This window comes from Carassius carassius, chromosome 47 (genome assembly GCF_963082965.1).
Source record: "Carassius carassius chromosome 47, fCarCar2.1, whole genome shotgun sequence".
Taxonomy (NCBI): Eukaryota; Metazoa; Chordata; class Actinopteri; order Cypriniformes; family Cyprinidae; genus Carassius; species Carassius carassius.
In genome coordinates, this window is record NC_081801.1 from 16145348 (window position 1) to 16289526 (window position 144179).

Here is a 144179-nt window from a genome sequence, read left to right on the forward strand (position 1 = left end):
TCACAAGCATAAGTGTATAATATATGGACCACCGCATTCCAGGGGGCGCTGTGAAGCCCCTCTGCTCCCTAGGGCTTGGGCCCTAAGAAGCAAAATATTTACATTAATTTCTGTTTTAGCCATGGTTTTTGCAGAGCTCAGTATTTAAAAGTTTCTAGAACAGTGATTCCCAACCTTTTTCAACTCGCGGCCCACACAACTAAATACATATGTTTGCGCGGCCCACTGCAAAAAAATTAACTGTCCCCGCTATTGTTGGCATAATAACTTAGTACTCAGAAGCTAGCAGCAAATATATCTAAGATAAATTGGCGGTTTATTCTTAAACCAATCAGCGAGCTCGAATAGTGAAAGCATAGTGACAGTTTAATATTTATTTTTTGTTATTTAATTATATATATGAAATGTTGTTATTTTATGACTTTTATTTTTACACATATTTACAATATTATTATTTCTTTTAATAGTAATTGGCGGCCCACCTGCAATACCATCGCGACCACAGGTTGAACCACAGGTTGAAAACCACTGTTCTAGAACTTATGTTGAGAGAATATATTGATTAATGCCATTTTAAAATCCGAGAGCTTTTGGTAATTATATAAATACCAAAATAGAAATATTATATATATAAATATAATATAATGTAGGATATTTATATTGACTGAATATAACTATTTAAATTTATTCACAATATATCTTGAAAAATAATGTTTTGCGTTTGTTGTTGACTCATGTCAGCACAGACTGCCGTTTCCTGCTGTTGGAGTGAACTTGGTGAAGTGGCTTCCTGTTGCAAAGCTGACAATCGACGGTTTTTTGTTTTTGTCCTACGAAAATAAAGCTTTCAAATATGTTGTTACATCTGATACACATTATCATACCATATATTGACGCAGTATAGAGACTTGTCAACAAAGAAAGTGACAGTAAATCTATGTACTGATTAATTTTAAAATGACGGAGAATGGGAATTACCAGTAGGCTAGTGTTCTTAAGAGGGATATTACGAGTTTACCTGCAGGAAGGTGAGCACTGTGCCGAACACACACACACACACACACGGACCGGCGCCTCCCTTCATCGACAGTTTCTCCCTCCCCCAACCAACATGGATCATCGGAGTCCACCTGCAATTTTTATTCAAGGTTACTCCGTTTTATTCTAAGGTATCTAAAACATTACAGTCTCTTTTAAAAGTCAGCCAGGATTTTCGATGAAACCATTAAGTGAACAATGTAGCGAGCATCCGAAGAAAAGCGCCGAGGAGATGCAGAGTGAGGAGACGAGAAACGCACCTGGAAACGGTGTGACTGTGAGCACAGAGCCTACTAGAGAGGTACTTCAAATACACTCATACTTATTTTAAACGAGAACATTTCATGTTTTGATGTTATTTGAGTTTCGAAAGGAATTTGGAGTCGTTTGAACACTTGTTGGCTTGCAGGTCTGTCGAGGTAACACAACTCGTCTGTCCTCATTCCTGTTCATGGCTGCGTTTCAAAACTCTTTGTGTTGTAGCTTATATATAAATTAAATATTAGTTTTTATTATTAAATATGAGTTAAGGAGTACTTCATCCAAAAATGACAATTCTGACATTATTTATTCATCCCCATTAGGTTCCAAAAATGTTTTTAGGGTTGTTGTTTCAGTCACCCTTTTATTGCATATTCTTTCCATACAATAAGTGAATGGGGACTCCTGTTCATTTTTTGTATATACCATACCTTTAGGACTCGCTTACATAATTTAATGTAAGCATGCATTTTGTCAGAATTATAGGCAACCATAAAAAAACAAATAATTATTATGAATATTATTGATAATATTATTAATATTTATATGCTGAAAAATGCCTGCAAATTATGTCATTGTGTGCCTTGTTCAGTAGCGTGTCATCCACGTTCCTTTAGCAATCAAGTTACTTTCCTTTTGGCTCACTTGGATACACACTACACTGACCAAACTGACCATTAGTTCCTCAATTTGGACTGCATAGTAGTAGTACAGATGAGAAGATAAATAATGTAAACTATATTTAAAAAACCCTAGGCAAACTTTGGTGTTAAGAAAACCATGTTGAAGTAGTTTTAAAAGCTAGAAGTTTAAAGGTTTTAAGGGCAGATAGGTAGCAGTGTTCATTTTGACATCACATTTTAGTTTTTAATTTTAGTTCTAGATATTCTGGATGACAAAGGAGTGTGCTGTTGATCGGTTATGTGGTTGTGTTTGATCAGAGATCATACGTTTTGAATGATCTTCTTGACAGAATCCAGCACAGCAGAATGGTGTTGTGTCCTCTCATGATGGCATCAGTCCTGTATCCCAGACTCAAACTGAGCTCCAGCCTCCATCCTCTGCACCAGCTCCTCCTGCTCAGCCTCCCAGAGATCAGTGGGGTGGCAAATATGAATTTCTGCTCTCCTGTATTGGCTACTGTGTTGGACTGGGAAATGTTTGGAGGTTCCCCTACCTCTGCTACCGAAACGGAGGAGGTGAGTGACTGTACAGTAAATTTGAAAGCTAATCTGCTAGGATGTACAAAATGTATGATCCACGTTGTAAAACACAAGCTATTTTGTAAAGGTATGGTCACTTTTTCAGTAAAATTCAGTCATTTTTATAGGAATCCAGACAATCAGGGCCAAAATGTTTTGGAAAAAAAATGTTTTAGCACATCTGATCTCTTCTGGAAGCAGATTCCAACAGCGGGCAGCATAATAACATAAAAGCTGACTCCCCTTGTTTTGTGTAAACCCTAGGTATTTCTAACTGATGCGATCCTAATGATCTGAGTACTCTGTTAGGTTTATATTAAGTGAACATATCTGCGATGTATTTAGGTCCTAGGCCATTGAGTGAGTTATAAATATTTAAAAGGACTTTAAAATCAATCCTAAATATTACTTAAAGCTGTAAGGACCTGAGGACTGGTGTGATATGCTCAGATTTTCTGGTTCTCCTCAGAATCCTGACAGCAGTGTTCTGGATGAGCTGCAGCTGTCTAATGGTCTTCTTGTGAGGCTAGGTAAATCTGGGTGTCATCAGCAAAGCTGTGATAGGCAATTTGGTTCATAAACAGGCTAAACAAGAGCAGTGCAAGAATTGAGCCTTGTGTCACATAATAACCTCTCCCTTCTAAATATGACCTGAACCATTTGAATACAATCCCAGAAAGCCCAACCCAGTTTTCCAGTCTCTGTAGAAGTAGGTTATGCTCGACAGTGTCAAACGCACCACTAAGATCTAGTAGTACCAGCACTGATAATTTGGCAGGCAGCCATATCACCCTGGAGCCCAAGACTGGTTTCCCACTGAAGCTAAGCAGGGCTGAGCCTGGTCAGTACCTGGATGGGAGACCTCCTTAGAAAACTAGGTTGCTGCTGGAAGAGGTGCTGGTGAGGGCAGCAGGGGGTGCTCACCCTGTGGTCTGTCTGGGTCCTAGCGCCCCAGTGTAGTGATGGGGACACTATACTGTCAACCAGCACCGTCCTTCAAATGAGACGTTAAACCGAGGTCTTGACTCTCTGTGGTCAGTAAAAGATCCTTAGTAAGGATCCCTCGGCATCCTGGCTAAATTCGCCCATTGTCCTATGACCATCATGGCCTCCTAACAATACCCATATCCGCTGATTGGCTTCATCACTCTGTCTCCTCTCCACCAGTAAGCTGGTGTGTGGTGGGCGTTCTGGCACAATATGGCTGCCGTCACATCATCCAGGGGGATGCTGCACACTGGTGGTGGATGAGGAGATACCCCCTCACAATGTAAAGCGCTTTGAGTGCCTAGAAAAGCGCTATATAAATGTAATGAATTGGGTCTTTCATGTGTGAAACTGGATGTTTGGTCTCTCTAAGCTGAAATCCTGCACTTTGTCCAACCAACCAAAACCAAAAACCTTTCCCTGTAGTAGGGAGGAGGGCACATTCCTCTTTAAACCACTGAAACAAATTAGCCCAGACCATGAAGGCCCAAAAAAAGAAGAAATTTGCAATGTAAAGATGGTTATACAAATGAAGAGACCTGTTCATGGATTCTTGGAGGGTAGAAAAGCAGTGTAATTTCCTTGAGCTGGACTTAAAGGTCCCGTTTTTCATGCTTTTTTGAAGCTTTGATTGTGTTTACAGTGTGCAATATAACATGTGTTCACGTTTCGCGTGTAAAAAAACACAGTATTTTTGAACAAATTCACCTATCTGTATACCGCTGTTTTCACGGTCATAAAAATGGGCTGATGACTTCCTTGTTCTATAAAGTCCCTCCTTCAGAAATACGTTCTGATTGTGCCAGCGATTCCTGTGTTGTGATTCGACAAAAGGCTTAGCGCACGCTGCCCTCCTGGAAATGCGATTGGGCTAGTTTTGGACTAGTTTTGAGAAGCAAGTGGGCAGCATTTGTTTTGAAAACCTGGCAATCCTGATCTGAACCATAGACAGTAAAAGAATGCACGTGCTGGAGATGTACTTATAATCACAGGAGCATTTTTACTGACGAGATGCCAAACAAAGATGATTGGACTCCGAGATGAAAATAACAGCGTTTCGACGACATGGCGACAAACACAAACGCAACTCTTCCTCTTCTCCGTCAGAGCGCAACAAGGCCACGCCCCCCTGTTTGTGTATCCATGTGGGCGGAGGTTAGACAAAAAACTGTTTTAGTGACGTTATTACTGCAGGAACTAGAGGGATGTAGTCCAAACTGGTCGTTTGTTGTAGGCGAATTCTGTTAAATAAAATATCTCGCTTGGCATTGAACTTTGATCTTTAGAATTTTACAGATATTATTTATACTCTAACAACAACATTACACACTAACTACTGTAAAGTTTAAAACATGGGATCACAAAGAACGGGATCTTTAAACGAGATTCAATGTATTATGTTTTATGTTAAAATAGTTTATTCTTAAAAATGAGAGACTCTAATTGACAATTATGATGAAGAGACTGAATAAATTGTAAAAAAAAAAAAAAACAGGACAAATTTCATGGATTGGCAAACAACACTTTGAAAGATCAACTCCGAACCAAGCTAAATACCAGAATTGAAACCAATGAGAGCCGTTGGTATGTGAAAGTGTATACTGAAATCGCTCCCTTTCTCTTACATATTACACACCAAAATATGCATACACACAGAAACACACACTGTTGTTTCAGTTCTGTTCATGAAATGATTAGTTAAATCCAGACTTAAAAATTCAGAACAGAACGATTTGCAATATATATTCTATTTGTAATATTGTTTTTTTATGGTTTTAGACTTTATTTGATGTGAAATGTGTGAATAATACAAAGATGGGAAAAATCTCATCAACAAATGCCTGTGATTTAGGAATGTGGAGTCACTGGCACAAATGACATAATTTGGCATTCTGATTTAGTGGTTTCATGCACATGCTTCAACTTGTTGAGCTGTGGTGCTTATGCGGGTGAACTTTGAATTTAACTCATATTTTTCAAATCCAACCTCCTCATTCCATCACTTCCTGTCTTGTGTTTACTGTTGGTTAAACATCCAACAATAAATATTAACAAAATTAATAAAATAAAAGTATATATATATAAAACAAGTTTATGAAAGCATGAATCTTGACTGGTTGCAGGTGTTTTTCTCATCCCATACTTCATCATGCTCTTCTTCACGGGAATGCCTCTCTTCCTCATGGAGCTCAGCCTGGGCCAGTATGGAGCCGCAGGTCCCATCACCGTCTGGAAGTGCTGTCCCCTCCTCAAAGGTCGCAATATACATGTAATTCATCAATTCAGTGGCTTAATCATGATTTGTAAATTGGGCTGTGATTTATCTAAATTTGGTTTTGAGATATATTCATTATTCAAAGTCTCGTAGCTCCACTTTGCATAAAAAGTAAGAATTAATTGTCCCCCTATTTTGTAATAATCAGTAATTAAGTACAGGGCTAAACATGTGGAAAAGACTGTGTTGTCCTGTTCTCTTTGCAGGGATTGGTATAGGGATGTTGTGTGTGTCCATTCTTGTGTGTCTCTATTATAATGTCATTATCGCTTGGACATTCTACTACCTGGGCAGTTCTTTCCAGAGTCCTCTGCCCTGGTCATGTGATGCTCTTCATAACATTCCCTTTTGTCGAGTAAGTCTCACTTGTCTCCTAGTAGGTTTACATGGAATTTTAAACAACTGATTATTATCTACGTTATCATCCAGATGAATCAAATTTGTCTTTGTTTTCTCTACAGAACAGAACTAATGTCACACAAAGCCCCTCTGAAGTCTTCTGGAAGTAAGAATTTGCAATTATTTAGGGGTGCACTGATATTGATATTGGTTCATTGCTGTTATAAGATTTATGAATGTGATTTATTCCTTTGGTTTCTATACCCAGTATTGAAAAAAGTGTTATTGCTGCATCCCTACAATTATTATTTTTTCTCAGTTACTTTATATACATTTACTAAACTAGTCTGTAAATTACATTCCTTCAGAAATAAATACAATTAAATGAAAATGTATTTTAAAATAATTCAAATAAAAGCCAATACATTATTTTTGATTAATTTAATTTGAATGATTACATTTTGTGTTTAAGTAAAAGTGTTGTAGTTTGTAGAAATGTTTGAATTGCTGGAAAAGTTATAAACTAAATTATTGCCGTAATCAAAGCTTTCCACAGAAATTTCGCATTTTACAATGAGGTTAAATTTGGTAACATTACTTTTCATGGCTTTATGAATTTAAAAAATAAAAATAAAATGTGTGTGTGTGTATATATATATATATATATATATATATATATATATATATATATATATATATATATATATAAAATAATTAATATACTATTGTTTGTGAATTCAAATTCATTCATAATGTGATTTTGTTAATTTATAACTTTAAATGTTAAATATGTTTATGTTGACATTAACATTAATCTGTACTACTGTTAGGGTTAGTCAGTAAGATTTTTTTTTTAAAGAAATTAATACCTTTATTCAAAATAATTCCTTTACTTCCTTTACTAAATAAATGTATGAAGTACATCCTGAAAAAATGTATCGTGATTTACACAAAATATTGCGCACCAGATCAGATCATCATAAAGGATCATGTGACACTGAAGACGGGATCTAATAAGTTTCTGAATGTTACTGTTTTTACTGTATTTTGAATCAAATAAATACATACTTGATGAACATAAAATACTTATTTTAAAAACATATAATAAATCTTTCATTAATATACAGTATGTTAATTAATGCTGTAAAATATTGTTTGTTGATTGTCATGCCCACCTTCATTAACTGCTGTTATCAAATTAGTTTTGCTCATGTTTCACATTTGTTCACATCCTTGTATCTAAAAATACCACAGTTAGTGGTGTGATAAAGTACAGAAAACATGCGTTCAAGTCCAAAGTACTGCTGCTACTGACACATACAGACCTGTAAAATCTATTCTAGTATTATGTGGTTGGATTAATGCTAATGTACCACAAACCCACACCTGAAACACACTCTGAGACTGTTAACATGTTATGAATCTAATGACCTAATTCTTGAATCTTTGTGTGTTTTTTTGTGTGTTCAGTGAAAAGGTTCTGGGTGTAGTGTACAGTAAAGGGCTGCATGATCCCGGTCCAGTGCGTTGGCCTCTAGCTCTGTGCTTGCTGGCTGCCTGGGTCGTCATTTTCCTTTGCATGCTCAAGGGCATTCGCAGCTCTGGCAAGGTGAAACCTCACCCAGACACACCTGAAAGCCTTACAGAGATCCACAGCACATCCAGCTGGCTTTTTTCCCAATAGGAAAATAGGTGTAGACCAGTAGGCCATTTTAGTATCATTGAGAGACAGTTTTTATTAATATTTAGATTTTCTTTGTTCATTTTTATTTTTACATTTAAAGTTTGAATAATTGTATTATTTATTTATTTATTTTAACCATGTTTATATAGTGTTTGTGAAATGTTTATTTCAATTTTAGTTTTAGTTATTTTAGTACATCAAGTGGTAACTCTAGTTTGGGGACCATTCTCACTATTAACTCATTGCTTTTTAGCATGCATATTACTAGCACATTAGCTGTTTATTAAAGCAGATATTAATGGGTTATTCTGCATGGCCGTATTTTTATATCCATTAACCCTACTCCATGCATAAACTTAACAACTACCCTACTAACTATTAAAGTTGAAAATTTGAAAACTAGCTAACAGAATAAAAAAAAAAATAGGTATATTTTTTATATTTTATTTTATTTACATGTATTTTAAGTGAGTGAGTAAGTGACGTGACATTCAGCCAAGTATGGTGACCCATACTCAGAATTTGGCTCTGCATTTAACCCATCCGAAATGCACACACACACAGAGCAGTGAACACACACACACTGTGAGCATACACCCGGAGCAGTGGGCAGCCATTTATGCTGCGGCGCCCGGGGAGCAGTTGGGGGTTCGATGCCTTGCTCAAGGGCACCTAAGTCGTGGTATTGAAGGTGGAGAGAGAACTGTACATGCACTCCCCCCACCCACAATTCCTGCCGGCCCGGGACTCGAACTCACAACCTTTCGATTGGGAGTCCGACTCTCTAACCATTAGGCCACGACTCCCTCTTTTACGGTTATGGAATTGTTTTTTTATGGTTTTAGTTTTAATTAACTTTACTAACCCTGGTGTGGACTTCATACGAAGCCATTTCAGAGCAGATGAGAATACGCTCTACACACAAAAATGAATTTCCCATCTTTCCTCTGATGTCAGGTGGTGTATGTGACTGCCACCTTCCCCTATTTTGTGCTGGTGGTCCTCATCATCAGAGGGGCCACCCTTGAAGGCTCTTTAAATGGTATCGCCTTCTACCTCACTCCAAACTGGGCCCTTTTGGCTAATGCACAGGTACAATTTCCTAAACAACACCATTTAAAAAAATATTGCTGCAGTTTCCCATTCTCTTCAGTTCTGTATTGTATTTCATTCTGATTGTAGGTTTGGAATGATGCTGCATCTCAGATATTTTATTCTTTGGGCATTGGGGTTGGTGGACTCTTGTCAATGGCATCATACAATAAATTTGACAATAATGTCATCAGGTGAGGCTTTTTACTGTGGGAAAACACTTTGTTTTTGTTTGCTTTTATCAGCTGAAATATTACTTTTAATCTCAAATAATTTTTCATCTCGCAGGGATACTCTAATCATCACCATGGGGAACTGCGGTACCAGTTTTTTTTCAGGATTTGCCATTTTCTCTATCCTGGGTCATATGGCTTGGAAGAAGGGTGTGCCTGTGGGTCAGGTGGCAGACTCAGGTATGTCCTGTTTAGACTGTCATGTTACTTCCCTCTCTTCTGACATCCTGAGTAGTTCAACACACTAGCACTATGATTTACAGTCACTTAAAATGTTTTAATATCCTTGAAGTTCCAAAACCAGTGCATCATTTGTAATTTTTAAGAGTGTTTTTGATTGTATTTTTCTTGCTAGGTCCTGGTCTGGCGTTTGTTGCCTACCCAGAAGCTCTTGCTCTTCTCCCTGGATCAGTGTTTTGGTCCATTCTGTTTTTTCTCATGCTCTTTATGCTGGGAGTGGATACACTGGTAAGATGCTGGCATTTACATGGCTGCATTTACAGTATTTAAAAAAAATATTTAAAAGAATCCTGTCATAGCGAGGCTGAATTTTTTTCTGGAATTTTCTTAGTATTTTTTGTAGCCCTTACACTAGTCAAAGTATTTTGTAACATTATAAACGTCTTTACTGTCACTTTCGATCAATTTAATGCCTCCTTTCAGAATAAGTTTGCATGCATAAGAATAATTATTTAAATACACAATATTTTAGTTGAATTCAAAAGACTGGAACCTGACACAAATCTTCTGCCCATTTATGTCTATAAAAATGTAAGCAAAATTAATAATGAATGACTGGAAAGATTATAAGAAAAGTCCTAATTAATCAAAAAGTGTGGGAACTGTGTATAATATGAATCCAAGTGATCAGTTTTCAGTGTTTTCAGATTATATACATTATTGAAAGAAACATCAGTGCTTAGGAAACAGATTTGTCAAGAGATGTGTGAAATAACCATGTACATACTGTACAACTGCACAGCTCATTACTGAGCTACAACACTCATTTAGTGCATGAACTCACAGCGGTTTTCCTTCCTCTGTCTTCACCTGAAATTCCTATTTGCTTCTTTGTGTCTCAGATTTCAGTTTCTATCCATGTATTGCCAAAACATTAGTTTGTTAAAGGCGATGTGAAAAAAATTACCCTATATTTATATATATATATATATATATACAGTACAGAACAAAAGTTTGGAAACATTACTATTTTTAATGTTTTTGAAAGAAGATTCTTCTGCTCATCAAGCCTGAATTTATTTGATCAAAAATACAGAAAAAACAGTAATACTGTGAAATATTATTACAACTTAAAATAATAGTTTTCTATTTGAATATACTTTAAAAAAATAATTTATTCCTGTGATGCAAAGCTGAATTTTCAGCTTCATTACTCCAGCCTTCAGTGTCACATGTAACATCCAGTCTATCACATGATCATTTAGAAATCATTCTAATATTCTGATTTATTATGAGTGTTGGAAACAGTTCTGCTGTCTAATATATTTGATGAACAAAAGGTTAAAAAGAACTGCATTTATTAAAAATAAAAAGAAATTCTAATAATATATATTCTAATAATATATTTTCTTTACTATAATTTTTTATCAATTTAACACATCCTTGCTGAATAAAAGTATTGATTTTATTAAAAAAAAGAAAGAAAAAAAAATTACTGACCCCAAATTACTGACCAGTAGTGTATATTGTTATTACAAAATATTTATATTTTAAAAACATAACTTCTTTTTTTTTTTTTTTTTTTTTTTTTTTTTTTACTTTTTATTCATCAAAGTATCCTAAAAAAGTATCACATGTTCTGAAAAAATATTAAGCAGCAGAACTGTTTCCAACTTTGATAATGAATCATAATATTAGAATGATTTCTAAAGGATCATGTGATAATGATCCTAAAAATTCAGCTTTGCATCACAGAAATAAATGATAATTTAAAGTATAATAAATTTAAAAACAATTATTTTAAATTGTAATAATATATCACAATATTACATTTTTTTTTCTGTATTTTTGATTAAATAAATGCAGGCTTGATGAGCAGAAGAAACTTCTTTCAAAAACATTAAAAATAGTAATGTTTCCAAACTTTTGGTCTGTACTGTGTATAAATATATATATATATATATATATATATATATAGCTATTATAGTATGTGTACATGTAAATACTGAAAGAATGTCTGCCAAATGCATAAATGCGAATGTGAGAGTAAACCGATGATGGCACACATCGGTCCTTGTGTTGCCCTGAGAGCAAACTAAGGATCTGTTTAGTTTTGTTGATGTAGATGTCAGGGAAACTTCTGTAACCTTTGTTTAATTTTCGCTGAATTGTGAAGTTCTCTCTCTCTCTCTCTCTCCTGCAGTTTGGTAACATGGAGGGGATCTGTACAGCTGTACTGGATGAGTTTCCTCAGCTCAGATCCAATCTGAAGCACAAGACGCTGTTCCTGGCGCTGCTCTGTTTTGCCTTCTATCTCATGGGCCTGCTGCTCATCACTGATGTAAGAGCAACAAACTGACTGATAATAGGATTTAGTAGTTGACATTTTTATAAATACATGTGTCCAGAGTTTAGTAATGTATCTGTAATGTTTAAAATCATAATTCATTATCTTGTCCGTGTTCGTATTGTCCATAAGTGATTCTTTTATTGATATCAATGTTTCTGTTGCCCTAGACTTTCATTTTATTTTGTGTTTTTCCATCACAGGGTGGGATATACTGGTTCACGCTCATAGACTCATTCAGCACAAGCTTTGGTCTCATCATCATTACTCTCTTCATGTGTATTGGCATCTCATTCTTTTACGGTACATTCACTTTTATTTCCTTCTGGGTGATGGGGTAGGGCTTCTGATGAAGGACACAACACACATACACATTTCTACACACATTTCTGCTAAATCAAATTTTCACAGCATTTACATTAAATGAAGAGTTAAAATTGAAATTTTCAAAAATGTACTCACTTTCTGTAACCCAAGAGGTAGATGAGTTTGTTTTTTAATCAGAACAGATTTTTGGAAATTTAGCATTACATCACTTGCTCAGCAATGGATCCTCTGCAGTGAATGGGTGTCGTCAGAATGAGAGTCCAAACAGCTGATAAAAACATAACAATAATACACAAGTAATGCACATGACTCTAGTCCATCAATTAACATCTTGTAAATTAAAAAAAAAAAAATGCTTGTTGTAAGGGGAAAAAACATCTTGTCTGAATCAGGAGATAAATATGCACAGACCTATTTCACTGTTTACAAGTACAGTTTTAAACAAATTTGTCAGTGCATTTTGATGTGAGAAGAATCATTAGGTTCTGTCATTCAGAAACATGGCTTTTCATACCACTGCTATGCTGATGACACTCAACTCTACCTCTCATTCCATCCTGATGATCCCACGGTAGCTATTCGCATCTCAGCTTGTCTAACAGACATTTCTTCCTGGATGATGGACCATCACCTTCAACTCAACCTTGCCAAGACAGAACTGCTTGTGATTCCATCGTTTCATCACAATTTCACCATCAAGTTAGGCTCATCAACCATAACTCCTTCAAAAACAGCCAGAAACCTTGGAGTTATGATTGATGATCAGATGACTTTCTCAGACCACATTGCTAAAACTGTCCGATCCTGCAGATTTGCTTTATTCAACATCAAGAAGATCAAGCCCTTTCTTTCGGAACATGCTGCACAACTCCTTGTTCAAGCTCTTGTTCTGTCCAGGCTGGACTATTGCAATGCCCTCTTGGCAGGACTTCCAGCCAGTTCTATCAAACCTTTACAATTAATCCAGAACACGGCAGCAAGATTCATTTTTAATGAGCCTAAAAGAATACACGTCACACCTCTGTTTATCAATTTGCACTGGCTTTCTATAGCTGCTCACATAAAATTCAAGGCATTGATGTTTGCCTACAAAACTAGCACTGGCTCTGCACCCATTTACCTAAATTCATTACTTCAGATCCATGTGCCCTCTAGTTGCTTGCGTTCTGCACGTGAACGTCGCTTGATTGTGCCATCCCAAAAAAAGCACAAAGTCACTTTTACAGACTTTTTAATTAAATGTTCCCTCCTGGAATGACCTCCCCAACTCAATCCGAGCAGCTGAGTCCTTATCCATCTTCAAGAATCAGCTAAAAACCCATCTCTTCCATCTTTATTTGACCCTCTAACTTTAACACTCACTATTCTAATTCTATTCTTAAAAAAAAAAAAAAAATTCTATTTCCTTTTTATTTATTATATTATTTAAAAGCCCTTGCTACGTGTACTGTGTTTAAGCTAACTGAGACTTGTTATAGCACTTGTATATCATTGCTCTTTTGTTGTTTTTGATTGCTTCCAATGTCCTCATTTGTAAGTCGCTTTGGATAAAAGCATCTGCTAAATGACTAAACGTAACCTAAACGTTAGACAACAGGGACTTTTTCACTGGAGCAAGTGCTATTATGGGTTATGGACCGCAAGCAACTGTTTAAATTTAAAACACCTTGATAGATTTGTCATAAACAAAAAGCTTTTCTCTTCGCAAGATGTCACAAGAATGAATCAAAATAGGATTAATTGATAGACTGGAGTTGTGTGGATTACTTGTGGATCATTGTGATATTTTATCAGCTGTTTGGACTCTCATTCTGACGGCACCCATTCACTGCAGAGGATTAATTGGTCAGCAAGTGATGTAATGCTAAATTCTCTAAATCAGTTCCTATGAAGAAAAAAACCCTCATCTATATCTAGCATGGGCTGAGGGTGAGTAAATTTTTAGCAAAACAAATTGAGGTTTAATTTATTTCAGATACACCTGCCTTAAATGGCACATAAAAAACAAACTGGAGTTTATTGCTTTACCTGTACGTCAGTCACAGTGTTTCCTTGTATAAATATCACATCTTTAGCGTCTGCTAAATAATAACAACTTCTCGGTCATGTCCATGTTAGCTGCAGTTCTTTATAGGTGAAGTGACTGCACTCTGTGATATATATATATATATAATATTTGCATATGCTGATGTAATTGCAGGGGTGAACCAGTTCTGCCAGGACATTGTGGATATGATCTGTCACTGTCCTCCCTGGTGCACAAAACTGCTATCTTACTTCAAAGCCTGCTGGGTGGTTTTCACCCCCTTCCTGCTGACGGTGGGTGTCCTGTTTTTGGTTTGGTTTATTGGAATCACCTTCAAATTTTAATATGTAGTGATGTATGTTATGTGGTTTCTGTTTAAGATGAACAGTTCTATAATTGTAAATGTTAAATGGACATATTCATATATAGGGGTTTGAGTAGAATCATACTGCAGTACAGTCAGAAGCTTGCTTTCTGCTGCAGTCTGTCCTGCGTCCAGCGTGATGAATAATTCAGTTGCTGAGACACAGAATCACACGAACAGTGATAGTCCCATTCACAGACCGAGGCCTCCGTCCTTATATTCAGAATGGTAAGAGATTGTTTTCTCTGTACAGTTCATCCTGACCTACATCTTCATCGAGATGTACCGAACATCTTTGCACTATGGCGCCTATGTGTACCCAACCTGGGGCAAAGCGTTGGGCGTCTGTATGGGTGCCTTCTGCTGTCTTCAGATTCTCATCTGGGCCATAGTGGCTGTCAGTAAAGAGTCCGGCACTCTTAGAGATGTAAGTCCCTTCAAAAATACCATATTTCTTTATATACTCAAGGTCGGTAAGATTCAAAGAAATTAATACTTTTATTCAGGAAGAATGCATAAGATTAATCAAAAGTGACAGTAAAGACATTTATAATGTTACAAAAAAAAATTCAATTTTCAAATAAATGTTGTTCTGTTGACCTTTACTCATCAAAAAATCCTGAAAATAATGTATCACGGTTTCTACAAGAATGTTAAGCAGCACAACTGATTTAAACATTGTAATAATTTTGAGTAGCAAATCAGCATATTAGAATGATCTCAAGGATCATGTGACACCAAAGACTGGAGTAATGCAATAAAAACTCAGCTTGGCCATCACATCAATAAATGACTTTTTAAAACATATTAAAACAGAAAACTTTAAATTCTAAAAATATTTAACCTTATTCGTGGCTTCACTGTCAGCATAAGCAGCTTCTTTCAAAAACATAAAAAATTATCTTATTATTATAATTATTATATTATATTATTATAATTATTCTTATTATTATATATATATATACACACACATGCATATATTTAGATATATAGATAGGTGTGTGTGTGTGTGTAAAATTTTTATATTAATTATTATGTTATTAATGTAATTTTAGAATCATTTTATAATAACTATTGTGTGGCTGAGTTATTTTTTCTTATTTACAATTGTAGCTGCAGGTTTGTGTGTGACATGTTCATTCTGACATATGTTTCTCGTGTTCAGCGCTTCCAGAAATCCATCCGTCCCCTCAACTCCTGGCGTGTTAACAACATAAACACGACCTCTCAGGATCAGCACGTGGAGCCCCAGAGAGTAGAGGGACCATTCACGGTTAACCTGACTGAAGCGGACTTCACCTCCATGAACTGGGAGGCCATTAGCGAGGCATAACATTGCCCCGAATGTTGGGAGGTGGTACTGAATCTCAAAAAGACAAGTACGGGTGAGGACTTTGGTTTGAAGAATTATACACTCGGCCTCACCAGTCCAGCTGGACTGAAATTAATTGACTCTATTATTATTTTTTTATTTATGCTCATTGCTCATTTGACATAGTACTGGGCCTTAGACCAAAGCCAGAGACAGAGAAGTGCACAAGACATTTGGATTCTTTGGCTGAATTCTTGAAGGATTCCATTTCATGCTGTTCATCTAGCCTTTTCATCAAAGAGTGTATAGGCTTATTTTATAAGGTAACAGGCCTAGTTACATGATATGAGCCAGGTCAAATCAAATTAGGTCAATGCCTTTAGGAGACATTGTTTAGCGAAACAGAACTGATTTGATATAGTAAAAGTTCACATGAATAAAATAAAATGTAGTACCAGAGGCATTGTAAAGTCTCTTTAGAATGTTTCTATAATTAACTTTTTAAAGTGCCACAAATCCAGCAAATAAAATCAAAATGGCTTCACGAGTTGTTCTCAGCTGAAGCGGTTTGTTTACCATGGGCAGATTCAGCTTATTTCAGTCGTCTATCAAGTCTGTGCAAACTTTGAATAAAGCAAACTTCCTTATGACCGAGGAGGCTCTGAAACAGGTTTGTTTATTCAGAACACTATGGTAACAATGACAAACCTGCCTTTGTTTGGGGCTTTGTTGTGGACACTAACTCATTACGCTATCTTGGTTCAGATGGTTTCTCTGAGTGTGCCGAGCCATTTAATGTTCTGCTCCACAGTGGCTGATGCAAACAAACCTTCAGCAGATGTTAAATACAGCAGAGAAATGTGTACAGAGTGCACTGGCAAAAAAAAAAAGCTCTGGTATTTATGGTATCTGGGTCTGACTCTGTCTACAGCGTTGATGTATGTTTCACAGTAGATTTCTGTGAACAGTGATGGAATAGCTACTTCCTGTACAGATTTTCAACAGCTCCATGACGCAAAGAGGTTTTTCAAGGAAACGCAATGCTGAGGAAGTTAACCTTTGCTTAGCCCTGAGAACTAACATGTATATATTTTTTTTGCTCAAGAAAATATCAAATTAAATCTAAATTCTGCTTGTGGTTTATGGAATATAATTTCTGTTAATTTAAGAAAAAATATATAATTAACTGATTTATTTGTAAAATACACTATCCTTCAAAAGTCTGGGGTCAGTAAAATAAAATTACATTTATTTATTCCTGTGATAGCACTGCACACGATTTTTTTTTTAGAAATCATTTTAATATGCTCAAGAAACATTTTTACCTATTATCAATGTTGAAAACAGTTGTGTTGCTTTTTATTTTAGTGGAAACTGAAATTACAGTAATGGTGACAACATTTATATTAAAATGTCAATTGTCAAGAAAAGAAACTCCCCAGTTTATGTCAGCGCGCAACTTTTGCACAACACAAATACCCTCCCTTTTTATATCTTATGTTTAAAACATTTTAAAATAACAGGAGAAATCAAAAGCAAGTTACAAGATATATTCAGCCTCACATCCGTCAGTCAATACACACCCACAGTTGCTGCATACAAGAACTGGGTCATACGGTGGTGTGCTTTCAGCAAGGGGGATGTGGACGCACAACACGATGATGGGCTGCATGTGAAAACGAAAGAAGTCCAAGCAAATCCTATGTAAACCAAAAGCATAGAGCAGGTGAAATCATTTGTATGTTCTCAAAACCTTTGCATGTGTTTACTTTGAGAGTGAAAGCTCCGGCTCACGCGAACTACAAATAAAAACAAGAGAAACGCTCACACCAAAAATGTAGTAATAATAATGTACAGTGATGTCATACCTGTTCCCAACAAATAACGGTTTCTGTTCCCGTTGGTCGACACAATTTCCACATAAATTACATGTTCTTACTAAACCTCTTAAAGGTTTTAAAAAGTACAATTGTGCTAGTCTTAGTTCCTTTATGTTTGACATTTCCTTATACTGCTGTTATTTCTTCGGCCTCTTGAAGAGTTTGGTTAAGGTGTGCTTCTTGCGGCCCGTGCTGGTGCCTTCAGTGACGTCTCCTGTGGAGCCGATGTCCTCGTCCACCAGGATCTTCCTCCCTGGGATCTGAGAGACTGAGTAGAGGCTAGACGGCTGAGAGTGGATTTCTCCGAGACTGACACACTTCTCCATGCCAAAGGTCTTTTTCTGCAGCAGAGGGCTGTCGGTGGAGGAACCATCGTTGGATCTGGACAGCTTACTGTAGAGTGGAGCCGAGTTGAGGCGCTGGGCGTCTCCGTACTGAGACACCGAGAGGGAGGAATCCGATTCGGACCGGTTCAGATCACTTGATTACAGGATAATGAGAGAAGAGGATATCAGAATCTATACATTTGCTTTCCCTTAGTCTGTTAGTTTCAATTTTTGAACTTCAAGTCAACATGAAAGGGCAGCCACATCTCATTTACTTCCATAAAACAATGTTTTTCCCAAGTGAAACATTGGGAATGCTGTTTGTAGTGTAATATTATGGTGACTAGCCGCTCCTGAAACAATTTTCAAGAACCAAAAATGGTTTTAGTTTTAATGAATTTAACCCTGGATGGAATGGGGCCGCAAAAAACTGTCTTCTACCAACCTCTGTGAGTTCAGGTCCAGCATGGGGTCGCCGTGTGATGGACGCAGGGACATTAGGCTAGGAGCTGAAAAGCACACAAACAGATGTTTATCTGTATTAGTGAGTGGACATTCAAATCATTCAGTCTCTGTGAGATCTGTATGCACATGGAACAGATAGTCTAATCAAATATTCTTATTAAGTTTCTGTCCCATTAATTATAATGTTGTAGGTCATACTAAACAGGGTTTTGTGATACATTTTGATTTTGCTTAGTTAAAATTATACAATAGAGATTAAACTAAACAACAGAAACATTGTCAGTAGACAATCATAATTTAATTTATAGTTAAAAAAAGAATTATGTGATATTTTTTATTACATGTAGGTAGTTTCAGGCCTGCCTTTGTTGCAAAAAATCTACCACAGTACATATACATGGCTGAAACACATTTTGGAAGTTGCAGCTTGGAGGAGTGTTATGGTGATAAAAGCAAATGAACTGTGGTTAATGAGGGAAAACAGAACTGAGTGTGAAGAGGATCAGTGTCCACAAAAACAATACGATGACAAATATGCAGTTTTAAGCCTATGCGAAAATAATGCAGTGATGCAACCCTTGGTTAGCTGTATGAAACATTTAAAACAGATAATGACGGGCTGACTGGACATTAAGGCACTTATTACATGGCTAATGAACAAATGGACTTGAAATATTGTTTTGAGTGAAATTATTTTATGACAGAAGACCATGGAGAAATCTGAAAAAATGTGAAATCAGCACAGCTGATTGACCAAGAATTGTGTGGATTATGCATGTTTACATGCAAATGAGAACTTTTTGTTAAAAGTTCCTCCCTAATTCACAACACTTGGGCACTCGCATGAATTTCTGAACATTGTTGTGATGTAATGGAATTTAGAGTATTCAAAATTTAAAATATTCCAGAGAGCCGTGTAGTAAGTTTAAATACAGGCTTTCCACACTGTGCTTAACACTGAATTAACGTCTTTTTAACCCTAGATTAAGGCCACTTTTAAAGGCCAATATTGTAAAACATTACAATACAACAACAAACCCAGCAACAGAACAAGAAACTTAAAAAAAAAACCCAGGGTTAATTATTTCAGTGTGAAAATCACAAAGATATATTAAAAAATAAAACTTTGGGTTAGCTAGCTTCTGTGCAAGCTACAGAGCATTGTTTTGCAGCACAACTTCAATATAAAGTGTGGTCACACTAGTGACATTTTGGCAGAAATTTTCAGACAAAAAGGTCTTCTGTCTATGGTAGATAGAGTAGAGATGTATGAAACACACCTCACACAGAAGTCTCTTTCAGATAAAGCAGCTTTCTGTCAGTCAGTGTGGTAAATTCTCACGACCAGAAAATCTGCCAGCTGAAATTCCTGTTGTAATGAATGTATTTCGCCCGCAAAACTTCAAACAACGTTAAATGTGACCATGTTTTAAAACTTGCTATATTAGGATGTTAAGTTATTATCATCATAGAGGCTTTTAATTCATAACATCTACGATAATGATCGCAATAGACCTGGTCAATTTTGGTCAACATTTTAACATTCTCTGTTAAGAGAAAATGTTTATCCACACTGAGATGAAAATAAAGATAAAAAGCAGCTCTGATTTCTGATCTAGGGTTTAAAGATGTGTTTTTAAGAGCTGGGTACACAATATCCATCTAGAATGTCTTAAATGGGCAGTGGGAATGGCACAGAAAGGTTTGCTTTGTGTTAGCATTAGCTGAGAAAATAAAGGGGGTGCTGCCAACCAGAAGGGATTTGTTTCCACAGGGACTGGCTATCGGAAGCCATGGGCCAAAGGTCGCTCACTCGCTGATCCATCTGCCAGGCGGCATCTGCGGACATTAGCCAATGATATCACACCATGGAAAAGCAATGCTCAATGGAAAGCCTAACTGTCATGTATTAGGGTTAGAAAACTGGTCAATTGATCATTTGAATGTGGTTATAGACTGAGAAGCTTCATATTGTGACACAGATGAATATGATCAGAACATGAAAGTATGTTTAACTCATTTTACCACTTTTGTGTGCATGATAAACTCACATTGTAGGGTTCCTGTGGAAAGTATGTCCTCGTCCATATCGTCTACGTCATCAGATAGCAGCAGGTGTTGGGGTACAGAGGAGCGTATGCCCAGGAAAGCAGGGTCCAGGTTGAGGGCAGAGGCCAGAGACGACATGCCAGGGTTATTAACAATATTGAACCCAGTCAGAATCTCAATTTGTTGCCATCGATGAAGCTTTTCTCTCAGAGCAGCGGTCACTTCTCCCAGAGCCTGTCTGCAGAAGTTAGAGAGAAAGAGAGGTGAGGTTTGGTTTCGTTGCTCTACACTCTTAAGTGTTTATCTATTATTCCATGAAGAACATCCAAGGAAACTTTCCATTCTACAAAAGGTTCTTTATAGTGAATTAGGGAAAAGGTTCTTCAGAATAATAGAATAGAAAGTTCTTCACATTAAGAAAAAAAATGGCTCTTTTAAGGACTTCTCACAGAAAGGTTCTTTGGGAGCCAAAAATGGTTCTTTAATAGCACTGCCACAAAAACCCTCCCTCTGGAACCTATATTTTTAATTGTGAGGGTTAAAACATAGCTTTTTTTCAGCTGGTACATTATATCCAAAAATGGTATGAGCGACTCACTTGGCTGAGAGGATTTTGTGATCAACATCGTCCAGTGAAGAGCTGTGGGCCACCTGGAACGTCCCAAAGATTGTTCCTCTCTTCTTATTGATTTTTTCTGCCTGTTATGGTGGACACAACTTCATAGTTAACAGCAATACTTAGATGTTCAACTCGTGGAAAAGGCAAACTTGGTTTAATATTCAGTTAAAGCTTGTAATCTATGAGTATTTGACCATCTCACCCCTTCTTTAGCCACTAAGAGTTGTCTTTCCGCTTGCTGTTTCTTAATGTTGTAGTACTGCACTTCCACCTCATGTGTGAGCTGCAGCCATTTCTGCAGAGCTCCTGAAGGAGACCATCCGCTCCTCATCTCCAGCTCCCTCTCAGCCCTCTTCAGAGCCATTCGCACCTAAACAAACACACAAGCGCTTTAATATTGGCTGCAGTTCAATGTTTTGAGGAGGGAATTGTGTAAAACCTCTTCTGTGACACTTCAGCGGTTCCCATGGTGATGGGACACATGAATCTATGATTCGGAACATGTTGCTGGTAAGTCAATGGTGAAAAGAAGCATCTGTTTCAGCATAAACATGCTATTATTTTACTAGGATTGGGAATTATGATAGAAAAAAAGGAAAATAGCACCCTCTTCCCAACACAAGTAGTCATAGTCATGGCCTAATGGTTAGAGATTTGGACTCGTAATCCAAAGGTTGTGAGTTTGAGTCTCGGTCTGGCAGGAATTGTAGGTGGGGGGAGTGAATGTACAGTATAGTGCTCTTTCCACCTTCAATACCACGAGTGAGGTGCCCTTGAGCAAGGCACTGAATCCCTGGGCGCCGCAGCATAAATGACTGCTCTGGATGTGTGTTCACAGTGTGTGTACTTTGGATGGGTTAAATGCACAGCACGAATTTTGAGTATGGGTAAACTAAAGTTAAGTTGAATTTCATAATAGTGCTGTCAATTGATTAAAAAAAAAAACGAATCACACTTTTTTTCTGAAATTAATTGTGAATAATCCCACCTAACATTAAAATGTTTAAATATAATTTTATATTGCAATAATTTCACAGGCAATCTTCAAATGAATATCGAAATAAAAGATAGTATATTTTTTAATATTTGTTTAGTGGCATAATTTTTATGACTGAGTGAGTATAACTGATGCCAATACTACTGGTGTCTCTATTAAATATTGATTTCTTTCCTAATATTCAACCATTGACTAACCATTTAACATTACAGTATAATTGAGAGCATTTATTAGAATTAAAATAACTTCTAATTTAAGTCATACACAAACTCTTTATAATAAATGTCATATTTAACTGTGCCCTTAAGCAAGTAGGAAATAAACATAAATGGAATAAAGTTATCAAAAACTAAATTCTAAATTTAATACAGGTGAACCCTTTAAGCTACAAAAGTTTTAGATTTCCTCTTTTTCTCTTTGTTTATCAGCCATCACAGCAGCTGGGTTATTATGTTATTTGGCTGCTATTACTTTAAGAGCTGCTGCTGCTGCTGAACATTTTTCTTACAACTCTTTACCTTTTCTGACCCACTTCAGGTCTTAACGTCTTTACTAATGACCTGACAAGTTGAATCAGGTTTGTTAGATGAGGGAAACAGTTTTGAAAACCACTGCATTTCAGAGTCATGTTCTTAAATTTGATTCCTATATAACAAATACTTACATGCACATGCAGTTTTAAGGCAGCTTTAATTGCCTTTTTGCTAACTTCATGAATTAGATGATGACATAACTACCTCTGTTACAGGCTGTCAAGCATAATGACTGGACAACGAAGGAGTAGAATCTAAGTAAGATTTTTTTTAATAAACCAACAGGGAGAAAACAAGAACATCCGTAATCAAAACAATAGCAGACAATGAACTGTGGAACTGAGAGAATAACTGAGTTTTAATATATGGTGAATGTAATCAAAATTAAAACAGAACAGGCGTGGAGCCAATTAACAACTAAGGGAACTAATGCAGGGGAACAGAGATAAAGAGAAAACTAAAACAAAATGGTACAGAACAGAACATAAACATGACAACCACATTGTAGAGGTCTGTAAGAGTCCATTTGGGTCGGGCTTGGGCCATTTCTTTTTTTTACAGATCGGGCTTGGGCTCATTTAGCTTCTGTCCTTTTATTGTGCCCATATACACGCAGAGCACACATAGGCTACTGTATTAAGTATTTTTATAATGATTATAGTCTATTATAAATATTATACACCGCCTATGCAATACGCAACACATATACACACGCATTAGCATACAGGTGACAGTTGACCATGCAGAGAATCAGGGAGAAGTTGGAGCTTGGGGAGTTATTAAAAGTTCCCAAAGCTGCATTTTGAATTTTGAATTTTGATTTGATTACCACGACAAACAACGAGCCAATTGGCCATGTGCAGTGCTCGCTATCTCCTCAAAGACACGCCTTTAAGAATTGCATCTATACTGATTATGATTATAATAAAATAGTTTTCGTTTTCGATTTGTTTTATTTTGTTAAGTTCTAATTTAAAGCTTTCTATAGATATATTTATCATGTCTGTGAGGCATGTTTTCGCTGAGTTTCAGTTCAAGCGTTTGAAAGATTGACAGAAAAAAGAAAAAAGTGTTCTCCTAAAAATGTTCAAACAAAATAAATTTAAGGGGATGTTTTACAGGTTTAACTAAATCTTTAAACAACATTTTGGCAAGAGTTTTAACAATTACCAGAAAAAGTCTACAGACTATACAAAACATTTTTGTGCAAAACTGTGCACATTTAATGAGGCAATGCCTAATTTGCATATTTGAAATAAATGTGGTAAAGTTGCCTCTGGCAAAGTTTCAATTTGATAAAAGGAACCTCCTGTTAATAAGGCCTTTTGATACCTGATCCAGCTCCTGCTCTGCATATTTCTGTCTGCTCAACTCGTTCTCAGTTCCCTCCCGTAGTTGTCGTAGTCTTTGTGCCTCCTGCTTGGCTGCATCAATCTCGCTTCGCATCTCCCTCTCCAGGTTGACCTTCTCCTCCTCCACCGTGTGATGCTCTTCCTGTGCAATCTGCAGCCTAAATGTAAGCACAACATCAATCTCAAACTAAGCCACAATGGATTTATTACATAAACAATTTAATATAGTTTCCCTCAATCACCAGCAGGTGACACACTGGAGAAATGAGTAGACATGAAAAGGCAACTGGATCTGTTAGACTCTACCACACCTCTTCCTTCTCATGAAAAGACAGCTGAACAAGATGTGGCCTGTTCAGTGTGGTTATTGTGTGTTGAAACTTCCTTACGTCTTCACAGAGAAATCTCACCTCTCAGCTATACATGAGATAACCGTTAAGAGTTTCCGGGACATGGATGGCTAAATTTAGATATCAATGTGGCTTAATAATGCACTTGGTTGACAAGAAGTCTTCAATTAAATTTGAAATGATTGAAATCAGCTTTGTTTGACATATCTGTGACATTATCACACAGTCTATGCATTTTTCTCCTTTCTTGGTCAAAGAAATTAGAAAAGAAAAGAGGGTGGGGGAACATAAAAGTGGAGAGGGCTGATCATTGCACTGGATAGCTTTCTCTCCTGCTGACGCAGTCCCAGTTCAAACAGGAAGTGAGGTATAAATCAAACTGTCATTGGCCACTCACTCTGATAGACAGATAGACAGACAGATAGATAGAACTAACAAATATTGCTACAAGTGTGATTGCATCATATAATAATTGCTGTTAATAGTGTTCATCGTCTGGTTGACTACGTCTTGTATTCATTTTTCTGAACATTTCTGTCATATGCACATAAACTGACAGTCACCACTGATAAGCACCTACTAAATATTGTAGAAACGTAATTTTCTGTAAAGTTGCCTTCAATGATTTGTATCGTAAAAAGGGCTATACAAATAAACTTGAATTGAATTGAATAGATGATAGACAGACAAACAGACAGAACGATAGACAGATGATATACAGACAGACAGGCAGACAGATAGATAGTCAAATACATAACACATACACACAAAGACAGATGGATGGATATATGAAATATGGTATGTAAAATATGAAAGCCTTTTGCCACAGAAATGCATCACACACGACGGACCTGGTGCCAATCAAAGTGGAAACAAGGTGTCCTGATCTCTGTTCCAAATGGGATTTTGTGTGAAGGATATGACAGAAATGCCACACACTCCGATCCATGTGCTAAAGAGCCCCACACATAACATGCAAGAAAAAATAAATTGTGCGCACGATTTACTAATTCGTTCCCTCAATGTACTAAAACATGCACACAATTACAATTGCGTTCCCTCGATTTGCTTTTGCGTTCACTCGATTTGCTAAATCGTGCACATGATTTAGCAAATCGAGGTAACGAATTAGTAAATTGTGCGCACAATTTATAAATCGAATGAATGAAATAGTAAATCGAGGGAACGTAATAGTAACCGTGTGCATGTTTTAGTACACTGAGGGAACGAATTAGTAAATCGTGCACACGATTTAGCCTACAATTTTTTCTTGCATGTCATGCGTGGGGCTCCATAATGTGCTGCTCTATAACACCAGTCATACTTACACTGTGACTTAATCACATTACACTCAACAAACATTCCTCTGCTACAGCTTTTCCTAGAATAAACTAATACAGTCACAAAACTGTATCCTTCTCCTTCTAAGGCCATTGGTTTAAATGAATGCACCATTAAGCAAGGATGTTTGAATCATTAGTTTCTCTGAGACCTATGACCTCTGAAATAAGACCGAGATACATTCTCTGTTCTGCCTCAGCGCAGTGGGTGCCAGCTGAACTGAGAGTGCAGCATGAGAGTGCGATTGTCTGAAACACTCTGAGCTGGATTCGGCAGAGCACTGCCCATCCTTTTGCCATTTAAGGACTTTTGAGGGATGCTTGCAACACCCTGCAAGAGTCTTTAGACCTAAACAGACAAAGATACTTCCACCGCAGAGACAAATTCCTCTTTTTGTTTTTAAAGGGGTCATGATCTGAGAAATCTAAATTCCCTTGATTTTTTGACATATAAAAGGTTATTGTACTATAAAAACATTTTGTAAGTTTCAGAACTCAAAACTTTCTCGTTAATCTAAAAACAGCTTATATTGAAGCCAATCTGCCAAAACGACGCTTGAGGAATGTGGCACTTTAAGACATAATGGTGTGGCTAAGCACCGCCTCCACAGAAGATCAATGCCTGCTTCTACATCACTGCCTGTTTAGCCCCACCCACTGCTATGCGTAAATGCAGGTCTACACAGGAATCAAACAATAAAGATGTTTTGAAAATAACAAGACTCTGTACAGTGCCAAGTTGTGGATAAAGTCTTTGCATTGTCTTTCTTTAGGAAAAAGTGGATGACCTTTATTTTTAATAAAGATCCAGGCCGCTTCAGTAAGAACTTGGTCCTTTGTTCACTTTATTCTACCACGGATTTGTTTGCAAACAAGACACAATTTAACACAGGATATTCAGAAATATTGAAACAACAAGACAATGCTGTGGTGACTATATTGGACTCAACAGTACAGTATAATGTCGCACCACACAAGTGTGAGTAACTGCTTTTACTATGTGGTCACAATTGCTTTGTCCTTTATTACAAATCGTTTGATATGTACTGAGTGTTTATGCGTTTTTAAACTAAATCACAGCAGCTATCTATGAAGGATGTAGGCTGTCAAACAAACACAACTGTTAGCCAATCATAGCAGTAGGCTACAATCACCTCTCAACCTATTCAAACAGTTGAGATGTGAAAGATTGTGTGAAAGACAAACAGACCTTCCTCCATCTGGAAATGTAGCCTCAATAAGATTTAGAAAACATTTTTATCAACTGTGCTTCATGAAATATATAGCTGACAAATTCACTTTCCAGCCTGTTAGCTGGTATTTACTGTAGCCCGTTTCCTGTTCATTTATAATACAATCAGGGACAAATCGAGTGCTTACTTCTGCTGCAGGTCCAGTAGGCTCTGCTCAGCCCTCTGAAGCCCTTCGAGGTCCTTCATCATCTTGCTAACATGGTCCTTAGAACTCCGGTTCTGGATGTAGGCGAACCAGCAGCCCCCAACACCGATCACGACAGACACCACCAGCATCAAGTCCTTCAAGTGACTGTCTTTACTCACTGCCAAAAAGGACAAAAAACAACACTTAAGTAACAATGAAGTTGATAAATCACTTTACAATTTGGTTATCATTTATTCACTATCATGCTGTTCCAAACTCTCTATTTTGCTTTTGACTTTATTATTATTATACGTGTAAAACTCAATAGGAGAGGTTCAGCAGAATCTTGATGTTGCTCTTTTCCATAAAATGAAAGCACCCAATTCCCTTATGCACATCAAGGCCTCATATATTTGACCAAAAATACAATAAAAACGGTTATACTGTGAAATATTAAAAAAAAGTTTTCTTGTTTAATATATTTTAAATGATTTTACCAGGATGTGCAATGTGGACAGACTCCTTTCTATTAACAAAATCAAAAACACAAGAGGGTGAAGAAGGTATATGGAAAAGCGCCCAGGAGTAATACATCAAATCAGGGTCTGCTCAGACTGATTGTCTTCCAGTCTCTATAACTCCAGCCTAGCATATGTGGCTGTTGTACAAACTTGTGACATAAAGAACATGCACAGACATGCTTTTGGCAAGAATAACAGTAATAGAAACAAATAGTAATCTACTTAGAAAAAGTCCCAGAAGTGATGAAAAGCTCCCAGTTTGGATCTAACCATGCAGGACGTATGAATACACAGCAGACATCTGTCTTAATATATTTTGCATGCAGAAACGACAACAGTATGTGAATCTAGAGGTGTGTTCCCCACAACAAAGGTGGTGACATCAGCTGCATAACAGGAGATTTTGGATGACTGGATTAGCGAGTGCTATTTCCATCTTCGATTTTGCTGCTCAAATCCTGCCTAGGAAAATGGCAGGTGATGGCACATGTAGCAGTGCCAAAACTATTTGTGAGCAGACGGTGTTGAATCCTCCAACCTCAGTGCTCACCCATCTTAACTGGCCTGATTTGGGGTCAAGTTTACTGAGGCCAATGATAAACTTCCGTCTTGGATTTCCTTTTCAATTATGGCACTAGTGTTTGATAAAAACTTTTTGAATGTATTTAAAGGAGTGTTTTGTTTGCACACAGGTCTAGGGATTTTGGGTGGCAGAGAGTCCTCATTTCTTCATGTGAAAGTGCTGAAGCTAAAATTTGTAAACAGACACTAGGCCGATTTTCCATTAGTGGCACACATAAAAGGAATCAATTATGTCCTTCTTTCCTAAAGCACAGAAGGAATATGACTCTAGCAGCCTTGCACTTTATCATGTTTCATATACTAACAGTGCATCATCTAAAATTCTTGCAACAAATATCATGCAGTCCTCGACAGACTTTGGGATTAAGATGGTGTTGTGTCTAATAAAGTTACATTTTTATAGCATTTTTCTTACCACCAGCATCAGGTTTGACTCTGGCTGATGTTCTAAGTAAAGACATTCACATGAGCTAGCAATTTTATAAATTCCCTCCACCTTTTTCATCTATCTAGCGATCTAACTTATTTATTGATAACATCTGTCCCCTCATCCCTCACTTTCCGTTTCACCAGCTGTACTTGGGTATCACGCTGTAACAGTTGACATTAATGGGACATACCTTTTCTGTCATGCTCTTGTATTCCAATAAGACTGGCTATTTTCAGACGCAGAATATATTTGCTCACGAGAAAATAAAACAGACTAAATCATCCCTTGATTTTAGCACATAACGAGCAATGGATACAGCAGTCTGGACTTCATCCAGAGAACCCTTTGCAAACATCAATCCAGGAAAACTTGTTATGCCTCACAGAACATTTTCAAGCTAGTGTTTTTCTAAAACAGGAAGGAGAATTAAGAAAATGGTTCCAACAATTCAGCGGAAAGATAGAATCAAATAACTGGGTATTATTAAATGGATAATTCTACTTCTGGAAGCCAATCGTCTATACAGCATTTCAGTCACACTAAAATACAAAATATAATAACAGTTATGAACAAAATGAACAAATATAGTGATTCTTCTATTATTATTTAAGTGATTATGCAACTCTAACATGATTAATAGACCGTTCAAATGAATCAAAATGAACAACTCTCGACAATGATTCAGAACTGATTAATTTAAATAGACAGCTTGAACTGATTCACTGAAATGAACTGATCATACCAATTCTTGCCAATGAATAATAATTAATTCATATGGTTTAAAATGATTGACAGAAATGAATTAAATACCAATTCTTGCCAATGAATCAGAATGAATACATTCAAAGAAATGAAGTGATCTTTCCAAATCTTGCAGATGAATGAATGAATGAATTAAAATGACAGTCTAGACAGTCTAAACTGATTCACAGAAATGAATCAGTCTTACAAAATCTCACTCCCTGAATCAGAATTGTTTGATTCAAATGGACAGTTTTCAAAGGATTCACAGAAATGGATCAAGCTTACCAACTCTTGCAAATAAATCAGAATAGATTAATTTAAATGGACTGTAAATAAAAATTAAAAAAACATATCTTTTACATATCTTAAACTCACAAGTCATGAGATTATATACCATTTACTGTATAATACATAACCAAAAAAAATATATGCTACTCACTTGGAGGTCCAAAAAGCACTGTGTCCAGAGCTTTGAGCAGTAGTTTCTGTGCATGACTGCGGTCTGGTATCTTCAGCACGGACAGAAGTAGAGTGGCATTTTTCACTGCAAGTCTGTGAATGGACCCAGACACAAGAATCACTGACCTTGATCACTGAAATTATTTCAGTCCTACAGCTGAAAAACTAACTATAATGATGCTAACGGTAAGCTTTTCCTTACCTGGGAAGAGCTTTTCCACTGATGTCATTCTTCCTGAAGGAATCAACATACTGAGGTAACTCCACACAACTGATGAGCCACTCTTCAACTTCCTCTACTGTCCAGTTATACACTATAGACCAAAAAAATAAAAAAATAAAATTGTAAGTGTTGCTAGTGGTTTAGGTTGCAAGAGGACTATTAGGAAGATGGAAGATATACTGAACAAATGATGGAAGCTTCCACAAACATAATGCTTTCACTTGTACATACATCTAAAAATGATGTGGGTTTATAATGTGGACTATCGGGAATGAATTTGAAATGGCTCTAAAACTGGTTAATTGCTTTTCACTGATATGATTAGCCTGATGAGATGTGTACAAACCTTCAGAGGCCTTCCAGGACATCCACATGTCCTCCACTGTGATCAACAGATCTACTCTATGGAAGCTGTTGTGTTTTCCTTTCGGGTCTTGGCACTTCATGTCTTCCCTTAGAAACTGTTTGAGGAAACAAGGACTGGATGTTAGCATTCTCTGGAGTGGTGGTTCTCATCAACCAGAAAATGAGTCCCAGGTTTGTTCTGATAGTGTCACACGCAGCTGGTAAAAAAATGGTGAATACAACTATATAAAAATGTTTATTAAAGGGGTCATATGTTGTTGCTAAAAAGAACATTATTTTGTATATTTAGTGTAATGCTATGTGTTTATGCAGTTTAAGGTTAAAAAAACACATAGTTTTCCATATAATGCACATTATTGTTTCTCATCTATGCCCCTCCTTCTGAAACGGGTCGATTTTACAAAGCTTATCGTTCTGAAAAAGCAAGTTGTGCTCTTATTGGCCAGCTATCCAGTGCATTGTGATTGGCCGAATGCCTCAAGCGTGTGATGGAATTGTTACGCCCCTTCACATCGGTCTTGTGCTCTGCTCGTGCGCATCCCATCATCGGTTCTCTTTTGGGAGTTCAATCAATGTACTGTTAGGAGCAACTGAATAATTCGGGATATTGGTTTATTTTGCGTCAAAGGGAGTGTCAGGCACGTTTATAAACCAAATAGCTTAAGTAATTTGTGGATTAGTGCATACTGAAGACACGAACCATTTCAAATGATTCAGTTCGATTTGCTGGTTTGACCGGTTCACTAAGAAGATCCGGTTAAAAAGAAAGATTCGTTCGCGATCCAGACATCACTAGACGAGACAAAATCAATAAAATCCATTTCAAACGAGGCATTTTTTGCATAAAGTGGGGACGTAATTACTTATTATAATGACTTATACTGTCTTTTTACACGTTGCGTATCGTGCTGTGTAAACATAAAACCATGTCTGCATTTGTGATCTGAGAAACAACCAACAACAATCCTTCTCTATCCTTCTCTCGACTTTATAGAAACTTTGTGCCACAGACGCATTGCAGGCTACTGGCTCAGGAAACAGTCCTCATCCTCCATAAAATGCACAGCACACATCTGAATATTTGGGTTGGACTGTTCTGGAACAGTGTTGAAATTCAACTCAACTGATTTCTAGTCTTGTCCTCTTTTGGAAGGCTAAACAAAGTAGTTTCGCTTTCACAAGGAAACACACAGCGACTCCGCGACATGGCCCCGGCAGCTACAGCGAGAATAAAAGGTACACCTTCTTTCTTTGCCTGAACATTTTGCCCGGCGTTATGCAAATCTTCCCACATTGTGAGTGACATAGAGATGTTGGGGCATGTTAGAACGAGCCGTTGTAGGGGGGTGTGGTTGACTGTTAACCTTTATGAATCTCTCTTTGGATTTGAGACTTTAGTCTTTGCAACTTTACTGATCTTCTTTATGCACCAAGAACTTGTAACACTCCAAAGAGAAAGGAAAAAAGCTGAAATCGCATCATATGGCCCCTTTAAGTTTTGCAAAAATAAATAGGCATAAAAAATTTAAGCCAAGAAAAAAACTCAGATCATTCCAATAAACTAGTCACATGCTAGACTAGACTTGATTATTCGTGCTTCTAGAAGGAATTTATTTTTATAGCACTGTGTATTTGCATACGTCAGCATTTGGCAAGAGACATAAAGCCACAGCAAACACTTGATTATCTTGTTATATTTTACTTGGTTTGTTGTGAACCAGCTGATCTACTGGAGAGTCTCAGACAGCATACAATATGTAAATGCTGAGAGTTTCGCTGGGTTCAGTCCAGTCACAAACCCTCAGATCAGTTCTGACTGTGGTAAAGGCTACACTCACAGGACTGTCTATGGCATGGGCAGGCTGCTGTCGGTCAGCAGTAATACTGTTTACACCGAGAGCTCAGATGTGGCCTTCTCATTAAAAAGGAATTGCTTTGGGTGCTTCAAAGAGAATACAGAGTGCTTTTTATAGCCTTTTGATTGCACGCAAATGTGTAATTTCCCCTTTCAAACTGATGGTGACAAGCCAATCCAGAAATGCATTTTGAATTCGAGTCACATGTTTCAAAGATCATTTGTTTTCAACATAAAAATCCACCCACATATCACAAACTACTGTGACTATACCTACTGTGAGTTAAGTAAAAAAAAAAAAATACATAATCACTGGCAGTTACAAATGCTACACACAAACACATTACTATTCAAAAGAAAGAAGTCTTGATATTTGAAAAGACATCTTAGAAAAAAGTCTGCATTTATTATATCAGAAGTTGAATTTTCAGCAGCCATTACTCTTCAGTGTCATGTGATCCATCAAAAATCATTTTAAAATGCTGATTTTGCGGCTCAAGAAATATTTGAAGATGAAAAAGAGGAAAAAGTAGTGCTTTTTAGTATTAAGCTACTATTTTTATATTAATTTGTTAAAAACAATTATGATTAAAAGGACAATTTTATAATACAAAGACACATTTTACATTTATATATCTGCACCTCACTGAACAATGTAGTTTATCATGAGAAAAATTCACAGTTAAAAGATATGACAGATGAAAAGACCGTATAACAACACGTGTAACTTGCGTTCCTCATCTCTGAAAAAGCTTTGCTACACATTTAGACTCAATACCAGTACAGCTTTACACTGTCTGCAAGCCAGTGTATGTTTTACTTCGCTGTGTACTGTCACTAGGAGTTACAATAGCTTCACAGAGACCTGTCTCTAGTAAGCAAGCTAAAAGCCATTGTGTCTTTTCAAGCAAGAACTTGTTTGTACATTGAGCACCATCCACTGTGCTCCAATGTCAACCTCTCAACACAGCAAACCACAAAAATCACACCCAAAGACTGCAGCCCTCACCCCATCCGTCTCCGTCACATCCACGCTGCCGTCTGCATCATCATCCATGTCTTTGTGAATGCTGCGGATGGCCTCAAAACTTAGCTGAGCATTTTCATCATGACAAAGAAGCTCATCGATACCACACAGTTCTGAAGAGAGAGAATAAGACAATATATGACATATGAGAAAGCAAGTCCATTTAAACTATACAATTGTTATGTTACAAAACATAGTAAGTATCATTTGAAGCAAGCTTTCAAGTGTAAGCTTTTCAAACTTTCAGTATAATTACTGTATAATTTTGAACAACATATGTGTATGTTCATGTTTACATTCCTTTTTCAGCCTTGGTATTTAATTTTTCCCATAGGTTTTTTGCAAAAGTCTAAAAGTATCAGACTGTAAGCTTAACAAAATGTTAACAACAAATGCTACTGAAATTGACTGCAGACAGTTCAATGTGTTTTGCAACACCGCTAATATGCACCAGCCCACTGCAATGCGTTCAGGGAAAACTTGCTTGTTATGCACATACAATTACTAAAAAAAATTGTCTTACTGTTTCTATTATAACTCCACACACACAAAAAGCCATGTTAAAAGCCTTTTTCGAGAGCACAAAATGCCTATTCAGACACAAATGACCTTAAGATGAAAATCACTTTTCATTTAGTCTCTCAGTGGAATTCATGCATCATCCATGGGAGATGTTTAGATCGAATTCAAATTCATTAAAAACTCTTCATTTTCAATTCACCAGAAAAAATGCCAACCATACTCGTCTATACCCTGATAGCGCAAGTACATCACGGTGAAGTCTATTTGAGTGTTTACTCATCTGCAATATGTCTATAGGACATTTCCTATCAGACATCAAATTGATATTTAGAAGATATCTTTAAGATGTTTATGATTTAGAATGTATGTAAAACTGACATCTTATAGATGTCTATCAGATGCTATACAAAGCAAATGCTTTCCAGTCTTTAATAGACAACTTGCAGATGTACGTGTGCTATCTGGTTCGAGTTTGGGAACTAAGCAAAGATGATGAACTTATCGCTTAGTCATGATGTGACATCTAAAAACTGAACCAACAGTGGTGCGTTTGGAAGGGTCCAATGCTTGAGCCCATTGTAACAGGAGAGTTCAATTTGAGGGTGAAGCTCATACAGTTGCTAACATATCCACATAAAGCCACAGAGTGACATTTAAAATATTTATAGATAGAGACACAGCACAGCTGCTGAGGTATTGTGGATATTGCTGTAACATGGCGGAGTGGATGTCCTGGAGTTAACCTTTGCCTCACAGAATTAAATTTTTTTATTATGGACCAGGTATTAACATATTGGGATCAGCTGACATTTTTCAATGGTGGAGTTAATTAAAAATGCTTATGTTACTAGTCAAGTCAAGTCACCGTTACAGTGTCAAACAGGAAAATAGCTTGTCAATAATGCAAGAGGACAATAACAAAGAGTATTTTTTTCCAGCTATAGTAAGTTCATTGATGATTCAGGGATGCATCAATTCAGTGAATTGTCCATGAGCGGAAAGTGTTCTTTCAGGCTGATCCGTTTTGATAAAAGAAACTTTTAGGTCACGAAACTTTTCAGATCTGCAAGGCTATTTTTGTCCCCATTACTCAGAAGGTGAAAGATTGTGTTTGTGTAAAACCACTAAACAAACATGTCACAACTGCAACTCTTCAAAAAACACTCGTCATCACACAAACACATTATTAGCTCTCACTTGGGTTCTGCATTATTAAGAAACATAATGATCTGAGAGAACTGTTTGCAAATGTTGACACCACATCCAGTTTAGGTTGCTTACTAAACTGAGCTAACCAGACACGGATCGAGCAGTCACACTAGCAACTCAACTGGGTACAAATAAAGTTAATGACATACAAATTTGACCAATTTAAGAAGGAAGACAGACAGATCTTGCCATTGATTTTAACTGAGAAAGAGGCATTTGACATGCATAAGAAAAACAAAAAAGAGGGTCTCAGGAATTTCCTCACATCCTTGAATTCCCTGAATGCATTCCCTCCACCCGATTCACTTAAAATATCATTTGACATATAGCCGGGTATCATTTCTGTCTTCACCAAACTCTTCTGTGGAACACAAAAGGTGCATCTGCAAAGTATTTTTTGTAGCTTAATCTGCGCCAACTTTAAGACACAAACCTGGCTACTTGCAGATTTAGCAAAACTTTACTTTTAAACCATGCTGTCATGAAATGTACAAACTCCAACAAATCCAGAAACTATTTTTGTCTCAGAGGCAAACACTGTAACAGCCTACTAACTTCTAAACAAACGCAACAACTCGTTCATTGACATTAAACATGTGTGTACAATGTGCGTTGGGATACAGAAAGCCAGTAAGGTCAAAAGAGTTTTTACTAAAGGTTAGTTGGGATCTTTTTAGTTTTAGCTCTAGTAATTCATGAAGCCACAAGGATAACAAAGACTGAACGTTTTAAGTACATTTTTGTTCTAATTTGTTCTAATATTGAAATTCATTTGGATTTGGAATGACATGAGGTAAGTAAATTATGACAGAATTTAATTTTTGGGTTAACTGTCCCTTAAACAGACAGGACACAATGAAGCAAGCTGCTGTTAGCGTGTAATAAAAAACCCACAGAGGCAATGAGTGTCTTTTTCCAACATTTCTTTTCCTGTACCTATGGATAGAGCATTATTGGTATGAGAATGAGGGAAACGGAGAGGCTTAGGATCAGACGAGGGGAAGAAAAATGGAGGGATGTTTGGTCTGCTTCACTGGATGGCAGGGACCTTTAAAAAGATCTGAATGGACTGTCAGAGTTTGCGGAGCCTTAAGAATTTACAGAGCTGTTGTAAAAAGACCCTAATATTGCTGCATGAAGTCACCTAGGCCAAGATCAGATGGGTAATTTACACAATTTACATGAGATATGAATGCTTAGAGATAGCATTAGAACAAATACTACTAACTGTACAATAGTAATGTTGAAAATATTGTGGTTAACCTTTTCTATTAAGAAAATAATAATCTGGGTTCAATAAAAGTTAGAGTTAGGATCAATTCAATTAAGATCAAGCTAATGATTAAGATGTTGATTACCACAGAAATTAATTCTGACTCATACTGACTGATTCAGAAGTGCCAGATTGTTGTAGCAAAGTCAAAATGACCTCCTCTCCTAGGTTCATGAAACTGTCGCCCATAAAATGCGTTGCTGTAAGTAATCTTAAAGATTCCTAAATGCATCTACTTTTGGAAAGCCAACCAAATGCTTTTGCTTTCGCCTAGATACTCACAGCATCTCCTTGACATGGCTGCTTCAACACTTACTTTGCTTACTGAAACCACACCTTCTTTTTTTGTATGAACATTTGGGTGGCATTATGCAAATATTTCCACATAGTGATGTAGACATGTGGGGGTGTGTTTAAATGAGACATTTAGGGGGGCTTGGCAGAGTCTTAACTTTGATAAAGAATATATCTTTGGATTTGAGACTTTAGTCTTTGCAACTCTACAGATCTTCATTATGCACCAAGAGCTTGTAACACTCCAAAGAGAAAATAAAAATTGAAACTGCATCATATGACCCCTTTAAAACACCTCAATTTCAGAAAAGAGGTTTTTTGTGGTAATCTACATTACTGTCACAATCTCCAATCACCAGTCCATTCACTATCTTCAGCCACCAGCCCAGTCCACTGGGAACTACATTGCCCAGCATCCCTTATGGTCAACACCTGCACTCAGTTAGCCATCACCACACCTGCCACAGAAAATCTCATCAAGCCCTTTATAAGAACAGTTAAGCCCCGTTCAGACTACAAAATGTTTTGTTGGTTACAACAGTCACTGTCAGATTATGTGATTTTGACACAAAATCTTTTTGTGTCATTAACAAGAAAAATTTCAGACTATACGTTGCTAGTACCCAAGCATTCATTGCATGCTGTCATTAACAATGTGCGTGCTGTCATCAATAGCACGGGAAAAGACACAAAGTGCTTTGAGCATAAAAAAACAATAGCAAACAGCTGGTTTTGCCCTGTCATCAGAAATGGACACAAATCTGCATGGCATGAAGAGGATGGTAAGGACTGTCAAAGAGAACTGAGGTAAAAGAGTTTTTATTTTACTTTTTTTCACTGTGTCGCAGTAGTCCTTCATCATAAATGCAGGAGTATTGTTGCCGTAGCTACACAAACATTTTCTCCATTGTAAAATTACACCTAGCAGGACCGATACCATTGTCTCCCTTTCGTTTCGGCATGTTTAAAAGCTTGTACAAAAGTGCTTCTGTGCTTCTATTGGCCAGTGTCACAGATATGATGAAACTTGTCATGTACGCTGAAAAAAAATTAAACATGCTAGACTTTCTATATTGACGTCGTAAAGCATCTCAGAGGCATTGTGCACTATTACACACTACACAAGATGAAACGACTGAATTGTGCGTCCAGACGCTCATTGTCGTATATGAATCCCCATGACACACTACATCAAGCAGATCGCTGCAAAATCAGGCTAAAATCGTGTAGTCTGAACAGGGCTTTACTCTCCACTTCTTTCTGGTCTGGTCTAGTCTCTCCAAGTACGATGCCTTGCCTGGCTACTTCCTTGGATACTCAGTGGTTTTCAGTCAGTATTCAGTTCTAGTCTTCTCTAAGCCATTTGCCAGCATCTGCAACAAACAAAAACCTAATTAGGCTCAAGCTAAGTGCTATCTATCTTCATTCAATTGTATACTCAACTATGTATCATGCCGCTTCTCTAAAATAGCAGTGAATAAAGACTTTGTTGTTGATGTTACCTTTGAGTCTTCTGTACTCAAAGGTAATAAAATACCAGACCAGCAACCATTATATCAGTGGCAGCAGTCACCACAGAAGATATTCTGTATTCCATTTACCAAAATGGCCAACGTATAGAAGGATAAGTTGAGGAACTTCAGTTTGGTGAAGTCTTGATGAATTTGTTTCGTAGTGGACTAGATAATAGTCTCTCTACATTGATACCGGTGGGCATCACACTTGAACAGTATTTAGATATTGTGCTGTGGTTATGTGGCTTCCCATATACGGTTGCTATGGAAGCAAGAAAACAGGAACCAAGAACCAAGGAAGCAGCCCCTGTGAATATGATTTCTAAATTGAGGGATCTTCCTTTCATGTCTGTTTGAAGGGCCAGAAAACCCAATTCAGTCATTCCAGGTCTGTCTACTTCTAGTCCCTTCTTGTCCCCAAGCTCTACCACTCGTAGCAAAGTAGAGGTGTTAACTCCCATATTGTCTGTTTGTCCTGATACGACCATAGAGGTTGTTCCTGAGTCTTTGGTCTATCAGTCGATGACCCAAGAAGGATGGAATCTTCTCTAATGTCTCAGCCATTGTGAGAATCTCAGCCATTGAATCTCCAGTTCACCTGTTTTCTGTGTCCCGGCCACAGCAGCCAACAGAATCTCCTGTTCTATTCTCAGCCTGCTCTCCAGGCATCCATCTCTCAGCCGGCCCTCTAGACGGTCCTGATTTAGACATCCTGTCCCGACATGGCCCGATGCCATTGCTAAGCTTTTTGTGCTTTATATTTTAGTCTCTCCAGATCTGCCCAGTCTTCTGCTCCTCTGCAATTTTCGGCACCATCTCCGCTGCTGTGGTGGTCATCTGCTCCACTGTGGGGTTCTTTAGGCCCATCTACATTGCTCTGGTGGTCATCTGCTCCACCATGGGGATCCTTAGTCCTGTATATACTGCTCTGGTGGGCATCTGCTCCACTGTGGGGATCTTCAGCTCCATCTCCTCTGCCTTGTTGGCATCCTGCTCGGCTCCTGGTTTCTTCTTCCCTCTACTCCCCAGTTGGGCCTTTTTGGTGTGCGAGGCCACACATTCTGGAGGGCGAGGGGAGTACAGTCACAACCCCCAGTCACCAGTTCATTCACTATCCTCTATCACAGTCCCCAGTCCATTCACTATTCTTAGTCAACAGCCCAGTCCACTGGGAACTACATTTCCCAGTATCTATTCTGGTCAAAACCTGCAGTCAGTCAGCCATCACCACACCTTCCATGGATGATCTTATCAAGCCCTGTATAAGAGCAGTTACTCTCCACTTCTTCTTGGTCTCATCTCTTCATGTTTTAGGACTTACCTGGCTACTTCCTTGGATACTTACCTGTTTTCAGTCAGTCTTCAGTTCTAGTCTTCTCTAAGCCTTCATCGCACACCTGCCAGTAACTGCAACAAACAAAGAACTGTTTATGCTCAAGCTAAGTGCTATTTATCTTCATTGAATTTTATACTCACCTGTTTATCATGCTGCTTCTATGAAATACTTGAGCCCCTTTCACACTGCATGTCGGACCCGGCAAATTGCCGGAACATTGCCGGGTCGCCTTCTGTGTGAAAGCAAACACGTCCCGGGATTGATTCCGGTATTGAACCCGGGTCGGGGACCTAGTAACATTGCCGGGTTCAATCCCGGGATGAGCGCTGTGTGAAGAAAAGCCAGATCTAATGCCGTGTCGAAGTCATGCGTTATCGCCGAGCACCAACCTCCCGCTCTCTCTCGTGAGGCCAATAAGGAAGTGACTAAAACTGCAATTCATCGACTGGCCGCTTGAGGCTGGCTGCAAAAGGGAGTCAGTTCCATAGACTCCCCATGTTAAAATGCCCAACTTTACAGCAGGAAAAAACATGTTTACAGCCTAAATTAGGGTCTAAATAGCTAATTTTGCCCTTCATGACAACTGTGAGGGGGGTGAATTTTTTTATAACTCATCCTATTAAATTATATTAAGACTTAAAGTTCTGCATAATTAAGGGCGTAGCCACTTGAGTGACAGGTGGTTTGCCGCTGCTGACACTGCCGTCGTGCTAGGTGGGTGTGGCTTCAGCAACTAGCTCCCGCCTTTTTGCCCATTTTTGATTGTCCGGCAGAGTTGCGCGGTGATGCGCTGCCAAGATGGCGACGGCCCGCTCTACACACTTTAGGCTTCAAAAACACACTTCAGGAGACTACGGGTGACGTCATGGACACTACGTCCATGTTTTTATACAGTCTATGGTTATTGCGCGACTCTTTTACCGGCTGTTTTGAAGGAAGATCAATGTTCGCGGCGAAAAAATATGTGCAAACTGTAATGAAGCAGAGATCAGTTAGTTCCTCACATTCCACGCTGATGCCGAAATAGTTCGCTTGCTTCAGTGCAAGTATAACGTGCTTAACGTTTTCGACTCATACATTACACGTCACGCCCTGATGTCACGTGTCGTTACGGGATCTTTACGGGTTGTGTGTGAAAGCACGCACATATCCAGGGTAATTACTGGCAGTGTGAGAGTGCAAAATCTAGCGACCCGGGAACAATTGCTGGAAAACTTTACCCGTGTATTTGCCGGAATGGCAGTGTGAAAGGGGCTCTATTGTGACGGGTCAGTTGTCTCCCCCCTAATTATTATCGTCACCCCATCCCTTAATCTTCACCCTTCACCAGGCTCCCGACAGGAGTGGGTGCATGAGAGAGGAGGGACGCTGAAATAACCTGGGGTGGCGGCGTGTGATGAGGCACACCTGATGCAAATAGAGTTTCATCATCGCCGCTGTTTAAATGCAAAGCGCCCCTCTCCTAAGGAGACCAATCTCTTCCCCGTGCATGCACGCTGGTGTACTCGTGGGTCCAGGAAGGGTGCATAGAGGGAGACAACCAGAGACATGCCACCACGTGAGCTGCCGGACCTGCGGTCCAGACGAGAACCGCACCCGTTACACGGTCGTCGGGCCAGGATGCCGGGCCGTCTAGTCCCTTCAAGTGCCGCGGCCAACAAGATGGATGAAGCTGCTGGAAGCAGCCGTCCACTCTCATGCCCTCGACCGAAGAGGGCAGCGCGTGCGGCCACCGGACTCCACCCCTTACCTGGACACTTCCTTCCTGAACACTACCTGCCCTTCACATACCCTTCAGCATGACGAGGACCCCAAATCCCCTGTTTATTTTGGACAATTTCCCCTTTGGACACTTTTATTCCCTGTTTTGATTACTTTTCTGTTAATAAAAGTCTCTCCGAGGCCTGACGCCACCCCCATTTTGTCTGTCGTTTGCTCCTCCCGCCACACTGTGAATAATGATTTTGTTGTTGACATTACCTCGGAGTCTTCTCCTTCTGTTCTTGTGACAATTATGCCCAAACGCTCAGACTGATCTTGTATTGAACCCGGAATATCAAATGAAATGTGCCATTTTGCATTCCAATACAACAATCTCTATAGTGGTCCAACATTTCAGCTCTCAACCCTGAATGGAGATAACACTGAAAATCTTATTATTTCCAACCATTTCCTATAAAATTAGAAATGTTCTGGGGAATGCATTTCTACCAGCAGCTGAGATTCTAAGCCCATTTTGAATTAACACCAGTGAGGCACAGGGCCTGGGAAAATGGGATGATGACCAATGAAACCACTTTAAAGTCAGCTTGATTACTATATTTATCTAAATGATTTACTATAAACTAATCACTAGAACACCAGAAATAGTAAATGAAAATGTCAGTCAAATTATGTTTAGAGTTTAATCTTTTCTGAACAATGAGAGTAGAAAGGAGTTGCCAATGCCACTGTTCAATATATAAGAGTGTTTATTTTTTCAATCTTTTAACAAAGTCTACATTTTATTCTTTCAAGAGTTTTGAGTGTACTACAACCTGCCTGCTGATGACATGACAGGATAAGGATCAGTTTAAGTGGAAACTGAACATTAATGCCAAAGCATAAGAGGACACTTTGATCGACAACAAAACTTGAGAGGGTGACATACTCCAGCAGTCTTGCCTCGTAGAAGCCATTTATTGCCGCGTTTCCACTGCAGGAACTTTACCCAGGATCTGGGGACTTTGGGCTGGTACTCGTTGTGTTTCCACAGCAGGAACCAGGAACTAAATAAAGTTCCAGGTTAAAAAATGCCCCTCAGAAAGTACCTGCTGGCGAGGTAGTACTTTTTCAAAGTTCCGGAACTTTTGGGCGCGGGACTTGGGCGCTAAACATCCTGATTGGTTGAGTTCACGCAGCATTGTTTGAGTTCAACCACCATTTATTCGGATCATTTTCAAAATATTACTGTTATTGTGTCATGAAATGTAGTTTTAAAAGTATTTCAGGTGATAATGTAGTTGTTTGAAACTCAAATCTGTGGTTTATTTATAAAGCCAGCGCCTCATGTATCCACAGAGAGCAGCCTCTCCTCGGCTAGACCTTCTGATATGTGCAGCCGGCTCTGATGTCTCTTTAAAAGTGGTTAAACATAAAATATAATTCGTTTTGGGTAAATCTAACAGGTTATCTTTGGTCTGTATTCAATTTATCTATATGTTAAAGTGAAAATAAAAAAGACAAATGTATATAATATTTTGTTTAATTCTAATGGCTGTATATATACATATTCCTGAACTAAGTACATTTCTGCAGCTGTTATTATGTCTAAATGAAAATGAAAGGAGGCAGTGGTATTTGATATCCTATTTCGTTTTATTGTAAATGTAGGCCTACAATGAGGAAAATAGCAGAAGCCAAGGCGAGCTGATTGATGTTATCAAGTATGCTGCTGTTTGCATTATAGCCGGTGTTCTGTCGATGTAGCGTACTTTGTCAGAATAGCATACCGGAAGTTGAGTTTTATAGCGGAGTCTGTCAATTTAGCCTACTTTGTCTGTATTAAAAATACAGTTTAGACGGGTATGCTTTTTTTGATAGGCCCTGGTTTAATAAATATACAGTTTATAAAGGGGTATGCTGTTTTGATAGGCCCTGGTTTAATAAATATACAGTTTATAAAGGGGTATGCTGTTTTGATAGCTCCTGGTTTAATAAAAATACAGTTTATACAGGGGTATGCTTTTTTGATAGGCCCTGGTTTAATAAATATACAGTTTATAAAGGGGTATGCTGTTTTGATAGCTCCTGGTTTAATAAAAATACAGTTTATACAGGGGTATGCTTTTTTGATAGGCCCTGGTTTAATAAAAAAATAGTTTATACAGAGGTATGCTTTTTTGATAGGTCCTGGTTTAATAAAAATACAGTTTAAAAAGGGGTATGCTGTTTCGATAGCCCCTGATTTAATAAAAATACAGTTTATAAAGGGGTATGCTGTTTACCACTTGTAATCTTAGGTATGCTGAAATGATGTTTAAATTTAACGCATGCGCAATTCCACCAATTTCACTGCTGTGCATGCGCATTAACTAAAGGTATCCCATTCTGATGGGTAAGGTGTTCTGTCAGAACACCGGACCTATTTCTGTCTGTTTATGTCTATGGCGAATCAAACAGGTACTGGGCTACTCCGCAGTGGTACCTACCTGAACCAGTCTAAATAGTCCAAATATATACACTTAATATAGGTGTATCATAGTGATTCAGGACAACAAAATGGATTCATGGTGTACTTGCTTATTATATACATTTTGTATATTTTGAACACAAAAATGTTAAGAATTGCTGCTTTAAAGGAATATTTCACCCAAAAATGAAACTTTGCTGAAACTCACCCTCTTACCATCCAAGATGTAGATGAGCGTGTTTCTTCATCAGAACAGATTTGGAAGAATTTTGCATTACCTCACCAATGGAATGTCTTCAGTGAATGGGTGCCATCAGAATGAGAGTCCAAACAGCTGATAAAAACCTCAATAATTCACAAGTAATCCAAACAACTCCAGTCCATCAATTAACATCTTGTAAACTAAAAAGGTGTGTGTTAGTAAGAAACAAAATATAATCATTAAAACATATGAACTTTAAGCCATTGGCCAAAATACCAGTCCATAATCCATAATGCTTCCTCCAGTGGAAAAAGTCCACCCCCTGTTTTCCTCTCATCAAAATACACTGACACATTTGCTTAGAACTGTTTTGGCTTGTAAATGCTGCTTGATCTGTGCATACTTCTCTCCTGATTTAGTCAATGCAAATTTTTAAATGGAGTTAACTGTTATTGATAGAGGATGTATTTTATGTGAAATCAAGTTAAAAAAAAAACATTTGTTTATTATAAAACACACATTTTTGCTTCACAAGATGTTTATTGATGGACTGGACTTACGTGGTTTACATTTGGATTATTGCAATGCTTTTATAAGTTGTTGATGGCAACATTCACTGCAGAGGACTCAATGGTGAGTAACTGATCTCATGCTAAATCTCTCCAAATCTGTTCTGTTGAATTAACAAACTCATCTACATCTTAAATGGCTGGAGGGTGAATACATTTTCAGCTTTTTCTTATTTTTAGGTGAATATTCCTTTAATTCCAGTATCCTGACATGTAATTTTGTCAGGTGAATTATTTTAATTCTTTGGCAGCACATTTAAGAGTACCATACAATTATGTAACATAAAATTCATAAAACATGGGAAGCAACTGAATTATGATTTCATACCAGGTACTCCATGGGCAGACTGCAGGTGGTCTGTCAGGCTGGGCTGATCTGCTGCACTCCTCCATAAGAAGCCAAGCCATGCAATGTACATACAATGTCTGGCACATCTCAATAGATCCATGCTAAATGTAAAGTAGGAAAGCATTTAAATGAAAAATACTAATCAGCCAATGAGAAATAACGAAACATTCACTCACGTATATACTATTATAGAATAAACAACATTGACTGTTACCGCTAATCTTTTTAACATGTATTACTGTACACCAATTTTTAGGTTACTGGTATTTATTTTTAATTGCTAGTAAGTAATCCAAAAGCAAATAGTATATTTTTCAGTTTCACTAGTGTGTATGCCAGTACTTCTTCAAATAGTGATTTGTCACTAATAATTACTATTTTGCTACTAATCACTATCCCAGTAGTGACAATTGACTTGATATCTATCAGTTCTACAGTACTAGTACTTTTATAGCATCTATTTATTGGTGTCACAGGTATTACTGGTAAAATTTCTTATTGCACTAATTGCATTTGTTTTAGTTAAATGGTTGCTTAAGTTTAATTACAAATCCAACTAGTAGGCCTAAGATATAAAAAAATGTCTACTACTACTAAAAAGTCCTTAAAAAGGACTACTACTGTCTATTAAATGAATGACAGTAAATTATTTGAATGGTTACAAATAACTATGGAATACATACTAATACCAAACTAATAAACTGGAATTACCGGCAACATTTTTAATAGATACACTATTGGAATACGCACTAATATCTAATTAAAAGTCTCCAGTGAAAATGAAAAATTTACTAGTCAAAGCTGGATTATAAAGATACTAGTCACCGCTCAATAATGTATTAATTATAATAATAAAAAATAAGTACAAACATCATAAACCTTAGAAAGTTGTTTGTTAAAAGGGAAATGTGCTAATGCACGATGCCATATGGGTAGAGTTATAGTTGAAGATAATAGCTACATGGAAAAAGCCTCCAGATTAGGCTGAACGCTTTAGTTCATTTACGGGATGTTGTTTATATATATATATATATATATATATATATATATATATATATATATATATATATATATATATATATATATATATATATATACACACACACACACACGTATTTGGCTAACTTACTCAGATGCCTGATAATCAAATTCATCTTACTATAAAAACAGCGGAAAATATGCCTCTTTTGGTGGTATGATCAAGTTTCGCCTTTGTGTGGTCTATTGCTCTTATCAGATAGCATACAAAAGGACATAAGCAAAAGTAGCACGAGCTCTGTTTTACAGTTGTCGTCATGAAGCAGATGCACATGTAGCCTCACACATATAATGTTACTGATTTGAAAATGTCAGATTACCTGTCAAAATCCGAAGGTTGCAAACTGTGAGACACTCGTAACAAATCGGATGTAGCTAACGGTTTCATTTGATCTGCCTGAGATCCATTAGGCAACCGATAGCTGTAGGATGTTATTCTTAGCAGCGGGATGTTGTTTTATATCGGGTGCAAAAAAGTTGTCATTTTAATGGTCAAACGATACTTAAAAAAGTTCGACATGCATTATCCACACCCCCCTTAGCCTACAGTCTGCGCAATAACCCGCCCATGTCAATAATATTAAATATTGTCAAAAAATATTTGTCCATTACTGGTGCTCATACACGTTTCGAACAAAACGTCTAAAATGAAAAAGAGTTGTTTTCCAAATGTAGCATATGACACAAAAGTATATCCCGGGGCGGGTTTATAAATTCGCCTAAACTTCAAGGTTCATCGCATGGTTTAACTGTCCTCTTTTCTGAGTGATCCAAACCCCCTCGCTGTTAAGAATCCGTTTGGTGTTGCTTTTGGAGCTTTTCTAATGGTAAAGCAAATATGTTTCTTGGGATATCAATTCTCAGGGTTTGAGGTTTGTTCTCAAAAGCAGAAAGACACAGCCATCTAGTGGCATGATCAACAATGCGGCTAAAAATAAAGAAACCCCTCCTAGTTTTCATCTGTTTACCAGAGCATAACCTTATGATGTGTTACAATGTTAGTGCATTATGATGATCTTCATCTATCAACTCTCAAGGACCTTTTCCTGGACTGTCCCCAGCTGGTGGAATGACCTCCCAATCTCAATTCGTACAGCTGAATCTTTACTCATTTTCAAGAAACAGCTAAAGACTCATCTTTTTCGCCTGCACTTAACCAACTAACACTAGCACTTTTCCTTTTCTTGTCTTTTAATTAAAAAAAAAAACCTACCTATGCGTTCTTTACTAGACTAACTGAGACTTGTCATGGCACTTGTATACTGTTGTTGTTCTCTTGTTGACCTGACTGCTTCTATTGTTCTCATTTGTAAGTCGCTTTGGATAAAAGCGTCTGCTAAATGATTAAATGTAATGTAAATGTAAAATGTAATCTATCTGTCTGTTTGTTTGAAAGCCTTTAACTTTACACGATATTCCATATAAATGATCAAATAATAGTTTCAATTAAATACATTTTTCATCATTTAGGCTAGGCCTACTCATCATTCAATTTTTTTTCATAGCCTATAGCAAAAACAACGTAGCCTGTACATACAACCCAAAGTCAATGTGTTTTTATTTATTACATATTTAGCCTATTTATTAAAACTTATCACATCCACATTCCCCATTCACTTTCATGGAAGAGAGCAACCTGAACATTTTTCAAAACATCTATTTTTGCTCTCCACAAAAGAAGAAAGCTACAACGAATTTGTAACGATGTGGGGCAACAAATGAAAACAGATTTGATTCATTTAAGGGTTTACATTTGTGGATTCGGTGGAAAATATGATAAGCATGTTATTTCTTTTGCGAACGTTAGCAAAACCCACGGCTCTGTGAATGATTCAAGTCGATATTCTCAAGGCTTCTTTTTAGTTCAGGTAGTTTCAACATCAGTTTGTGGTTGTGATGATACGGGATTTCCCTTGTGATGCATAGGCTATGTTCTATACTGCGAACTAACAACAACACCTGGCTATTTTTCACAGTCAATGAACACGACGCGACCAGACCAGAACGAAGCAGACAGTGCACGCGAGCACACTTGACTTATTAAAGTGGGAGCGCGCGCTTGTAGTGTAGACAGACTGTTACGCCCTCTTCAAACATTGTCATAGCCACATTTACATCGGTAAACTTCCTCAAATATGCAGTTAAGCCATTAACTTCCTCTCTGAGGGGTGAACTCTCTCACGTCCTACAGACTTCAATACTTTCAACAGAAGCGGGATTACGGTCCTCAGGAGCATCTGATATGTTTGGTAAGATATGTTGTTTAATGGTCGTATGTTGTCCTGTGATATAAATTTTACAGTTTGTTAAACAAAATAGTCTGTGTTTATTCATTTCTGTCTTGGATTAGCAAAGAGAAATAGCGCAGAGGCAGATTTATAATTTGGAAAAGGGGGATTTTTCTAAATTTGCTGTGATGTTCTCGCTTTCGACCGTAGCTTAATGAATAAACAGTGGATTGTGTTTTTAAATCAGAGAGCAGGAATAGGGGCCACTCCCTTAGAATAACACACGACCACTGTAACGCACTGTAATTAAGAGTAGCCTATTGACAGCTACCGTTGTGTACGAATAAATGTCAAATTGCTGTCATTTTTATTTCAGTTCATGATGCCAGACTATAGCTACAACCTCCAGTGAAGTGCCCACATCACTTTTTTGACCACGCTGAATTTAAGTAGGTTACTTTGAAAACACATAAGGCGGAGTACAAATGACGAATTACTGCGATAAATCATATGTATGGAAACAAAAATGTCTTTCAATGTGCATTAGGACTATATATTATTACAAAGCATAACCTCTTGGTGAGAAGACCTTTCTGTGAAACTTTGGTTGTGCATGTTGAAACATAGTAGGCCTATAGTGAAAATGAATGGGATATTATGCAAATAATAATAATAAAAAAAAGCAGTTGGGTTTTGGGAACTGAGAAACATCCTCATTTTTAAAATCCATCAGAACAGAGCCATGCAGAAGTTGGGATATCTATTTCCGAACCATATAGCTGCTTTCATATGAGGAGTGATATTTGCTTTAGCATATTTTATTAACCTATCACAGTCATTCTAGATAGCCGAGAAAAAAGCACATCTGTGAGAGGATCTTCCACACTCAGAGCCGTTATTGTTAACTTCCTAATGTGAAAATACTGTTACAAAACAGCAGAATATCTTGAATGACACAAGGGCTTAATGAGGCACACTTTTCTGCAGTGGGTCACTGGAAAGATGCTGACTTGCTGTGTCATAAATTGTGGTGACAGTTCTCAGTTTTTATTTCCTTCTCATTTTCACCTGCTTAAGTAGAGGAAATACAGTGTAATTAGTGTGCATTTACAATCCATGCTTTAGTTTCAGTTTCATGACGAAAGATTCTAATTTCAGTATTGAATGTAAGAAATTTATAAATGTAACTTCTAGTTTTGATTTCTTTCTGCATACTTTGCAATCTAGTGCAAGTTCTCCTTTTGCTGCCAAAAACTTATATATTATATACTTAACTTAATACTTAACTTAATATCTGTTCCTCTGTTGGCTTATACATGATTTGCGTCATTTGGCTCAGTGATAAAGTGAGATAAAATCAAAAATGAAATTTAAACAAGGGTCATAACCACTATAGACTATATGCAGATTATTCATCAACCACTACGGGTATTCTGATAGTTGAAACTTAAAATATTATATTTAATTGTCCAATCCTGAATATCTACTACGAAGACTACTCCCAAGTATGAGTTGAACACAGTAAAACTACAACTTGTTTTTCTCTATTGTATAACATTGAGCACTTCTGCTGTTACACATCAGTATTGTGACAAGACAAAGCTGTGCTGGAAGTGACAGGACAGACTCCACCCAGACCGAGCTGTCAGTGCTGTTTCTTTGAGCTCTTGGTTCACTAACCACATTTGATAACGCCTTGCAGAGGAGGGCAGGGCTCAGAGTATTTCTCTTTCTGAGCGTCTCTGGAGATTGGGCAGAGTCCATCTCACTCCTTTCTCCTGGGGTCAAACATCTGCCAGACTTTTGGAATAAGTGAGAAAGAAAGAGAGAACTGAACTTTTCTGGTCATAACTCTGCAGCTCTCAGTTTCTTGTTGATGTGCGAGAACACAAATCGTTCTCACATCTGCTACAAGCAAGGTTACTTGAATATCATGATCAAACTATTGAGGAACTAATTACAAAAACTGTAATTATTGACAGACAATAACACGAAAATAGTCCCAATAGTGCTTTGCTGACAGTACTTTATACTGGCCTCTGATGTAACGGGAAAAGCAATTAGCTGTAACATGCTGACTTTGAAAAGAAAAGGAGGACAAAAGCTCGAATAACCCCATTTTACAAGTGGAAATACATTTGTGTTATGATATATACACAGCTTATCAATAAAATTGCAAAGGGAAGTAGAAGGAACTGGGGGAGACTGACTGTACATTCAAAACATTGTTTTATTACAGCCCAAATGACCTCAACATGCTACACATTTGCATGAACACAAACAATTAGATGTTCTTGTTAACCTTTTTCTTTTGTCCCTTTCTTTGCATGCGTGTAAATCTTTCTTTCTAATGATTCATTCGTACTGTACATACTCAACTTAAAATATGTATGTGGACTGTTTGCACTGATATTAGTATAAGTTTATTTATGACTGAAGCCTATATGTTGATAATTATTTTCATGTTATGGTTCATATTAAAAATTATAGTATAGTATTTTGCCTATATAAATTACAAATAAAACACTTAAAACTAAAATCATTGTTTTAAATGCAATTTTAAGTGAATTTAAGGCCTGATCACACCAAGACTAATGTGTGGTGTAAAAACAGATATATGTTATAAAATAAATAAATGAATAAATACATACATACATACTGTATGACAAAATCACTCAAGAAAATTACTAAAACTTTAAAATTAAAACGGAAAATACAAAAATAAACAATTTCATAATATTAAAAATTATAATAGTATCTCAATTATACTACATTAACACGGTCCATAAGCTGCTCTCGTTTCTCTGTATTTGGTGTTATTTGACACCATATTGAATACAAAAGTCTGAATGGCTGTTTAAAAACATGCAAATACTATTTTACTTCCTTTGTACGGACCAAATTTTTGTGGCAAACATTTGTATAGTATTATGTAATATTGTATCGTAATATTAAGTTTGAGTTTTGCAAAAGATGATGTTAAAATATGTTATTTAATTATTTGTGTTTTTGTAAGAGGAATTTTTAAATTAAACATCCAATATCTGCCAATACCGATAAATGTAAAATAAATACAAATAAAAAACTCTAAAATCAAATTGATAAATGATATGGAACTGAAATATTGTGTATTTATCTATTCTTTGATTCATCTAAAATAGAGCCCAACCGATATGGGCTTTTTGGGGATCGGTGCCGATATTAGGGAGTAAAAAAGACAGATACAGATATATCATTCGATATTCTTTATGTGTATGCTATATTATAGTACAGTTTAGTCAAAAGTTTGGACACACTTCCCATTCGTGTGTCCAAACTTTAGACTGGTACTGTATATAGAATACAGTATATAACCTATTTTTTTTGCAATGATAACTCAAATGTGGTGATCAAACACTTATATTATTATAATGTGACAAACATAGGCCTATGTAGTGGAGGCAGGGTATTTAACAATTTAACAAAAATCTTTATTATTCAAAATGAGTCTGACATCAGTGCACTTAACAATAAACTTCACTTCACTTATTATAAATAACATAAATATATATATCTTGAATTAAGAAATTAAACAAGGTAACTGTGTAGGACAAGCAAACTACTGCCATATCAACAGGGTCAGGTTTATGCAGGAAGTAGGGATATGCCGGTATCAAATTTTTATGTTGAAATTAATTGCTAATGGTTTTATCACGGTATACGGTATTATCAAGATATTGTATTGGCCATATTACAGTATAACAGGTTTAATAACTTTTTCCTTATACCAAAAATAACTAAAATAATATTTAAATACAATAAAGCAATAAAGAAAAATATATAAAGTTAAACTTTTTACACAGATTAAAGTGCAAAAGAACTATAAAGACAAGTAGGTATCACTTTACAATAAGACCTCATTAGTTAACCTTAGTTAATGCATAAACATTCACAATGAGCAATAGGTACAGAAGTTATTCACCTTTGTTAAAAAATACAAGTCTTTGTTTAAGTTAGCTCATTAAATGACTTTCGATTTTAACAACGTGTTATTAAATATTGGAATGCCTAAGATTGATGAATGTTCAGAAGAATTTTTCATTGGCAGTTTATGTTAACTAATGAATTAACTAATGTTAACTAATGAAGCCCTAATGTAAAGTGTGAACGAACAATAAAGAAACAAAACACTTTCAAACAAATTAGGACGTTGTAGTCCAGACTAAAATGTAAAAAAAAAAAGTTTGAAAATGAATAGCCTATTAAGTCTAAATATTTAAGTATTTGGCACTGTAATGAACACCATAGCAAATCCACAAATCTGAAAGGCTATTTAAATACATTTTAGAAAGTAGCACAGCTGCTTTATTTGTGGGGTATCTAGGGTAACGGTTGCATTTTCTGCAGTTAAGTGCCATCTGCTGTCAAAGAGTGAATGTGCTTTCATTCAGCTTGTCTCTCAATGTTCTCCCATGTGCTTCTCATGCGTGCTTGTGTACATCAGAGCGGCACACGTCTTTTAAGCAGCATACAGCTGTGTTGTGCATTTAGACCAGTTGATGGGAAAAGTAGTATTAAAATACATCCCAAATTCGGAATAATTTGTATTGTATAATTAGTCACGTATTTAGAAGTGCCCACGATAACAATATCGTGCATATTCATCACCATGATATATCGCATTACCGAATACTGGCACATGTCTAGCAGGAAGCACAGCTTTTCCAAATGTAAACAGTAATAATATATTTTTTCCCTACAAATTCTGTGTTGTGTATTTTCTGATAATTCTATTCTACACTGGACACGAGCGGTGTGGCGCTACAAAATACAATAGAATTCTATTGTATTTTGTCGTGCTGCGAGATGTGATGTGACCAATGTGATAAGCACAAACTCTGTGCCGTGGCACAGCCGGTATAAACACCAGCATTGACTGAGGGGCTGCGATCAGCTCCAGGAGCCATAACACAGACTAAGAAGAATTAGTCACTGTAATGTTATGATCAAATATAGGTGTGGGTGGGAGGTGGGCGGCTAATTTGAAGCAGCGGAAGTTTGAGCTCATCCACGATGGGTCGCCAGTAGCAAACAACGGGCACGCTTCAGGAGCCTGCCATGAAAACGGAAAGGAACACGCACGCTTAATATTTATATGAACACTTTCACTAGTAGCAAACAACGGGCACGCTCTGCTGGACAAACTAAGTAATTACACCATTCAGAAGCATTTAATCTGTGTTATATTCTGTAAAAAAAAAAATGTATCGTTGGCATATTCACTAATACCGATATATCGGTGACATGCTCATATCGCCCGATAATATTGGCTAAACGGTTGGGCTCTAATCTAACACTGTTGCCATGTTGTCCTCTAACACAGTGCAATGTCTCTTTTCTCTGCAGACTGCTGAAGTCGAGTCACTTTTCTATCATGCAGAGCATCAAGTGTGTGGTTGTGGGGGATGGAGCAGTTGGAAAAACCTGCCTGCTCATCTCGTACACGACCGGCGCGTTCCCCAAAGAGTACATTCCCACCGTGTTCGACAACTACAGCTCCCAAGTCACTGTGGAAGGCCGCACCGTCAGCCTCAATCTGTGGGACACAGCAGGCCAGGAGGAGTACGATCGCCTTCGCACGCTGTCCTACCCTCAGACCAATGTCTTCATTATCTGCTTCTCCATCTCCAGCCCCCCATCCTATGAGAACGTCAAGCACAAGTGGCACCCAGAGGTGACGCACCACTGTCCTAGCGTGCCCATCCTGCTGGTGGGGACCAAGAGTGATCTTCGCAATGATGCGGATGTGCTGAAGAAGCTGAAGGAGCAGAACCAGGCACCCATCTCACAACAGCAGGGCCAGGCTCTGGCTCGCCAGATCCACGCCATCAAGTACCTGGAGTGTTCGGCACTCAGCCAGGATGGCATCAAGGACGTCTTTGCATACGCAGTGCATGCCTTCCTCAGTCCTCAACCTGTGGCTCAAAAGAAGCCCTGTATACTCCTCTGAAAACACAGAGAGGATAGAGCCATTTTAATTTAATTACACCCAGGAATGCATAGAAATGGTGGGAATGTTATGGAATGTTTGAAAGAATAGGTTTTCAGTGAACAATGACCAAGAAACACAGCCTTAATCTGTGAAATTAGAGAAATACAAGATTAAGTAAAATATTAGGATTTTACACTGTACTGAGATCCCTACTGATTGCTTTTTTTTTTTTCTTCATAGAATTTTAATGGGAGAGAATGTGTTTTGGGATTTCATAAGACCACTAAACCTTTTGATACCATCCTCTGGTATTTTAGGAATACATAAAACAAAGTATAGAGGAAGTAATCCCTTAAACACATTTCAGAGTAAAAGGGTTTTTAGTTCCTTTTTTTGTGTTTGGGGACTTTTTAATACTATTGGCTAATGAAGTTTTTCCTTTTTGCATTTACTTAAAAAAAATAAAAAACTATCTGAGAATTTATTAGTACTAATAATATTATTATAATGCCCAAGGCATTTGTTCTGTGATTGGGGCATCCTTGAAAACAGACCTTTAGTGTAATTAGTGACTATAAATAGCGATGGTGAACAGTCGTTCACACAGAATGTGTTCTTACGCTCAAGACACAGCTGAATGTAAAGGAAAAAAAGCAGAGTTTAGAGATGCTAAACGTTGCATGCACTTTGACACAGCATCCTTAAAATGCAGTGCTTGTCTGTGAGAGTTTGTAACAACAGAAATAATATAGCGCAACCGATCCATCCCATTTTTCAGAAGCCTTTTTTTTCCATAGATTTTTTTGCCCATAAGGCAAAATTTAAATTTTTAAAAAGTCTCAATTTAAGAGTTTTAAGGCATACACCAAAAAACAACTAGCTATGAGGTGAATCAAAACAGTACAAATTTTGATTTGAAGTAAAAAAAAAAAAAATATATATATATATTTGAAATTTGGAAAACCAAACCCTGTGCAAGAATATGTACATATTCTCGTTAACGGGGTGAAGAACTACAATCCCATGAAGCATTGTGAATGAAAATTAAAGTGACAAATAAATTACAATTTAAATATGTTGATTGTGTATATATGTAGAAACAACATTTTATGTTTATTGCAAAATATGCATATATGTACAAATATTTAAATAGTTAGAGTCATGTCATTTGCAGTGGTTTATGGGAGTGGGAAGTCACTAAGAGCTCTATTAGTGTGATTTGCTTGTAATTCTCTCATTGGTGGATTTTGCTGCAGAATCATGGGTAATGTAGTTTTTCACCCGGAATTCTACCTTTAAACATGATTATAAAAAAAAAAGGTAAAATCATATGGACCGATGGTTTTAACAGAAGCATACCCCATTGATTAACAACATCATAACTAACAGCAGGGTTGTCTTTAAAGGTTTAGAAGTTATCGTTAAAAATCAATTTGCAGTAGGGGCGTAAAAACGCATTCTGTGTGAACCGGCTCCTTAAACATACCTGATCTTATATGTATGATGAGGGTGTCATTGCCTGGCAGCTAGTCGGCTTTACTTCCTTGTGGTGGGGAAACTGTCTGGCAGTCCCTTCAGGAAACAGAGGTCCCAGCATGCACTGCGCCACATTCAACTCTTCATTCTTTTCTTCCTCAGCACTCCAGGGCGGGGCTTCAGAACCTTTTTAGAAAACAAAGCACTCTCTTCACTTGATGACTGATTTGGGTACAGCTTGTGTCGATTTAGTTAGCATCAGTCCTAAATGAGCCATTAACGTAAAGGAAGGAAGCTTTCAATTGGCCAAAGATTCAGGTTAACGTGTAGATTTCAAGGCTCTGGGATTCATCAACAAGCTCAAATGAAAATCATTTTACCTTCATTTGTTTGGTTCAGATGAATGCATGACGTATGAATGTATTAGGGTGCCTTCCTATATACAGGTTGTATGTCAAATTTAGAAGCCAAGGTATTTTCATTTAAGCTGTAATTTTTTTTCTTTTCTGTAATGTTTAGCCTATTAGCATTAGATCAAATGCTAGTTGAAGATCATAGTAGTCAAGAAGATCATTTTGTGACTCATCAAGGACAGAATACATTCACAGCAAATAGAGAAACACTTTATTGTACATGAATCATGATGTATGTATGTGTGCTCTTGGCCATAAATGTATAAGAAATCCCAAAGTCATGTGAAAGTAATACTTTTCAAGCCCTGAATAATTCAGCTGAGAGTTGTGTGGATGCTACATGTCAGTTAGTCTCACGGAACAGGATCCTCAGATAAACTGTCCTGTCCCATTAAAGAAATCTGCATCTCTGACCGTGACTTTGTCTGGCTGACGTTTTGAAAACAGAGGACACTTCTATTGACTTCCAGATTCCACAGTCACCATATCTTGCCTCAGCTTCTTGAATCATTAATTTTATTCATTTTATCACTCGTCTTGTATGCATTTTTGCCTCACTAAACAAAACAGACACCTCAAAACCTTAAAAGGTAATTCCCCCAAGACAATTTTATATCAAATATTTATCAATTTGTAATTTATACAAATGAATATCACTTTTGTTTTGCATTTTGATTCGAATTTGTATCCTAATAAACATCCTACTACAATTCTGAAATGCAGTCATTTTTAGCAATGTTACATTGTTTTATCAAATCATTTGAAAGAAAGTTTTCGACATATGCAGCCTTGTTCTCTTCCTACATTTCCATTTAACATCAAGAGTCAACAAGATTTGTTTAATTAATTTAATTAATTAATTTAATTTAGTTAAATAATTTAATATAGTCATTATTTTTCTTGAGAAGTTGCATTTTCAGCAACCATCACTCCATTCTTCAGTGTCATGTGATCCTTCACAAATCATTCTAATATGATTTAGTAAACTTCCCTTTTTATCAATGTTGAAAACAGTTGCACTGCTTAATATATTTATGGATAAGCAGAAATCTTTTGAACTATTATGTCTTTATCATCACTTTTGATAAATTCAATGCATCCTAGCTTAATAAAATTATTAATTTCTTACAAAAAAACTTTTGACCCAAGCTTTTGAATAGTAAAATAAGTCTTTAAATAACAAATTTCATAAAACTACTAGATATGATTTCATTAAATTATTTTATTTAAAAACATCCAGTCATATTGATTTACAGATTAAAAGAGGAAGCAGGTATAGTGTATTTAAATACAGTTTGCCGGATCATTTCCCTATCTGACTTTGATAGTGACACAACACTAAACATATAGAGTGAACCTGATGTCTGGGCCTTCTCTCTCTTTCTCTCTCTCTCTCTCTCTCTCTCACACACACACACACACACACACGCCTTTTTGGCAAACCACAAAAAAGTATGTTACAAAAAAATGACAATTCTGATGAGATCTCAAGTCTCATGTTGTGACAAACCTGTATGACTCCTTTCTCCTGCGGAACACAAAATAATCATTTTTGTCCAAAGAGTGAAAGTTCAGAAAACTGCATCATACAGGTTTGGAATAGGATGAGAGTGAGTAAATGATGAGAGAATTTTTTTCATTTTGTGTCAACCATCACTTTAACTATCTGTCTGCCAGATTCTGTTTAAACTAACTTTTTGGAAAGGTCAGAGCTGGTAAGTGAATTTGGACCATCAGGAATGCTGGAGAAGGGATTTCCTTTAGTGCTCTTCAGCATGCAAGCTTCCTTTATCAGCGAGTAAATAAACAACACTCCCAGTTTGGAATCAGAATCAGTCATCCTCTCTATTTTTACCCTGACACTGGACATATCAGATATGGAACTAAGTTTTAAGGGCTTAATCTCTCATCTAGCATCTACGTCAATGCAAGTGTAATATTCAGCATTTCTGTTGTCACTCATAATCTTGTGCATGACCAGAAATTGCCCCACTCTCTGCTACCTGACCGCTCTTATTTGACTGGGAAATTAGCTCCTGGTACCTCTGTTTGTTTTCCAAGCGCTAACAGTGACTCTTTTGTCTGTTTAGCTTCATTCATTTGTTTGCCTGTTCCTGTGTAAAGTTATGACTTTAGCATCACTAACAGCTACTCTGCTATATCATGACCATCTTCTCTTGACATACATGAAATTATTTTGAAATGAAGAGGGAAAAATTTAAAGAAAGAAAGAATAAGTCTAAAAAAGTATAAAATTGCTATAAAACATGAAATTAAAATGTAACATTTTTTAAATAAGAAACTACAATGCTACAACTAAATTTAATCATCAGAAAATTAAATCACGCATAGACTGACAAATTAAGTTAACACTATTTTACAGTGTACGTTACATGTACTTAATATAATAATAACAATAAATTATGCATAATTACAACCAACTTACCCTAAACCAAATCTAACCCTATTCATACAATAAGTATTGTTCTTAATAAATATTATTCAGTACTTAATTGTATTATTACACTTAAAACAAGGACACCTTAAAAAAAAGGTTAACCTTTATTTTAAGGTGTCCTTATTACAGTGTGATTATACATTTAAGTACTGAGTAATATTAACAAACTAGAAGTACTTACTATATGGTTACAGTTTGGTTACTTGCATGTAATTATGCATAAATTATTGCTATTATAATAATAAGTTCATATAACGTGTAACAAGGACACCTTAAAATAAAGTCTAACCAAATAAACCTTAAAAATATAAATATTCCAATAATACAGATAAATAAATAAAAACAAACATCAGCCATTATATCTAGTAAATATGCATATGCTGATCTCAGAAACGATCCATTTACTTTTCATCCAAATATTTATTTGACACCGATTTAAAAACAGTATTTTTGGTACATCATAAAAAAGCATTATTATATGCAGTCATGATAACAACATCTCGCTGAACTCGGCCACTGGTGATTTATGAGAGGGGTCACATGACACATTGCACTGTAGCAGTTTTCACATTCAACCAATGGCAATGAATTGTGTACTAAGAGCCCATGTCGTTCATGATCAATAACTGCACTACATTTGACCATAAAAAAAATATGTACAAACTTCACAATGCTCTCTAGCCCCTATAGAAGGTACGCAAGAAATGCTGTGCAAAAGGCAGTTTAGAATGACTTTTGACATGATTTACAGTAGCGTTTACAAAGAGAAATGTGTGGTGTGGCTGAACCGAATGTCTTTCAGTAGTACCAGCAGTCAGTGTGTAGAAGCTTGTGACACAGCAGCTGCAAACCAACTCACACGTCATCAAATCCATCATCACTCCTCAGACTTCAATTACTGTTACATTTGGAAATATGTACAAATAATAAGCACATATATTAAAGTTTGAGTGAAACCGATGTATGACCCTGACAAACCCATTAGAAAGAGACAGACATGGCACTTCACACTTAGCTAAGTAAAAAATGTATTTGACTAGGACATAATCAGCCGTTCCAAGTCCACCTGAATAAACAATGGAACTGTTCAAATTGTAGCACACCACTGACGATGATCTTTGAAATGACATCTGTCATTTCTGAAGCGAGATAAAAAACCATATGTCAAGGTCTCTTTCTACGCATTCATGCATTGCTCTATCAGTGTCGACCCTAAATCAGCAGGAGTGCCGCCCGCAGAGCCCTAGTGTCTCAAGTTTCAAGGAGATGATGCAAGTGATCACTTCCTGTGTCAGAAGCGCTTTCCCTCTGGAGGTGTTGCAACCATCACCTCCTTACCTCCAAAGTCCCAGTAGGCAGTCATGTGGAAGGCCATGTTGGACAGCACCACCAGATACTCACACAAAGCAAACAACGTGTAAACTGCCATAGAGAGAGACAACAGAAATTACTGAAGAGTGGTAAATCAATGTCAATATATTTAAATTAAAGGAATAATTCACCCCAAAATAAAAATGTACTCATCCTCAAGCCATGCAAGAAGTAGATGATATAGATAGACGTAGATTTTTTTAATCGGAACAGTTTTTGATAAATGTATAATTACTTGCTCACCAACAGATCCTATCCTTTGTAGTGAATGGGTGCCGTCAGAATGAGAGTCCAAACAGCTGATACAAACATCAAAATAATTCATTCAAGTGGATGGACTGGAGTCATGTGGATTACTTCTGGATTATTGAGATGTTTATATCAGCTATTTGGACTCTCATTCTGATGGCACCCATTCACTTCAGAGGATAAAAAGGTGAATCTGTTCTGATGAAGAAATAAACTCATCTACATCTTGGAAAGCCTGAGGGTGAGTGCATTGCCAATAATTTTTCATTTTTGGGTAATATTACAAAATGGATATTCAATTTGAAAACTGAGGTTAACATAAAGACAAAAACAGGATAATAATGATTAAAAATATACAGTGCCATTTAAAGTTTGGGTTTAAGTTTTTTTTTTTTTTTAAGAAATGAATACCGTTATTCAACAAGGATGCATTAATTTGATAAAAATAACTTGAAAAACTTATCATGGTTTCCACAAAAATATTAAGCAGCAGATTTCAACATTGGTAATAATGAGAAATGTTTCTTTGGCAGCAAATCAGCTTATTAGAATGATGATCATGTGACACTGAAGAATGAAGTAATCATGCTGAAAATTCAGCTTTGCCATCATAGTAATCATCTATTTTAAATTTTTTATTTGTTTTTACGGTATTTTTGAGCATGCTAATAATAAATGCAGCCTTGGTGAACATAAGTGACTTAAAAAAAAAAAAAACATACTACGGTATACTGGTTTGGAAAAACAAAGGTTATTAACTAATCTCAATTTTTGGGGGTGATCTATCCCTTCAAGAACTTCAAAAACAGGTTATCGATTATAATTTGTAAGAATTAGTGAGTTCGTGTTAAACCATGTATGGATCGTGTGTTGAGTGGAACATGGGTGGGGTAAATGACACAGAACGGTGAAGACGGTGCACTCACTTCCTGCTTCACAGTAAGTGTTGTGCCGCTTGTAGAAATAGGCAGCCAACAGACAGAAGAAACCGTTGAAGAGGAAGAGGCGGAACTTCTGGCGGTATGACATCATCTCCTGATGTCAAAGAGGGTTTGATGCAGCAGAGAAAAAGAGAAGAAAGAAGAGAAAAAGGAGAAAGAAGACACACAATGTCATCAGTTCTCTTCTGCAACTTTATGTGGGGCAAGCAGGTGGAACGAAGTTCTGTGAGAGCACGGCAACCACTTCCCCCCAAGCACACAAACCCTGCTGCACTTTTACAGCAATAGAAATATAAAGCTTCACTGTGGTCACTGACACATTAAACCCCCATGATTCTCACCCAGCAGCAGCAACACCTTTTATTAGAGCTGTTCTCGTGGTGTCAAGATCACTGGGGTGTTAAGAATATATCTGAATAATCACTATAACTGAATGTGCGAGCTGAATCTAAAAATGGTCATACAAGCTGGTTTCATCCAATCAGAAAAGGATTTGCATGTATGGATTGTTCAAAAGCTAAACTTGTCCAAATAGGCCCTACATTTAGGTTGAAACAAGTAGTTTTTTTAAAGCATGCTCTTTATAGTATTAATGAAATCCAGGCATACCACAACTACCATGTTGTAACTGCCAGCCAAATATGTATATTTGGATGCAGCATTTGTCTTCCATAAGTATTCCATTTTTATAATTTAAATCAACAGCTAGTCCAAATAAATTAATAGATACAACATGAAAAAAATAAATATACACCTAATACACATGGGATTTTTCCTGTTTCAATATAAATCACTATTTGTTATTTTTATTTATGCAAATTTAAAACCAGAGCAAGGCAGCTTACAAAAATATATATATAGCTATAGAGTTAATGCATATTTCATGTGAGATTGGCTTATACTGCCCTCTGCTGGTCTAATTATAACAGCTGTTGTTAAAAAAGTACATGCCCATAATACAGAGAAGTCCGTTCAGTCATCTTTATTAATTTCTCAATTTGGTTGCAGCATACAAGCACACTACAGAAAACAAACGCACAATCATGCTAAAAGCTATTTCCTTTAAATTAAACAACTTTACAGCTGAGTGAAACTCAGTTACCTCTGAACTGAGGGAATACTTCGCTATCAAGGACCACAGCCTGCAGGTGCACAACATGTGGACCAGGGAGCTGCCGATAAACAAGATGAAGCCGCTCTTATGGACACCTGTGGACCATATATACACAGACATAGCATTAAAAACCAAACGGACATGTACAAAATGCTTGTTTTACAGGTAAAATGAATAAAAATTCACACACAAACACACACAAAAACGCCCACTGAAAATAATTTTTGCATTTAAAAAAAAAATGAACTTGTTTTTCCATAGCAAAATTTTCTTGACAATTTATGCATGTTTTATTATTCTATAGTGCAATAAAAAAATTTCATGTCCTAACACAACATTCTTTATTATCATTATTATAATTGAAATGAACAAATTAAATGCTGGTGTTATTATACACTTCCGTTCAAAAGTGTGGGGTTGGAAAGTTTTTTTTTTTTTTTTTTTTAAGAAATTAACTTATATTTAGCAAGAACACATTAAAATGATCAAAAGTGACATTAAAGACATTTAAGATTTCCTTTTCAAATAATCACTGTTGCTTTGAACTTTCTATTCATAAAAACAAAAAACAACAAAAAAAAACATCACATTGAAACATAAATTGTATCTTGGTTTAAAAAAAAAACATTAACCAGCACAACTGTTTTTCACACTGATAAAGGTTTCTTAAACAGCAAATCAGCATATTCAAATGATTTCTGAAGGATCACGTGACACTGAAAAATTCAGTTTTGCCATTTACAACAATACATTTCATTAAAATACATTAAAATAGAAAACGGTTACTTTAATAATATTTCATAATATTACTGCACATTCAATCAAATAAATGCAGACTAGGTGAACATATGAGAAAAAAAAACTGTATGTGTACATAATCCAAGTAAAATCAATACTACTATAATGCATACTTAATTATGCTTTACAAATAAACTTTTCAATGTAAGTGATAATTATTTTTTGTATTACAGTAATGATAGTTTTGGACTACAATACGCTATTCAGAACTGGGAGGAGAGAGGGTTTCTTTTTAATGAAAATAATGTCAAATGAAAAGAAAAAAGATCATACAATCTCATCATACAATGAGGTACCACACAGGTAACAACTGAGGTGTTTAAAAGCTTACTTTTTGCATCTCCAGCCAATTACAAACAAGCTATATTTAACTAATTGATACAAAATTTATAATTAAAAGCACATTTAAGCAATCCAGCAAGAGCCCTCTGTATCTGCATGTGTGTTCAAACACGACTCAAGGCTTCGGTCCAAAAAGGCACTTACTGTAGGTCTCATTGGAGGAGACGTAGGTGAGCAGAAGCAGCCCTATATTTTCACTTAAAGCTAAGAGGAATGTGAGGCCACTCAAAAGCTGCTCCATCAACCTCTTGGAAAAGCGTCCGTGGTAAAAGCTCAAATATGCTGCTGCCACCAGGAAGCGCGGGGCAGAATGCAGGCCAATGCTGAAACGCCAGATGTAGCGCTCTGGTGTCAGACTAATGGCTGCGCTGATGGATGGGAGGTAGTTAGGAACCTGTAGAGGATTTTTAAAAGATCTTCATTACCATGTCACTGCAAGTTTGGATATACTGTTGAGAATGTGCTGGGTGAAACAGGGACATCCTAAACACGGTTACAAATACAAGCCATTCATTCTTCATAAAATGGTACCAAAAAAAACAACCTTAAATAAATTACAATTATTTAAGCATCAAGGAATTATTTTTGGATTTCATCTGTTAAACATGTTAAGATGTAATAAGATGAATAAAACCTGAAATCTCATCCCACGAAATGTTTTCATCTTTCAATCTATATAGATCAAAAAAATAATAATCAACTGAGCCTACAGAACTGTTTAGATTGATTCCATCTATCGAATAAATTGCCACCACTGTCAAAATAGTACAGTGTTGACAAAATATCCTTATTTTGCACATGCACTAACGAATTCCAAACAATTTCTTCACAATTTGCGTGCTAAATATAATGTTTGTATAATATATATATATATATATATATATATATATATACACACTCGCCTAAAGGATTATTAGGAACACCTGTTCAATTTCTCATTAATGCAATTATCTGATCAACCAATCACATGGCAGTTGCTTCGATGCATTTAGGGATGTGGTCCTGGTCAAGACAATCTCCTGAACTGATGTGAAAGAAAGGTGATTTAAGCAATTTTGAGCGTGGCATGGTTGTTGGTGCCAGACGAGCCGGTCTGAGTATTTCACAATCTGCTCAGTTACTGGGATTTTCACGCACAACCATTTCTAGGGTTTACAAAGAATGGAGTGAAAAGGGAAAAACATCCAGTATGTGGCAGTCCTGTGGGCGAAAATGCCTTGTTGATGCTAGAGGTCAGAGGAGAATGGGACGACTGATTCAAGCTGATAGAAGAGCAACTTTGACTGAAATAACCACTCGTTACAACCGAGGTATGCAGTAAAGCATTTGTGAAGCCACAACACACACAACCTTGAGGCGGATGGGCTACAACAGCAGAAGACCCCACCGGGTACCACTCATCTCCACTACAAATGGGAAAAAGAGGCTACAATTTGCACGAGCTCACCAAAATTGACAGTTGAAGACTGGAAAAATGTTGCCTGGTCTGATGAGTCTCGATTTCTGTTTAGACATTCAGATGGTAGAGTCAGAGTTTGGCGTAAACCGAATGAGAACATGGATCCATCATGCCTTGTTACCACTGTGCAGACTGCTGCTGCTGGTGGTGGTGTAATGGTGTGGGGGATGTTTTCTTGGCACACTTTAGGCCCCTTAGTGCCAATTGGGCATCGTTTAAATGCCACAGCCTACCTGAGCATTGTTTCTGACCATGTCCATCCCTTTATGACCACCATGTACCCATCCTCTGATGGCTACTTCCAGCAGGATAATACACCATGTCACAAAGCTCGAATCATTTCAAATTGGTTTCTTGAACATGACATTGAGTTCACTGTAATAAAATGGCCCCCACAGTCACCAGATCTCAACCCAATAGAGCATCTTTGGGATGTGGTGGAACAGGAGCTCCGTGCCCTGTATGTGCATCCCACAAATCTCCATCAACTGCAAGATGCTATCCTATCAATATGGGCCAACATTTCTAAAGAATGCTTTAACCCTTGTGCATTGTTCAAATTCACTACCCTTTCGTTATGTTCCAGATGAAAACATCCACTCAATTAAACTGCTGTAAAAATGTGGCAGATTCATATTTTTTCTCAATTATTGTTTTTGCATAAATCTGTTAATCAACTTCAGTCCTGATCAAAACTACTAAATGTTTTTTTAAAAATCCAAGATTTTGTGAAATCATGCACCTGATGGAATTTACCGCTGAATTTGCGGTAAAGTGAATTAGTGAATTTGCCCAGAGTGTACCGTTAGGTTTTTGAATAATTTCAAAGCATTTTACCAAAATATGGGACAAAATAAGATTTGTCACCATTAGCTCAAACACAGAGAAAGTAGTGGCCAAAATAAGACTCAACTTTACCCCCTAGTGGACGAAAACGTCCCCAACAAAGCATAAGGGTTAAGCACCTTGTTGAATCAGTGCCACGTAGAATTAAGGCAGTTCTGAAGGCGAAAGGGGGTCAAACGCAGTATTAGTATGGTGTTCCTAATAATCCTTTAGATGAGTGTGTGTGTGTGTGTGTGTGTATATATATATATACACACACACACACATACAAATATGCAGACATGGTTTTTGGGGTAAGGACAGATTTCTTTCCAGAGGGGATGGGAGTGTAGCAGTAACTGGTTCTCACTTGGCAGTGTGTGTAGGTCGCATCATTGTAGTGGTAGAGGACAGCCAGCACGATGCAGGCGATGAGGCCGAGCAGAGGCAGGCACACCGTGATCACCGCTAACCGGGTGAAAGGCACACGGATGAGAGGCTTGTCTCGATCCACAGATCCGTACGGAACCTGTTGCATCTTCCCTCAACCAATTACAGCTCCAGATGTGTCAACAGGTCCAGACCGACGACACGCAGCCCATTGGATGTGCGATGATGTGATAATTCATTAGTAACTCTACTCGGCCAAAACGTTGTTAAAACTCTAGATTCTCCGACTGCTATTCTGGATGTGTGACTACAGCTCGCGAACATTTCCGGTTCCGTGAAGATGATAGATTTCAAAATAAAAGTCTTAATACTGCGGGCAATCGTTTTTTTTTTAAATAACGTTAAATATTTTCTGAAACAATTCAGTGAGGGAAACGGTAATATATTTGCACATTACTGACAATTTACAATACAGATTTTCATATGCTGCTTTTGAACACTGACATGCAGTCACATATCAATTTCTAGACCCAATCCGATGTAAAAAATGATTTTTATTCAACATACAGTGTTTTTTCTTGTATTTTTCACTGACCACATATATTTAGGGATTGCAGACCATTCCTTTGGGGACAGTTATCTTTACATTGGCTACATTATGTGCCCCTTTCATAGCACTGTGTACAATGAAGCACTGATCCATTCAGGTCCAGTAAATATAGAATTCTTGCACCAGAGAAACAAAAAAACCTCAGACCATTGGGTTCTCCACATCAAATGCACAGTGTTACGACAGTCTTAATAATGTAACATAAACGAAAACCAACCATACTGGCAAGATTTTAAAAACTGTACTGCTAACAGACAGTCCATCGAATCACGGGTTATTTTTGTCAAACTGGTGCATTAAAATGGGCCCTCAATTTGTGTTAAATACAACCAAATCATTTTCTATTAGTGGGAGTGTGGGAATGTTTAAGTATACATGTCAGGGTCTCTTGGCCCAGTCTATCACAGATTTTCTCCAACTCTCTTCCACAGCGTTCATCAGTCCTCCGATTCCCACACGTCCTACAGGAGGATTCATTCAGGAGTCACTGTCTGAGCCGTTGCTGCTGTCCTGACTGATCTCGATCTGCAGCGAGGGCAAGCTGTCCAGACGGCTTTTCTTCATCTTGTTGGACTGCTGCTCCTTCTGCTTGATCATTGCTCCCCACATCTTTTGCAGCTGAGTGTCATCCTCTTCATTGCCATCAACTCTGTCAGATTCCTTGTCATCTTGTCGCCTTATTCCTCTTGAGGAAGACGCTCGGGAAGAAGCCTTGTCATCTTCTTTGTTGTCCCTGTGAGACGGGCCGAGGCGGCTCCACAAGCCTCCTGAATAAAAACAAGTACTATTAGTATTAGGAAAAAAGTGAAGAGAACCAAAAGGGTACTGACTCCAACTATACCGGTTTTCTTGTCTTTCGAGGACTCTGAGAAGAGACTACGGCTCTCGAGTTTTGCAACTCCGAGTCGGCTGCGCACATCAGTCAAAGGCTCTCTCCGAGACACTGCGTTCCTAGAGATGACGGGAGAGACAGAGCGATGTCTCTCCGGAGAGTGTGGTCTTTTGCCTAATCTCTGTCTCACATCTGTGGAGAGAAAACATCCCTTCATTGCCCACATTTGCTCAGCACGAAAATGGTCAAACTTAAGCAATCCCGTAGATTTCAATTCAATTTTTCTTTTTAAGATCTTTTTTTAAACAAATAAAATTTAGATTGTGTCCATACAGAACACACCTATAGTAAACCTCTAGTAGAATAATCAATGACAAATTATTTATTTTACTGAAACACCCTGGGGCACACATTCAAAAGCAAAACAGGGTAACTACAAGCGGTTTAAAACACTCAACACGTTTTATTCAATACATACATGTTTACTGAATTTGGTTTATTTAATAGCATATCAATAAATAAGAATTATATTGCTTTTAAAGAAAGGTAATAAAAAGATTATTGTGATTGGATGTCGCATTAAATGGCAGATAGTCTCTGTAACCAAAATACCAATAATATCAAGGTCAAATGTATTATGCATAATGCAGACTTCTAATTATAATCAAGCCCAAAATTCACTGGAACTTTTATTTTGAAATGTTTATGCTTGACTACTTCCTGCAACTTATTCAAAGAGATGGAGATAAAATATGCAATCTTACAACCATCTACAACATATTACAATATATAAACACCATAAATATTCCTAGAAGGGGCCTCGGGATGACAAAGTATATAAAAAATGACTATTAAGATAATCTCTAATGAATATTACAATGCAAAACATTAAATCAAGACTTTTGTTTCATCAATAACTAACCCATCTTGCCACTTGTAGTCACTGGTGGGCATGATCTCTGCTGAGAGTGTCCCTGCCTCTTCTCCTCCAGTAACTGTCTCACATCGGTCACTTTGTCTGATGTAGACTTGGACGAGCCGCCTCCTCCTCCACCGCCAATGCGACTCTTAACACTGCTACTCGTCTCAGTCCGTATGGAGTTTCTAAACAGTAGAAGGGACAAAATGCACATTTCCCATTAAGAAACTTGATCACCATGAAATCTTTTCAGCATGAGGGACACATTTAGATCCAAATAGTAGGGAACGGAACGCAAATCCTAAACTGTAGCAACCTCTCTATCATTTGGAGACAAAAAGAAACCTGCACTCACCGAAGACTCCGAAGGTTGGTTTCTACCTCGTCGGCATACATGGTCATCTTCATGCTCTTTTTGGGAGAGGGTGTCGAGATCATTTTCAGTTCCAGATCGTAGTCCATCTCATCTGAATCTGAAGATTCAGGTGATGGGCCTCCTAAGCGACTACGCAGGTCTCCTTCCCCAAGCCGTGGCCCCCGTTCCCGGTCTCCCCGATCTCTGTACTCCACTACTCTATCGTCAGCATCCATGTCTTCCTCTCCATCATCCTCCTCTTCTTCCTCCTCTTCTTCTTCTTCAATAGGCTCTTCTGGCAGATTCACCAGGTCAGCTGAGAGAAGCAAGAGCTCAATTGACAAACCAAAAACAACGAACAGGACAAAGGTGTTTGTGATTTAAGAGAAAATGTATGTATTTTTTTAACGTCATGTCAGCAGCAAAGCTATCTTAATGGTGAAAACAGAATAAATACCAAAAGTACAAGTTTAAGGGTCATTAAGGGAGATTTACCAGAGTGTCGATGAGTGTAAGGTGGGGTGTGTCCCATGCTGTCTCCAATCAGAGGCTTTTTGGTCTTCAGAATGTCACGCTGGATTCTGCGCGTGTGATATTTCCGTTTCCTATAGAAGTTGACAATTCCAGATTATAAAGTCACCACACTTCAACCAGTTAATTAAGTGAACTGCAAAAAATTGCTCAGAAAAGTTAAGTTATACTACTATTCAAAAGTTTGGGGTAGGTAAGATTTTGTTTTTGAAATTCTTTCAAAGAAGTCTCTTATTTGCATTTATTTGATCAAAATGCCGTAAAAACTGTAATATTGTGAAATATTACAATTGAAAAATAAATCATATTTGAATATATTTTACAATTATTTATTCCTGTGACAACAAAGCTGAATTTAAAGCAGAAATAAATCTAATATGCTGATTTGGTGATCAATAAACATTTATTATTAACATTGAAAACAGCTGTGGTGCTTAATGTTTTTGTGGAAATAATTTTTTTCAGGATTCTTTGATAATAGGAAGTTAAAAAAAATAGCATTTATTTGTAACGATAAATGTCTTTACGGTCACATTTGATCTATTTAATGCATCCTTGCTTAATAAACAATTTTTTTAAAAAGCAACCAAACATCTGAAAGATAGTATAATTCTATGAAAACCCCTAACAACGTTTGCAGGTGCCGAATGTTTTTGTAACTAACAAATTCTATTTTTTTCTTACCAAGAGTTACTTAAGATCCCTTTCATGCCGCCATAGTTTGGATTCCCGTATTTCATGTAGTATCGACTTCTTCTGGCCGCACCCATCTCCTTTTTGTCATCTGATGGAAAATAACAGCCAACACTGTTAAAGGGTCCCTATTATGCTTTTTCACTTTTTTTAATTTTAGTAAGTGTGTATGTTTGGGCATAAAAAAAAGATCTAAAAAAGTATAAAACCTTAAAGTCCACTCCAAAGGGAAATATTTTGTTTAAAAAAAAAAATCCCTTTTCAAGAACTACAACGAACGGCTCGTTTGGACTACAGCATTGTCTTCCAGGTTTTGTGATGTCACAAAGTAGCCTATTAAGGCGGGCGTACATGGTGGAATTTTTCCTGTTGTACGAGCTCGCAGATGGTCGCGGCTCGTACCATGTAAGAACAACTACGTGGCGATCCGAGAATGTTTGGAGCACCTCCCGATAAATTTCAAACATGTCAAAAAAAAAATTGGATGCTGTCGGTTTAAATTCGTGGCGTATGTGCAGTTGAACGAGAATATTTGGGGATCCATCTGAAGTTGACCAACTAGAAGATGATAAAACCCACATATTATGTATATAAATAGTCTAATATATTATATATATATATATATATATATATATATATATATATATATATATATATATATATATATATATATATATATATATATATATATATATATATATATATGAATATATGAATGAATATGCCTGTTGAATATTCGGCACAACGACTAGAAATTCAGAAATGGCCTTCTCACCTCGAGTTGTTTACGAAGAACAGAAAGCCCATGCTTTTCGCTGCTTTTCAGGCACTTTCTTTGCCATGTCTTAGTTTCTTTTTTTTTGGCCTTCACAAGCCATAGCTGCCACAAAGAAAACTATTTCGTTCTCAGAATAAATTTTTTCATGAATGGCGCGAAACGTAATGCTTACATCAGAGTTTGTAAAATCGTAGTAAATTAGTATCGTGTGTGACTGCCTCCATATGATTGTCGGATAAACTCAATCGTGACATGTGCGAGGGCTCACAAAGTTCCGACTTTCAGAATCACACCGTGTATGGCTGCCTTTTGAAAATCATTAAAATAATTCCCACCTACGGAAATTCTAATGGCTGGGTAGGGATGGGTAGGCCTGGGCGATATGGAGCAAAAAATATATCTCGATATACAATATATATCTCTATATCTTTACAGGAAAAATAACCCCCCAAAAACTACTGCAAAAACATATGCCAAATATTACAGGTTTAGGGCCCTATGAAATGTTTTATTTTTTTCTTCACCATATGTTTTATTGTTACCTAATTCTGTTTTAGCATGTGTAATTATTTAAATGCATAAAGACAACTTAATTTGTTAATTTTTTTTTCTTAAAATAGCCTTATGAAATTTTTTTCCCCTCTGAAATTCTATGTATTTACATTTTTTTGGTTATCAAATGAAGGCATAAAACATTCATTTAATTTATCTTTTAATTATTGAAAAGTAAGCAAACTTTATTTTTTGGGAAACAAAATGGGATTTACTATTAAAAATAAAAATGTTGTGTGATTATTCCTTAAATTATGTTCGTTTCATTTTAATAATAGTAGTAGTAGGCTATGTACATTCTGCTGAACAATATTAATAGATTTCTGGCAAATACTTATCTTTAAACTAAACCAGACCAGATTTTGACGGGTTACCGTACCTTTACAGTTTTTTTTTTACCTTTACAGTTCTGTGTATGTGATACTACAGTCTATGATGTGATATATGACGCTAGTTTTACTCAAATCAAACAGTCAAATGCTCATGAAGTGACTCTCAGAGCTGTTCTGGAGATGTTGTTCAAGTGTTCACGTCCTTATTGAGTGAGACGACAGAAGCTGAAACAAAGTCCTTTCAAAGTGTCTCTGGCTGAAATCACCGCGAGCGTCACGCGCGCTTCTGTGTGTAAATAAACGAAGCTGCGCTTCTGCGCCATGAACACAGACATACTTTTGATTCATTCATTCAAAATTTTACAAATTCCATGACATTCCACGTTAAACTGTAAATTCCTTTTTTTGACTGGATTCCGTCCGCGTTTTCTGCATCGCGGAAATCATAGGGCCCTACAGTAGACATCTGCCTGCCGTTCGCCCGAAGCCTTAAAACCGAGGTATCTCCATATAATGGAGCCAGCACAACGCACTGGGACAGCTAACCAATCACAACACATTTTGTTTTTCTGAAGGCGGGCCTTCATCAAACCCAGAACTAAATTGAGCCGTTTGTGCCAGGCTGGGTAGAAAGGTATTTTAATAATACTTCATCGCATTATCAACAGGCATGTAGGCTACACTTCTTGTATTTAGTTTGGGCAACACAAGGTGACACTGTGACCTCAAAGTTTACAACTCGCTTACTCTGGCTCCATTACGATTATTAAGGTAAAACATACCCTTCTCATTACTGAATGGACAAAGAAATGTAGAAATTAATAAATAAATAAATAAAATGTGGAAATAAAAGTGCAAATAAATATGTATAAATAAAGAAAAGAAAATAAAATGTGAAAAAAACATACCGTATTTTTCGGACTATAAGTCGCACCTGAGTATAAGTCGCATCAGTCCAAAAATACGTCACGATGAGGAAAAAAACATAAGTCGCACTGGACTATAAGTCGCATTTATTTAGAACCAAGAGAAAACATCTACAAACCGTCTACAGCCGCGAGAGGGCGCTCTATGTTGCTTAGTGTAGGCTACAGGAGCACTGAGCAGCATAGAGCGACCTCTCGCGGCTGTAGACGGTAATGTTTTCTCTTGATTAATTTTTAGTTCATTTCTCTTGGTTCAAGTCAAATTAATTTTGATAATTATTTTGATGACTATAAGTCACACGACCAGCCAAACTATGAATAAAAGTGCGACTTATAGTCCGGAAAATACGGCAATTACGGAAATAAAAGTACAAATAATTTACTTTGTATATTTTTTTATTTTTACATTTCTTTGTATATTTTTTTTTCTAATTTTGTCAGGTTTGACAATCCGTAATATGGCAATGCTGGTAAGAAGACACAACCTTCTCGTTGCATTATGCTCTGCTCACATGCTCTGATAATAATAGCTTTGTAAGACTATAGATTATTTGGTTAGTTACTCAAAAAAGAATTAGTTATATCGGATTCTGTTGCACAGAATTAAATAAAAATAATATATTGATATTTACAACCCGAATTCCGGAAAAGTTGGGACGTTTTTTAAATTTTAATAAAATGAAAACTAAAAGACTTTCAAATCACATGAGCCAATATTTTATTCACAATAGAACATAGATAACATAGCAAATGTTTAAACTGAGAAAGTTTACAATTTTATGCACAAAATGAGCTCATTTCAATTTTGATTTCTGCTACAGGTCTCAAAATAGTTGGGACGGGGCATGTTTACCATGGTGTAGCATCTCCTTTTCTTTTCAAAACAGTTTGAAGACGTCTGGGCATTGAGGCTATGAGTTGCTGGAGTTTTGCTGTTGGAATTTGGTCCCATTCTTGCCTTATATAGATTTCCAGCTGCTGAAGAGTTTGTGGTCGTCTTTGACGTATTTTTCGTTTAATGATGCGCCAAATGTTCTCTATAGGTGAAAGATCTGGACTGCAGGCAGGCCAGGTTAGCACCCGGACTCTTCTACGACGAAGCCATGCTGTTGTTATAGCTGCAGTATGTGGTTTTGCATTGTCCTGCTGAAATAAACAAGGCCTTCCCTGAAATAGACGTTGTTTGGAGGGAAGCATATGTTGCTCTAAAACCTTTATATACCTTTCAGCATTCACAGAGCCTTCCAAAACATGCAAGCTGCCCATACCGTATGCACTTATGCACCCCCATACCATCAGAGATGCTGGCTTTTGAACTGAACGCTGATAACATGCTGGAAGGTCTCCCTCCTCTTTAGCCCGGAGGACACGGCGTCCGTGATTTCCAACAAGAATGTCAAATTTGGACTCGTCTGACCATAAAACACTATTCCACTTTGAAATAGTCCATTTTAAATGAGCCTTGGCCCACAGGACACGACGGCGCTTCTGGACCATGTTCACATATGGCTTCCTTTTTGCATGATAGAGCTTTAGTTGGCATCTGCTGATGGCACGGCGGATTGTGTTTACCGACAGTGGTTTCTGAAAGTATTCCTGGGCCCATTTAGTAATGTCATTGACACAATCATGCCGATGAGTGATGCAGTGTCGTCTGAGAGCCCGAAGACCACGGGCATCCAATAAAGGTCTCCGGCCTTGTCCCTTACGCACAGAGATTTCTCCAGTTTCTCTGAATCTTTTGATGATGTTATGCACTGTAGATGATGAGATTTGCAAAGCCTTTGCAATTTGACGTTGAGGAACATTGTTTTTAAAGTTTTCCACAATTTTTTTACGCAGTCTTTCACAGATTGGAGAGCCTCTGCCCATCTTTACTTCTGAGAGACTCTGCTTCTCTAAGACAAAGCTTTTATAGCTAATCATGTTACAGACCTGATATCAATTAACTAGATGTTCTCCCAGCTGAATCTTTTCAAAACTGCTTGCTTTTTTAGCCATTTGTTGTCCCCGTGCCAACTTTTTTGAGACCTGTAGCAGGCATTAAATTTTAAATGAGCTAATTAAGTGGATAAAAGTGTAAAATTTCTCAGTTTAAACATTTGCTACGTTATCTATGTTCTATTGTGAATAAAATATTGGCTCATGTGATTTGAAATTCCTTTAGTTTTCATTTTATTAAAATTTAAAAAACGTCCCAACTTTTCCGGAATTCGGGTTGTACTATTAATATATTTTAGTCAAATTTTATAATGTTACTTTCAATAAAAGTGTGATTATTTTATTGGCCTGTGTTTTTCTAATTCAGTATCATTGAAAGTATTAAGTTAAATTAAAAAGTCTTACAAAATTATTTCATAAAATAACAAATAATTATTACAAAGCATTTTGTGTATCAGTTCGGCCAAGTACATCTAGAATTTTTTGTTTCGGTTTCAGCACAGAATTTTGATTTCAGTGCATCCACTACTCCATGGGCCAGCAACATACGGCATGCAGAGGGATAATCGCTGGCACGCGAGCAATATGGAAAACTGCATAATGATGAATATTTGGAGGTAATAACGTCTCATAGTCACACAGCCTCTTAGGAGCTATAAATAAAGTGTAAGAATTAACTTGGCTAGTTTACGGATGTGTGTGTGACCGCTGCACATACTAGGCACTTCAGATCAAAGCCTCAGAGGTCTAACAGCGCTTGTCAATTTCAAAATGACTGAGATGGCCAATCAAATCAAAGTAGGCGGGGTTTACGGTTCACAGAAGCAGAGCACAAAGCGTCAGTTTAATGTTAAAGAGAGTGAGGTAAGATGAAACTGAAAATCAGCAACTTTTAACGATACGTTTTACAGCTATATCCAGTGATGCAAAGTACTCAATTTTTTTCCACAAATATGGCCATTTTGAGAAAGAAAGAGATAGTCTGCATCTGTGTCTCTTTTTTTAAGTTTAAAATTCAATTTAGGAAAAAATCTTTAGAAACTATTGGCATGAAATTCAATAGGCCTATTGTTTTTCTATTGTATCATTTAAAAATGTTTATTTACTGTACAGAATGCATTGGGGGGTAGGGGTGAGGTTAACCAGAAAATAAAATAAAGGCAAGTCATGCCGAAAAGGTTGCCGACCCCTGCCCTAGTCTGTTCTTTATCAACATTATCATCAAGTAATAAAGAGCTCCTGACACAATTCCTTTTATTTATAGGCAACACTCTCAAGTATGTTTCTCACCCTGGGTGGCAAAGCGCAACAACAGCTTGTTGCCTTTGAAGGGCTTGACTGTGGGCCGCAGATCATTTCGGAAAAGAGACTCTCGCTCCGGTTGGGAAAGCAGACTTGTCTAGAATGAAAAAAATGAAATAGAATTTGCATTGAAAAAAAAAAACATACATTTGAATTACCATCAATAATCTGACTAGCTTACCTCTGCGGTTTCCTGTGTTTTCTTTTCGGTTTCTTCCTCAATGTCGCTAGCTTTACCCTCACTGCCATCACTGTTCCTGCTCTTATCTGCTTTCACCACCTCATCTTCGCCATCATCATCTACCTCGCCTTCCTCCTCCTCATCATCATCAGAGCCATGGTTTCGCCGAGCTGATCAGCAACAATGAGAGTTTTGTTTCACAACATTTTGTGAAACACAGCGTCTATTTCAAGGTTACACAATGAAATCACAGGACTTTTATAAAGAGAAGACAAACCTTTCTGCGGCTGGACTGAAAGTTCAGATGGTTTCGAGCTGTCAGTGTTTGTGACCTCTTTTTTGTCTGGCATCCGACTCAAGTTAATGAGAGCTCTGGATGAAGTGATGTCGTCTAGCCACACCACATTGCCTGGAAACGAGTGATTTGACTATGAGCACCACAATCCAGCTTTAAACAAAACTTTACATGTTTCCAATTCAGATTTCTATGCATCCAATGTATAATTAATGACAGTGTGTACTTACAGGAAGTGTCATCTATCCACTCAATGTGGGCAGGTGGATACTCTTTAAAGTAGCCAAAAACATCCTGAGTGCTCATGTCATCGACTCCACTCATGTGTAGGGCTTCCAGACGCAAATTCGGGATCGCTAAAGAGAGAGTGGGACAGATGTTAAAGGGATAGTTCACTAAGAATGAACACTGGGTCATCATATTCTCAACCGAACATTGTTCCAAACCTATATGGACAATAATAATAATAATAATAATAATACATTTAACAAAAAAACAAACAAACAAAACAAGTTGTTTATGGTCTGTGCAGCTTCTTTTAACAAGAAAATACATTTTGTACACACTTTCCACAACACAACAAAATGACAACACTTCATGAATGCCCATAAATGAGAAAAGGTCTTTTTAAATTAAACATGCACATATGAATTGCTCACAATATGATGTATAACTAGGCCTGTCATGATGGCCGATTAATCAATTAATCACACGATAAAAAAAATGAGCTCAATAATACTTTCGGCCCCGATATTTATTTATTTATTAAAAAAATGTAACATGTCACGATGTGGGGTTAGTCTGGAGCGTAGCCTGTGGACATCCCGCGGCAGACACACCCTCTCCGATTGCACAGATGTCTCGGGAATAAAGAGATAACGTCTCACTAGAGTGACCAGCTTTGGGAAGCGCCTTACATTTGCTTGTGGATGTTTGCGTCTCAAGTGATATTGCATTGTACTTGCACTACTGCTTTATTTTAATACCGTGTAGGGGTGCTCCGATCACGATCGGCCGATCATTAATTCGCATCTCGTCAGTAAAGCCGGTTCTCTAATCAGCGGTAAATTCCATCAAGTGCGTGATTTCACATAGAGCAGCTGTTACTACACAGAGCCGTTGTTAACTGAGAAGATGCGCAAATCCACGTTCATTTTCAGCGTTTATTTCTTCTCAGTTAACAATGGCTCTGTGTAGTAACAGCTGCTCTATGTGAAATCACGCACCTGATGGAATTTACCGCTGATTAGAGAACCGGCTTTACTGACGAGATGCACATTAATGATCGGCCGATCGTGATCGGAGCCCCGCCTAATACCGCGTAGCATATTTTGCAAGTAACTTCGTTGCCCTTTCTCTCGAAATGGGCCTACTTTTCGCTCGCTTCATTTGGCTTGCTCAGCTAAATATGTCTGTAGGTGTATAGTTGCATGTGTCAATGCGCCCAGTGAGTTAACACACACACACACACGCACGCGCATCGTTTTCTCCTCCTTTCCAAAGCGAGAAACATAATATAACATACAAAATTAATTAAATTAATGAAATTCTGTGTATTTACATTTTTCTGGTTATCAAATGAAGGCATAAAACATTCATTTAATTTATCTTTTAATTATTTAAAATTAAGCAAACTTTATTTTTTGGTAAAGGGGATTTACTATTAAAATAAAACATGGAAGAAATGTTGTGAGATCATTCCTTAAAAAATTATGTTTGTATTTCTGTCAAATACTTTTATTTTGACGGGTTTACCATTACAGTTCTGTGTACGTGATACTACAGTCTGTGATATGAGCTAGTTTTACTCAAATCAAACGGTCAGATGCTCATGAAGTGCAGTTCTGGCGATGTTCCTCATGTGTTCACGTCTTTATTTAGTGAGAGGAAAGACGCTAAAATCAGCGCAAGCGTCACGCGAGCTTCCGTGTGTTTAATGAATGAAGACGCGCTTCTGCGCCATTCATTAACACAGACACGCAGAACATGCAGGATTCATATTTAAATAGACTTTTCGGGGCTAATATTTGCAGATATTAGTCCATATCATGATTTGATGTAAGTGTGTGACCTACTGTTGATTAATTCATTCAAAATTTGACAAATCCCGTGACATTCCGCGTTAAACTGTTAATTCCGTTTTTATGACTGGATTCCGCGATTCCGTCCGCGTTTTCTGCATCGCGGAAATCATTGGGCCCTACAGTAGGCATCTGCCTGCTGTTCGCCCTACGCCTTAAACCCGAAGTATCTCCATATAATGGAGCCGGTGGCCCTTTTTTTTTTTTTGACTAGTTAACTACACGCGAGGGAAGAGAGGACATAAGCAAGGAGGCGGGGGCGAGCACAGCACACAGAAGGCAAACAAGCAAAGTGGCGGAATCGGAATTATAAACAATATATCGATATATATGATATGTCAAAATCCATATCGTGTTTAAAAAATATCTCGATATATTTTAAATATCGAGATATCGCCCACCCCTAGTGACAGCCCTATTTATAACAAATTTAATTTGAAAAACAGACTGGGTGAATTTTTATTTCATGCTGACTTTAAATCAATTGTTGAGCTATAGTTGTGTAAGACTTCTTACCTTTCTTCAGCAGATCCCGGTCTAGAACAACATTCCTCTGTGCCAGATTTTCCTCTGCGCTAAAATGAAATCTTCTTGCACGCTTCTCCTTTTTCTCAATGGCCTCCTGAACATGTACAAATGTTGTGAACAACAGGCAGCTTACATTAGTAGACGACTGATATATTCACACAACCAGCTGACACTTACCTTAGACGTGACATCGATTCCAGTGATGAAGGTGCCAGCCTTATTCTCATAGCGTCTGCTGGTGTCCTGTGCAAATCATAGAGGGAAACATGTGATGTGATCAGCACACACAACAGAAGCTTTTCACTTGTTAGCATTAGATTCAAGGTGATCACATTTTCTACAATATCCTGTCTTAAATGCTGTCTTACTAAACCAGAATAATTTCAGTTCTTAAACAATTAACGTTAGTATAGAAATAACAGTGCACTAACGTTAAATGAAAAGTCAGGAAACCTAGGCCAGAGATTTACATCACTTTCCCAAGATCCTTCTAAACAACAGACCATCACTGCGCATTATGCAAATGTGGCATAAACCCACTACCACAACCTGTTCAAAAGTAGGAATAGTGGCCTATCTCTGAACTCAACACCACGTTGGCTTCACCAACGACCGGTTTACTGTACTACGCGAGGCCGTGGATTAAATGAGGCCTACGGACTTACTCACCGGCAACAGCTCCTTTAAACTTCGGCGAACAGAGATGGACTCCAGCTCCGGGTCTCCCTCCTCCACCTCCATGGGCTCCGCTTCCTGGGCATCTCGATCGGAGACCGATTCCGAGTCTGACTCCGACCGATCGGACGCGCTTTCCGACTTCACAGACACCCGCAGGCTGCGCACCTCCGCCATGATTGATCACTCACTTAAACGAAATAGCGGCTAACAGCTAACTCTCAATGAAGTGAACGGAGCCTCGCACTAGCTGTGCTAACACTGCTCTCGAGCCTCGCGACACACACACACAGCTCAGGAGACGGACGCTGTATGGCAAGCCGTTGTAACATTTAATCTTTAAAGAGTAACTAAACCCTAAACCAACTTTTTTTAGTTAATGATCTATAAGAATGGGGCTTTATTAGTGCTGTTCATTGATTCGAGTAACTTTTTTGACATTTGAGTATAAAGTGTTTTAATTCTACAATATATGGTGTAAAAACGTGTGAGTGCTGCCCTCTTCAGGTTGAACGGTGGCTACTGCAGTTGATTTTTCCTATTGGATGTTGCGGTGGCAAGTGACGTAAACGGTGGCAGGTGACAGGTGACGTAAGCAGTTTCCAGCTAACCACGCCCCTTGGTATGAGCTACCACGCCCTTGGCAGTATAAAACCATCAAAATCACTGTAGTGAGTCAGGAGCTGGAATTGCGAGTATTGGTAATGACCAGGATAGACTATTATAGCATCTATTTAGCATAGCAATTATATAGTTATTTAGATCTTCAAGTAAGCGTAGATTTATCTGTATTTAGTACAGTGGTCAGGATGGTACGGAGGTGTGTTGCTAGTTGCGACAGCACTGCTGGACTGCATAGTTTACCAGCAGACTTTAAAATTAAGCGCCAGTGGTTGCATGCACTTGGCCTGGAAGACCACAAGTTCCCGCCTAGAGCTTGAGTGTGCAAACTGCATTTTACACGGGATTGCTTCTCCAGCGCAATGGAGGTGGAAATGGGCTTCTCCACACAGCTTGTGCTGAAAAGCGACGCGGTGCGGGAGTTAAGACAGCAGTTTGAGCCAGCGGCTCGAATTGATATGAACAGACACCTCGACATCCTCCACTTCAGGTGAAGGTGGGGGAGAAAAGTCCTCTACTTCAAATGATCGCTCTGTTGCAAAGCTACTTGCATCATTAGGGAAGTCGTGGCCTAATGGTTAGAGAGTCGGACTCCCAATCGAAAGGTTGTGAGTTCGAGTCCTGGGCTGGCAGGAATTGTGGGTGGGGGGAGTGCATGTACAGTTCTCTCTCCACCTTCAATACCACGACTTAGGTGCCCTTGAGCAAGGCATTGAACCCCCAACTGCTCCCCGGGCGCCGCAACATAAATGGCTGCCCACTGCTCCGGGTGTGCTCACAGTGTGTGTGTGTGTTCACTGCTCTGTGTGTGTGCATTTCGGATGGGTTAAATGCAGAGCACAAATTCTGAGTATGGGTCACCATACTTGGCTGAATGTCACTTCACTTATTACAGTCACTCTCCATTTTAGCGTCTCTGACAGCAGCTGTCAATCAATCCATCACTGCGAGTCTCAGGATCACGCCGCACTCGCTCAGCCCCGCCCTAGGTTCGTCCCCTCTATCTCCGCTGTGATCAGCCCACTTTTCAGCATTTTTCAAATATTGTCAGTGGGTGGAGTCAGGCTCTGAGCAGGGGTTTAGTTACACTTTAAGCCGTACTAGTATCTTTTTTCATGTTAATACTAGTACTTATTTTTTAGATACTAGTATATTTTCCATTAAGTACTAGTACTTATTCATTAGATACTAGTGCTTATTCATTAACTAGGCTACTAGTGCTTTTTCTTCGGGTACTAGTGTTTATTCTTTGGGTACTAGTGTTTATTCTTTTGTAAAGTTACCAGTACTTATTCATTAGATACTAGTACTTATTCCAATGGTGACTAGTATTTAATTAAACTCTTTGTGTAAACAAAAAATAGAACTAGTACTTATATTTTAGTTTCTAGTAACTTTTTTTTTACCAGGGATATCCTGAACTTAATAGATACTTGTACTTTTTAAATTTGCTAGTTTCTGTCCAGTATGGTAATTGTATGTTGAATATTAATGAGCCAGCAACATATAGGAGAGAGATTAAACAGGAAACAGAAACAAGGAGATGGATGTACTTTTTTTTAGAAAACCAAATAGAAAAGAAACAATTATTTGTACACAAGCACATAGAAAACGTATTTTTGTAAAAATTTTTAACTGTATTTTCATAAATATAGTAGCCTGATGTGTTTGTTGGTCTTTGAGTGACCTCTGCTGGCAGGATGGAGATATGTCAACAATTTTATTAGCTGTTATTTTCCTATTTTTCCTCCAGTAAAAACAATAAATATCATACAGGAGCTGCATGTTAACTTTATTTATTTATTTATTTCATATACTGTAGCACTGGTGCTGCAGACACTGAATGTTTTTACATTAATATTCTGTACAGGGCACACTGGTGCTGCAGACACTGAATGTTTTTACATTAATATTCTGTACAGGGCACACTGGTGCTACAGACACTGAATGTTTTTACATTAATATTCTGTACAGGGCACCCAAAATCCAAACCTTGTGGTTTTCAGACAAACATTTTCTTTATTTGAAAAGAAGGCCAAAAGGTATTAATAAAAAATTATAATAATAAAACACCAGGTTTGCTGTACTTGAAGGGCTGCACAATTTTGCCCAATGTTTTTTTATTATATATATATATATATATATATATATATATATATATATATATATATAACTAATAATGGTTATGGTTATTATTTCTAAAACACTAAACGAAATAAGGAACATTACTTTTGTAATAACACTTGTAGCGCCCTCAAGGATCAACGAACGCACGATGTAGAGTCATAAAACAGGGTTTATTCTGGTCTTGACAACCCGTGAGAACTGCTCACAAAAGAAAACAACATAAAGAAAAAACAAGATATCAGAGCTTGTTCTTATCCAATGTTACAGCTTCGTTGATAAGACATTAATCACAGAAAAAACTTTTAAAGAACACAAACCTCGTGAGCTGACATCCCAGAGGGGGCTAAATAATCCTTTATCTTCTTCTCTATCTTCTTTCTCTCTTATTTCTTAATTTTATCTCAAATTTTCACGTTTCTTTCATTCTTAGTGGAGCTAACCGGCAGCTACAGCCTGCAGATAGCATGTGTCTCAGCAAAATGGGCTCGGCAGAAACCCAAACATAAACAATTGTACCCGCTATAATCTACCAGTAGATGGCGCAAAAAGAGCACGCCTGGACACAGCTCAATGGGACATTAAATGCTAAAACTGTTACACTCCCAACAATCACTTGTGATTTTTAAAGAACAAATTATCAACTATGACTAATGAATAGCTTATGAATTAAAGAATATGAACTATATTTTAGGCAGAGCGAGGTTGAGAATCTTCTTCTGCCTCCATCAGAACGACTGTCTTCTGAATGGGCCTTTCCAGATGAACGGGTTTGGAGGTACGTTTTCCTTCTTCGTCCAGGTTTTGATCACTCATTAACAATTTTACCTTCCTCACTATTCCATCCTTTCCAGGGTAGACTTCAGCGATCTTCGCCAATTTCCACTGGCTGCGTGGAGTTATCTCGTCTTTCAGGAGAACAATATCATCAAACTTAGCATTCTTATGCTCCTTGGTCCACTTCTGTCTACCTTGAAGGTTTAACAAATACTCTTTTTTGTCCAGAAGGTGTTGGCGAGGAGTTGAACACGACGCCACCTCTTACGGAGATAAAGATCTTCCTTTACAAACCTTCCTGGAGGTGGGGAGATGATTGTTGACTTCATGGTCAGTATGTGGTTTGGTGTTAAAGGTTCTGGGTTTGATGGATCACACAGTTGGTCAGTAGTCAATGGCCTGCTATTGATGACTGCCATTACCTCATACAGGAATGTCCTTAGAGAAGAGCTGTCGAATTGTTTGCTGGATTGATCCAGGATTGACGTGAGTACACTTCTTATGGTGCGGATTTGTCTTTCCCAGACACCACCCATGTGACTTGACGCTGGGGTGTTCATGAGAAACTCGCAGTCCAGTTTTTCCAGCTTTGCTTGATCCATTTCCTTTAATGCTTCAGCAAACTCATTTCTGGTGCCGACAAAGTTCGTGCCTTGATCACATCTTATCTGCCGAACTGTACCTCTGATGGCTATGAATGCACGTAAAGAGTTGATGAGGGAATCCGTCGATAGATCATCAAGCATCTCAAGATGTACTGCTCTGGAGCACATGCAGGTGATTAACAATCCATAACGCTTTAACTCCTTGCGGCCATCCTTGACGTAAAAAGGACCAAAGCAGTCCATCCCACAGTAGGTGAATGGTGGTGTAGTTTCCATCCTATCCTCCGGGAGGTCTGCCATCTTCTGCTGCTCCGTGCACCTTCTGAATCTTCTGCATTTTAAACATTTATAGATGTAAGACGAAACAATCTTACTGCATCCAAGTATCCAGTATCCATTAGCTCGCAGCTCGTTCATCGTGATCCCTCTTCCTTGATGGTATGTCTTCTCGTGATAATGTTTGACGAGTAATGTAGACACATGACTGTTTCTTGGTAGGATCACAGGATGTCTGACATTAGGATGCAAAGCAGCATGTGTTAAGCGTCAGCCTACCCGAAGAAGGCCTTGGTTGTCGAGAAATGGACATAACTTGCTGACCCTGTTTTTGGTCTGCATCACCTCATGATGTTGTAAGGTTTTTATCTCCTGAGTAAACGCTGCTGCTTGGACCATCTTTATTATGGTTACCTCTGCTTCTTTTCTCTCTTGTAGGTTAACAATGTTAAATGACTTCTTGTGATCCTTTGCTTCTTTAACATAGCGCTTGAGTCTGGCCAAAGCTTTAATCATTCTCAACCAGTTGGAAAACTTCTGAAGCCGATCTAACAGTGACATTTGTTCTTCTACTTGTATCGTGTAGACTTGAACTTTCCTGATCTCTGGGTCACTGTTCGATAACTCTCCCACCTTAAGTACACTACTGGTTATGACCTTCTGCCAGAGAAGATCTTTGCCCTTGAACCAGTTTGAAGCTACAAGTTGTTCTGCTGTAAGGCATCTTGAGGCTTGGTCTGCCGGATTGTCTTTGGAAGTTACATACCACCATTGTGTTGACTCTGTACTTTGTTTGATGCGTTCGACACGGTTTGCAACAAACACGTGAAACCTTCTGGCCTCATTACTGATATAGCCGAGCACCACTTTAGAGTCAGTCCAGTACCTTTCTTCTGAGATTTCTATTTCCAATTCCTTTTTTAGCATGTCACCGGTGCGAACGGCTGCTGACAACTCTAGACGTGGTATAGTTGTGACTTTGGATGGTGGAACTCTTGATCTTCCCATCACCAAGGTGCAGTAAACTTCACCAGATGTGCTTATTGCTCTCAGGTAGGTGCACATGCCATATCCAGATGCACTTGCATCAGAAAAATGATGCAGTTCATAGTGTTGTGCCTTGAAGTTTGAAGGAATGTAGCATCTGCAAATTTTTACATCTGCCAGGTTTCCCAGGTCCCGGAGCCAAGACTCCCACTGTGGTCGAAGACTGTCAGGTAAACTATCATCCCAGCTGAGCTTATCTCGGCACATTTGTTGCAAGATTTGCTTTCCTAGCAAAATGAAAGGGGACACAAACCCAAATGGATCGAACACAGGATGTGGACTGTGACTGTGGATAATACTCCTCTTCGGGTTAGTGGATTTTCCTTAACAACCACTCGGAACTGGAATTGGTCTGATTCCACACACCATTGTACACCAAGTGCTCTCTCCATATGCACTTCACCAAGTGCCATGTCTAGATCTTTGGCAACTACAGCACATTCTTCCTTTGGAAGCGAAGCTAGAACTTGGGTGCTGTTTGAGATGAACTTATGCAGCCGAAGGTTGCCCATCCTGCAGAGCTTGCGTGCTTCATTGACAAGCTGTATTGCTTGCTCTTCAGTGTCGACACTTCCTAGTCCATCATCGACATAGAAGTTAGTTTTGATGAACTTGATGGTTTCTTCATCAAAACATCCTTCTCCTTCAGCTGCGAGGTGTTTGAGGCCATAGTTTGCGCAACCTGGAGAGGACGCTGCGCAGAATAAGTGTACTTTCATTCGGTAGACAGTGAATGGAGTTTCGAGGTCTCCGTTCTCCCACCACAAGAACCGTAGGTAATCTTGATCGCAAGCATTCACATGAAACTGGTGGAACATGCGTTCAATATCACACATGAAAGCCACTGGGCCTCTTCGGAAGCGACACAAGACTCCAAGCAGGGTGTATGTTAGCTCTGGACCAGTCAGGAGATGGTCATTTAGTGAGGTGTCTCTGAACTTGGCGGAGGCGTCAAAGACAACGCAAATCTTTCAGGTTTTTGGGGATGATACACCCCATGGTGTGGGATGTACCAAGCTGGTCTCTTGTCAATGTCTTGCTCTGGTACTCTTTCAGCATCCCCAAGGGCTATTATCTCATCCATGAACTTCTTGTAGTCCATGTAGTACTGCTTGTTCCTCTTGAGCTTTTTTCCTAAACATTTGAGGCGATGAATAGCACATGCCTTGTTATCTGGAAGGTTAGGCCTTTCACTCTTGAATGGGAGTGGCATCTCAAAATGGCCATCCTCCTTGTGTCTAATGCCTTTCCTTATCTTTGCTAGAAATTTGAGATCTTCTTGAGAGATGTTTACATCTTCTGTGAACTTCTCAACAAAGTCAGATTCCAACATTTTCAGGACCTCTGTAGGGGAGATCATTTCCTTTATTTGAGTTCTGAAAACATAGTGAACCTTGTTGGTGAAGTTTGAGGAGGTTTGAATATCTGGCACCACTTCCTTCACATTGACTTGATGACTTACTCCGAAAGGATCTCCATAATCAAGACATGGATTGCCATAACCCACAATACTCCATCCCAGATCAGTCCTTTGTGCGAACGGCTGATTTTCGTTTCCTGACACAACCTGACGAGGAACAAGTGCTTGGGGGCGGTTGTAGCCAATCAGTAGGCCAATATCACAGCTTTGTAGTGGAGCGATCTCCTCCGCAATGCATTCAAGATGAGGCCATGCCTTGGCTGTTACAGGGGTTGGAATGTGATCTCGGTTTGCAGGTATGAAGTCCCTTGCATATGTTACTGGTAGGGAAATTGTCTTATTTGAATAAAATCATGTTACTTGTAGACCTGAGAGCTTGCGACACGACACAACTGTGTTTCTTGATGACATGGTGGTAAGCCTTAGCTGAGCTGATTTACCTTTAATATGCAGAGCTTGTGCTGTTTCTTCGAGAATAAAGGTTGTGTCGCTCTGCGTATCAAGGAGCGCGTACACAAGAACTTCATGCTCTGGCTTGCCTTCAGCTGACACCCATACTGGAACAATGGAGGATGTGTGAGTGTCATCAACGTTCTGTGCAACTCTGTTAGATGTTGCTTCGCTTGTTGTTGGTGTGACGGTATCTCCTTGTAAAGTGTCTGGGTTTCTTTGTCTTGTCCTGTCACTGCTGGTTTGACTTTTTCTTGTTCTTTCTTCTCTGGTACGGTTATCATGAAGACATGTTGGATGTTTTTTATCACATGTATCACAGGTGGCTCTGCTTTCACAATCCTTGGAATGGTGACCAGACTTTAGACAGCCAAAGCATAACTTCTTGTCTTGAACAAAATTTAGTCTCTCATAAATACTCTCACTCATAAACTTCCAGCAATTAAGTAGGCTGTGACCCAACTTCTCACAGTAAACACAACTAGTACTGACAGATCTTTCATTTAAGTTAGTTGCCAGTACCTTCGCTCCATAGCCTTTGTTCTTTTGTGTTTTTGTACTTTCAATTTCAATTGGTTTCAGAGCGAAAAGAGATGTTATGGGGTTACAGGCAATTTTGGCTTCCCGTGAGATGAAGTCCACAAATTGGCTGAAGCTCGGGAAGGTGTGGTTTTCCTCTTGCACTTCCATAACCTTTCTATTCCATTTTGAAGTGAGCCAATCTGGGAGTTTTGCAAGCATTTTTTGGTTTTCATTGCAGTCATTGAACACTTCAAGCCCCTTCATTTGTAACATGGCTGTCTTGCAGCAGCAGAGGAAGTCAGCAAATGAAGTTCCATAATGTCTTTAGAGTTTATCTTTGGCCATGCATCGAGTTTGTCTCGATAGGCTTTGGCTACGAGGAAGGGATTGCCATACCTCTCTTCGAGAACTGACCATGCTGCATAGTATGCTGATTCTGTGCCAAGCGGAAAGTAGCCTTCTATCGCCTTCTTTGCAGGCCCACTTACATACTTTCTCAGGTAATAAGTCTTCTCTTCAACTGGTATATTTTTCCTGTCGATCAGAGTTTGAAAGGAAATCTTCCAATCATTATATCTAATAGGATCGCCACTGAATATTGTAGGCTCTGGTACCGGAAGACGGCTTACACTAAGAGACTCTGCAAATGCTTTGACCAGATCTGTCGTGTTCACTTCTCGTTGAGGTGTCATAATTTGCGGTGAAGAACACTGTTTGCAATGTGAGTCATTGTTTTCAGACTTGACTTCATTGTTTTTGGCAGGACTGTGGTGAAGTAGGCTGTATATCTCTTCATCTGAACATTCACTTTGTTCATACACCTGCTGTCGAGCCTTTGCTGCATTTAGCTTTTTTATTGTCTCAAGTCGCTCTACTTCTCTGCGCTTAGCTTCTAGAGCTCTCTGTCTTTGTGCTATTTCCGCTTCTTGTCTTTCGATTTCCTTCATATGAGTTTCTTGTTCAAGCAGAACTTGCAGAGCAGCTTCATTTGCTGCAACATCAGCAGCTGCCTCTTGTCTTTTGGCTGAAAGCCTGCTGGAGCTTCTAGAGGAGACCCTTGAGCGAGAAGAGAGCTTAGTGTGGTGTGACTTTACACTCATCTTGTCTGAGGCTACTAACTTAGATATAGGCTCAGTCTCTTTCCAGTTTTCATCTCCTTGAACTTCAGATTTACTTGGGTTAGAGCACTTTGCTACTGCTCCGATAATTGTCTTTGTTATGGATTCACATGTATCCATTCTCCGTCTTGTCTCATTATCTGGAGATTCAATGCGTCTCAACTCAACAAAGGCAGCATTCACACCCTCAGAAGCATTTGAAACCTTGGAGACATGGTCCTGTAGCAGATCCTCTGAGTACTTATCTTCTATGGCTCCTTTAGCGTCCTTAACAGCAGCTTTCCACTTCTCATAGTGTCCTCTGAAACGACATGCAGCCTTCTCTACGAGCTCCTTGTGGAGTTCTTGGCCCTTTTCCGTCAGTGTACGGACTCTTTGGCTTCTCCGTGCTCTTCGTGAGGTAGTAGAGACATCATCAGCTGTGCCTTCTGCTGCTTGTAATTCCTTGTCTGTATGAGGTTGTTCCACATCACCATCTTCATTTACTTCTGGATTAACCTCATGCTCTGCCATTGTTGGAGTTTTTATTTATTCTATTTAATTTTTATTTGTAACTTAGTCTTAAGTGCAGAATTTAATGAAGCAGCTTAAATTCGATTTGGTAATGAGTGAATGAATGTTGATCTTATTTTAGCTTACTGTTGTAACCTTGAAGCACAGTTATAACTCTTTAGATATAACTTAAAGTCAAGATTTAAATAACTAAGTAAGAAACACTATTAAATATTTTTACCAAGCTCGAATATTTATCTTCTGATACTTACTGAAATCCACTGAATGTGCAGGTTACTTATCACAACATCAAATTTAACACTGTATGAATATCAGTCACTTAAGCAGTAGAAATCTAAACAATAGAAAATATTCCAGTCTTTTACTTTTTTTCATCAATAGAGAGAGATTAGTCTTAATTCCTTTAACAGTCCATTTTTCTCTCTCTCTTGTAGAAGATTTCAAGTTAGTCCTTTAACCGGGGCAACACTTATTTTTCGGGGCACCTGAACGTTCCAGCAGTGGCTCCTTCCTTGCTGTGCATCGCCGTGGCTGATGGTGGCACCTGTTGCTCGTTGTCGGCACCGTCAATTATCTACCCGCGCTCAGCAGACACACAATTAAGCAATAATGAGTACTCAATTAATTTATTTTTAATTCATACTCGTCACCGGAGGGCGCCCTCGCGCAGAAACTCCACAAGAACTGATGAAGTTCCAGGAAATTCAGCTTTCGCCGTAGATGTAGCTGAATAACATTCAGATAGACGTTTTACTGATGAAACTTGATGAAAATAAACAATGACTGCGACAATATATGCTTTTATCTCTGCTCTTCAAACCATCGCGTGTATTTTAATGAGAATAAAGTTTAAAATGCAATCCTAATGCAAATTTATTCTGCGCGTTGTATTACCATGTGGACTCTGATTGGACAGTGGAGAGGTACTCATGTTTATGTAATGATCTGTTTAAATGAAGATATCTCCAAATGCATTCTTATTAGTTCTTAATGAGGTTAAAGATATCTCCAAACGAACATGGACTCGGAGTTATTCTGTTTTTGATATAATCTTTTAATTTCTGACTAGTAATTATTGCAATAGTATCTAGTATCTATTTAAATATTACTAGTAAGTATTAATTAGATACTAGTACTTATTTTGTAGATACTGGTACATATTCATTAGATACTAGTTCTTATTCTTTAGACACTAGTACCTTTTTTAATCACTACTAGTAACTATTCTTATCTTACTAGTCAGATCTGCTTTTTTACTCGTCTTATGTTATGACTAGTCCAAATGGCTACAGTAGAGTTCAACAAAAAACATTACTAGTGAATTAAAAAATCATACTAGCAACATTTAGAATAAGTACTAGTATCTAATAAATGTGTACTAGTATCTATTAAATAAGTACTAGTATCTAATGAATGAGGACTAGTTTTTAATAAATAAGCACTAGTACCTAATGAATAAGTACTAGTATCTAATAAATAAGTACTAGTATCTAAAAAATAAGTACTAGTATCTAATTGATAAGTACTAGTATCTAATAATAAGTATCTAATGAATAAGTACTAGTGTCTGTTTAATAGGTACTAGTATCTAATGAATGAGTACTAGTATCTAAAAAAATACATAATAGTACCTAATGAATAACTACTAGTACATAAAAATTAAGTACTAGTCACTAATGGAATACATACTAGTCAAAACTGAATAGTTGATATCTCAATGACGGAACCCCATAGAAGTCAATAGCAAAAATTAAAAATTTGTTACTAGTAACAATATAAAAGTTACTAGTCGCTATTGAATTAAGTACTAGTTGTAACAAGGAGTCGGAGGCGTTCGGATCCAGAAACAAGTAACCAGAAACAAGCAGAGATCGGGACAGGCAGCGGAGAATCAGAGTCGGAATAAACAGTCCAAAGGTCAAAACACAGGAATAACAAACACAGGAATAACAAACACAGGAATAACAAACACAGGAATAACAAACACAGGAATAACAAACACAGGAATAACAAACACAGGAATAACAAACACAGGAATAACAAACACAGGGAAAACAAACACAGGGAAAACAAACACAGGGAAAACAAACACAGGGAAAACAAACACAGGGAAAACGCTCGGAAATGTCAGACTGGCTAAACAAGACTTCGCAGTGAGTGAGAGTGAGTGTGCTGCTTTTATGTGTGTGTGTAAATGAGGTGCAGGTGTGGCAAGGAAATTGGCTGATGAATGAGGTGCAGGTGTGGCAGGGTGATTGTGATGCAGTGACTCATGGGTAATGTAGTTCGGGTGTGGTGCAACAGTTTGAGAGGTGCTAGTGTCCAAGTGACAACTGGTGGTGAATGGGTGGAAGGGTCCTGACTGGAGTGCCCTCTACTGAAGCTCATGGGCACTCTATCTAATGATCGTGACACTAGTATCTAATGAATAAGTACTAGTATCTAATTAATAAGTACTAGTATTTAATCAATAAGTACTAGTATCTAATTAATAAATACTAGTACCTAATAAATAAGTACTAGTATCTAATGAATAAGTACTAGTACTTAATGAAAAAGATACTAGTATCTAAAAAATAAGTACTAGTAACAGGAAAAATATACTAGTACAGTTTATAGATTAAATGTTACAACGGCCTTCCATAGACTCTGCTAATTGTGACCCGACCTCTTTGACTAAAGAAGATTAAGCATTCTCTAACATTCATATTTAGGATTAAATGTATTATTATGTGAGTCAGAAAGAGAGAGAGAGAATCCTAATATAAAAGAGTAGAATCAGTGTAATTATCTTTCCAGTCTGCTATAGTAAATGTTAATTAAAATAATTTATAACCTAAATAACAAACTACATTTGGTGTAAATTATGTTTACAAGACCATTTTACTGGTAGCCTTGCTTGTATTAAAAGCACAATCAGAAAAGCTTTAGGGACTTCACAAATAGTTCTTGGGAATGATTTCAGGGGCCACTAGGATAATGCATTTGACATTAAAATAGGCCATAAAAACAGATTTTTTTAATTATTTTTTTTAAAGGATGGCTTTTAGGCTTACTTGTGTGTTTTGCTCCCAGTTTGTTTTTCTCACCTTGAGAAGTTTGCTTCAAAGATACTATACCAAAAAATAAAAACAACTAATATACATATGATGCTTTTTGTGATACAACAAGTTTACTTCACTGTCTCTGACAAACAGTGGCACGGGTTCACATTATTGTAGAGATTTTTAGCCTGGGGTCCTCAAAGGGTCTGTGGAAAAGTTCAGAGACAATTTTAAATAATGAGAATTTATTCTAAATGATTTTAACAAAGGGTTACACCACTTTATTTTATGGTGTCTTTTTAACGGTGTAACTATGCATTTAAGTACTGAGTTATATTAATTAACTACATGTACTTATTTTAAGGTTAAGGTTTGGTTAATTCTTAAGTTTAATTGCATGTATTTATGCATAATTAATTGTTATTATAAAAGTAAGTACATGTAATATGTGTAACAATGACACCTTAAAATAAAGCTTTACCTAATAAAGCTTTTATTATAAAAAGCATAAAATGTCTGGCTTTAAATTATACAATATAAAACATTCTACAGTTTGAAAATAAAAAAGTCATTTTAAATGCCATATTAAAAACAGTTCATATGATAGTTCTAAAGCTTGTTTCCATCAGTTGTTTGCAGTAACTATTTATTTATTTATCTTAATGACATTCTTGCAGGAAATATTAATGTGTATAAATGTGGTTTAAGCATCCAAATAATTTTTGGGGCCACTGTATGTCTGTACATCCTGTCACACATCGCTGTACATCCTGTCAATCATAGCACATATTGTTGCAAAAGTTATAAGAGGTCCAGTAAATTATACAGTAAGGGGTTGTGTAGCTAAGTATGGCTCACAAATAGAACAAAGGCTTCAAAATACAATATTTTATTTAACAAAATCAACATTGCCATACAGAAACCTTTACACGTGTAGCAGTACAATCATAGAGATATAAATTAACACAGCTCTTTTTGTTAAGCAATTTATACTATAAGGAAACTAAAAATAATTTTTACCAAAGACTGAATGGAGAATGGAGAAGTCCCTTTAAATGTAACACATTTCAGCTGTTTGTGACAATAATGGTTTATTTTGCTGTGATCCATGGAATATACACAATGAATATATACACATATGAGCAGGGTCGGACTGGCCATCGGGAGCAGCGGGACATTTCCCGGTGGCCTGACGGTCATTCTGGCCTGCGGCTGCCGCTGTGTAGTCGATCAGACTGACGTGCAATAGGCTGGTAACGTTATACAACTGCGAATTAATTGACGGTTTTATGAATCTACGAATCAGGCGATCGCGGAGTGAAAATGACACCACCACATGACCAAACATCAGCGAAGCACTGCCTATATTCAGAGGCAGGCTTTATCTTAGAAAATCGCGCAAAAAATGGAGCGTAAACGCAAAGGAGGAGCAGAGAGGGAACGTATAAAAAGGAGAAAAGCCCTGGCCACAGACGCAGCAAATTGCTGCAAAATCCCAGCCATGTTCGCCAGTAAGGGAGCAGGTCGATCAGAATTACATTTATATTTACAAGGGATGGGACGGTTCACTGAAAAAACCGAACCGTTCAGTTCTCAACACACTGTTCGGCACGCGCTGGGACAGCTGTTCAACTTAAATCTGACAAAACATCTGTAATATGGTTTACTATAAATAACACGTAAAACAAACGGGGTTCAGCAAATATATGTTTCTGCTGATGGAAGCGCATTCTGGATTCCCAGACATTACAACAGCGATGAAAAAAAAAAAAAAAACGGGACAAATCATTGACTCTTGTTCAATACTAATACGAACACTGGATCAGATCATTCTCTTAAAGTGACAGTCTTTATATTAATCGAACAGCAACAACAAATAAATCACTCACTGCTCTTGATTAAAAAGCTTTTTTTAACTTTAATAAAGAATAATCTTTAATTTATAGTCCAAAATGCAATGCTGTTTTACATTTGATTACTTTATTTAATTTCTGTACCTAAAAACTAATGCAAGACCTACCTAAAAAAAACTGAAAGTCAGTTTATTTTATTTGTATCTTTACTATGTTGTATTTATTTGTGCTGTCGCTTGTAGTTAGAATATTCTTAATAATATGATAATATATATATTTTTTGAAAGTATAACTTTTCCATAAACATAGCACATACCACGGTACCGAAACTGTGACTCTAAAACCGTGAAACAAACCGAACTGTGAAAAAGTTGAACTGTTCCACCCTAATATTTACAAAATCATTTTGGCAGACGGACGCTTTCATTCAAAGCGACTTACAATAGATACAATCTATTTAATATTTTTTTTAGTGCCAAAATTAACCAGAAATTGATTTTTCATTTCTAGAGTTTCTAGCGTTCAATTTCTAGTGTACAATGCTTATTTATTTTGAAGGTGATGAAGGAAGCAACAGTAGCACTAGTGCTGCTATTACTCCTGCTGTTGAACAAGAGGGTGGACAGTTCAGCTTTTGAGTCAGAGCAGGAACCTTCAGGTAAAGGTTTAATCTATAAGCAAAACTAAACATGCTGGCTATACTCTTAGAAAAATATGTGCTTTTATGACTTATAAGGTGATCATTGGGACATACAATTGATGGCTGCATAATTAATATAGATTAATATGAAAGTGCTTATTTCATATTGCAGAGAAACTCAATGTGCAGAGTGAGAGAGAGGGGGATTAAGGGAAAGATGATAGAGACAGTGAATGCCTTGATACTTCTTGATACTTCATTTGATTATTTTGCCCATCCACAGTCTAAGGATTTTGATTTATTTTTTAAGTATAACCCAATTCAAACAACTGAAAGAGCCAAATTCCCGGCCTGATTTACTGTCCCAGTCCGCCACTGCATATGAGTGGTTTTCTAATATACACAGGCATCAGTGATGGAAGTACCCATTAAGTTAAGTTTTATTATAATAATATATATTATAAATAACTCTTCGGGGAACACCGTAGCGGCTGAAAACATCTCCAAACAATGGCTGATTTTAGGGCAGATTTTCAGGGATTGCTCAAGTGTGAGTGTTACAGAGAAAAGCAATGTTGTGCTAGCCTATTTTATTATTATATGACCTCTATAGTGCATTTTAGATTGATTTGTTACTAAATTAATTTGTATAATGATATCTTCTGTGGCAAGTTTTTCCAGCAGTAATAGCGCCGGTCAAGTGCATTTATGTGAGTCTCAGAATACCGTGGAATGTTTCAGGTGCTGGTTATATTGTTAATTAAAATAAAATGTGTTGTTTTATTACTATTAAGCGAGGATAGTTACTGTTATTGACCTACTAATCCAAGTTTGTATTTCATTAACTCACAAGATATTGGATTATTTATTTATTTCTTTACTGTGAAAGACTTCAAAATGTGCAAAATCAATAAATGTGCCGAGTCCGTGTCAGTTGACCACCTGCAGCAGAAACTAGAGGAGATTCTAACTGTGTGCTTAAGCGTGTGTGCTTGTTCCTGTGATGTTCCTCCTTCATTTCTCTCCTTCTCAGTCCTGACAGTGTTTGATCTTCAGTGCTGATCCATTGCTTTTCTGGATGGAGAGTTTAAGGGGTTAGTAAATAGCATATAAGAAATATATTTTTGACATGAACATAATTGAAAAAGAATCAATGATTATGAGAGTGGTTTTAATGACCAATAACAGGTAATCTGAGAGGTTGTGCTTAAAATAATCATTGTCCATCACTCTGATGGATGCTTCTAAATTTCCGTCACGCTCTATTTTATTCCATTGTAGAAAAAAATATTATCATAGCATTATGGTTTAACAACTGAAGTCACATGCACTATTCTGTCAATGTTCTTGGTACCTTCCTTGCTGTCTTTGGAGGGTAAGAAAGCTCTCAAATTTCACGAAAAATATCTTAATTTGTGTTTTGAAGATGAACAAGATGAAGAAGATGAAGGTCTTACAGGTTTGGAACGACATGAGGGTGTGTAATTAATGACAGAATTATCATTTTTTAGTGAACTATCACTTTAACTCATGTCTCTCTCCTGGTCTATTTTTGCAGGGGAGTTTAAAAATCAGCATTCTTTACTGTGAAAATGTTTCTAAACACCTCACACCAGATACGTTTTTTTATCTGTCAAAATGACAAGAAAGGAACGGGTAAACTATCTGTAAATGTTATCAAAATAGTATAAATCAGAGGTTTTTAAACCCTCTCTGAGGACACCATGGGCCTCGAAACATTCTAGGGAGTCCATGGAAAAGTTCTGAGAAAAATAAAACAAAAAACAAAACAAAATTTTAACTCAATTTAAAAAACGAATTCTTCTGAAGTTGACTTTAACATTTTTTTATCCATTATTTTGAACTCAAACGCTCACTTCAAAACCAGACACTGTGAAAACTGTCATTTAAGACAATTTAAAGCAAACTGAAACACAGGGCGCACATATTATTTGTGCAGTATAGTATTATTTCTTTCTTAAAGAATAACCTAAGATACTTCTGAAAAAAAATGGTTAGAAAAATTATAATTATCATAAATGGATATTATATGTACCCAAAATGATAGAACGACTAAATGAGTCTTCAGACATGAAATTAAAAGCTGTCTTTATACTATATATATTATAATATTTATATTATAATTTGTGTCCCTGGAGCACTGTCCCTGGATATTTGTAGCAATAGCCAAAAAAACATTGTATGGGTCAAAATTATAGATTTTTTTTTTTTGAAGTAAAGATCATGTTCCATGAATATATTTTGTAAAGTTCCTACCATAAATATACCAAAACGTATTTTTTGATTAGTAAAATGCATTGCTAAGAATTAATTTGGATAACATTAAAGGTGATTCTTTCAGTATTTAGATTTTTTTGCATGCTCAGATTCCAGATTTTCAAATAGTTGTGTCTCAGCCAAATATTGTCCGATCCTAATAAACCATACATCAACGGAAAACTTATTTATTCAGCTTTCAGATGATGTGTTAATCTCAATTTTTAAAAAATTTACACTTAAGACTGGTTTTGTGGTGTGAAAAATTAAGAAATAATAATTTCAGTATATGCAGCCTCTAGTTTTACTTCTCCCCCAAGACTATGTGCCGTTTATGAATTTCATGAGTAACTTACAATGGTTCTGGTCGTCTTTGACATTCTCTTTGCTAATGTCCCTGTGAAAAAAAAGGATTCAAGTCACAAATCAATGAATAAACTTACATTGAACCACACACACTCTCAACCAAATGACTAAACAACCAAAGAAACACTACAGAGAAAGATAGAGAATGAAAGAGCAACAACAAAGTCATTGGATGAAGTCTTACGGCAGCGGACTGGCTCAATCTGTCAAAGCGGAACTTCAGATTGGATCTGGGCGAGATCTTATTCCTAAAATCTATTAATAGAGAGATATGCAAAAACATATAACTCATTAAGCTGTACATTTTGAATTTAAATGTCGAATGTGAGGGAAGCATCTCAAATACCTGTTGGACTGCGGCACATGATTACTGGTGCGCCTGCACCCTGTCCCTCGGTGCTCAGAGAGCCAAAGACTGGTGAGAGACTAGGAGAAATCTGGAGGCTGCTCTGAAGACATGAGAGAACAGACTTAACATGCACACTTCTCATAGCAACATTAATGAACATGAAGACACATGAACATACAGGCTCGTTCTCCTCCAGAGTCTCTAGGTCTCCTGCAGCACTGCCGAAGCTGCTGGTGCTGGAAGAGGATTGAGAGATATCTGGTCTTCCACTGACCTCCTTCAGCTTGAGAGATGGCCTGTAAAAACAGACAGGAAAAAATGAAAGAAAGTATTATTAGCTATTAAGAAAACACATTTATTAAGTACCAGTAACGAAACAGAAAATGACCTCTCATTGATCAGGATCTCTGGAGAGCTAGGATTGGACGACATCTCTGATCTCACTTCCTGTGAATGGGGACCAATATCTAGACTTCTTTGATCACACAGGACACTAAAATAACAGACAAACCAAAGAAAAATACATTTCTCAATTGTCTAGCATTTTAGAGCATGCGTGTTTGTATGTGTGTGCAATGTGTTTGCAGAGCTGTCAAAGTGCAAATAAATATGTTTAATGTATTGTTTTATTTTTTTATTTTTAACGTATCTCAAATTTTACGATACAATATAATACTATTTCAAAAGCTGTCAACTCATTAAAAAGTAAATGTTTATATTTTATTTAATATATAATATATGTAGTATGTAACATATATGTGACCCTGGACCACAAAACCAGTTTTAGGTCACTGGGGTATATTTGTAGCAATAGCCCAAAAAAAAACATTGTATGGGTCAAAATTATCGATTTTTCTTTTATGCCAAAAATCATAAGGATATTGAGCAAAAATCATGTTCCATGAAGATATTTTGTACATTTCCTACTGTAAATATATCAAAACGTAATTTTTGATTAATAATATGCATTGCTAAGAATTCATTTGGACAACTTTTTCTAGTGATTTTCTCAGTATTTTGATTTTTTGCACCCTCAGATTACAGATATTCAAATACTTGTATCTCGGCCAAATATTGTCTGATCCTAATAAACCATACATCAAGTTTCAGATGATGTATAAATCTCAGTTTTGAAAAATTGACACTTAAAACTGGCTTTGTGGTCCAGGGTCACATATATAATATATATTTTATACATTTAATTAATATTTACAATATTTGCAAGAAATTGTAATAATCATTGTCTAAATGTAATATTTAAAAAATTTCTTTAAGATAAAAACAATGCAAAAGACAATTGTTTAATTATGGAAACAATTATTAAATTCTGTTGTTTTTATAATATCATCTTTATAATAACAATATTTTTAGTACACCGTAAGTAATTTGTATACATGTAAGTATTAGCATATTTATTAAATATGTATTTGTTGTGTATTTGTCAGACCTGCGTGTGTGGCGCTCTGGCTGTCCATCCATACTGGTGTGCAGCCGCGGGAACAGCCCAGAGCGTCTCTTCACCGGGCTCTTCACTGGAGACTAAAAATATATAAAAAAGCATTTTTTTTTAATCATATGCAGGGTTAATGAAACAAATCAAGTTATATTAAAATAATGAAAGTGAACTTCATAGTTACTACACTCTGGCTGTTACCACACTAACTTGGCCATTCAGATGCAGTTTATTTGTGTATCTGTGTTGTGGACATAAGAAGATGCTCACAGAGTTCTTGGCAGCCTCAGTGTTGCTGTGTGTCAGACCGACTCCGCTCAGGCTGGTGGGTACGCCTCCACCAACCGGAGAGCAGCGGCCGTGTTTCTGGGAGCCCACCATGGCCTCCATAGAGTGACTGCGCACGCGCATCGCCCGCTGAGACAGACACAAACACATTAAAAGATTAAAAGGATAGTTCACCATTTTGACAAGCTGCATGTGAATATGACTTTTTGATTTAATACCTTAATAGACTCCAGTATTCCTCCATGTCCTCCGTTCTCCAACCTCTCTTCGTCTGCGCTGAGGTGATGGCCCAGCATTGACTGTGTCCGCTTGTGTAACTCATTATGAAGATTATCTAGCAGTTCCGTTCGCGTTCTCTCCTATTTCACAAACACAAAACATATTATGACATGTTCTATTGACACTGATCTTACTGTTTTAAAATTTGGAGTCCCAGAAACCACAATGGTGTACACTACCATAAAAAAAAATAGGGTCAGTAAGAATAAAAATAAATTAATACTTTTATTTAGCAAAAAAAACATTAAATATAACAGTCAAATGTGACAGTTATGACATTTATAATGTTACAAAAAGTTTTACTTTTCATAAAAATTCTGTTTTTTTTGTGTGTTTTTTTTTTACTTTCTATGCATTAAATAATCCTGAAAAAATATATCACTGTGTCCACAAATAATAAATGCTTCTTGAGCATCAAGAAGGATCATTTGACACTGAAGACTGGAGTAATGATGCTGAAAATTCTACTTTGCCAACACAGCAATAAATTACACTTTAAAATATATTCAAGTTTGGTTTATAATCTAATCTCATATGATTTGGAAGAGCCAAGAAGTATCAAGTATTTCAGTTTTTTTCTTCTTTGAGCTATTAAAATGGCTTTGGGGTCTCTGAGACCCCCAATACAACATAAGGATTAACCATTCAGAGATCGTGGCAAAGGATAATTTTATCAGGCATTTGCTGTTCATATGTACATTAGAACTTTAATGTGGTAGTATATGATGCTCTATTGTTTCCTCACCTCCAGCTTGGCAAATCGGCTTGACCTGTAGCATGCCAACTCTGCATTGATGAGCTTGGTCAGCAGAAACTCTCTGAATTCTGGCCCCTAAGTGAGAATAGAATGACACGGCAAATATAACAAAGATGCAAGAGCAGTCTTAAAAGACAATGACGTGACAAAATCTTGCCTGTAATAAGCAATGTGACCTCCGGAAAAACAATAATGTGTCAGCAAACCGGCTGCCCTGCAAAATGTAATTTTCTTTATTCATTTTTCCTTTGCTTTCCCGTAAAAATATCGCAATATTGATAAAACAAGATCAATTTACTTGGAAAGCAAAAATTAATAAAAGATTCAGAAAATACACCTGTTTTCCTTTCTTGTTTTAAACATCCCTTCAACTAAAAACTGTTAGATTTATGCTTTAAAAAGAAAAACAATTGCCAACGTTGTAAGAAAAAATAAACATTTGAAATAAAAATCATTTAAGGTAAAAATGTATTTATATATTATGCAAAATTTCTCCAAGTAACCTAATATTTTTTAAGGGAGATAATGTATTTTAAATGGAAAACAAGGCAAAAATACGGTGCCCCTAAAGGAACCATTGCAAAAAATAAAAATACACAGACTTTTGTGTGTGTACAAGAAACTTTCATGTGCACACAAGAAAATTATCATATGTACGCAAGTAAATAGACGTGGCAAGCTAAACGGCATTAAATGCGACACATTTTACAAACATTAAAATGCTGTTACATAAAAAAAGAAATTTTATTACTGCTTACGCACGTTTTTGACATTGTCTGCTATCAGGATGGCGTATTTTATGGTGCTAATGCTATTTTAAATGCCATAAAAAAACATAGTTTTGTATGTAAATGTGATTTATTTATAGCGTAATTCTGACTCTTTTGGCTTGCCATAAAAATGTTTCTTGTGTGCACGTGATAGTCTGTGTATTTCATATTTTTGCAAAGGTCCCTTTAGGGGCTCTGTACTACAATACTAATATAAAAAATGCAGTGTGGAAGCTGTGGTGCAATAATTTACCTTTTTAAAGATGGGTGGATTGGGAAGTGGAGGGCCGAACTTAGGCACATCTTCACGTGCTGTGACAGACACCTACATATAATTACATTCAACATACAGTTAGAATCACCACAAATACTTTCCATAATCTGCAAACACTCTCAGTAACCACATTACTTTTTGCTTAAACATTTTACAAAATAAATTATGAAAAACCTTGTATGTGGTGTCATCTGTTCCGGGGTTTTCCACTTGAACTAGAATGTAGGCATGGAGGAAATTGGAAGCGATCATGTCAGGCACAAAAGGTGTGGCCTCCTCTTGAAAAACTGCAGCCACTATGTCATTTCCAATGTGGCGCTTCCTTTGGACCTATGTGTAGGAAAAAACAAACATACAGGGAATGACATGCTGTCTCTGGACGTTGGAATTGTGTAGATTTCAATCCTAGTGAGCACCTGCTGTATGTCTCCCTCAGTATGGGGGAGTTTGGTGGAGATGTGAAACATGAGTTCCTGTCCTCTGAACACAGTGTAGACTGACTGAGACCCCGTCTGACCGTGAGACACGTCCAGACCACCTCGAAATCTGAATATAAGACACAGAGAGAATATATACTGAAAGTACAAGTGTTTACTGATGAAACAGCATGACTGGAATTTAAGGATTTTGTGTGGAGAATTCGAAAAGCTGCACTTTTATACACTGCCGGGTATAGTGCATGTAATCTGGATTACATAATCAGATTCCAAAAGATCAAAAAGTTACCTAAAAGTGTAATATAATGGATTATGTTAATGTTAATGATTATGGAATCGGCAAAGGACTACAATTTGTAAGTAATCTACCCAGCACTGCTTTTATATATTCACACATCCTAACTATTCACAATCATATTTCTTTTTGAAGTCTCTCTAAGTTTTTACCCTTTAAAATCCTGCAGCTCTACACAGTCTCCCAGCACTCGGAGGAACTCTGTAAATGCTGGAGTTTCTTCACTGTTCCCGAACAACTCCACCTCCGAGGTCTGTGAGCATCAGAGAGTATCAGAAAACATCAGTGAATGGCAAACAATGAAGAAAACTGCAGGAAAGTGAGTGTGAAAAAATAATAGATAATACATTTCACATACAGTAACAACTTAGTGATTCATTGCTTTGGTGAAAGCTTCTGTTAAAGTATCCCTGAGAAGCCCAGTCTGGCCATCTTTGATATTTATAACAGGCAGTGAATTGCACACATTCAGCATTGATTTCCTCACCTGCCCAAACTTTTGGTAGATGACGCCAAACTTAAAAGTGTTGTTTAACTCATGCTCATCATAATTCACTATTAATTGAGAGCCCTGCAAACAAACAAACAAACATAAACAAAGATACACTTCAAACAAATAATATGCTCCTCATCAGTACAGCTTTGACAGCTCTTTAGTTACTCTAAAATTTCAGAAATAACCCCTCCCAAGCAAAACCATCTTGTTACTTTAATAAACAAGATGACGAAAGAGTTATAGTGCATTGCAAACATACTAATAATCTTATAATGTGTAATGGGGTTTTATCTGGCACATTAATATCATCTTGGCTAGAAGCAATATTGTTTTTAATGAAATATGCAAATCCCCCCACAAACTTCATAAAACTAATCTGAGGGATAAACATCATGTAATTAAAAAAAGTTCAAATAAACCATTTATATTTTAAATTGAAACATATAGTGGCCCCCTAAAAATGTTGCCTTAATTTTGAGTTGTATATCTACTTTTTTGTTTACATTTTAAAACCTAACAAAGTACATTTTAATTAAATGTTTTGTGTTTGTGCTAAATAAATGTAAATAAAATAACAAACAAAAAATAAAAAACATTCATATGTAAAAATAATACATATGAACATACATAATATATATTGCTAAAGCTTTGTGGGAATGACTAAGGAATTATGAAACAATTTACAAATAAATTTACAAATAAATCATTATTTTTATAAACTACTGTTAAAATATTTTGGGTCTATTAAATAAGTCTTTCTCGCTAATGCTAGATTTATTTGATAACAAAAATCCAGTAAAACAGTAATATTGTGAAATATTATGGCATCTTTAAAATAACTGCTTTCTAGTTCAATATATTTGAAAACTTATTTTATTAATGTGAATTATTAATTTCCAGTTTTCAGTGGCACATGATACTTTAGAAATCATTCTAATATGCTGATTTGGTGCCTAAGAAACATTTCTTATTATTATCAATGTTAAAAACAGTTGTGCTCCTTAATATTTTTGCTGAAACAATAATAGATGTTTTTTTTTTCAGGCTAATTTGATGAATAGGTTCAAAAGAACAGCATTCATTTGACAGAAATCTTTTGTAACTTCATAAATGACTTTACTGACACTTTTGACCAATTTGTTAATGGAGCCAAACTGAATAAAAATATTTATTTCTCTGAAAAGAAATTACAGTCCCCAACCGTGAACAGTAGTGCATACATTATCATATTATTTATAATTATATTACAATATTAATAATACAAATATGAATCTTGAACTCACCTTTGGGTACAGCACAGGACCAAATCTCAGACCTACAATGTCTTCACATAGTATCTATAGTGGGAAAACATGACACAAAAACCCAAACAGCCACTTAGACAACAAACAGTAAGACCAGCTACTGTACACTTATTTAATTCTTTAAAAGTGTCATGACATACATTTTATAATTATTATCATAATTTTTTTTTTTTTTTTTTTTTGCTATGCCTGTAAGGAACTCCATATTTGCATGTGAAATGTGAAACTCCAGTCCGACATGGGCAGTAGGTTTACTGTCACATCCAATATATATTTTTATATAATATACTTTGACCTCATCCGTCCTTTAAAAACAGCCTCTTTGCGAAGCTTCGGTACATTACTTGAGAAAGACTCACAAAACAATGAGGTGAGAAGAATAAATAAACAAGCATGTAGTTTGGATGCTTGGATATATTAAATGGAAGGATTTTTCTTTTTTTGGTGCACATAAACATCAGTCTAGCCTTTTAAAATGGCAGACGACATACTGATAAATAACTGTGCTTACACAATTCTTTACATTAATTACAGAGACTGTCAGAGTGTTCTTAATTGGTTAAAACCCGTGGACCATTTCTACAGGGCACAATCATTACCTTTGCTAACTGAGGGACACTAGGGAGCTCAGTCAAGCCTGCCATAGAGATCTTGTCATAGATTGTTTTTGATGGAGTCCTATGCGAGGCAGAATTTGATAGAAAAATGCAATCAAATGTTTCAAAATGAACCAATCATGTAATTACACATAAGAGATTGAAAGGGTTATTAGTACCTGAGAATGATGTGCAGGTACTCTTGCTCCTTCACCTCCTCGTGTCGAAGGGACAGTATGAGGTTGCCATGGTTACTGGCCGTGCAGTAGAAGTTCAGATGTTCCTAAGACCGATGGCAGATGAGAGAAAGTGGTTTAATTGCCATCGCCAGCATAAACAAGACGCACTGACTGCTAATTATCACAGCTCTGACAATATAAAACAACCTGTGAGTGATCTGTTTAAAATGATCTTAAACCAATATTTTGTCTGCCCCATAATGATATGGATTGGTTTTACTGAATGTAATTGAACGACTACTGAGTTCTCACCCTGCCCAGAAAGTGCTTGCGGTATGCGCGAATGGCATAGTTACTCTCCAGTCTATAGCCAAACTGTCCTGAATTGCTTCCTTCTCCATTTTCCTCATCACAGAAGCCATTCTCCCAGCTCGGGCTGGCATCAGGGGCATCAGGGTCTTCTATCCAGTAACCCCCCAACTGAGGCAGGATGACCTGAGGGTATGGCTCACCCCGTTGTAACACCTTTGAAAGAGACATCAAACAATTAGAAAGAGAAATATAAAGTGTTTTTAGAAGTATATAATATTATTGTAACAGATGTGGGCTTAAATTGCTGTACCTCCTCTATCTTTGGGTATGGAATGTAACCGTCCTGCAGGGGTAATAATAACAATTTCATAAGATAATGCTGTAAATGGACATCTTCACAATGCTTTAGAAGGATGCTTGTGCCGTTACAGGAAGCATGTTATGAGTCATACATTGCTCATGCAACTACATTATATTAGAAATTACAAGTAGTCCACACAATGGTTCACAGTCAAGCTTACAACAGACATTTTTATGTGGCTGTCTGGACAATCTGAATGAACACATGCATTTGAGGGTATGATTATTTCTTTAGTGGTTGTCTTTGTATTTATTTTGCTTGTAAGATGGCTAAATCCAGCATTTGCTAAAAATATGCATAAAATGGGGTCCATGTGAAAATGCTTCTATTTTGCATTTAATACATTCTCATCATTATAAGTTATATTATTAACAATTATTTATGCTATTATTATTTAACAAATTGAACAATTAATTTTAGAATGTTTTAGCTTTAGTATTTGCCCTTTTAGCTTAAATTGCAAGTAAATAACATAAAATGTCAAATATTTTTCTACATTTGACCTCATACTGTTTTTTATTATTGTTTTCAAAATTCTAAACCATTATTTAAAATCTAGGTTTAAATTTGACTTTCAGAGTATTTTCATACTTTTTGACCCACTGTACAATATATAATGTTACATACAGTACATTAATGAAGAATGCTAACCTCATGCAATGAAAATACTCCAAATTTAAAACACAAACAAGGACTAAGCAGAGTTGTAATCTTGTCAAATGTTTTAAAACCCTCTGACCTCTAATCTTTGTGGCCTCATTTCCTCCACCTCAGAAACCTGCTAAAGGGTCAGGGTCAAAATGTCAAAGGTTGCAGTGTTAGCAACTGACAGTTTAGGAGTGGGGAGGCACATAATGCAATAACCACAGCTACAGTTTCTATTTAAAGCTGAATTAACCAATTAAGCACAAATCTAGCTACTTTAGCATTTCTCTCTCTCTCTCTCTCTCTCTCTCTCTCTATATATATATATATATATATATATATGAAGGATTTCATTTCTTACCTCCATCTTGTCCAGCATATCAAAAAACTGATTTGACTGTTGGAAAAGAAATATCATATTTAGGCCAACATTTAACATGCCAAGTATTTCACACTATTTATCAAGTCAACAACAAGGCCAGTATGCAGTACAGTCTACTAAGTGGGAATGACATGCATGTGCTTGAAGAGTCTTGTAATCCCTTGTGTATTACTGCAGCAAGCTGCACTTACTGTCAGTTCAGGCTATTTTAGTTGTTGAGTTTACAGTAAATCAGAATTCCTTTTGAGAAACACAGGTTAATCTGTTATAACACACATGTTTTTTTTAGTTGCTGATCTCATAGAATGTCAAAGGATAGTGTTTGACCAACACAAGTTAGTCTGAAAATCTGTTATAAACATCTAATAAAAAAATAAATAAAAAAATAAAATACAATTTTGAGGTTCCTCAGGGTTCTGTATTAGGACCTTTAATTTTATATATAATTGTTTAGTTGTCTGTGTAGCAAGCTGTAGTTTATAATCACAAAAAAAAGAATATCTGCAATAGGTTGACTAACTAAAGTTGATTCATCTATATATGTGACTACTGTACATTTAATGCATTTTTTAAAAAACTCTTTCATTCTCATAAAATGTGATTTTTTTGAGAGTTTGCTTCTTTTTTCTTCCTCCTTTGAGGAACATATAGACTACCGAGGGGATGATGTTTGAAGTCATGGTCTGCTGAGTAAGCAGGGCACATCACCAGCTACAGGTTTGTGCTAGGGTCTTGACTTCAGAAAAGAGAGAAAAAAGACGGTTTTATCTGTGAACCAAATTAATCAATAATTGCTGCTTTATAATCAGCCATTTATGAAATGCTAACTGGAGACTTGATTTGACTTCTTTCAGTTCTAATTCATAACAGGTCCTGAGAATCAGATGTGCCGCTTACCTTCATGGTGGGCGGGGCGGTTCTGGGGGGAGAAGGAGGGTAGTTTGCCAGGGGCACATTGGAGATGGACAGCAACTCGTGCTTCCTGCAACACAGAGACATACTCATCATTATTCCAAACTTTTAAAATAACATTGAAACATCAGATATACTGAAATACACAGACACTAACATACTCATTATTCTTTTCACCATTAAAAATATTTATATGTGAAAGAAATATGTATTTATTTTTGACAGTTTAATCTAACTGACTTTGAATTTTTTCAATGTGGCACCAGTATCTGAAAATTACCATCATTACATGATGCTCAATACATACTTCTAAATGTCAGTATAATAGGCTAGCAAAACATTTAAAAAAAAATGATACTAAGTTCACGTCTAAAAGCTAACAATTAAATTTTATATGGTCATCTGCAGTGTCATCTTTACACAGAGAGGATCCTCACTGAAAATCTCTATTGCCTCAGTCTCATTTCACTCCTCGAGGATGAACCTCTCCTTTTTGACCCTCATATGAGTTCAAGATCATCAATAAAAAAGGGGCCAAAGATGGGCAACCTGTTCTTTAAATGAGTTCTCTGGACAGGAGGCTGACTCAGGATCTAGAGGCTCCTACTCAAAATTAATTTTCCTTTCCACCTCCTTTTTCATAAGTGAGGTGCGGACAGAGAAACAGAGAGGAAGGGGGAGCAAGGGGGAGGTTAGAGACAGAAATGAACAAGGCTCTAAAAATACCCACCCAATCCTTCATAAGCTCTCTGTAAATAGATCCCATAAATCCATCAATATATTCATATTAGGGAGCAAGCGACATATCGTTCATTACGCTTGACAAGGTATTTTATTCACATACTCAACACTAACAAAACTAGCAAAAAGAATCCAGTCTGCATGTAAAAATTCCTTGTTTTTTTTGGCCAGAGAGCACCAAAAATCACTAAGTAACAACTAGCTCATAAAGTGTGCAGGACATGTACTGTAGGCCCTGTAAGTCCACCAAAACATTCTCTCCACCACATACAAACACATACGACCCACAATGACGTTCACCCACCACTGGCCGTCTGTCTCCGTCAGTCTCCGTCTCTCACACCGCTTGCGTGAACGGTGGAGGAGTCCGATGAGAGCGGCGGCAGCACGGACACCTGCTCTCCGACAGCGCACTCTGGACCTGAACTCAGACATGGCCAGACCTCAGGTTCAGTCTCAGTCCTAGTCCTCACTCTCTCGTCACATCACACCGACACAAACTCTGGCTAAATCTGCCTCGTCACAATCTCCAAAGATGAGGTGCCGTCCTCGCCAGCACAAGACTGTGTGTGTGCATCCTTCACCGTGAATACCTCTCAGTCTCTCTCTCTCTCTCTCTCTCTCTCTCTCTCTTGCTCTGTCTCTCTCTATCACCCTCCCTCTGAAATGGTATTTCACTTTGACACCTTATTCTCGATTAAGGAGCTTACTAAACTATTGTACTATGTTGAAGTTGTGCTGTCTTAGACTCTTTAAATAGAAAGTCATAAGGAGATTTTCCAGGGCTTTGTTTACACTGGTTGCAATTATAAGCCCGTTTTCATCATTTAATTTCATCTGCTGTGCAAATCCGCTCCTACATGTTATGATTTCAGCCGGAGCGAGAGAGGGTGCATGTGAGCGAAATGCTTCCATAACATAAAGAGCATTAAATGCTTCAGGGGATTTGCTACCTGAAGGCAATTATCGCAGTGTGCTCAGCACAACACTGGTGTATCGCTCTGAGATGGGGCATTCAGACTCATCAAGAGCTGTATGTCACAGACTAATGTTTGCTAGAAAAATATGACAATACAACAAGTGTATATATAGTGTGCAATATGATGTGCAAATCAGCTCATTTCAAAATCAGTCATGAAAGACAAGTGATTCTTGACATGCACTGATGATTTGAACATCTTTTATGTCAAATCGTGAGATGTGGTGATATGATGATGAATTAGACAGGGTGTTATTCGATAAAAACAGGAGATTTCGTTTTTTTCATGTAAGCCACCAGACCAGTGCTGATGGCAAAGAGCAGCTCTCACATGCAGCAGTAACACACTGTGTTGAGGTGGGTACCAGACACTGAGCTGGGGATGTGTGAGAGGAGGGATGTTGGGTGGGGGTGGAGAAAATCTGAAAATGTGACAATCGTAAGGTTTAAAAATGCTTCTTTTCTTTGTCAACAAATGGTCAAACTGTTTCATATGGGGCATTTTTTGCACCCCTATACATTATCTAAACAGTTTGCGGTTTTGCTCACTAGTTATTTTCTAGCAATTAATAATAAATTAAAACAAAATTAAATAGACACCATTTATTACATTATTAAAATATATGATGTGATTAATTATTATAAGATTCAATGAACAAACAAACTCTTTTACATCTTGGACGGCCTGAGGGTTAGTAAATTTTCAAAAAATCGAGATTTTTGAGTGAAATGTTCCTTTAAATGTCTTGGCAACATTAGCAATATTTTTAACAATTACTAAATTTTTATTTTAATTAAATATAAACCTTTTAAAACGATTAAGCTTACATGTTTTCTTTTAAGCTCATCGTGAACCTACATCAATTATAAATTGTATAAATTCAGTTGATTCATTTACATCGATATAGACATTTTCTTTCAGCTGCATTCTAAAACTTTTGTGGCATTAGGTGTGTTTCTTAAAGCCTTGTAAATGCATTTAAATTCATGCTTTTTTCATAACAACCATAAAGTGAAATGAATCAAACTGACACTCTTGGATTTTCTGCGATTGGCTGTTCCCTGCAGATGTCTCACTTTCAAGTGCACACGCTCCGGAATTAATCATAAACTCTGGATCAAACCCTGAGGTGACAGAGAATGTTTATAGCAAGCATTGTGAGCCCACTGAACTCGATTTAAACCGGGTGGGATTTATTAAGATGTGTCAATTCTAAACCCACTCTGAAACTCAGAGTTTTCATAAATATACAGTATGTAAACTTGTATTGGTCATAAATTAAAGATACATTTGATTATACTTGAATTACAATATTTTAGGAAATTTACAGAAAGTACCCGATCAGATTAGAAATTATGCACGTCACACCAGCATCAAATAAACATTAATCTAAACAGTTTACGAACTGTTAAAAGTGAATTGTTTTGTCACTTCACTTCCTCTTTCCATCATTGGAGCCGCTGTTTCAAAAAGCACAAACTGCAGGTGTCTGATGTTAAACCACAACGTGCAACCGCAATTTAAAACGGATATGCCAGTTTGAGGCACAGCTTGATGTACTTGTCTGAGCGTGTTTTTTTTTCTAGAGGAAGGGCTGAGGAGCCATGATAACTGACAGCTAACAGGCAGGAAGATACACGACCGGAGCCTCGCGCTTAGTATTCAAGGCCACTGGTCTCGAAAGCTCACACATGCTGGGACTGGGAGAACTGGCCCCATGCTGCCTTCATGCCTGACCCACACATGCAGTCACAGATAAGAACCTGGAGACACAAGAGCACTTGATCCTAAAACATGACAGCAACAAAGATTGAGTGAGTAAATATCTGAAGTCTACAGGTTTCTGTCTGCCCTTCTCTTCTCAGCAGGGATGCCGCATAGACTGGCACTGACTTTCTTGTTCATTGACAGTCTACCTTTTTATCACTGCTTCTTTTCATTTAAACCTCCAAAAATACTGCTCTAGCACAAGCACCAAGGCTAATGTATAAGGCTGATGTAGAAGTCTCTCTGAAGTGTTTTGTGTGCGTTTGTGTGCATGTGCCCTCTATTATGACACTGTGTACACCAAAAACACATTCAATTCATCAGCTCAGTACCAACAGCCAGCTGTTCACAGAGGCCAGATATGGTTTTATATTTCATATATCACATCATATATGGTATAAAGCATCACTTTGAGCCTTCATGACCATTATAAATGGACCAAGAAAGATAATGATACTGGCATCCACACCATAATGTTGTTTTCATTGTGAGTGTGCACTTTAAAAGCTCAAGCTTTTTGGATTCTGATTGGCTGTCAATGAAATTATAATTTGTCAGCTGGGAAAATAAATAAATAAATAAATACTCTGAAAGTGAATTGAATGATACTGTATCGTTCCTCTGTGTCTTTATTGTTATAACCGTAGTGTGAACTTATTCTCATAGAATTACAAAGATTACTAAAATTTTATTTTTCTAGAGTTACTGTCATTGTAGTGAACAGGCTCTTACAAGATTTTCTTTTTAAAAGGGAATGAAAATGTACAGTGTAAGGGGCCATTCACATTTAAAAATGCTCGAAGCAGGGTAGTGGAAGCAATATCTTGGAAGAGATCAATGTTTATATATATATAAAAAAAACATGAAGGAAATTCTAGATTTATTTCTAGTTGGGAAGTAATAATTTTAAATTATTGGCAAATAATGTTTTAAATTATACACACACTCTTATTTGCATATCAAAAATAGTAAAATGTTCATTTTCTTTTCTCAGTTAGAAATAACATGAATTACATAAATGATACATTTCCCATTCAAAAATGGCGAAATTTGAGGAAAAAAGGTAGTTATCTTCACTGGACATTGATATCGTAAAACAGTAGTCAAATATTAAATGTTTTGCTACTTTCATCTTGTCTTGCTTTCTTTCAATGTTAAAACGTACGCTTTTATTTGATTTATCTAAGTTGTTTTGACACAAATGTAGCTTTTATAGTAAACAAATAAATAATAATAATAATAATTTTTAACAATAACATTTTTTTTTACAGCCATAAAACAATGTTCCCAAAATGTTGCAGGGAAGTTGTTTTTCAGACAACCTAAAGAAGCCTTATTTTTAGGTTTTATTTTACAACTTTGTCTTATACAGAACATAAAGAGCATTCTATTTTCATGAATAAAGCTGTTATTGTTACGGATCACTCAGAGACAGAGGAGTAACAGATGAAAGATGGTATTTATTGAATGGACACAAGCAGAGGAGCGGGAAGTGAGGAGTGGATGGGTGTTGGGATCCGTGCCGGGAAGGAGGGGACCACACACACGCACCGTGGGGCTTTAGGAGGATCCTGGAGGTAATCCTTGGAGAGAAGATGGAAGAAGAGTCTTCAGAGATTATCCTTGGAGAGAAGGTAAAGAGGAGTTAGTCCTAAAAGTTAGCACAGGAATGATCTTGTTGCGAACGTGACCGGACAATGACTGGGTGCGTGTGTGGCTTTTGTGGTGCTGTAGTGGATGGTAGGTGATGCGGATCAGGTGGTGATGATTAGTATTCAGGTGAGGGTGTGCGCCGTGATTGAGTGGAGGTGGAACCTGGCGTGTTTGTGACAGTACCCCCCTCCCCAGGGCCCGCTCCTGAGGGCCGGGGACCCCGACGTTGTGGTGGGCGTCCTCTACCCCTGGGAGCTGGTCGGTTGGGGTGTCTTGAGTGGAAGGTATCCAGCAAGGAGGGGTCCAAGATGTGGTTCCGTGGGACCCAGGAGCGTTCCTCTGGACCGTATCCTTCCCAGTCCACTAGGTACTCCAGCTGCCCACCACGCCGCTGGGAGTCCAGGATGTCCTTGACCGAGTAGGCTGCGCTGTCATCTAGGAGGAGAGGAGGGGGGGCTTCCGTCTCGCCAGGTTCTGTGGAGGGAAGAACAGAAGGATGGTGAGGTTTCAGGAGTGAGACATGGAAAGTGGGGTGAATCCGGTACTCGGGAGGAAGTTGCAGTTTGTAGGTGACCGGATTGATCTGCTGAGTGATAGTGAACGGGCCAATGAATCTGGGACTAAGCTTGCGGCAGGGTAGACGCAGGCGGATGTCCCGGGTAGACAGCCAGACCTTCTGACCGGGTTGGTACTGGGGAGCCTCGGAATGGTGAAGGTCGGCTGCCGTCCTGCGTCTACGGAGCGCCCGTTGTAGTTGGTGATGGGCCGTGTCCCAGACCCTCTCGCTCTCCCGGAACCAACAGTCGACCGCGGGAATGTCAGAGGGCTCTCCAGACCAGGGAAACAGGGGTGGCTGGTAGCCGAGTACGCACTGGAAGGGTGTGAGCCCGGTGGTGGATTGACGGAGGGAGTTCTGTGCGTACTCGGCCCACCCCAGGAATTGGTTCCAGGAGTTCTGGTGGCCGTGACAGAAGGTACGGAGGAAGCATCCGATCTCCTGGACCTTCCTTTCCGTCTGCCCGTTGGACTGCGGGTGGTAGCCGGAGGACAGGCTGATGGCCACACCTAGGAGGGAGTGAAATGCTTTCCATACCCGGGAGACGAATTGGGGCCCCGATCCGACACTATGTCCTCTGGAATGCCGAAGTACCTGAAGACATGGTTAAACATCAGTTCTGCCGTTTGCATGGCAGTGGGGAGACCCTTCAGAGGAAGAAGACGACATGCTTTAGAAAATCTATCCACAACAATCAGAATACATGTGTTATTATCAGAGGGAGGAAGGTCGGTCATGAAATCCACTCCCAGGTGTGACCACGGGCGGTTGGGGACGGGCAGAGGATGGAGTTTGCCAGATGGTAGATGGTGAGGACTCTTGGACATGGTGCAGCTGTTACATCCACTCACGTACCTTCTGACATCCGAGGCCATGTTGGGCCACCAGAAGCGTTCCCGTAGCAACGAGAGGGTTTCATTGACCCCCGGGTGACCAGTGCCAAGTGATGTATGGGTGGCGTGGATGATAGGAGTGCGACGTGTCCTAGGGATGTACTGGTGTCCTGGTGGGCAACCCGGCGGAGCGTTGGTAGGAGTTTCGGCTGGAGTTAGGGTTTCAGCAGACCAAGAGATAGGGGCAACTATAACCTTGTCTGGGAGGATGGGTTCAGGGTTCTCAGACCTCTCTTCGGGTGAGTAGCATCTGGACAGAGCATCGGCCTTAACATTCCTTGCCCCAGGGCGGTAAGTGATGGAGAACTGGAAGCGGGTGAAGAATAGCGCCCAGCGGGCTTGTCTGGGGTTGAGTCTCTTGGCTGCCCTAAGGTATTCCAGATTTTTATGGTCAGTGAGAACTTGAAAGGGGTGTTTGGCTCCCTCCAGCCAATGTCTCCACTCCTCCAGGGCAAGCTTGATGGCAAGTAGCTCCCTGTTGCCAATGTCGTAGTTTACCTCCGCCGGGTTGAGCTTCCTGGAGAAGAAGGCACATGGATGGAGGCGGCTGGGCGTCCCCTGCTGCTGAGACAGGACCGCACCCACTCCGGTGGTAGAGGCGTCCACCTCCACGATGAATGGTAAATCAGGGTTAGGATGCACGAGGAGTGGGGCAGTCGTAAAGGCCAGCTTCAGGGCCTGGAAGGCTTCGGTGGCGGCAGGAGTCCATGACAGGGACTTGGGCTTCTGACGAAGGAGGTTGGTTAGAGCAGTGGTTCCCAAACTTTTCCATTCCACGACCCACCTAGACAAGTGTAATATATTTCACGACCCACCAAAATATTAAAAAAAAAAAAAAAACAACGAGTGAAATTACTTTAAACCTAATCTTACTTAAAATTTTTATGACAGAAATTAAGTATTTAAGAAAAATAACCATTTTATTTTAGAGTACAACTGAAAATTTCACTACAAATTTACAAGTTTTAATTTTTGTTTACTGGCGTTAAAATATGTAGTGTCCATAAAAACGTGAAGCAGGCTCACTCCAGTGAAGTGTGATCTGCGCTGCTGTGTTTTGTTGCATTCATGATCCTTCCGTGTGTGTCGGCGAGAACGGAGCACAATCCAACACTTTTTTAGAAAAGCATAAGAAGCAAAGCAGAACTATCTAAAACAGTTTGGAGATTAAAATAATTGTGAAATAGGTAAAAAAAGACCGATTGAACCTTTTAATGACATTGCTCTGAGACCTTCAAAACACGCAACGCACACGGACTTAATTGCAATTTGAAAATCACACTAAGGATATTGCAGTTCATTATTAATGTTGGTGGGCTATATCGTTGTGATGAGTGGGTTCCCAGTTCCCGCCTCCTTCTTCCTGTGATTGTGAAGATTTTAATGTTTTACACTGGTGCCGAAGCCAGGGAGGAAGGAGGGGCGCGCTGCCGAAGATCCTTCGCCGCTGGGGTGAATCCGCAGTGCCATCGAGCAGGGCGAAGGAGTCTGCCGCCGAGGGTGCTCGATGTGGTGGGCTGGAGTGAGTTGCCGGGGGGGGGGGGGGGGCGAACTCACTCCAGCCCACCGCCTCGATGACTCCTTCGTGGAAAGAGGTGGGAACCGGCGGACAATCAAACAAAGTTTTAATAACCAAATAAACACAAAACAGCGCGACAGCCCCTCTCGGATGACTGCCGTGCACAAATAAAAAACAAACACAAAATAAAACCCAGGCCTGGTCCTCTCTCGTCCTTCACTGTCATCGCTCCTCTTTTGTATCTTTCCGATCTCCTCCGTGGTTCTTGAGACCGGTGAGTGTTGCTCATTTCCCAATCACTCCACCGGCCTAGCTCTGTTCCCATGGCACTAGGCCCCGCCCCACTCGTCACATTCGTGCAGCCCTAGACTGAACTGTGTTAGTGTCTGTGTGTCATTGAAACGCAAAATTAGCTGCAGCCAAGTGACTTTGTGCGACCCACCTTGTTCCATTCCGTGACCCACGAGTGGGTCGCGACCCACAGTTTGAAAACCCCTGGGTTAGAGGACTGGTGATGGTACTAAAGTTCTGAATGAATCGTCTGTAGAAGTTTGCGAAGCCAAGGAATCGCTGTAGTTCCTTGATGGTGGTAGGGATGGGCCAATCCCGGACGGCGCTTACCTTCCCCTCGTCCATCCGGATGCCACTGCGGTCGATGGTATAGCCAAGGAACTGCACTGAGGGCTGATGGAATGAGCACTTCTCTGCCTTTAGGTAGAGCTGGAAGTCCCTCAGGCGTTGCAAGACCTCTGCAACGTGGCGTCGATGTTCGGCCTGGCTCCGGGAGTATATCAAGATGTCGTCGATGTACACTAGGACGAATTGATGGAGGAAATCCCGGAGCACCTCATGCATGAAATCCTGGAATACGGAGGAGGCGTTTACTAGCCCATACGGCATCACGCAGTACTTGTAGTGGCCAGTAGGGGTGATGAAGGTGGTCTTCCACTCGTCCCCCTCACGTATCCGGATGAGGTTATACGCGCTGCGGAGGTCCAACTTGGAGAATACAGTGGCACCACGGAGATGTTCGAGGGCCGCTGGGACGAGGGGAAGAGGATAGCGAAACTTCTGAGTTATCTTGTTCAGGGCTCTGTAGTCTATACATGGCCGCAAACCTCCATCCTTCTTGGCCATGAAGAAGAAACTCGAAGCAGCAGGGCACTGGTTCCATCCCCTAGGCACTGGTTCACCCGGCAGCAGATCTATAACACAGTCCAATGGCCGGTGTGGAGGCAGCTTGGAGGCCCGCTTCGGGCAGAAGACATCACTGAAGGGGGCGTAGCACTGGGGTATAGAGATGGACTGGTTGACGACAGGGCTTTCAATAGAGGTGGTGTAGACTGGTAGTGATTCGGGGGGCCGTTCCACGGGAACTGGACAGCCAGAGATACATGATTGAAAGCAGGCTTCGCCCCACTTCAGGATTCTCCGGTCTTCCAGGAGATCACCGGGTTATGCTGCTCCAACCACGGGCGCCCTAGGATGACGTCAGCGGTGGAATCCTCCAGAACCAGCAGATGAATGTCCTCGTGGTGAAGGAGTCCAGTTTGGAGGGAGATTGGGCCCACGCAGTGGCGTACATACTTCTTGCTTAACGGCTTGCCGGTGATGGTGTGGATTTGGTAAGCAGCCGGCGTGGAAGAGACACATCAGCCGCAGTAAGTGTCACAACAGTGGTGAGTGGTTTCATTGAATATCGTGAAGGAAGGATGGCACTCACCATGGGACGAGGAGGACGAACGGGGCACCCAGCTATGGTATGCCCCGGGGCTGCACAGTACAGACAGAGATTCTGGGCCAGCAGTCTTTGACGCTCCGCCATAGTGAGGTGGTAGGAGTCCACGAGCATGGGCTCGCTGGCTGGTTCTGGGGAGCTGACGCTCTCTGGTCGGCAGAGCGGAGAGGAGGAATGCGCCTGGCCCTGGTGCTCTTCTAAGCATGACTGCATACGAGTGGCGAAGCGGATGGACAGCTGGATGAATCGCTCTAGGCCGATGGTATCCTCGTATGCAGCGAGATGCAACCGCACTCTGGGCTCCAATCCTTGGCGATAGGTAGTGAGAAGGGCCTGTTCGTTCCACCTACTAAAGGCCGCCAGAGTTCTGAACTGCAAGCCATAATCATTGACAGACATATTCCCTTGTTTCAAGTTGTATAATCTCTCACCTATTGAGGAGTCCCAGGCAGGTTTGCCGAAAACTTCCCGGAAATGTTCGATGAAGCTAGAATATGACTGGGTTACAGGATTATTCTGGGTCCAGAGAGAATCTGCCCATTGTAAAGCCTTGCCTTGTAACTGGGATATAATGAAAGCTACCTTAGCTCGATCCGTAGGGTAAGAGAGCGGTTGCATCTCCAGGACCAGTGAACACTGAAGCAAGAATCCGCTGCATTCCTCCGCCTAACCTCCGCTGCATTCCTCCGCCTAACCAGAGTAGGGCGCTGGCCGTGCCATGGGACTGGCGTGCACGGCTGGTGAAGGAGGGATGATGGGATCCACGGAAGTGCTTGCTGGTGGAGGTGATGCAGGTGCTGACATTAGTGTACGGCGGAGTGCATCAACTAGTCAACAAGTGAGGCTCATGCTTGTGTCTCTCGGTGCTGGTCCGGTCATCAGTTACGGATCACTCAGAGACAGAGGAGTAACAGATGAAAGATGGTATTTATTAAATGGACACAAGCAGAGGAGCGGGAAGTGAGGAGTGGATGGGTGTTGGGATCCGTGCCGGGAAGGAGGGGACCACACACATGCACCGTGGGGCTTAAGGAGGATCCTGGAGGTAATCCTTGGAGAGAAGATGGAAGAAGAGTCTTCGGAGGTTATTCTTGAAGAGAAGGTAAAGAGGAGTTAGTCCTAATAGTTAGCGCAGGAATGATCTTGTCGCGAACGTGACCGGACAATGACTGGGTGCGTGTGCGTGGCTTTTGTGGTGCTGTAGTGGATGGTAGGTGATGCGGATCAGGTGGTGATGATTAGTATTCAGGTGAGGGTGTGCGCCGTGACTGAGTGGAGGTGGAACCTGGCGTGTTTGTGACAGTTATGTTATAACAAATAATGTTATTTGGGTGATAATGTAACTGACTAGCAGGTTACTGTATGACAACACTGTAGTTAATACTGTAGTCTTTTTGGTATACGTGCTGTTCCACCACACCTCCATCTGTTCTCTCCTCCTGACCTTTTCTCTGGTCTTTACCTCTGTCTTTTTATCTGCTCTTTCCATCTCTGTTGCACAGTCTCTGTCCCCGTGTGCTCTGATGTACACTGTCCTGCTTTGATCTGGAGCTGGGAGGCAAGAAATGCTCTCTGTACAAATCTCACTTTGAAAATAAAGTGCATCTGCTGACTGTCAAAAATAAGTTTGCAACTCTCCTGAAGGTAAGAAGGTGAACTTGACGTGGCCATTTCAACTGCACAACTGAGACGGATGAGAACAACAAAAAGGCATAAAAACAGAAAACAGCAGATCAGGAGGTAAAAAATAAAATAAAATAATATGCATGAAAATGTCCACCGACAGTATATCAGCAAACACAATAGGTACTAATTGAAAAGCAGTTCATTTACATCAGCTGTCTGTGTTAGAGAGGCTGGGGCGCTACACCACACATCCTTCTGTCAGGAAGTGCACAATGTGTGTCCTGATTAACACGCCACTCAGCTTTAATGGTTCTATGACACAGAGAGTAACACAGCGGCTGAAATGCTTTCAGAAGCTCAGGTCAATGCAAACAACTGTCTGTGCACGTACAAATACAGAAGACCTACTTTTGGACTGTTGTAAGTCAGGGAAACCTTTAAGATGTAGTAAATCTAGATATTTGTATTTTTGTATAAATATATATATATTTATTTACTTATTTATCCTAATAAAATATTTAAATGTGTTTATTTAAATGTATGATTACACTGCACTGGACTCTGGATTTAGTACAGTATAATGTGAATGCAAGGCCCTCTAGTGGTAATATTTCAAGAGAAATATGATGCTGTTAAGACGTGCCCATAGATTTAATGACACACACACACACACACACACACACACACACACACACACACACACATATACACTAATACACTAACATATACACTAACAATACTTGAATGTTTTGCATAATTCAATCCTATCAGCAGGAAAATCTCAACAAATTGAAAATCTATAATGACATTTCTCACATTTCTTTTTTGGAACTGATTGATTGTCTTATGCGCTCAACAATGAGGCTTACAATTGTCAGTTTAAAAAAAAAAAAAAGTTGTAGTTACACCCTACCTGTGCAAAGACACTAGGTTTAGGTCCAGTAACTAACAATTTTGGGTAACAGAAAATTCTTTCCGGGATAGCCAGAACATGACATGAGGGTGAAATTATGTTTATTTTATTCTATTTAAAATATATTATAGTATTTTCTTTCATATGATATAGACCATGGCCTTATTGTAGCCAACAGGTATTTACATGACCAGAAAAAATAAATAAATAAATGGTTTTAAATATTCAGTGTGTTAGGGGGGAAAATAAATTCATGTTTGTTTAGCGGTGATCAGTCACAAATAATGTGACCGGACATTGGCTCCCTACAGACTGTGCTGCATGTTAAACCACTAAAATCATACAATCAGTCAGGTTTACATTTAACTCCTATGATATAAAGAGCACTGCTGAGTTAAAGTGCAGTCCTTTTAATTGTGAGCTGGTAAAATATTTGCCCATGTGTTTTACCAGGCCATCTAAGATGTAGATTAGTTTGTTTCTTCATCGGAAAAGATTTGGAAAAATTCAGCTTTACATAACTTGCTCACCAATGGATCCTCTGCAGTGAATTGGTGCAGTCAGAATGAGAAAATAGCTGAAAAAAACATCACTATAATCAATGAGCAATCCACACAAATCCAGTCATCCTTAAAGGGGTCATATGACATTGCGAAAAAGAAAATTATTTTGTGGATTTGGTGTAATGCAATGTGTTTATACAGTTTAAGGATAAAAAAAACATTATTTTCCACACAAAGTACATTATTGTTGCTCCTCTATGCTCCACCTTCTGAAATGTATCGATTTTTCGATATTGCCCCACTTCATAGAAACAGCCTTTGAGCACAGAAGCTTTGGCTATTGGTTTAGAAAACAGTCCTCGTCCTCCTTAAATGCACTGAATATTTGGGTTGAACTGTTCCAGAACAGTGTTGTAAATACAACTTAACCACTGATTTCTAGTTGTGTCCTCTTTTGGAAGGCCAAACTAATTACTTTCACTTTCACAACTAGTCACACAGCGTCTCCATAACTTGAGTTTGTTTCTTCATTAGAACAGATTTGGTGAAATTGATGATTACATCACTTGCTTACCAATGGATCCTCTGCAGTGAATGGGTTTCGTCAGAATGAGAGTCCAAACAGCTGATAGAAACGTCACAGTGATCCACAAGTAATCCACAAGACTTCAGTCCATCAATTGACATCTTGTACAAGTGAAATTTAGTCAAAAAACTATCCAAATTCCGCATTTTACGGATAACTGTTTCCTGGGAGTGTAGCCTACAATGGGTCTGTGCACAATGGCTGTTTCTATGAAGGGGGGTAGTTCCAACTTTGCAAGGACAGTTTGGCACTTCTGACTCATAGCCTGTAAGTACGTTATCATATTTAAAGAATTTGCCACTGATAATTCAAACGCAAGTTTAGAGCAGTGTAGAGTAGCGCTTGTTGTTTGTCATTTCTCCGATCACAAATGCAGACATGGTTTTATGTTTACGCAGCGCGAAAGCATAAAAAGATAGTATAAGTCATTATTATCAGTAATTATGTCTGATAATAAGTGTTTTAAGGGGTGTAACATTTCTGTTACATGCTTGAGGTATTCAGCCAATCACAATGCATTGGATAGCTGACCAATCAGCGTATACCTCGCTTTTCAAAATGATGCACTTTGATAAATCGACGCATTTCAGAAAGGCGTGGCATAGAGAAGCAACAATAATATTATGGGAAAAATAATGTTTTACACAAAGTGCACAAAAATACACAAAATAATGTTCTTCTTTAGCAACGTCATATGACCCCTTTAGAAACAAAACACTCTAAATTCTCATTCAAGTATGAATACCTTTATCGAGGATAAGGACCCTTCTGTAAAGCAGTGTGAATTTCTAAACTGGTCCAAACTGATGAAGCTGGTTCACTTGGGAATTTTGCTAGTTAAGAAGTCTGATGGACCAGCATCTAAAACAAAACATATGCTGACCATACTCGCTGGGCTTCATAGCAGAGCAGGGCTCAGTCTGTGATTAGTCTTGCTTTTCTTTTCTAACAGTTTTGTAACATGACAATAAGATTTTCCTTTGTTACTGTCAATTGTGTTCAGTGTCAAAAAATCGAAGCTATTAAATGAGCTTCAAGGGCCATGTGAAACTGAGGAGAAGAGGGAATAAAACTTAACTAGATCACATTCCCACATACAATGTTTATATGCTTGCAAACATAGAAGCAATAGTGCTCAATGAGTTTTAAATGGTAAAAAAAATGACAACAATTTTATCACTACAAAATCAAGTTCTTGTCTCTGCTATAAGGAGTGCAGTTGTGTAACTGTTTTTTTTTTTTACCCGATTTGAAAGTATTTCAATCTTCCAGCTATGCATTTATTTTTATGCATAGCTCTTGTAGGGCATGATGAAGAGATGGACGGACAGACGGGAAGAGGACGAATGAGCAGTGATGTAGAAGAGGCTCTGTCTACTGAAGACCAGTCGTCAGACAATGAATAAAGTGTCCAGTGCACAAAAAATGAGGATGAACTCAGGTTGAATACCAGCAGCTCAGTGAACACACTTAAGGTAGAGAACAGGGTAAAAAAATTTAATAAAATTTGTAGCTTGTATATACAATGCAGTTTAAAGGTACAAAAATACACCTTATAATCAGTTGTATGGTTTTGTAAAAAAATACATTTACACTGTAGCCTAATATTGACCTATTCCTGGTTTATCTTTAACTATATTTAACTATACTTTACTAAGTTATTAGTATTAAAACGTAAAAAGTAATTAAAATGCACAATCAACTTAAAAATTTAATCAAAATTAAAACTTATACCTTGTGTCATTGTATAGGAATAGTTCACCCAACAATGTAAATTCTGTCATTATTTACTCACCCTCCATTTGTTCCAAACCTGTTTGAGTTGATTGAAGCCATTCACTTCCATAGTATATGGCAAAAATAAACAAATAAAATAAAATAAAAAATACTATGGAAGTCAACGGCTACCGTCAACTGTTTGGTTACCAACATTCTTCAAAATATCTTCTTTTGTGTTCAACAAACGAAAGACATTCTTACAGATGATGAACATATTCTTTCTTTTTCTAAAAAAAAATGAGAATTCTATTCTCTTGGATTTACAGAGCAGGGAGAAGCAGAGCGTGTGACAAGCTTTACAGTGAGTAACGGATTATACTTTCAGCACTGGAAACTGAGCTAAATGACACCCAAAGAAACAGCAGCACTGAGCTACTTACTGAAACTGTCAGCTTACGTAATACTTCTATAATCTTTGCATTGACTAGCATTGAATACTTCATAACCTCCTTTCGGGCAATCAAAGCAAAGCTGCACCATAGAAACATCATTTATACAGTGCTTTACATTACCTTTTCAGTATGTTATGATGACAATCTGAATGTACCACATAAAACATAAAACACTTCAAAATACATCAAAATGCATCACAAATTTAAAGATTCTAAATGAAAGTCAAAGGGGAGCCACACTCACCAGAGTCGGCGAGGCATTTTGAAGGTAACGTGCAGGTCTCTAGTCTAGTTAAAGAGTCTCCAGTTCTCATCAACAGTGAAAATAACAGTTAGTACGAGAAGCACACACTTGATGCTGATTGCACAACCACACTCTTAGGGTTTAGATGCTCCACAAGTACAAAGCAGAACACATTATCATGAGCGATGGTGGGGGTGGGGGGGTGTACTGAAATCCCAGACACCCTAGTAACCCTGTCCGCTTTGCTCACTCATTTTGATTATGCGCCCCGCACACACACACACACACACACACACAGATATGTCATCAGGTTTAGGGAAGAAGGCAATAAATGGACTGATGCAAAACATTACACAAACCACCGTTAGCTTCTGAATAAATCATAGGCATCAAAGGTTGAGTATTTAACATACTTTAATATTTATTATGTCACTCGAGACAGTCAACCATGAGCAAAACTAACATCGAGACAAATGGGCACAAAAAGACACATTGCCACACCAAAATCTCTTATCAGATCTGACACGTCTGTCATGCACGTCAAGCGGTCTTAGACTTGCTTCATGTGTCAAATACACTTCTGTATGTCTGTATTAATATAACATGACTGACAGGCACGTCAAGAAAGGTTCAGAAATAGGCACTTCAAAATTGAAAAGATGATACAGTTTATTTTAGACTTGTTAATTTAAGTACCACAGTGTGTTTTAAAGAATTGTGAACAGTTTACCTTTAGGATGCATTATAGACATAATTCCAAGAAAGAAAAAAGAGGAAATATTTTGGGAACAACACTGGGGGAACAACACTGGGGGAACAACACTGGGGGAACCCCCCCCCCAAATTTTATTTGTTTGATAAAATAGAAACAATGATGATAATAATAATAACATTATATTATGATATTGTTGTTATATATTTACATATTTAATTTATAATGTAAATAAGATTATTATTATTATTATTATTTATCCAAAAAAGCATTTTTTTATTTTCCCTTTTGTATTTTTTAATGATTTTTATTTACTGTAATATTGTAAAACAACAACAACAATTATGATTATATGATTATTGCAAATAAAAATTAAAATATACCGAATATTAGACGAATACAAAAAATTGCTTTATTAAAAATTGTATTCTAAAATACATTCCATTAAAACAATAAGACATGACTGATGCCCTATCAGCATGGTGGTTCAAAAATACACAGACTGTCCCTTTAAGACATGCTTAATGTGGTAAAAGCAACACTCTAATGATAGAGACACTTCATGTGACCTTCACATGTTGCCACGCATTTTACAATTAACTTGTCTAAGTTGCTGCAAATCAAAGAAAATTTACATTTACATTGAATCATTTAGCAGACGCTTTTATCCAAAGCGACTTACAAATGAGAACAATAGAAGCAGTCAGGTCAACAAGAGAACAACAACAGTATACAAGTGCCATGACAAGTCTCAGTTAGTCTAGTATAGAACGCATAGCCAGTTTTTTTAATAAATGAAAAGACAAGAAAAGGAAAAGTGCTAGTATTAGTTGGTTAAGTGCTGTCGAAAAAGATGAGTCTTTGTTGTAGCAAATGGCTTGTAAAAAATTAACTGATATCATACTCTGTTTAAAAACCAATAGACACAGCCTCAGCAAACTCAGAGCGAACATGTCCTGTTTTGGTCTATTTACTCATGGATTTGGTATTTTGTGTTGGTTTTTTAAGAGCAATACATACTGGTTTTCTTGTTAGCTTAGCATGCTTTGATGCCACATGCGTTGTGCAAGCACAAATCTCTCAGGTTTGATGTGTGAAACATATGTGTGTGTATGCAAAAATGCGTTCATCCACACGCTTGTAAGCAGGACTGAACAGTGGGTGATTGGTTAGATGTGGAGATCCCACCTGCTACCTCTCCACCTGTTTGCTAGCATGATCCATCACATTGTAGCATGATTCATCAGATTGTAAACAGAAATGTTCGAACTGGGTCTCAAATTCATCAGCTTCACTGAAAAGACCAGAATCTGGTAGAAAATGCAAATTCATCAGCTTCACTGAAAAGACCAGAATCTGGTAGAAAATGCAAATTTAATTTATTTTAAATATCGGGTATTTTTATGAATATTAGCCATATCATGAAAATATTATACTGTCTTAAAAGTATTGGCCAGAAAATTAATATCAGTTTATCCCTAATTTGAATAAATCAGTACAGACTTGTATACACTGAGCATTCTTTGAAATTAAGCAATACTGACTTTTTCTTCAATAATGTGCCGATGGTCTGATTTTCGTTGTCATTAAAGATCTGATTCTTTCAATGATCAAAATCGCTAATTAAAAACTCACTAAAAACAAAACAAAAAAACATTATCATACCAAAACCTTCAGTTTTATTTACATTTTCCCTCCATTCTGGCCCTTGCAACATATTGTAGCAGAACATACTAAAATTACCATCATGACGCTGCAGCAATTTGTGTCATTCTTCATTATATTTTAAAAATGACTCCTTTATGGTTTGCTAATTTAAATAAATTATACAATACCAGATGGTCTACACATACATGGTCTACAGACGTTAAGAACCCTAGTATTCACCTTGCCAGTGGCATTTCTAAAAATAGATATGTGGTCTAACACCATCCTTCAAACACTTATAAACACAATGGAAATATTAATGACCCTGGCCTTTTATCAGTTCACCTCAAAGCAAACCGTGAATTGGCCCTGTGAAGGCCGATATCAGGCAGAACCGGATCATTTCCATGTGTATAATCTGCATTCACGACCCTATTCAGGGTTATGCAGTGACACATGTAAGCAGAGCGACGCTCCTTTCCACTCTGATGCTCCAAGCACTTTACCAGACCACTTCATCAGAGCCTTTCAGGACCTTAAAGCCCTGTTTGTTTGTGTATGTGTGTGAGGATAATGCTGGAGTTGCATATGCACTCATGAATAATAAGCTGAAGCCTGTGAATGAGTGGATGGATGGCAAACAGGTGGAAGAGGAATCTGAACATTTTGCAAGACAGGACAGATTAACCCTTTAATGCTGTCAAGATAAAAATGCACCAGAAGATAAATAAATACATCAGGTTTCACTTCAAATATAAATTTTGGATAAAAGATTATGGTACATTTATTATTTATCCATTAAAAAGGATAATTTCAAGTCAACCAACTAATACAAACGAATTTTAAGTAGAATTATAATAAATAAATTTAAACAAGGCTATAATATATATATAAATTTTTTTTTTCAAATCAATGCAGTCACAGACCAAATAGTTCAAATGACTCACCTAAACTGGATCTTTTTGATTAATGAACCGAGAAGATTAATGAATCAGTCTAATGAGACGGTTAATAATTAACATTTGAATTAATGTCTGATTCACTCACTGCTCGTCTTTGGTCATATTTTGGACTTGAAAAGAGCCAATAACTAGTACTTTATGATGGTGGTTCACAAATGTAATGAGAAAACATCTCAGGAAATTAATGGTTCAACTAGTGTAAAAAGAAGAAATGTTGATCTAAATCCTAAAAGACGCCAAAAAGCTTACTATTTGTCTACTGATAGACAAAATGCTAAAAACCACACATACAGATGATGCTTTTCGCACAGGAACTAAGCATTTTGGTCACGCAAACCTTTACACATTACTGCCTGCAGTTTTCTTCTGAGCAACAGGCCTCTCATTTAGCTCTATTCATGAAACACGTAGAGAAGAGGATACAGACTGTCAGTTTTTTTGGGAGATGGAGAGTAGAAATGGGGTCTGCGGTGCAGACACTACTCACCGAGATCGAAGGGCACTAATGGTAGACTTGTCAACCCTGCATTTGAAGAGAAAAGACAAGAAAACATTTAGGATCAAGGAACAAGAATAGATGGCTATAAATTGCTTGGTCGACCCGTCAGCTGAACTGGCAGGACGAAAGGAACAAAAAAGGTTAAAAAAAAGGACATTTCTGAAATGTATCATTCCTGTGTGATTTTGTTGTCGACACGGCTAGCTGAGCTTAATGCCCAATTAAGGCAGACATACAGGAAAGGTCACCCACCAGCACTGACTACCCACAATATCACATCAAAACATAGTAGGGTTGACTCTGACTTTGTGGAAGGGTGTGCCCGTTTATTTTTACTCAGCTTGTTTTTGATATTTCACACATTTCTGTGTCACACACAGTTTCCTTTTGTCAGCAGAGTAAAGTAATAGTATTATATTAGGACCTTTCATCTTTAAAGAATTTTTTGATTCACAAAGACATGCTTCATCTCAATTTGTTTTATATAAATAAAATGTAAGTGATGCAACTATATTTATAGTGATGCACTTACAATGACCAATCTGTAAACTTTAACTTTAATATTGTAATAATAACAATGTTTTACATTGTAAACACACGCAATGTTTTAAAAAATAAAACAACAAGACATAATATGCATGTTAACATGATTTTAGTCTGAAGAAATTGTTTACCAATCTTTTCTGCTAAGTCATATCCAGTTTTACAATTTCATTGCCATGACAACATAACACTTACAATTCTACAGCACAATACACACGTTTTAACAGAAGAATTAAGTCTTGAAGAATTGATTGATTTATAACTTTACATTTCTGCTTTTAAATGCTACAAAAAGATGAAATTACAATATTTTGAATAGCCAACCATTATGAAGTACATTTACATAATTCATATATATATATATATATATATATATATATTGGGGACAATGCTAGAAATATAAAACAAAAATAATAATGATATAATAATACAATTATATTGTCTAATTATATTATTATTTTTCCAGTGTTCTCCCCTAAGTCGCTGTATGTCACTTGCAATTCTCTTGTTTAAGTCACTGATTTAGAAATTAGAGTTGAAATTACAACATTTTATTGTGTTGAACCTGGTATATAATAGATGCTATCTTTGGCATTTTTAACTATGAGAGCGGTTATGTGCAGCAGTCCGTGAGCGCGCTGCTGTCAACTCCCATTACAGTATGTAACTGCAGTTATTATGTCCCATGTTTTAAATCATACTAGACTGATTCCCTAAAACATATAACAACAAGAAATGGAACATCCTATTCAGTGGGACAATTTAGTGAGTGTTTGTTTGAAGATGCCACTTGGTTTGATATTTTGCAAAGAAACTCATCTATTTCAAGGGGAGAACTAAAGTGTCAAGTGTCCAAATATTAGCAGGAGACTGTGGAACCCAACCAAACCAACATATTGCCCAAGGACAGCACCTACAGAGTTCAAATGTACATGCAATATATATATATATATATATATATATATATATAGAGGGACATTTCCAGCTGCTGCACATGCCTTAGAGCATCAGACTCAGATAGGTTATAAATGGATGTCCAAGTGAGGACTGAGTTAAAGTGTATCACAGATGGAAAACACACATTTGCATGAGCATGGTGTATATTTGGTGCTGTGAAGCAGAGCAGACAATCTATCATCTCACTGTCCACCACAGTGAGGGAGCTTTCAGAGCTTATAGTGTAAAAATCAGATGAAATGTGGTGTAAGTGTACCTCACACACAGTATTCTCAGGTACTCAGTATGAAGTCAGCATCTCATATGATCAATTTGTGTGTGTGTGACAATCTGTTTGTGTGAGGGTACTGTTGAGGTGTCACTATTAAAAGCATGGTGTGATGGTGACTAGGGTGTGGTGGGGATGTGGGTAATTTTGAGAGAGGAAGGGTGTGGATGTGTGTGTGTGTGTGTGTGTGTGCGCATGTGTATATGAGAATTTCCCACAGCAAAAAGCTGACGCAGGCCCCCATATGAAGTTCTCATTTGTTTGCAACAATAACTACAGAATTAGTACAGCATATGAAATATATTCTTTTACAAATAATACATAGGGGGCAATACAGGGGTAACACTAGTGATGTTTCCATCCACCTCTTTTTATGCAAATTTTGGATTATGCTAGATGGAAACACCAAGATGTGCTTAAACTCTAAAAATGCACATACAAATATATTTTTTTGTTTCGATTTGTCTATCCGATAAGAAGATATGCACATGAACCATGACTGCAACACATTTACTGAATAAATTCCTTGATTCATCTGATTCACTCTGAAGCACAAGTAATTTATTACATAAAAAGACCCTACGTGACTTCTATTGCAGTAACTTCCATTTTTAGTAATATTTTGTGACAGGAAGTTAAGTTTTTGTTCTTACTTACTGGATGGAAATGGCACTTTATTGGCAAAAGTTTTATGTGATATACTAATTTAATGCACAAGTTAAAACTACAACTTTGGATGAAAGCATCGCTAGTTGCCTCAGCAAGATATCATAAACTTAACACAAAATTTAAACCTAACCTTCAGCCTAACACTAAGGCTACTATAACACTTAGGCTAAAGCTAAACAAACCTAACTCTTAGCCTAATGCCAAAACCTAATTATAAACCTAACTCAGAGAAGAAAAAAAACATAATTCTCAGCCTCAGCCTTATGATGGTAATTTTAGTATGTTCTAAATTACCTCAGATAAAATCTAACCTTTACTCCAAAGCCTAAATATAATCTGCATCTTAATTTTAAGGATAAAATTAACTCTCAGCCTAATGCTAAAATAATCTTACCTTCAACCCAACTCTCAGCTCATTGCTAAGGCTAAACTTAACCATCAGCCAAACACTAACGCTCAATAAGGCCAATCCTCAGCCTAATGTTAACCTTAACACACAAACCAACATCCTAATTCTATGCCAAAACCTAACCATCAACCTAATGCTAAGCTTAAATCTAAGAATATACCCTTAGGCTAACGCTAAGGACAAATAAACCTAACCCTTAGACTAATGCTAAGAAAAAACCCAATTCTCAACCTAACACCAAGTTGAAATCTAACTTTAAGGCCTGGTTTCACAGACAGGGCATAGGCAAAACCAAGATTAGGCCATTGTTCAATTAGGACATACAAGTAATTTTTATAAACATGCCTTAGAAAAAACATTACTAGTGTGCATCTTGAGACAAGACAAGGGCACTGACATATTTTAAGATCAATCAGTGCAAGTTTCTTTCAGCTGCAATAGCTCAGACTTACATTTTAGTCTGGGACAAGGCATCTTTGAAACCGGAGGAAAATCTATTAAAAAGCCTATATTTAACCTTCAGCCTAATTTTAAGGATAAAACTGTCTGCCTAATATTAAACCTCATCTTCAGCCTAACACAAAGCCTAAACTTATCAATTGGGTCAGTTATAAGGCTAAACAAACCCAATCCTTAGCCAAACTCTAAGCCAAAACCTAAATATCAACCTATCATAAAGTGCAATTTCCAGACAAATTCTGAATGTTGTCACACTCTATTGAACATATCAAACCAAAGAAATGGCCACATTGCTTTAAAAATGGTTAAAAATAGATGTGTGTTGTCAGGTAGAGACAGCATAATAAAGAGGAAGAGCAAGAGAGAAAGTAAAACAAGAGTGCTGAAAGCTGTAAAAGCCTCAGTGGAAAGCTGAAACTGTAGCATCATAAATAAAACATTTATTGCTCTGACCCCTCATAACCATCGCCTTCATATTCACAGTTTCCCTGTGTGGTGATACACACACACAACCAAAATATCATGCATAACAGCATGTTAAGATAAACATACATCTACAAAACAAAATCACAAACCCACACTCGACCTATACAACCCCACACTTACCCAACCTGTGACATCAAAGTTTCAAGAGGGAAGCGAAAAAGGAAATGTGAAATGCTCTTAAGCAGGACAGTGGTGAGAAATCATGCAAATGTGCACTCTAATACAACTGCGATCACTTTTAAATGATTTAACATTGTGGAAAATATTTAGCATCTTAGTCAGAGCATCATATATAAACTTATGTTATCTGTACTGTATTTTTTTTTGTCCAAACAATGAAAGTTTTGGACCCCATTGATTTTCATTATATGGATAAAACAAAGAAGAGACAACAAAACACATTAAATGCGCAAAATTTTCCGTTAAATTCATTCATTAATAATTATTCGTTTTTTAGTGTTAGTATTTACAAGTGTTAATATGTTTACAAGAGATAAACACATTGGTGAAGTTTGGCTCTGTATCAAAGTGTCTCTTGAAATAAGAGGAAACTGTGAATGCATATGAAAAAATACCTAATATTGGATTACATTACCACTTGAAGTAAACAATTCCAATATCTTCGTATTTTTCAGACAGAAAATATATTTGCTACTTCCAAATGTCCCAATCATATTTCACTCTGCGGCTATCTGAGAAATTGTCTTGGCTTATGATTCAGACTAATAGGTATCTGTAACAACTTTCCTGGCCCATATTAGAAAACAAAGAAAGAATGACACTTGAACAATGGGCAGACCCAGATGACTAGATGCCTTTTGATTAATTTGCATGCTACTATCACTATCAACTGTTATGACACTCCTAATATCTTCTCACATAGATGTCACACAGAACTATTTCAAATCAATATTCTGATATTCCACAGTGTAAATTGTGACACATTCATCTTAAAAATCAATGCAAAAGCCATCATTGGAGAGTGCAAATGAATGCAGATTAAAAAGAGCACATGCAAGCATGCTGACAACCATAAATAAACACCAGCAAGCACATCACAAGGCATCTGGCAGACATTTCCACATAGCTGACAGCTGATGCTGTTCCACAAGAGCAACATACCATCCAAATCCACCGAAGGATACACTCCTCTTCCTCCTCAGCATGGTCACTCTTTATTCGCCTCTAACTCCAAATCGTCTTCCTCTCCCTCCTCACTGTCTCTCTTGTATCGTCCCTCTGTGCTCGTGTTTCAGTATCTCACAATCACTCTTTCTGCTTCCTCACTCTCTTGTGTGCAACTATGAAATAATTTCATTCTCCACCCTCTTTCTCACGCTTTGTGCATGTGTATGTGTGTGACAGTTTGGGGTTCTCGCACCTGCTATGTCACTCCCTCTCACTTCAACGCACAACTCCACACATGTTCAGAGTAGAAGAGAAGGTGGAGGAGGAAGAGAGGAGGGGCTGAACAAAGTATTATTATTTTATTTATTTCATTCAGTCTACTGTACTTAGACCCTTCTGGGCCTTCTGTGTGCTGGAATATAAAATATGAGATATTGCTGCCTGATAAGGCCTTAAGTGAAAGTGATTTTAAAAATAATACAGTGAAAAATGTGAAACGTGACATACAGCCAAGTATGGTGACACATACTCAGAATTCATGCTCTGCATTTAACCCATCCAAAGTGCACACACACAGCAGTGAACACACACCCGGAGAAGTGGGCAGCCATTTATGCTGCATCACCTGGGGAGCAGTTGAGGGTTCAGTACCTTGCTCAAGGGCACCTCAGTCATGGTATTGCCGGCCCGAGACTCAAACCCACCACCTTAGGGTTAGGAGTCACTCTAACTCTCTAATCATTAGGCCAAGAAATTGTGATAGAACCATATCACAATCCTTGCCTTTTAGTCTGTTAGCAAACTTAACTATATTTTTACCAAAATTAAAATTAGGATAATGGAACTCATAAAAGAATCATGCATGAGGATTTATGTATATGGATCATACCCTGCATGAATTTTGTGAAATGGTTTTGCATTTGTTCTCACAATACAACATTATCATAAAAAGACTGGCAGTTATGTGATATGTGGATCTAAAATGTGCCCATTATGAAAGCAGTAATTGTGCCAAGATTTACTAATAAGAACTGCATTACTAATAAAAATTACATTGGTGCCCCCTTTTGGCAAGGTTCATTTAAACCATTGATTCTTCCAGTGACAAAAAAGTTGAGACTTTCAGAGGTCATCAGAAAATTACAGGCTTTTAAATAATTAAGGTAAACATAAATCTATCCCTTATGAGCCCCAAAAATAAAACAAATGCCATTCTGAAAATAATCGAATCTCAAGACATTTTGAGAATATATGCATTTTATTCTATTGCCGTGCATTACTTTAAAATGGATCACAAAAATACTTTGTAGATGTGTAGGTCCGATGGAAACAAGAAAATAAACGTAATTTCACTGCGAGCAGGGTTCGAACGTGGGTAGGGAGACCCCAATGGATTTCAAGTCCAGTGCCTTAACCACTCCTTGAATGCCTTCCTTCCACACATATTTTATTCCAAAAGCTCAAATTATTAACCTATTAATAATAATACTTGCTGCAATATGAAAGGCCACCTCGATTTATATCACAATCTCACCCAAACATACATATTATATCCATATAAATGTAAAAATATAGATTTAAGAATACATTTAGAAAAAAATACCTGCATGCAACTTAGGTTTGAACCCAAATGCCAAAAAGACACATCAGTGTGTTTTATTTTACTTTCCTCCACGTTATCCGAAAATGTCAAACTGACCAAAATATGTTTCATGTTTAAAGGATATCAAATTTTTCTTAACCTTGATAAAATAGTCATCTGTGCGCTTCTGCTCTTTTTAGGACTGTGACCATGTGGTTTCACACGTGACTATGTTTTGGCCAATGACTGTTTTGCCCTGTTTGGACCGGTTAGAAGTTGTTAGGAATTAGACCACTGGATGTTAGGATTGTTAGGACATGTGTTAGGAATTATTTTGAAAATGTGTTAGGAATTGTAACAAATCGTTAGGAATGGTTAGGCTGTCCGATCGCTGGTGGGTATGGCCACACTTCACCAATATTGACTAATAATATTGTAAAATATATTATATATTTGATAAAGTAGTAATTAGAAAATTCCATCTGACTGGCTGCAGCAATCCCGGTCAACATAGATAACCTCAGGCTCTGGTTTGCCAGCATTCTGGTAGCGTCTAACGACACCCTGGCACAGCTCCTCCAGTGCTGAGCCTTCAGCTGTTCTCAGAACACTGTTCAGAACCTGGCCGAGCTCATTGCCAATTTTGGTCATCCATGCAGCCGTGTCCCCAATACCACCAGCCAGCTTTTTAGTGTTTTCTGAAAAACTAAAATTTGGACATAAAGACATTCTGAAAGGCTTAATTATACATGTTCTTCTTTTCGTTATGGTGAATTACAATATATATAACACAAATTCACACTTTTTCATCATTATGATGAAATTATATCTATTCCAATTACTCACCATGGATTGCTAAAAAAAAAACTCATGCTCAAACCTTTATATATTGTACCTTCGTGTTTTGTATGTAATCACCCCCTTCATCTCGTCCAGAAGGCTGAGGATGTCATTGGATTGGACAGTCTCAAACCACTGGGCAAGTGGAAGTGGCTTGAATGGTGCAGGTGCGGAAAAGGCAGGTGTCGTTGCAGATTGGACTAGGGCAACTTTTCTCAAATGATGCTCACAGTCAGAGAGGTACTGGATGGCCCATCGTGCCCACTCCTCACTGAGGACTTCTTCTACTGCTGACTGGAGGTAGGAGGAACTGTTACAGCTGTTCCTTGGCCTGAGGAAGGTCACATATTCCTGTCCAGAGTGGTCAGCACCTCTGGAAACAGGGTCCTGTGTGCCACATCCAGTTGTGAAAGGATGTCCTGGCTCCATGGGCATTCTGGCAACTTGCATAAACTGCAGCGTCGATAGTCCCCACCCACCAGGTAGTAGCAGCTATCCATGTCGATCACCTCCCTGACCTTCGGTTAGTTCCCTGAATGCTGATTCTTCCGGCCACAATGGGGGCATTTAAGAGGAATGCCCCACATCCTCATTGGTGGTCACAAGAACATCCTCTGTTGGAAGTACCTTGGGCTGCTTGGGCTGCATCGGTGGATAAAATCAATTTGCCTGGATCTTCTGCCTCAGCTGACCTGTGGGCTCATAGAGGCACTTGGCAATCCAATCTGGTGGCTGGATGACTCTCTTGAACTGACTGGGAAGAAAGCTCTCCCAATCAGTAATAGCCTGAGGCAGAGATGATGATGGCTGCAGTGAGGGTGCTGGATATGAAGATGGAGTGGGCTGTAGAGATGGAGAGCGCTGTGGAGGTGGTGATGAGGGCTGTGGAGCTGGAGAGTGGTGTGGATGTATATCATTGATTACGTTGCATGAGTGCCCACTTCTGGCAGAACTCTTGCAATGGGCTGAACTGGAATGTCCTAAGCCCTAGACCACTTAGAATCACCTATTAAGTTGGCTTATTCTTTTACATTTTTACCCTTACAATTTTGTTTGGTGCAGCATTCTATATGTATATAGGTATGCTTTCGCTGCCTTTAATGACGTCAGGAGGCAACTCAGGGACATTCCAAGCATACAGTATGGTCTGATATATCCTGCTTATTTTTCCTTAACTTGTGGCTGTAGACAAGGCTGTCCTTTATCTCCCCTCCTCTTTGCTTTTGGAATAGAGCCTCTGTCTATTTCTTTGAGGTCTTTCCCCATTTTAACGGCATTACGCGTTCCCGTGTTGAATTTAAACTTTCTTTATATGCTGACGATCTGCTATTGTATGTCACAAATCCGGTATAGGGGCGTGCCATGTTATCCTTTCTTTTTTTCATAGATTTGGTTTGTTTTCAGGATACAAGATTAGTGAAGAGCGAATGCTACCTGGTCAATGCCCTAGCACTACAGCTCTCTCAATCTGATATTCCCTTCAAACTGAGTCCTTCAGGATTTAAGTATTTAGGGGTTCATGTGGCCAGGTCCTACACATCTCTTTATGCTGTAAACTTTTCTCTCCTATTAACTGAGATTAAGGCTAATTTCGAAAGATGGGGTTCCCTCCCCCTTTCCCTGATTGGTAGAATTATAGTGGTTAAAATTAATGTCCTCTGAAAATTCTTGTTTCTGTTCCAGTGACTACCTATATTTTTATCTAAAAGTTTTTCCAAAAGCATTGATTCAGACATATCTAATTTTCTGTGGAATGGTAAGACTCCTAGAGTTAGGCTAAAAGTATTACAGAATTGCAAATTTGATGGTGGCCTCTCTCTACCAAACTTCAAAGTTTATCATTGGGCTATCAATATAACTAAAACTATATTTTGGCTAAAATTGGTCAACATACCTTAGTGTCAGTTGGAAATTCAATCATGTCCCTCGTCCTCTTTACTGGCAATACTGGCTGGCATGGCTTCAGTCAACCCCTCTGGCTTTACTAACAACCCAGTGGTCATTTCCACATTAAAGATATGGTTTCAATTTAGGAAGCATTTAAAATTTTTTACTCCCACCACATCAAGTCCACTGTTGAAGAATTATGCATTCAAACCTGCATTTACTGATTCTATTTTCACTTTATGGCATGTTAAGGGTCTGAAATATTTTAAGGATTTTTATAAAGACGGGGTTTATTGTTCTTTCACAGATCTAACTAGCGAGTTCGGCCTCCCACCTTCACATCCTTTTAGGTATTTTCAAATCAGGAAGTGTGTAAAATTTTTATTTCCTAATTTTCCACAAATTCCTCCTGAGCAGACATGGGACAGTCTTTTACGATTGAATATTTCGCAAAGATCTTTAATCTCAAAAGTCTATTGCACTATCCAGTCCTATGATGACTATTTAAACACTAGGACGAATGATACATGGGAGAAAGAGTTGGGTCTAGCCTTTGATGTTGACTGGTGGGACTCTATTTTAAACGGTATTCACAAAACCATTTAAAAAATTTAAACTGCATATTTAATTTTGAACTCAATTCTAGTTGACCGGTATCTTTAGGCTCTCCTCCTGTTTGCTTTGGTGTGGCGTGATGGTCCGTGATGGTCAGATTGTTAACAGCTGGTCTATGTGGTTATACAGTGCAACAACCTCAAACATAGCTTTTCATCTGAAAGATGTATGTAGTAATAACTTTACATGGCCGTCCAATCTAAAGTTAACCTAGAGAAATGTGCGCTTTTCACCTAAGATCCTCAACAACTTCTAAAGCTGTGTAGTTGAGAGTGTCTTGACCAGCTGCATCACTACGTAGTATGGCAGCACTACTATAAGGGACTGCATACGTCTGCAGAAACATACACACACGACATATGACATCAAAGAGAGTAGATGCTCCTTATGCTTTTGAATCGCTCTCGCAGTACTTTGATGTCATAAACCGATCGGTCTTGCAGTGTGCAGCGCCGGTTCAAGTCGAACAAGCCTAACCGCAGTTTAAAAAACAAAACAGCATGTCCCAATATAATAATACCCTACTAAAGCATGTTAGCAATATCAGCTTATATAACTAGTAGCTAATGTAAGCATCTTACCTGCTGCACTGTCTGCTGCTTTCTCGTCGTCAGACCGATAGCCCTCCTTTCACTGGTGACTTTGTGTTTGAGGCCACAAATGTTACAAAGCTGTCATTTAGTTGAAGTTATCACACAGTCCCCGTTCAAGCCGCTCACTCGCTCTGTTTCATTACAGAAACAGAATTACATTACAATTACATTACTTTCATTACAGTGTGCTCCTTAGCACTGGGAGCTCCCTCTGCTGTCCATAAGGTGCCTCTGCGCACCAGCCATTTCAAACCCAGCCTCCATTATTTGGGCCACGCCTCCTAACTTGCATACACTCCTCAATCCCCAAATGCCCAATCCTAAATCCCCAATCCTCAATCCTAAATGGCTAAATGATTAAATGCCCAGTCCTAAATAACCAAATTCCCAATCCTAAATCCCCAAATGCCCAATCCTAAATCCTAAATGGCTAAATGACCAAATGCCCAACCCTAAATAGAAAATGCCCAATCCTAAATACAAAATGCCCTATCCTAAATACCAAATAAATTTTCGACTTGGACTTTAAGTTTCAAATTTAGATTTTTAGATTTGGTTTAAGACTTTTGGTTTTAGACTTTTAGTTTATAATCTGACTCAATAATTCCTCCATAAGAAACAGCAGTAAAATATGATAAAAATCGCAGAAAAAGTTGTATGACTTTGCTCAGTGGAACCAGACGATAGGCTTAAATTATTATGTTTTTTTACATTGTATGTATTTATGTGTGTGTGTGTGTGTTTAGTTTGTATAGTGTATAGTTTGTGTGTCTGTGTGTAGTTTTACACTGTCTAGGCATTCATTGTGAAATGGAAAGTAAGGCTTTCATTGCTCAGGGAAACTTATTTTCCTCACTGGCTATATGACAATAAACGCTTTGAATCCTTTGAATCCCTACTTTGCATTCAATGCATGCTTTTTATCAGTTCATGCATTCTTTTGGCATGGACCATGGCATTGCATGCATGATCTACTGTTTAACTGTTTAACCTCCTTGCATTTTCCTGTTTTGAGTCTATAGATGTTTATATTTTATATAGATGTGGGAATGGTAAAGAGATATGAGCGTCAGACCAGGAGACTCTTTCTGGGTTTACTCCGGACTGTAATGTGTATGTGAGGGTTTACTCACGTTTCACCCTCTAGTTTGCGGCTCGAAGTAGGCCTATAATACATCGTGTGTACACTCACTAAACAAAGAGTGGCAGCTTTTTAGTGGTTATGAGCACTCTTTGCAAGCATTCTAGTCTATAATCCTTTTTGAAACTTAGAACTTTTTGGCCACACACACATTGCAAAGTTTCAGGAATGAGGTCTGCATATTTATGCGGGATTGAGCCTACTCTAGAAGTAGCAGTGCTTGACATAGTGATAACCATAGCAATAGATGGTACAAAATATGTGAACGTGCATTAGAGCACCCTCACTAATTTCAAAAACACCCTCAGTGATTATTTCTGGAACCCGGATGATATATTTACATTACATTTACATTTATTCATTTAGCAGACGCTTTTATCCAAAGCGACTTACTGATGAGGACAGTGGAAGCAACAAAAAGAGCAATGATACATAAGTGCTATAACAAGTCTCAGTTAGGCTAACACAGTACACGTAGCATGGGCTTTTAAATAATATAATAAATAAAAAGAAAACAGATAGAATAAAAAAAAGAATAGAGCCAGCTAGTGTTAGAGGTCTTTACCAGAGGCAGCCTTACCTATGTTTCACCCGTTTCAATTGAAACGGGCCCCGCCCTCCAAGGGGGCCCCCAACAGAACAGGAAAATCCCATTCATTTTCTCCCTAGGATATTGATTTTCAGACATAATGTCTAAAGTGGTCTCCAACACGTCGCTCGCGAGAGTAGCTCGTGACCTGATTGGAGGTAGCTCGAGGGCCGTTCAATATCGCGTCTTTTGCACGCTCAAGTTCATTATTTCAAATAATTGAAGCGACGCGCTCATTTTTTTCCAGGCGCAACAAGTCAACATGAAGGATGGGGGTGCACCCAAACTACGGGTGTTTTTTTCTAAATAAATCTTCTAGCAGAGCTACAGCAAAGAGTTTTTCGGTGGTGGAAATCCATTAGCTATTAAAACTTCTCTGTCGTTGTGGAGAGCGCATGGTGCATAGCAACGACAGACGCCACGGGAACCGAATTTTACTATTAATAATAAAAGATAAGCTAATAATGTGCATTGTAAATGTCAGTATTTTGTTTTTTTTTGAATCATTCTTTCTATAAAAATGATTTAAAGGCTGAAATATGCGAGGTTTATCTTTTTATAAAAACTTTTTTGTCAAAACTTTATTTGAACGTGTACATGTTAGATAACATGTTGCAAGACACTCATTTCAAATTTGGCCATCATTTTTAATGTTACTATTTTAATGTTCATGTAAACAAAAAGTGCATATTGATGGTAAGTTTATTTGTTATTTGGTTTTCTACATAAAACTTGGTGAATTGATTTTATTGTGTAGTATTAGTACTTTTTGAACAGGATTATGTGATAACCATGCTCATTTTGGTCACTATAATCATGAAATTACATTTTCATACCATTTTATCTCTAGTTATGATGCACTATAAAATCAACAATAATTATGTGTTTTTACAGTATAATATTTTGATATATATAGCCTATGTCAATTAAGGGGGACATATATAGGCCTACAATAACTCTTTTAGGTCTAAAACAGTTAGCATAGTTGTTAATGTGAGAGTTATGAGACATTATTTAAGAGATTTAATTATTGCAAGAGTAGCTCTCGGCCACTTTCATTTTTAAAAAGTAGCTCTCAAATGATCTTCTAAAATGAGTGAGCCACAAATCCGTGAGTACATTTTACAAACCCGTGGGAACGGATTGCGAAAGCGTGGGCACGGTTTATGAATTCGTGGGTACAGATTTCAGAAACTGCAGGCACTGTTTACAAATCTGAGAGCGCGGGTTAGAAACTCGTGGGTACGGTTTATTAATCCGTGGGCACGATTTGTTAAACCGAGGGAACAGTTTGAGAATTCGTGAGTACGGTTTAGGGCGCACGGATTTTTTAAAAATTATTTTTACTTACACAGGTGACTTCCCGGGCTCCGTAATACGGCAAGTTGAGGGGATGTTTGAGCTGTTTTTTATTTTTTTAAGTCAGCCCAGACAGCTGAAAATATAGCTACTGCGCAAATCAAATAAGCAGTGATGTTGCCCTGCGTGAAAGGGCGAGGCTTATTCCAACGTAAAACGCTGTATTGTATATAGTTTGTATAAAGCTGCCTTTTAATGAAGCTGAAAGTGCGAGTAATAAAATAATATGATGCAAACCAACAGGAATCCTTGCTTTTTTTGCTCTATTATGTTTACATTTTATGTGGGCAGGGCCCCATATTAGTTATTGAAACGGGCCCCCAGATACTTAAGGCCGCCCCTGGTCTTTACACACACACACACACAATTGCATAATAAATGAAAAGAAAATATAATACAAAAAGATTAGAAAGGTAGTTAGATTTTTTTTTTTTAAGAATAGAATTAGAACAGTGAGTGTTAAAGTTAGAGGGTCAAATAAAGATGGAAGAGATGGGTTTTAAGCCAATTCTTGAAGATGGCAAAGGACTCCGCTGCTCGGATTGAGTTGATACGCTTTTATTGCAAAACTATATACAAAAACAAAATTCAAATGCACTAAATAAAATAATTAAATAAAAGCATATTTACATTTATTATGTCAGAGGTCGCACGCCTCTGGAGCAACTAGGGGTTAAGTGTCTTGCTCAGGGACACATTGGTGTCTCACAGTGGATTCGAACCCGGGTCTCTCACCAAAGGCATGTGTCTTATTCACTGCACCAACAACATGTTACAATGTAAGCACTTAAATAACTAAAATAAGTAACGTTAGGCTATAAGTAAAAATGGCAGCTTGGTTCCATTTAGTGAGATAAGCCTTACAGTTAACGTACTCCTCACCTGAATTAGAAAAAAAAGCTCTTTAGTATGTCATCTCACGGTAAAAGGTTTTTATGTAACGGTTTTCCCGGTGAAATGTTCTTTATGTTGCTCTCTGTAAGTGCTACAGACTTGCAGGTAAAGCCAAAAGTGTAAATATGCTTCTGTCTTTACATGTCTTTAGGTCACGTGGGGATGTAGCTCAGTGGTAGAGCGCATGCTTCGCATGTATGAGGTCCCGGGTTCAATCCCCGGCATCTCCACTTTTCGGTAATGTAATTTTTTTTTCTGCTGGTGACTACAATAAAATCATAAACTTTAATATGTAATAACTTAATTTATGAATAACATATGCCGATCATTGAGTTGGGGCATTGCAATAGTCCAGCCTGGACAGAACAAGAGCTTGAACAAGGAGTTGTGCAGCATGTTCCGAAAGAAAGGGCTTGATCTTCTTGATGTTGAATAAAGCAAATCTGCAGGATCGGACAGTTTTAGCAATGTGGTCTGAGAAAGTCAGCTGTTCATCAATCATAACTCCAAGGCTTCTAGCTGTTTTTGAAGGAGTTATGGTTGATGTGCCTAACTTGATGATGAAATTGTGATGAAACGATGGGTTTGCTGGAATCATAAGCAGTTCTGTCTTGGCAAGGTTGAGTTGAAGGTGATGGTCCATCGTCCAGGAAGAAATGTCTGTTAGACAAGCTGAGATGCGAATAGCTACCGTGGGATCATCAGGATGGAATGAGAGGTAGAGTTGAGTGTCATCAGCATAGCAGTGGTATGAAAAGCCATGTTTCTGAATGACAGAACCTAATGATGCCATGTAGACAGAGAAGAGAATGGGTCCAAGAACTGAGCCCTGAGGCACTCCAGTAGTTACATGTTGTGACTAGGACACCTCACCTCTCCAAGATACTTTGAAGGACCTATTTGATAGGTAAGACTCAAACCATTGAAGTGTGGTTCCTGAGATGCCTTTTGCCAGTAGGGTTGATAGGAGGATCTTGTGGTTAATCGTGTCAAAAGCAGCGGACAGATCAAGCAGGATAAGTACTGAAGATTTGGATTCTGCTCTTGCCAGTCTTAGAGCTTCAACAACTGAGAGCAAGGCCGTCTCAGTTGAATGTCTAATAAATAAAATAATATTAGAATAACTAATATTAGTTGTGTATGTTTCATTTCTTCAAAGAATAGCTTTAGGGCCCCCACAGACCCCTGGTAGAAACCTTATTTTTATTTACGGAAGTAAGATATTTACAGTTAATGGACTGTTGGTACAGCTGAAATAACTGGAATAAGATGGGTAAAAATACACGAATGGCCCTAACACTATCGCTTAATGCAGGATACACTGATAAAAAATGACAAAGGGATAAAGAAAATAAAACCGTCTGCTAACGGACTAAATATAAGTAAAACTATTATGCGTTCTAAAACATCATCCTGTTAAAAATCGTGGTTCCACTGGGGCTCGAACCCAGGACCTTCTGCGTGTAAAGCAGACGTGATAACCGCTACACTATGGAACCCATACAAAATTATTCAACACAATGTCAGATAACATTCAGTGCATGCAGCTTGATTTAACACGGATAACATTGTAGGCTGGTATGGAGTCTAATATTTTAACAAAACAATTAATTATGCTACATTGTGCCTGAATGCACGGAATGAAGACGGAGAACGGGTAACGTTAATTTCATGTTAAAGGCACTAAGAGCGTTATTTTTTTCTGCATTTAACGGATTCATTTAACCACACAGAGCGGTATGCACTTGTGCCTGTTTGATGTCAGAATCTCAGACATTATCAGCGATAGTGGCAAAGACTGAGCTGCAGAATCCGCTGCACATCTGATGTCGCATGCGATGAAAACGTACAGACAGCCTTCTGCTCGAGATATTCGATTGAGCAATCAACGTAGCAGCTATTTTGCTGTATATAAACATGGCGGTTTACCAACATGCATCAGCGCGTAATGATCATCTATATATAGATGTCAAGTCGTAGAGCATCTCTTCGGAAGGTAAACTGGAAAAAGCCTCATTTGCGATTTAGGTTATTATACTAAATGATTATAGAAAATAGCTTTTTAGTATACAATATAGCTTATCTGCAGGTCTATGCATTAAATATCTAAACTGCCAAGACCGGGAACTGGAGGGAACTGATTGAACTAACCAAGAATATAGCATCAGAAAATATGAGAAACAAGGTAGGCATGCATTTTATATTTGTCTCATCCACGCAGTATCATTTCTCATTGCATTAAGACGTTTTTGACAAATAAACAAACACCGAAATAACCTGCACACACATGCTTCACTTTATATATTTATCCTGTTTATGTCGCATCCAAACTAGTAAAAGCCACATTGTCTGATAGCCTTATTTATGTATTATTTGTAGACAGTTTGTTTGTAGCCATAGCTCTGCCTGTATGTTTAATATGCTGCCCAATTTGTATTTATTTATACTTTCAAGGACACAATGTTTTACATAAAGCTTAGTTCATTTCTTGAAAAAAAAAGGTAAGATTTAATATATATATATATATTCAGCTTAATACGTTAACTTAATTAATAATAATGCAATTAAATTTCTTACAGTTGACAAATATGATGCAGAACAAAAACTCCATAGATGCTGTTATGCCCTAAAATTCAAGATCTTGAGGCAAAAATGTCATTTTATGAGTTTGTGTCTCATATTAAATCACATGAAAAGCATATCGCAGGAGCAGTGAGAGCAATTTCACACAAGTGCTGTTTCTGTCATGAATAGCAAGAGTGCAAAAGTTATTTTATACAACAGGTCAGTAAATAAGAAGTTAATATTGTGTTATATTTTAAAAACAATGTTGTGTTTTTTCCCCCCTCAATTCTGCCAACGAAAATATTACCTATGAAGCCACCGCAGAACTGTGCATCTGTGAGCAATAGCGGTGTTTAGTATCTGAATGAATCCTCATTTTGAACAAATCATGTGAACCAATGATTCAAAGGCCCATTCATAGAGACAGCCATTGGCCTTGTCTCAAATGTTTTTCCCACCCTCATGTTGTTTCAAACCTGAATGACTTATTTTTTTTTGCGCACCATAAAATAAGGTATTTTGAAGAATGCTTATA

The 144179-nt window shown here is 37.8% G+C and overlaps 6 protein-coding genes and 2 non-coding genes across 12 annotated transcripts; 3 read left to right on the forward strand and 5 right to left on the reverse strand.

The window, feature by feature from the left end:
* The first annotated feature begins 969 nt into the window (after positions 1-969).
* Positions 970-16317, forward strand: LOC132130969 (sodium-dependent proline transporter-like). Its single transcript, XM_059542867.1, has 15 exons — positions 970-1339; positions 2273-2498; positions 5612-5743; positions 5970-6118; positions 6225-6268; positions 7573-7711; positions 8744-8878; positions 8969-9072; positions 9167-9291; positions 9467-9579; positions 11495-11632; positions 11842-11941; positions 14166-14284; positions 14609-14782; positions 15521-16317. The coding sequence occupies exons 1-15, from the start codon at positions 1217-1219 to the stop codon at positions 15686-15688; spliced, it is 1989 nt and encodes a 662-aa protein (XP_059398850.1). The 5' UTR covers positions 970-1216; the 3' UTR covers positions 15689-16317.
* Positions 16318-16946: 629 nt separating this feature from the next.
* On the reverse strand, positions 16947-46165 carry LOC132130968 (stromal interaction molecule 1-like). 2 transcript variants are annotated; one of them, XM_059542865.1, is made up of 14 exons: positions 45963-46165; positions 44584-44705; positions 33148-33278; positions 30264-30378; positions 29897-30008; positions 29675-29787; positions 26959-27136; positions 23869-24046; positions 21209-21376; positions 20986-21086; positions 20390-20625; positions 20091-20177; positions 18319-18382; positions 16947-18027 (listed from the first exon to the last, which is right to left on the reverse strand). In XM_059542865.1, the coding sequence occupies exons 1-14, from the start codon at positions 46028-46030 to the stop codon at positions 17685-17687; spliced, it is 2016 nt and encodes a 671-aa protein (XP_059398848.1). In that variant the 5' UTR covers positions 46031-46165; the 3' UTR covers positions 16947-17684. The 2 variants fall into 2 exon arrangements, with proteins under 2 accessions (XP_059398848.1, XP_059398849.1); XM_059542866.1 differs by lacking the exon at positions 20091-20177.
* Positions 46166-47723: 1558 nt separating this feature from the next.
* On the forward strand, positions 47724-54627 carry LOC132130510 (rho-related GTP-binding protein RhoG-like). The gene is made up of 2 exons (XM_059542230.1): positions 47724-47891; positions 53256-54627. Exon 2 carries the CDS (start codon positions 53284-53286, stop codon positions 53857-53859), a length of 576 nt encoding a protein of 191 aa, XP_059398213.1. The 5' UTR covers positions 47724-47891; positions 53256-53283; the 3' UTR covers positions 53860-54627.
* A 3935-nt stretch (positions 54628-58562) lies between these two features.
* LOC132130967 (post-GPI attachment to proteins factor 2-like) lies at positions 58563-65984 on the reverse strand. The gene is made up of 5 exons (XM_059542864.1): positions 65658-65984; positions 63148-63397; positions 61852-61958; positions 60735-60843; positions 58563-59610 (listed from the first exon to the last, which is right to left on the reverse strand). The coding sequence occupies exons 1-5, from the start codon at positions 65823-65825 to the stop codon at positions 59480-59482; spliced, it is 765 nt and encodes a 254-aa protein (XP_059398847.1). The 5' UTR covers positions 65826-65984; the 3' UTR covers positions 58563-59479.
* A 119-nt stretch (positions 65985-66103) lies between these two features.
* LOC132130966 (nuclear cap-binding protein subunit 3-like) lies at positions 66104-79488 on the reverse strand. The gene is made up of 13 exons (XM_059542863.1): positions 79203-79488; positions 78711-78776; positions 78522-78627; positions 76155-76280; positions 75907-76038; positions 75630-75799; positions 75437-75545; positions 69609-69708; positions 68889-68998; positions 68394-68709; positions 68042-68223; positions 67129-67311; positions 66104-67054 (listed from the first exon to the last, which is right to left on the reverse strand). Exons 1-13 carry the CDS (start codon positions 79383-79385, stop codon positions 66765-66767), a joined length of 2073 nt encoding a protein of 690 aa, XP_059398846.1. The 5' UTR covers positions 79386-79488; the 3' UTR covers positions 66104-66764.
* A 15171-nt stretch (positions 79489-94659) lies between these two features.
* LOC132130472 (rap1 GTPase-activating protein 2-like) lies at positions 94660-131852 on the reverse strand. Of its 4 annotated transcripts, XM_059542186.1 has the most exons (25): positions 131574-131852; positions 126649-126684; positions 106936-107020; positions 106018-106053; positions 105751-105792; positions 104961-104993; positions 104651-104863; positions 104339-104442; positions 104163-104241; positions 103543-103596; positions 102251-102334; positions 101916-102016; positions 101448-101577; positions 101206-101361; positions 101011-101082; positions 99976-100062; positions 99170-99310; positions 98934-99080; positions 98658-98749; positions 97599-97703; positions 97389-97506; positions 97208-97310; positions 97046-97116; positions 96852-96892; positions 94660-95292 (listed from the first exon to the last, which is right to left on the reverse strand). In XM_059542186.1, exons 1-24 carry the CDS (start codon positions 131615-131617, stop codon positions 96884-96886), a joined length of 2142 nt encoding a protein of 713 aa, XP_059398169.1. In that variant the 5' UTR covers positions 131618-131852; the 3' UTR covers positions 94660-95292; positions 96852-96883. The 4 variants fall into 4 exon arrangements, with proteins under 4 accessions (XP_059398169.1, XP_059398170.1, XP_059398167.1 ...); XM_059542187.1 differs by lacking the exon at positions 105751-105792; XM_059542184.1 differs by lacking the exons at positions 126649-126684; positions 131574-131852 and adding an exon at positions 107996-108309.
* A 9385-nt stretch (positions 131853-141237) lies between these two features.
* On the forward strand, positions 141238-141309 carry trnaa-cgc (transfer RNA alanine (anticodon CGC)). The gene has a single exon. It is a non-coding gene; the product is annotated as a tRNA-Ala (tRNA).
* Positions 141310-142505: 1196 nt separating this feature from the next.
* Positions 142506-142578, reverse strand: trnav-uac (transfer RNA valine (anticodon UAC)). Its single transcript has one exon. It is a non-coding gene; the product is annotated as a tRNA-Val (tRNA).
* Between the last annotated feature and the right edge of the window lie 1601 nt (positions 142579-144179).

Bases quoted from the DNA above. Each gene is read 5' to 3' on its own strand.
- LOC132130968 (XM_059542865.1), bottom strand. From the start codon at position 46,030: ATGAAACCGTTAGCTACATCCGATTTGTTACGAGTGTCTCACAGTTTG. The intron at 21,087-21,208 runs GTGAGATGGTCA...CCACCATAACAG, and splicing joins TCTTAGTGGCTAAAGAAGGG to GCAGAAAAAATCAATAAGAA. The intron at 18,028-18,318 runs GTTGGTAGAAGA...CCTGTAATCAAG, and splicing joins CTGGACCTGAACTCACAGAG to TGATCTGAACCGGTCCGAAT.
- LOC132130967 (XM_059542864.1), bottom strand. From the start codon at position 65,825: ATGCAACAGGTTCCGTACGGATCTGTGGATCGAGACAAGCCTCTCATC. The intron at 61,959-63,147 runs GTAAGTGCCTTT...TATGGTCCACAG, and splicing joins CTCCTCCAATGAGACCTACA to GTGTCCATAAGAGCGGCTTC. The intron at 59,611-60,734 runs GTGAGTGCACCG...TCTCTATGGCAG, and splicing joins CACTTACTGTGAAGCAGGAA to TTTACACGTTGTTTGCTTTG.
- LOC132130969 (XM_059542867.1), top strand. From the start codon at position 1,217: ATGAAACCATTAAGTGAACAATGTAGCGAGCATCCGAAGAAAAGCGCC. The intron at 1,340-2,272 runs GTACTTCAAATA...TCTTCTTGACAG, and splicing joins GCACAGAGCCTACTAGAGAG to AATCCAGCACAGCAGAATGG. The intron at 14,285-14,608 runs GTGGGTGTCCTG...TTCTCTGTACAG, and splicing joins TCACCCCCTTCCTGCTGACG to TTCATCCTGACCTACATCTT.
- LOC132130510 (XM_059542230.1), top strand. From the start codon at position 53,284: ATGCAGAGCATCAAGTGTGTGGTTGTGGGGGATGGAGCAGTTGGAAAA.
- LOC132130472 (XM_059542184.1), bottom strand. From the start codon at position 108,126: ATGTCTGAGTTCAGGTCCAGAGTGCGCTGTCGGAGAGCAGGTGTCCGT. The intron at 104,242-104,338 runs GTACTAATAACC...TGCCTCGCATAG, and splicing joins TACCTGCACATCATTCTCAG to GACTCCATCAAAAACAATCT. The intron at 97,704-98,657 runs GTCTGACAAATA...CTGTTATTTTAG, and splicing joins CCAGAGCGCCACACACGCAG to TGTCCTGTGTGATCAAAGAA.
- LOC132130966 (XM_059542863.1), bottom strand. From the start codon at position 79,385: ATGGCGGAGGTGCGCAGCCTGCGGGTGTCTGTGAAGTCGGAAAGCGCG. The intron at 78,777-79,202 runs GTGAGTAAGTCC...TGATTTGCACAG, and splicing joins GTTTAAAGGAGCTGTTGCCG to GACACCAGCAGACGCTATGA. The intron at 78,628-78,710 runs GTAAGTGTCAGC...GTACATGTTCAG, and splicing joins GAATCGATGTCACGTCTAAG to GAGGCCATTGAGAAAAAGGA.